Here is a 144,179-nt window from a genome sequence, read left to right as displayed (position 1 = left end):
TAAGAATTGAAAATATTCACATGTCAAAGACAAACATAGGAGTTACAATCGATTAAATGAAGAGATTGGAAATAAGTAGTAGAAATGTAGTAGGGGCTGAATAAGGTAAAAGAGGAGATTAAAATGTTATAGATAGATTGAAAAGAACTTGAGTGACCTACACATTTGAGAACATATTCTTTAGCTCTCTTTATGGTGGCTGTGTCAATTCAGATACTTTACATATCTGCCATCTTGTATTAATATTTGTAGATTACTTGAATCATTTTACTTCTTGGTATTGCTCCCAGTATTCTTAAAGTGTGTTTGTGTGTGTGCGTGTGTCTCAAGCTCCAATGTCCAACTCAACTCAATTGGATATCTTCGTCTTATTGTGGGACTAAAACCACACTTTCCTCTAGATTATATCTGGGACAGAAGATAGATTTTATAAAATATGTGAATAATAAATTATGTTTCTGCCCCTTTTATTTATCTTTGTTCCTCATTGGATGTTGAGCTCCAAAAGAGCAAGATGAGTATTACTTAAAAATTCTATCAGCAAAAGGAGAGAGTATAGCATATAAATATTTGCAGCAAGGACTGTATAGCAATGATTTATATTTCAAGAGTTTGTCCAGAATTCTGCAATTTGTGACTTACGTGACCACCAGCTAGCTAATTAATTAATATATCTGGACATATTCCTGATAATAACAAGCAGTAGAATTAAAGATATGAAACACATTCTATCACATGCTTTCAATAATTTCACAGTGAATTCTACCAGGATGATGGTTTATAATTTTTTTTGAAAGTATTTGACTTAGGAAGTTTTAATACAAACCCAACAGAAAACCAAATGTATTGATGATGCAACTTAAATTCTAAAATATACAGTTAAGGTCGAGCATAATGGCTCATGCCTGTAATCCCAGCACTTAGGGAGTCTGAAGTGGGCAGATTGCTTGAGCCCAGGAGTTTGAGACAAGCCTGGACAACGTGGTGAAACCTCTGTCTCTACAAATTTAAAATAAATAAATACATTAATAATAATAAATACAGTTAAAATATAATACTGTTACTAAATCTCAGTAACAGAGAACTTCAACAAGAAAACATTAACTAGCTTGTGTAAGGCTAGTTATTTAAGGTTTTGGTAACTGAGATTAGACAAAGGCTTCACAATTACATTTACAGTAGCCATTGGCTAAAAAGAATAACATATTAAAATAAGTGGACATGATAATCAGCCAACTAGCTGTGGCCACCACAATCTAGTTACAATTATTTTGCAGAATTATTTATTATGTCTCCAGGGTTACATAGATAATTTTTTTATCATTGGTGGATTTTCTCTACTCTGTTGTTTATTGGGAAAAGTGCTTAATTACAAACGAATAAACACATTTATGAAATTAGAGCTTTGTACTTTTCCTCCAAAGTCTTTACTTTAAAAATAATTATATATTAATTAAATAAGTAAATACAAAGTGACTATAAGCACTACCTAGTTCTGGTGTTAGCTTCCAGGTGGGGATAAAGGAAATAAATTTGTCAGTCTAAACATAACTCTAATCCTTGCTTAGCATCAGTGACTCATTGCTTTCCATGCCTCATAATAATTTCTGGTGAGAAACCTCAGAGGTTCGGTTAACATAAAACAGGTTCAGAGTTTTACGTGTTAAGTATAATCTTGTTTAGCTTTGTTCCTAGGTCAGTTTGATTTCTCCTACTCTTAGCCCTCAACATCTCTGTGTGACATGGTAAAAACCCCATAAAACTGCATACCTCAACCATACCTTGGCTTTCTATTGAAACTCCTCTCTGTAACCCAAATGTGACAGGCAAGCAGTCCAAACCCATGCCATCTTGGCCCCTGCAACTTGTAATAAGTAATTAAGAACTGTAATTTCCACCCTACCCAGACAATGTGTAAACAAATGCTAATCTTGACTTTTGTGAACCACTTAAGTAACAATCAGAATGTCCAAAGTTCCCTGGCCCTTGGAATGTCCAGAGCCCCTCACCCTTATCTTCACCCAGGAATCCACTGGAATATCTGGAGCCCCTCAACCTCATCTCCACCCAGGAGGTGATTTACAGAATCCACTAGCCCTCAGAACGTCTGAAGCCCCTCACCCTCACTCCCAAGGTGGTTTTACGGGTATAAAAGGTCTTGACACCCTCCTTTTGGAGCCACAAGTTGGAGGAACGTGAGTCCTCCGTGGCCGCTGGCAATAAAGACCCTGCAATTTGACATACTTTTGTCTTGGTGTTGATTTTCTACGCTCAGGCCAGTACAACATCTGTGAGGCATCTCTGAACTGTGTGTACTCTTCCTGTGTGGTGCTTTAATTGATGCACTCCTGACCATATAGTTAGTAAAATGCAGAGCTACAATTTTAACCCAAGTCCACTGACACTGGATCTGTACCCACTTGAATGTAACAAATGCTTGGTGTTAATTTTTATATTATTTAAAATAACAACTTGATTTAATTACCCACTTTAAGAAATAGAATCATTCAAATAAAAACTGGAATTAACTGAAAACACCACTTACCAGAAATATTGGTGAGTACTGTTTTCTTTGTCAATTGAGTTATCTCTGTCTCTCTCAATTAAGCTAAGTTTTAAAAATTGAGAATCTAGTTTTTAAAGAACTTACATGGTGGCAACCTTGGATAGGGGCATTTGGTGCAAATGCACACTTGAGGCAAAATAGAACAGTCTTGTTCTCATTGAAAATGTATGGTTTATATTCATAGGTAAGGTTAGATTTAAGCTCAAAATCTAGTGCTATTTAAAAACTACGTTGGAAATTATAGGTTGTTTCGGAGCTTTTTAAAATTTTTAATTTTTTTTAATTAAAGCCAATTGATAATTTATTCAATGTGTCAAATATACAAAAATTATTTAACAATCACAATGTGATAATGACATTTCCCTCTGGAAACAGATATGGAAATATGCAGCTCATTAGAAGCCCTTGGAGTTTCTATCCTCCCAGCAGGATGACATTTTGCAAAATTTATAAATATGCAAAGCCTTTCCAAATATTTGTCATTGGTTAATAAATTATGCTGGCTAATATCATACCTAATAAAATATTTATTTCAAACATCAGGAGGCATGGTTTCAGCTAAGACTTTAGTTAAAAATCTGTGGGTCAGTAGCTTGATATATTCTCTTTCATCAAAAAGAATGATGAATTGAGTTACACACAGTAGGACACAGGTTGAAAACCTGCAGTAAAAGTATCTTAATTGGTCCAGTCCTCATGCTATTAACTTAATTACCATACAATTTAAAGTTAATAATAAATACAAGCTTAAATGAGATCAGACTAAAATGTGGGCAATTATGCCAAGAACTTTAATAGAAGGTACATTGAGTTTTATCAATTAATTTCAATTCCATTTTACTTGCTCTGAAACTCTCAAATTGAAATAGATTGAATCTCAGAGAATAGAATTTCTGAAAGAGTACACAATAAGACTATAATATAACTCATCCCCTCACTTGTTGACACAGTATAGTTCTATTGAGGAGTAATTCCTAGCACGGTTTGAATTGAAGGTCATGAAGTATTACAGTGATATATAACAGAGAAGTGATAAGATTTATTCTCTGAACAATAAAGTTTTAGGTCCTTATTTACACATCAGCGGAATACCTGGCTTTATTTGCAATAAATTTTACTTTAATGAAAAGCTTTCTTTGGTTTCACAGAAACACTATACTTGGCACTTAAAGATATGCATGAACTGTTTTAGTATTTTAAGTATGAGAATAACTGTAAAAAGAACTGCAGAATGTGGACATCATCCAATAATGACAGTGTGGGTTCAATTCTATTTTTTCTTTTAAATTTAGGTGTTTCATATTATTAGCAAAATAGAAAGTATTTAGTGCTCTTATGAATCACACACAAAAAAGCATGCTGACATTTCTTTAAGTGAAGTAATTTGAATAAATATAACAATCTGAAAAAATGCGTATAACTACTTGAGATCCAGACAAGGAATTAAAAATCTTTAGGGATAGTGTCTTGAAAAGAAGTGGAGTTTTATTAACTGCTTAATTTGAAGAGCTATTATTAATATGACTCTCCTCTGACATCATTAGTTCCACAACACATTTTGAGTTAGTAATTTAACATAGACAGCATTTATTTTCAAGTCATTGTCATAGTAACATACTACCGGCAAGGATATCCGTAAGACGTTCAGAAAACTGAATAAGCTACCACTGTAGGTGGCTCATAAAAATAAACCTAATATAAGAAAGAGAATGTCAACAAATAAAGTATATTTTAAGTATTAAAAGTATTAAATCCTGGCCGGGCGCGGTGGCTCAAGCCTGTAATCCCAGCACTTTGGGAGGCCGAGGCGGGTGGATCACAAGGTCGAGAGATCGAGACCAACCTGGTGAACATGGTGAAACCCCGTCTCTACTAAAAAAAAATACAAAAATTTAGCTGGGCATGGTGGCGTGTGCCTGTAATCCCAGCTACTCAGGAGGCTGAGGCAGGAGAATTGCCTGAACCCAGGAGGTGGAGGTTGCGGTGAGCCGAGATCGCGCCATTGCACTCCAGCCTGGGCAACAAGAGCGAAACTCCATCTCAGAAAAGAAAAAAAAAAAAAAGAAAAAAAAAAAGTATTAAATCCTATTTTATAATTGAATTTTCTTGCAATAATGAGGTTATTTAATATTTGAAATTTATCAATCAGCAATTATAAATATAACAAGTCTTATTTGTTTGAAGTTGAATTTATAAACTATAAAGGCTTTTTTTCTCTGATTTATTTTTAAAAAGGCTTTTTATGCCAATTCTATTAGTTTTCTACTGTCATGTAACAAATCACCGCACATTTAGACTATTAAAAACCATATAAACGTATTATCTCAGTAGGTCAAAAGTCAAGACATAGCATAGCTCCAGTCTCAGAAGGGTGAAATCAGGATGTCAGCAGCCTGCATTTTCATCTGGAGCTTGGGTCTCTCTTCCAAGCTCATTCAGGTTGCTGACAGATTTCAATTCCTCTCAAGACTAAAGTTCCCATTTTCCTGCTGACTTTGGGTCAGGTATGACTCTCATTTCCCAGAGGCCAGCCCCAGGTCCCAGCCCTCTTAAAACAGGGCATTTTATTTCAATGTCAGCAGGAGAATCTCTTTCTCACACTTTAAATCCCTTTCTTCAGAAGGCACTGTTCCTTGTAAGGGCTTACTTAAATAGGTCAGCAACACCAAGAAAGAATTCCCTTTTGAATTCAGTGCCAACAAATACGGGATCTTAACCACATCCATGAATCCTTTTACTTTAGCCATGTAATATAGCTTAACCACGAGAGGGAAATCCATCATATTCCTTGCCTGCTCATACAAAATGTAGAGTATTATACATATGTGGACATTAGAAAGGGAGACTCAATCTTGAGAGCCAACTTAACATTCTGACCATGACAGCTATTTATAGTAATTTTATTGTAAAGTTTTGCAAATTCATAAGACACCAGAGCCTAGAGTGTCTTCAGTCATTCATTCTGGTGGTTTTAGAAAAAATATATGTATTCTTCAACTGAAGAAATTAGCTATCTGTCTTGTATATCAGGTGATACTGTAAGATTTCCTTTTCAGAAAAGCATTTGCAAATTATTAATTTTGTTGTTCTCTAAGAATATAGAGATGGGAGGTAACAAAGTTGTCCAGGATAGAAAAAAATTAACAATAAACAAAGAAATTTAAAATTTAATTAAATGAAAAACAAAGAAAAAAACAAAAACAAACAATATTTCTCAGAATGACTATATTGACTAATGGCAGAATTAGAATGGCCCCTGTATCTCTGATACACACTAGTGTTCTTAATTATTCTAAAGCATATCACAGATTACTTTAACTGATATATGCATAACAAGACTTGGAAATCATAGATACCAGATATGCAAATCAGAAACATTAAACAAACTTATTTTAGAGTAGTTAAAATATTTTCTAATGTGAATTCCAGGTCTATCAATAGTGTGAACTTTGGTAAATTCCTGAACCATTTATTGCTTTAGTATTTTTATAGTGCTAACAATAAATCAATAAATAAAAGTGGAGAGCAATAATGCTTAACTCTCGAAGAACTGAAACGACTGAAGGAAAGATGTGTGTCTGTGTGTGTGTGTGCATGTGTGTGTGTGTGTGTGTGTGTGTGTAAAGCATTTAGATTTGTCACCCACATAAAATTTGCACTTTTATTGTTGGTTATCCTTACTGTAATTTTTAGTATTTAATAGCTATCCATTTCCCATCATATTTAAAATCTTCCTAGATTCATAAAAGGAATGAAAAAGGAATGGGTTAAAGCTTAGTTTTAGAAGTTAAAATAAAAATATGTAGTGTATATCACTAGGACATAAACGTATAAGAAATAGATGTTTTGTTTAGTTCACTGCTATATTCTCTGTCTGCAAAATGGTGCCTACTATATTTTGGAATGAATACAAGATAAAAAATAAAGTTATACCCATAAAAGTGTACTTGTCTTTATTGTAATTAGCTGCATAAAAAAATAGAACTTACAGATTTGATAGGACATCAATTTCTATAAATGAACATAAACACAATGATATATTTTCAAGCTCAACTGTTGGCATCAACTGAAATCTAATATCAGTTTCTCTCTTCTTTCCCTCTCCTCCAATGATAATGCAATCCTACTGTCATTTATTACAAATTTAAATACTATATTTGCTTCTATTCTCTTTTTTTCTAAGACTACATATGAAACTTCAATTGAGATGAAATTTATAAATGACTAAACAAGTATAAATATTTTTAATGTAGTACTTCCTTAGGTGTCACAATTCAATTCCAATAGTATACTATATCTTCCATCTAGATCTCCTAAAGAAATGTCAGTTTTCAAATTTACCATGTTTTTTCAAAGATGCTATCTCTCTTGCTGTGTGTCTTCATGCTGCTAATAATATATATGCTGGTATCCTAGGAGCTGGTGTCTGTCTGTATTTTTTTCACTACTGTATCTCTAGTACTTAACAAAATAACTTCCAACTATGGCTATTCAATAAATATTTGCAAAGTGAGTGAAAGCTATTATCACCCTATTCATCAAGGTGGCATTCCTCCAACTCTGACATTTGACAATCCTTTCAACTTATTCTAGTTTCTTCACCCATTAAGCTATTCCATGACCCCAACATTTTCTTCTCTACCTATCACCACTCACCTGTCTTTACTGATTTTCTTTTCCATGAAATAGTTTATCTAGAACACAGGTCAAAATTTAAAAGGTTTGAACAGATTTTTTTTAAGTGTAATTGTCGTTCTTTTATGTAACTGATTCATTTTACTGAAGAGCTCCTTTTATCAATGACAATAGACGATGAGCAGGAGAGAGGGCCTACAACCTTGCCAATTAGAAAACTCTAATCATAGAGGATGAAAGACACTTTTTAGGATAGTTTTACAGGCCGTTACACCTCCCATCATGGCTTAAGGCTCCAGGGGTTGGGGGTGATCTTTTCACTCCTCCCATCTGTTGAGTGGTGGGTACTGGGAAAACAAATCCATGTTAGTGTCAGGAGTAGCCTTGGAAGTAACTACTGCCCAGTGTGTCCTTGCTGCCCACTTCAGGAACATGGCCTGTTACACTCACAACTCAAATTAGTCTCTACTAACGTCTTTGCTAAAGTGATCCTCCCACCTCAGTCAGCAGAGTAGCACCACAATGCCTGTTTTTTTTGTTGTTGTTGTTGTTGTTTTGTAGAGACATCCTTATGTGGCCCAGGCGAGTCTCAAACTAAACTCCTGGTCTCAAGCGATCCTACCACCTTGGCCCCCTGAAGTGCTAGGAGTACAGGTGTGAGCCACTGCCTCCAGCTTCAGTGGACTCTTTACATCAGGCATCCTCAGTCTGTGTAGCAGTCCAGACCAGAAAACTGGCATATGCTCTCCACGAACAATGGCTTCAAAGTCCCTTACTGCTTTCTAGGACCCAGGCTGCATTGTGTTATCTTCTCTAAGTTTGTCTGAAATGTTCATCTAGTATATCCTTTAGATGTGGCTCTCCTCAGGCTCCCTGTTGATGCTGAAATTATTACCATGATTAATAAAATTCTGCTCTGAAAAATGTGTCTACTTTCCAGGCTTTGTGAGATCCAGCCCTTGACTAGGTTATCAGGTACAACAAATACAACGTAGGACTGCCCCACCCAAATTTGCCAGCCTGGCCACACAGGAGAGCTTTTGGAGATTCCTCACGTTCATTGATATGTTCTCTGCCACAACTGCATAATATTTTATACATATAGGGGTTTTTTGCACCCCCTTAGTAGCATTGGCTCAAACTTAAGTACTGTACAATGCTGAATAGAAGTAGTGAAAATAAACCACCATATTTTACTTCTGATTTCAGGAGAAATTTTTAATCGTTCAATAGACCACTTGCTTTAACTTTTTAGTAGATAACTTTATAAGATTAACTTCCTTTCTGTTCCACTTTATAAACTATTTGTTTATTTATTAAGTCAGGAACAGATACTGAATTTGATTGCATACGTTTTCTGTATCTATTAAGATAGTCGTTTATATTTGTACCTTTATTTTGTGAATGTGGCTAGTTTCATTAATAGATTTTCAAACGTTTTAGTCAGCTTGCATTCCTGGAATAAACCAAAATTGGTCATGATGTCACATTATAATTTTTATATGTTGCCAGATTAACTTGCTAACATTTGCTACATGATTTTCATATTTATGTTCACAGGATGTACTGTCATGTAATTTTTTTTTTGTAATTTTCTTCCTGGATTTCAGTATCAGGTTTATTATGATTTTATTAAACTAATTTGAAAGTGTTCTCTTTGTATTTTCAGGTAAGTTTGCATATTATGGATGGTATTATTCTCTTAATTTTGATAGAATATCCTTATAAAACTCTCTAAGCTCACAGTTTTTGTGAGAGAGATTTTGGTTAGAAATTCAAAATTTTCCATGTGTTTATAATTTGGCATGACTTTTATCCATTTTCCTGTTTAATGAATATATGGGTGTTGTCTAGTTTGTAGTCGTTATGAAAGGATGCTTTAGAAATTATGAAATAAATGTTTCTGTTTCTGTCATATTGGAGATATAGGTCTTTATTTCACTTGAGTAAACTATTCTTTTGAAATTTGATGGTTATAGGGTAAGTATATATGTTTAGTTTTACAAGAAACAGCCAAACACTTTTCTCAAGTGGTTATAACATTTCACTCTTCCTCCAAATCTTTGCCAACATTTGGTATTATCAATCACATTTTATCATTCAAGTAGGTATGAAGTAGTATATCATTATAGTGCTATAAACTTGTGTGTCTCTGTGGCCAGTAACAATGAGCACTCACATGTGCTTGTCAGTCATTCATATATCTTCTTTCAGAAAGGATTTATTCAAATACTTTGTCTATTTTGCTAATTGAGTTGTTTATTTTACTGTAAAATTAGAAAAGTTCTTTACATGTTATAAATATAAGTCTTTAGCTAGCCTTAAGCATTGCATTTCTTTTTCCTCTCAGTAGGTGATTTAGCTTTTCATTTCTGGAACAGTTATTTGATTAGCAAAAGTTTATAGGTCTGATTAAGTCTAATTTTTTATGATGAATGTTTTTGGGTTTAAGAATATTTTTGTCTTCCCAAAAATTGCAAAAATATTGTACAATTTGATCAAGAAGTTTTAGATTTCACTTTAGACTTTCTTTGTAGAATTTTAACTACTTCAAATGCCTCAAATTAAGAAATAAAACAGATTTTTCTCTTTTGTATTGACTGATGTATAATACGGTGTATATGCTTATATTTATTTAGATCTTTTAAAATTTCTTTTCTTTTAAATATGTTTTACAGAAGTCTAACATCACCTTTTGTTCAACTTACTAAAGTTTTGATATGTTTCATGGTATTTTAAATGGTGTCTTAAAAGTTTAATTTCTAATAACATGTAATTATAGTAATACATACAATTGCTTCTACTGACTTTCAATCCTACAAATTTGACAATTCACTTAGTATTTTAGGGTTCCTTCTTCTGATCTCATAAATTATTCCATGTAAACATCAAGTTATCTTGAAATAAAAAGAATTTTCCTTGTTTCCAATATTTATTCCTGTTTTTCTTTCTCTTGCCTTATTGCACAAGATAGAGACTTCAGCACAACCTTGAAGAGACTGGTTGGTGAGAACAGACATTTTTGTTTTATTGTGGCAGGCCTAAGGTTTTCAACATTAAATGTGATATTTTATGTATAATATCTTAAATCATAAAGTTAGTTTCTAAGCAAAGAAACTATTTATTTCCTTATTAATTCACTCAGTAAGTCATCAATCATTTAATTTATGAGGTGGATTCAGAAACAGAAAAGGCTTTGTCTTCATGGAGTTGATATAAATACAAGAGATGGAAGCAAAGATAATATGTAATAAATACACAAGATAAAGTGATGTTATAGTAATTTACTAGTGTGAGCAGTATTGGGTACTTTTTTTCCAATCACGACTTGTTTTTCTAAGGTAAGTATTTTCTGTCTGCTCAAATACTGCCCCTGTCATTAAGTCTCCACATGGATAAGTGCATTTTCTCTCTCTCCTACTTGTGTATCTAATGAGTGAATGAGTTACAGTAATTTAATGAACAGATACATAATTTATTTTTACTTGAAAGATGATTATTAAAATAATCATAACCTTTTGATATCACTATCAAAATGACATTTTTCAGAAATAGCTAAAATATATTCTATTAATATTTATTTGGAAACCTTGTCTGAGAAAGCATCACTAGGCACTCACTCCTAAAAGAATAGTTTGTGCCATCTATTACATTTCATTACAGCTTTGTACATACCTTCTTAACAAATTCTAAGCTTTATAAAGTTGAAACTCAGACAATGGCTAAGTAGTGGGTGTTCCATAGACATATGTTTGATGAATTAATGGATTTATATTAATTGCTCAGTGGATATTAATGATCCACTGAGCAAAATACTCCAGAAATCTACATTTGCTATACTTACAGGTCAGCAATTTATTACTTTAGGGTCTCATTTCACAGTAAAAATGCAACTTTATAGTGTATATGTCAGGGAACATTATTTTCTATTTGATAAGGGCACTGCATGAATTTAGAGACAATAACTTTTCTCCCTATTAATGCCAGAATTCCATCAAGAGCCTAAGGCATTGACATATATTACAAAACACTAGGTCACAGGGAAAATCACTTTCAAATTTATATTGTGAATGCACAAGTTAGATTGATTTATACCTGTAAGTGACAAATTGTTGCTGAAATAAGATGAATTCATTCACAAGCCAATAAAGAAACTAAAAACTGTGTCTATATTTATGCCATGGCACACTGTTAATTCACAAAGCTGTGGCAGAGGATGATAATCCTGAATAACCAAGTATCCAAAATGTCAAAAATCTTAGAGATCTGGCATGTGTATACCTATGTAACAAACCTGGACCTTCTGCACAAGTATACCAGAACTTTAAACAAATCTATTAAAAATAAACCTCTGGAAACCTGATTGTATTCAGAGTACTACCGATGACATCAGGTATCACTTATTCATATTTGGTTTCTGTACAATTTAAAAATAAACAGAAGTAAAATGGAATGTAGAAACAATGTATTGTTAGTATCTTTAAAAAGACTGTCAGTGTTTTGTTTTGTTTGTGTTTTTGCTTGTTATTTCTTCTCTTTTTCAAAAATTTTCTCATATACCAAGAATAAATTTTTGGAATAAATTTCCAAGTAATATTTTCTATTTTATATTTTCTATTACATCAAAAATATATGTACAGCACAAATGAAAATTTGGAGTCTTAGGATATAGTCATATCTCACTGCAACTTCAATATAAAATTTAGTCAATCCATAAATTTTCATTTATTCTGCTGACTTGCATTAATCACTAGAATATTTATGCCTTAATGGCATGGTTATGATCTCCTTGATATATTACTTTGCTCTACCTTTCTGTTTTTCAATTCTCTGTTTCTTTTATTAAATTTCTACAACTTTCAACTTTATCACCTATTTATGTAACTATTCTGTGGCTTAGTTTTTCATTTTTAATCTTATTACTTAACAATTTAATATGTGAATATCTTAACTTTAACATTACTTATCTTCGAAGATAATTTCATTCAACTTAGTATCTCTGTACTTTGAAGATTGATAACAGGAGGCTTTTAAAAAATTTGTTACATTTTAGAACATTACTTTTATCTTTTTCACAGATGGCAATGGGAATGTATAAAAATGAAGCTCTGTACCTTTTGCTGCCTAATGGAAGTTTATACAGTGAAGAATTACAACCAGAACAACTTAGCTGTCCTCTAAACTTGTATATTTTGCAGTAATGTCTTCATTGTTGTTTTCTCTGATGAGTATACCTTCCTGGTAACATGTAGATTTCAAGGAAGTAGTTTTGTTGTGTGTTGCCAGATCCACAAACCGTAACACAAAATTGCTCTTTGCAGAAGCAGCAAGAGAAATAGATGGCCTTGTAAATAGTTCTTGTGTTATTCATATCAGTATCAGTTTTAGGCAAATATTGAACTAGAAGTGTCTCCATTTATCATGGAAATTAAGATACTTGAAAGATTGTTCTCTGGTTTTGCCCTTTTTGCAAAAGCTTTCTCACCAAGTTCAATGCACTGCGGGAACTCACTCAAATATTTTAAACTGTCTTGAAGTTTAGCTTTGTTGTGTTGCTTCATTAGGAGCAATAATGAGGCTTGAATAATGTGACTTGCTAATGGAAGAAAAATATGAAACAACAGCATGTCCCTCTACCCCCTCCTTATTCTTAGGGCAATAAACACTGTTTTAAAGTTCTAACACGCAGGAGGATATCACGTATACACTAGGTTAGCTTTCTGATGTGGTCTTTCTATTGCTAATGATAGCTTACTATTCAAACTGCTTTTTACCAAGTCAGTATTATCCCATAATACAAATTGCCTAAATTTTAGTAGTTAAAAATGTGTGGTCTAGATTATAGGACACAAAATATGCAGTTAGAAAGGCTGAAAACATTTGTGACTTGTGTATCTGAGTTCTAGCTTTTCTCTTGAATAACATTTGGTCAGAAAACTGAGACTATGCCTTATATTTCAACAACCTCTTGTCTTTTAGTTTTCTTTTCAAAAACTGTCAATCAGATCTTAGGAGTGCTTTCTAGTTTATGAAATAAATTAAGAAGTCATATCTAAAAATAATTTTTGAGCTGAAAAGAAATTTAAATGATTTATTTCAATGTATTTTTTGAGAGTAGATATCTATCAATTTTATTTTTCAAATGTGCTTCACCTGAATAAGTAATCTTAGGTGTTTAGGAAAAAAGTGCATATATATTTTTTTAAATTTTCAGTTAAACACATGAATGATCAAAGGAAAATTGAGCTATATTACATATTCTGAAGTTTAACATCCTACTAGGATCTTCACAGGAATATTTTAATTATAATAAGTTTTGTGATCATTACATCTAAGCCCTTTCAACATTTCTGTTGCTCTGCTTCATATGCTTGGATAAATGCCAAGTAAATGTCATCTTTGCAGAAAAGAAATATAAAAATACTTAACTGACTTCAGGTTATATGTGGATTATTGAAATCATTTAACAGCAATTTAAGCTGTTTGTCATCAGATAAGAAAATGTGTCAGCAACTTAATTGGATCCGAATTTGAACAGATTTTCTATGCAGTGTTGCTAAGCATAATGCTAACAGTGGGCTGGCACTACTCCGTTTTTTGTCACTTCTGTAGAAAGACTTCCTAAACCTGGAAAAGAGTGGAGAGGGCCTGCTAGGATTTACAGCATTATAGCTTATTACATTTCTGGCTTTTGTTTTGTCCGTTTGAGGTATTTATCAAAAATGTTAATCATCACATAGCTTAATCAATCATCACTCAGCATGAATTACCCCAAAACAGCTTGAATTCTTGAAGATATCTGAAAAGCCATATTAGTAAAAATAAGATTATATATTCAGGTCTGTACCTGTTGCTCATAAAAGGGTTACAAATATGTAATTACCTGCAGAGGAATAAATACCAAAGCTATCTAGATGTTAGTAATTTTCCGGCTCTAGATGTTAGTAATTAATAAAATGTGGCAGCAGATATTAACATATTATAAAATATATGTTCACATACATGCATATAGTATACACAGTGCATGTATACATATTTGCTGTCTAAAACAGTGTATAAATTCAAATCGGAAAGGTGAATAGGGGTACTGTGGGGTAGGCAATGGGAATAGGTCTCAGCCCTATCTAGAGATGCCAGGAACTATTTAATGAAAGAGTGGATACAATACAGGAGGAACAGAAAAATTGTTACCATCAACACAAAAGTTTATCTAAGGAGCTCAAAACAACAGGAGAAAACAGAAGGCTACATCAAAAAAAGATGTATTTAAACCACCTTAGTAGATTTGAATCCCACCTCAACCTCTACGCTGTGACATTTTTGGCAAGTTCCCAAGACTTTTAAGTCTTGGCATCTTAGCTCAGGTTGACCAAATAAAATGCCATATACTAGGTGGCTCAAATAACAGAAACTTATTTCTCACAGTCCTGGAGGGTTGAAAGTCCAAGATTAGGGCATCTGCTCATTCAGTTCTGGGTGAGGTTCTACTCCTGGCTTGTGAAGAATACAACATCCTCTAGTTGTATTCTTACATGGCTTTTTCTCTCTTCCTCATCTTAGGACACCAATTATATTACGAAGGACACACACATAATCTCATCTCACCCTATTTACTTCCAAAAGTTTATACTATCATATTAGGCACTAGCACCTCAATATATAAATTTGGAGGAAAACCTTCAGTCTGTAATAGTATCTTCCTCTTAAAATGGCATCAAATAGACCTCGCTTGGGTTTATGAGGCTCAAAACACAGCAAATTTGGTGATAGTGGAAGCACACTGCGCAGTGGTGCTGCTGCCGCTGCCCTGTGTGACCATCTTTTGAAGGAGTTAACAACTGATTAAAATGGGATGATTCTCACTGGTTGAGTCTGTAAGACCATGAACATGTATATGCCAAGGAAATGTGTAAGAAGATGTATGAGGAAATTGTAAAGAAGAACCATACGAAAGGTTTCGAACTCTTCGTTCTTCATGTATTTTGAGGATATGGATGTAAGTGGCTATGTAATTGAGGATTCAGCCACAAAGGCAAACAGAATTTCATTAGCAAAAATGCTAGAATGCTGTGTTCTTTTCATCCTTACCTTACACCAACTAAGACGTTAATGATTATATGTCTCTAGATATTGAAAGCCACGGAAGTTGAGTTTTAAACATACCTAAGAGTTATAAAGATAAAATAATATCATTATTTTCATGAATTGACAGAACTGAGCAGGGCAAAGGCAAATGTTTCATTTGGACCACATGCACAACCACAAGAGATTATGCCGGTTCTCAGGGGACCTCAGCCAATTGAATTGGGGCTGAGAAACCTACGTGAGTGTCCTGTTAGACTCAGGCAAGGTGGAGTTCAGGGGAAAAGAAGCTAAAAAGTCAGTTGGAGGAGACATCAACAAGCAAGCTGCAGGTGGAACTGCCTGGGGGATTGGGGAGGGATCCTCTGAGAAACTCAGAGAAAATCCCTCAATAGAAAAGTCAACATTCAATATCTGCCAATTTGAAAAAGGGCCAATATTAGATCAAAATAGAATTAGGCTGCATATCTTACCCCAAATTACCTGTACTCTAAATAAACTCTGAATGAGCATTACGGATCAGAAAATGAAGCTAGGGAGTGAGGAAGGAGTTGGCAAAATACAGACAAGCCGACTTTTTTCTTAGCAAGTGCAAACTTCCAATCTTGAAGCAGCGTTCAGTGGAAGAAGAAAGGAAGCTTTAACTTTATTAAAGTTGAGTCATGACTATCATGGTAACTCAGAATTTCACCTCAATAGAAGAAATTCTTTTTAGTCTTGGAAATAAATGAAGACTAATTTATAATTATTTCCCAGAAGCACACAGAACCAGGCTAATGAGTATGTTTGAAGGGAGTGGAAAAAGAAATAAAGTTGCCTTATAACTTGCATATTGAGACCAATATGTTTAACAAAATAGTTACATTAGTGCATAGTGATTAATATTAAGATTTTTATAACAAACAATCAGATTACAATATGCTAGTATTTCTATAATTTCAGGACATGCCATATAGCTGACCAGAATGTTCCCATCTTGTACAATTAAAATAAACTTTTTAAGGTTTTGGCATATAAGTGTATTGTGGAAATTCTATTTATGTGATAATTTCAGTCTATTGCTTCAGTTCCCAAACGTTAGGTGTTATTATCTCTGGGCACATCTTCCCAAACTTTAAAGAACACGCTTTTCTGGAATCCATAAAATACAGATTTCATTAACCATCTAATAGTCTACTGGGCTTTTCGATCCACATAAGTAGATGTGAAAGACTTTGAGTTTCAGTTATATTTGCATTTATGATGCTGTTCCAGAACGAACCCCTCACAGGAATATCAAATATTAAAGAAGTGTCTTCAGCATAGCATATAATTAGTAAGGCAGCCAACAAATAAAGCAACCCCAGGGATATGTTCTTCCAACCTCCTGTCTGAAGTCCAAGGTATTTATTTGGTTTACATAACAGCTGTTGTCATTGTCACTAAGAACAAAGCAATAAAGATTCCAGAATTCTTTGAGGTTTATTCTATTGCCCTTTTTGAGTATGGCAGGAAAACGGCATTTGTTTACTTTAATGTTAAAAATATGAAGAGAAAATGGACATCAATCTAGGTTCCTACTTTGAAAGTGGCTTTTTCATAAGGTTTACTATTTAGTTTTAAAAATAGACTGTCTCTACAAATATTTTTGGCTGTTTAAATAATTTTGTTTTTGGTATCAGTAGGTCATCACTCTGACTCTGTACCTTATCTTCATGATTATGGTAAAGAAATTAAACTTCAACATTCCTAATAAATGTGAATAGATCATGATATGTAGTAATATTGTGCTTCAAATATTTTCATATTAAAATAACATTAAAATAAATTGATTTGAATTTTAAATTATTTTAAGTTTTATAGGGATGTGTGTGTGTGTGTGTGTGTGTGTGTGTGTGTACAACTGCCTTCTCAATATTTTCTCTATACTATGTACAATTTTAATGCTAATTTTTGGAAAATACTAAAGAATTGAATTTTAATTAGGTTAATAGTATTTACTCTCCTTGTACCTTCTGCAAATGTGTATATGATTTATAAAACCTACGTCTGGGGAAGTTAAAATGTTTAGACACAATATATTATTTAATACTTAAGAATTTTATAATATTGCAATGTTATAACTCTTTTTACTTTTTTCACGAATATCTATTGAGCACGACTAAGGCCAGATAGTATTCTAAGTACTAGGCACACATCAGAAAGAAACAGACAGATATTTCTGCTCACTTTAGTAGCATAACTAAAACAATGGAACTCATGGCGATAGAGTAGGATGATGGTTATCTTAGGCTGGGAAGTGTAGTAGTGGTAGTAGGGGGAATAGAGATGGTTAATGACTATAAATACATAGTTTGAATGAAAAAGATTTTGTATTTGATACTAGATCTAGTATTTGCTACAACAAGGTGATTACAGTCAACAAAATTTATTGTACATTGCAAAATAAATCAAAGACTATAACTAGAATATTTATAACAAAAATAAATAATACATTCTGAAGGTAAGAGGTACCCCATTTATTCTGATGTGCCTATTATGTATTTTATGCCTGTATTAAAGTACCTCTATGACCCATAAATATGTATACCTACTATCTACCCATAAAACGTTTTTAATTTTTTTTGTTATCTGAGAATAACTAAAAATACAATATGAGGGTGAAATACTAGTAAATAACACTTGCTTTGGAGTCAGACAGAAAAAAGTTTGCATTCTAACTCTGGTTTACTATTTTTGTTACTTAAAGCAAGTTAATCAATTCATATGGATCTAATTTATGTAAATTCTAAAATGGAAAAAAATTACCTAATTGACATTGTCACTTCTTTGGAGTGCCTGGTGTATAAATCATTATTAAAATGTAAATATTTATTATTTAAAAAACAAGCATACAAACTTGATTTTAAAAGAAACAAATATATTTTAATACATTAATAGTTTAATATAAAATTATGCTGTTTGTTATATTAATCATTACTTTTTTCTTATATCCATTTATTTAAATTGATCAAATATCATGACATTTTTATAATAAATGACAATATCTTATTTAAACATGTTTAATTGGGCTAAATATGCCATTAATTACATTTAACCCCCAAAATTTCTCTTTTACAGACTTTTTGATAACTTTTTAAAGTTTATTATAGTTAGTTTAAATAGTACTAGCCTGCAGCTATATATTGAGAAAAGTTTTACTGTGACTTTGTCATTATTTTATTTTCTTAATATTATTATTGCCTACATTCCAAACTCCTACTTGTGAAACCATAATGTCTTTTAATTACAGGCTAAATTTTGATAGGTATTGGGGTTAAAAATTAAAATATTCTTGAATATTTTTTGAAATATTTTTATATATAATATTTTTTAAAGTGTCTAATGTGAAGAGACAAGTTCATATTTTAATTCTAATACCACCCCTTCTCTGGATTTACATAAACACTAACAATCTTAGGGTTTTTATTTTTTAATTTTAAAAATAAAAATGCCTCATAGAATTGTATAGAGATAAAGGGTGGCAGAGTTAATCTAAAACAGTTTCTAATACAAAGTCGATGCTCAACAATTTTAGTATTTCTTTTCCATTCTTTAAAGTATTTCTTTTGGAACAAGAGGTGATACCTGAAAACTAATTCTACACTTTTATTTGTGGAAGAGCTATTGAAAATTAGATTTGATTACTGTTTTCTCTCACTGTATATTTCCCCTTGACCTGCTTTTTCTTGCTAAATGATCTTTTTTGTGGAAAGATAAATAGACATTCTTTAGTTGCTTGTTTTCTTAAAATACCATTTAAATTATTAACATCTATAGAGGCAGACACTATTAAGGTTCAGAAAATAAACAGAATATAAATCTTTGAGCTAGAGCTGGAGCATTCATCGTAAAACTCCACCCACTCACAGGTTCTCACTACTTGTGGGAAAGGATCATGGGAAAAAGATGAAAGAATACAAGAGTATTTAATACACTATTCACAATGCTTTGCAATATGTCTTCAACACCATACACTTGGGTCTCATTTAATTATATATTCTCCCAAATCCAGTAAGTTGCCAAGACTTGTCAATTGTGTATCCTACACTTGGTGAATATATCCATTTATGTTCAGCCTCATAACTACTATCCTAGGTAGACGATTTTCTCCAGGTTACTCTGCTCAGATTTGCAGCACAAAGAGACTTCCTGTCAAATTCATATGATGGTTATTTCACACCAAAATATGTTCCCAGTGGCTTTCAGTGCTCCACTTGTCTATCCAGCTACATCTCTTGTCATTCCTCCTTTTGTAACATGTCATACAGAATTTATTCCTCCATCTCAAAAATACTAGGTCTTTTCTATACTAAGTTTCACACACTGTTCTCTATGCTGAGCATTTCCTTTGCATTCATCCTCAACCTCTGCTTAAAGGCAACTGTCTCTGCAAAGTCTTTAATAACTCTATTAGACCATTGAATTCCAATGTGTTGCATCTCTGCTACCGGCCAGCCCAGAATTTCTTATCATTTTATATCTGTATCCTTATTTCAATGTATTTCAACTTTTCACTATCTTTTTTTTTCACTAGATAATAAGCTCTCTGAAGCAAGGATCCCATCTATCTTCTTAGGTGAAGGAAATTTGTTCCTGGTGCAGTGTTTGAGACCAGGGACAAATACTAAGAACAATTATTTGATGAAAAAATTAAATTGCAAACAGTATATAATATCATATGGTTGGTAGTAGATATTGAGGGTCATCTTAAAAGTAATTCTCTTATCTCATCATTCTCCAGTGAATACTAATCACGGGATATCAATGTGATCATGCCTTCTCTCTTCTTCTACTCTCCTCTGGGAATTAAATTATTTTAAATTTTATAGGGGTGTGTGTGTGTGTGTGTGTGTGTGTGTGTGTGTGTGTGTATAACTGCCTTCTCATTATTTTCTCTATACTATGTACGATTTTAAAGCTAACTTTTGGAAAATACTAAAGAATTGAATTTTAATTAGAGATAATAGAAATTATTTCTTTTAACAAATATTAATTCAAGTATCTGGATCAAATATGGACATACCTGGAAGTTAGATGCATAGCCATATTCTCTCCTGTACATTTGCTATGCTTTATAGTTACATGTGAAAAGAAACATTTCCACTTCACTCAACAAACATTTTGTAAAGTCCTACTATATACTGTACACTGCCATTAGCCTGGGGCTATACCTATGAAATGCAGATGGTGTTCTTATTCCTATAGATTTTACATTTTCAGGAATCTGTAAATTTGTCTTTGAAGTCATCTCTTCTAAGAACCTGAGACCAGAAAAGTAAGTGACAGAATTTTTAAATGAAACTAAGTGTTCCTCAATCATTCAATATTTTTATAGAGCACATCCTACCTTCCAAACATTATAGAGAATGCAAAGTATATTAGAATAAGAATATGTCTACTTAAATATTCTTTGCTCTATAAAATTAATATTAATAATTGAGTTTCTAGTATTGCAAAATGTTTTTCTAAGATAAAGAATTTAGCAAATAGTAATTGAACATGAAATCTATGAGAACACTATGTGATTAAGTAAACATGAAGGAAGCCTTAATGATAACCAGAGTGATATGGGTTTGGAGAAATGAGCGCTGGATTAGAGAAAGATAGCCTAAAAATGAATGCATTCCCTTGGATTGTTATGGCAGACACACTTTCCCTGTTTTCCACGTTTCCAGAATTTAGTCTTACATCTGTAATTTCCCTGTGTTGAGAATCTTGGTGGCAAACAAATGGTGGAGGCATGGGGATACTAAGAATGCATGTGTCCGCAACCACATCCATTCTGGGGAAGAACACTAGAAATGTAAAACGCTCCTGTTCTAGGACCAGGTACAGGAGACAAGAGAGACAGGCTTCAGCTTTCATTTTTTTTCCCCCTTTCTTTACAGAGGTCAATAAGGCATTCTTCTTCCTCCTCCTCTAGCTCTTCTTTTTCTTAAGTATTTATTGTTCAATGTGATTTAGTGACTATTGAAATACGTCATTTTTTTCTCTTCACTACGTGGAACTTGGACATCACCTAAAACATAATGTCATATGCATTGATTTTTACTTCCATTTTGTTTAATAAAGTGCCCAATGCACCATTAGTATAGATGGAGGTAAGTATCCTAACTTGTGATTTTTAAATTCTGATTTGTAGTAGAAAAAGAAATAATTCAGAGTGATTTGATTTTAAGCTTTACTATGATAGGTCTGTACTATAATCTTTCACTCTGTATACTTTCCTTTTAAAAGGATGACAGTTTCCTTAATATGACAAAAGCATACCATATCTTTGTTTGGAGACGGCTCAGCTTACTCTCTGTTTCAATGAGTGCTCTCTCTGTATGCCTCTGGCACAGTGGGTATTGCAACTGGGTATTTAGTGTCTTAGCTTTCTATTTCCATCATCACTAAAGTGATTTTATGCAGAGGATTTTACACTGATTATCTGAACTGGCAGACCTTCTTGACTTCTTCTTTATTCACAAGGGAGCTTCTGGGACTCCAACTATCAGCTGCCAGTTTCTCAGGGAATCTGCATATTCTTTGCCAACTTCCCCTGTTCTCTTGAAGTTTCCTTTCTAAAATCTTTTGTAAAATGAAGTTCTTGCATTTTTTATGATTTTCACTTTGCGAAGTTACCTGCTGAGCTACCAGGTCTATATACATGTTTACTAGTGTTTTCCCTTCTTTGTCAAGTGTGCCTTTTATCATGACACAACACTCTTGTATACTGCTTCATGCTTTTAACCTTAAACTGAAGCATGTTCATGTGTGATGCTAACAGAGACATCATTTTTTAGATTTTTTCAGGTGCTTATTTGACAATCTTTTTATTTTCAACTTTTTGTTTTCATTATTTGTTTTAATTCTGTCATGCATGACCTGCACTTAAACAGATGATTTTGAACTCTGTCTTTTGATAGATGTCATTATTTTATTCATATATAAGGTGACAATCCTACACAGCTGTTGTGCTCCTTACATCTTACTTTGTTAACTGCTTTAAAAAAAAATTTCCTTTCCTGTCTTCTCTTATTATCTTGCATTGTTTTAATCATGTTTCTATTTATTCCATGTCTTTGTTACTTAATTGGATATTCTAAAATTTCATTCTCTTACCTTACCAGAGCCTACATTTGTAACTATGTAATGTACATATTTTCTATTGTTGTTTGCGAAGAAAATAAATATTTCTTCATGAAAACATACTGATTCTTCACCAACATGGTGTGTGTTACCCATCCCATTCTTAACAGACATACAGAAACACGTTAATTTATTCTGTCTCTTCTCTCCTCTGTCCCTACTATGGTGCCTGTAGAATGCTTCCCTATTCCTGTTTTTCTTAGGAGGTTAAAAATTTTAATTCTTGATTATGATTTAAGTATTCTTGCAAATTTCCACGGTCCTGCTGTTTTAAGTATTGTAAAGCTTGCATATTCTCTGTCAGATCATCATTTGGTTTAAGTATTTTCTCAGTCATTCCTCTCAGATGGAATTCAATACATTATTATCATACACTATTCATCATCTTCTCCGTGAGATGATGGCATTATCAGGAGGTACGGGATTTGAAGAAAACATATTTTTTTTCATTAGTCAGCAGATGTTATATTATCCTTTTGGTTTCAAGCGTTACAAATAAAAATTTTGATGCCATTCCTTTTTCTTGCGTAGGTAACATTTTAATGTTATTTATTATTAAAAATGCCATTAACAGTAATATAACATTATTATGCTGTAGAAACTCAAAGATTTGAAAATGTGTCACCATATGACTAGGTCTATTTATTTGATTGATCTGCCTTAAAACCTGATAGATGCATTTATATCCAGACTCAGGTCTTTATACAGCTCAGATAGATTCTTTCCCATTGTTTACCATTACCTATCCTTCCTCTATTCTTTTTTTCCCCTTCCCCTTCAAATTATTATTTGCATTTCCCCTTCAAATATTATTGCTTTGTATTTTCCTTCTATGTGTCTTATTTTTCTTCTCATATGTTCTAACTCTTTATATATTTCTTCTTCCCTTGGTATTTTTTTTAATATGTCAAGCCACTAATTTGGGTGACAATAACGATCATCTTTTTTTTATTACATGAAGAGTATATTTGAAAAATAGTCTGTGTTTCTGTCTACTTAACCTTCAGAATACCCCTTGTTGCTATATTTTTTGTGGGGAATGATTTTGGTTTTAATCTTCCTTCTTCACCTGCTTTAATATGTCAAACTTGTGACAGATCTTTGTAAATACTGGGCCTGCTTACATATATGGTTATTGTTCTTTGTTGACTACCTGAGGCCCAGGTTTGGTCCCTGTATTTCCCTGCCTTTAGTAGATGTAGAGTAAATGATTGTCTCTTAACACGAGCCAAGAGTTTGAAGTAAGACTTGCAAGGCTGTAGATATTTTCCTGACTCTGCACCACCATCAAACTTTTCCATTCCTAGTGGTGGCCTCATATCTTAACCTGCTCTTTCATTTTTTATTGGTCACATTGATGAAGGAAAGATAACAGTGAGCTATAACATCTGCTGTCAGGAATGCCAGGCAACAGGTGGTCCACATTCTTCTTGTGATCCTTTATTTTAAGGACCTTGTATCTGTGCTTTTTCACTTAAGCATCCCACAATTCATCCAAGCCATGGAGAAGAAATTATAGAACAGTTCTCTCTACCTCAACTATCACAGAACAAACAGCCTTATTTGCACTTCATGCCTTTAAGCTTCAGTTGGCTTAGGCAAGGCAGACAGACTGAAGTCAATAGTAGAAAGGACGCTGGATTCTCATAGTCATCTCCTTCTCGGAATCCACTACTCCTCCTGGTGGAATCTTCCAAGTGTTCCAATCCTCCAGGCTCTAACCTTACGTTTTCTAGAAGCAAAGATTTTCTCTGATTGCTTCGTATCTAATTTGGTCTATTAACACAGACTCTTCAGATTGTGTTCAAGAACACTTTGAATTTCTTTCAGATTTTCTTGATTTATTCATCCCCATTCCATTCTGTGCTTTTATCTAGTATATCAGTTTAGGCCCTTTTTGAATTAAGTGGGGAACCTAGTTGCTGATTAATAAGTTCAACTATACGAATTTTGAGGAAAGCTTTCGCTTGATTTATATGCACATTATTTTTAATTAGAAAATAGGATTTTATACGCATGTACCTCCATCAAGACTTCCTATATTTTTAGATAAGGATTTTAAGTGCATATTATATCTCCCCAAATGACCCTTAATAAGCTTTAAATGTAACTCTGAAAAACACAATGTGACTGTGGAGCCTTCACAAAATTCTTTCAATAAGTCCCTGCAGCATGCTGGGACTTCTCTAGCCATGATAACATTTTTTTTTGTCTTCTTAAATATCTTCTGTTATGGATATATTAAAAATTCCATAAGAGCACATTATATTTCTTATTTTTACAAATGAACAGGTTCACAGAGAGTAAGTTTGGCCAATGAAGAGAAAACATTAGTCCATGCCTGCAGAAAGGGATAATTAAATATCACTGTTAACCAGAATTTGTTTTGAAGTACAATATAGTCTGACCCCAGCCACCTTACTGGCTCTAAGACTTTGAAAATTTATACTTTCTTCCACCTCATTAATTTCAGCTCCACAGATGAAGAAATAGTGGCTCACAATATTCAACTAATCTGGCCCTCATTATGCTGATAGTGGAGCTATCACACAGATTGTATCCTTTGGTTTCAGTGTTTATGTGTTTCTCCCGACAAACAGGTAAACAAAATGTATTGGGTAGGACTGTTCCAGTGTAAATGCAAATATAAAAACACTTCTGAGGCTTAATTGTCTTAAAAAGAATTGATGCCTATATTATATTATTCTATGTGAAATTTTCATATATATTTATACTAATATATGAGTATAAATATGGATTACCAAAGGTTTAGAAATAAGCCAGAAACCAAAGATGTACAAATACTAAATGATGCAGTTGGAAAGCAATAAACGTCTTCTTTCTTTTTTCTCTTTTCAGTTTTTATACTTATTTGTCTTAAAGATAAAAAGCTACCTGAGAAGGAGGACTGTAGCTTATACTAGCAATAAATTCATTCAACATATATATATATATATATATATATATATATATATATATACACACACACACACACACACACACACACACACATACATATGTATATACAGTCATGTGTTGCTTAACAATGGCAATAATTCTAAGAAATGTGTCATTAGGATATTTTGTCATTGCGCTGACATCCTAGAGTGTACTTAATACAAACTAGATAGTATAGCCTACTATACATATAAACTATGTGGTATTGCCTGTTGCTCCTCCACTGCAAACCTGTACAGCATGTTACCATACTGAATATTGCAGGCAATTGTAACACAATGCTATCTGTGTATCTAAACATAGAAAAGATACAGTAAAAATATGGTATTATAATCTTATAGAACTGTATTCATACGTGTGGTGGTTCATTGAAACATTACATGGCAACTGACTATATGTGTACGTATGTATGTGTGTGTGTGTGTGTGTGTGTGTGTGTGTATAAAACATTAAAAATATAAATTATCTTATAGTAAACTTTATGAGTGTGGATAAAAAGTAAAAACATTACAAAGCCAGGTGGATGGTACGGATATCCCGCAGAGCTTAAGAGGAGACAGGAGAGGAAATTAAGTATGATGGTTTACATGACCACTAATAAAGCCTGAAACATGGAAGATTAATTTATATCTTACTGTTGATGTGGATGTCAAATTTTATTAAAAGTTTAAGAAAGCTAAGAATGTTATTTATAAGTTTATTTTGTAATAATATGATTAATTTTGACATGAAATGTTGTATTATCAAAAACCTTTATAGAAAAACTGAATTCTCAATGCCATAGAAACACATTAAAAAATTTAAACATAACTAACTTCACAATCTTTATTATAAACTTTACCAGTTTCTTCAAGAATGACTTGAAAATATATATTTAAGCCACTATACAGCAAAGTTTGTTTGTCTCTCTCAATCTATACGAAATAACATAACATTTGGTTGCTTTAATTTTGATTTGAGTTTTGAATCATTGTTATTATCATATTAAAATAACTACAATTTTCATAAAAACAAAGTATTTATACTTCTAAAGACATGAGATTATTTCTCACTTTTCTATGACTAGGTCATGATCTATTTTTAATGTTTAATATTTAACCCAGTTGAAATTTATATAGTGTTAAACATGAGCATTGTTGTATTTATCTACTTTTACCTGTTGCTCTGGATTGTATTGAATGGGAATGGACCAATGAGGAAAACGAGTCCTAAAGATTCTGAGAATATTGAAAGAGGAGCAGGTCCCCTGGAAACTCTCAAAAGAAAGAAGAAAATTTAAAACGTGTGAATTTGTGGCTGGGTGTGGTGGCTCATGCCTCTAGTCCCAGTGCTTTGGGAGGCTAAGGCAGGTGGATCACCTGAGTTAAGGAGTTCAAGACCAGCCTGATCAACACGGTGAAAGCCCGTCTCTACCAAAAATACAAAAGTAGCCAGGTGTGATGGTGCATGCCTATAATCCCAGCTACTTGGGAGGCTGAGGCCAGAGAATCACTTGAACCCAGGAGGCAGAGGTTGCAGTGAGCTGAGATTTCACCAGTGCACTCCAGCCTGGGCAACAAGAGCAATATTCCATCTCAAAACAAACAAACCAACATTTACTGCCTTGAGTTCTCCCTGAATAAATTCTTTAGCCTTTGAATAAAACTATCTTTTAAATATTTCTTGATTATAATCATCCAGTATAAATTACCATTCATAAACATTCATGTGTAAAGATGGAATGCAAAATACACAACTCTCAAGGATGATGAAGACAAAAAGTGTTAAGCAAGTAACTTTGAAAAAACCAATATTAAGAGTTTTATTTAAGTAATGACATCCGAAAGTATCTGAGCTTTAAAATATGATTTTATATAATTAACAAATACTTTAATAACCATGGAATATTTCTAAATATTTATCTCTGTCACAGTTGGCAGTGAGAACAAACATAACAAAAATTACAACTGGGATATAATTACTAGGTTGTCAAATTATTAGTTATTCCTGCATAAAAGTATTTTCTCATTATTGAAAATTTTTCAGTTTTATCAATTATAAAATTGAACTTTCCAGAAATACCTCCTTTCATGGGAACATCAATAATGACCAAAATAATTAATGGAAATTTAATCAAAGGATCTGTGGGTATGGCTTTGTTGTTCTATCCTCTTTATTGTCAAATTAATTCAGATTGATCAATAAGCTTCCCTTTAAAAACAGGAAAAAATGTGTTATAAATGTAGATGAAACATAATAACGAAGAAAGTCCTTATTGTAAGCCACATGGTTTCGATAAGCATTTGATGCCTGCTTACTTACGTGAGGCAAGCAAACTGACATACTTAATATTACGCAATGGTTACAGAAGTAAAGCATGTGCTATTTACATAAACTTATTTAAGTAGAATTTTTTATCATAAATTATAAAGACAGAATTAATTTAGGAATCTTATCATCTTCTAAAATTATCTATCTCTTTAAATTTTGGAATCTTAAAAAATTCTGCCTATAATTATTTTCAAACAGAAGATCGTTTCGCTTCATTTTACTTTGTGTATTCCCATAAAGGCCCAGGTCAAACCTTATACTTTATCAGCCTGCTCATCCTAATACTGTTCTGGAAGCTCAGCTATAGCCCATAGCCTGAACCAATCTTTATTAAGACTATAATATACACAAAGCCCCTGGAAAACCATTTGATTCTAGCTAGAATCTGTCCTGCTACCCTTAGCTTGTTAGAGCAATTGGGTATTTTATTTAAGTGTTCATTTTGTTTTATAAAAGGAAGCAGCAAAAAAAGAGTAGATCAAAAATAATTTAATAATTATTATCCCCTATTATTTAAACTCCATGTTTGTATTTCAATAAAATAAAATACTCCAAAAAATAATTCCATGTGACTGTCACATAGATATTTTTGTTCCTAATTAATCATTGGAAGAAGAAAGACAATTTAGAAAATAACAAGACATAAACCAGTGATATTGGTACATTTGGAAGAGGATAAAACAAACTTTGTATATGCATTATTTGGGTCTTAATTCATTATCAATTACTGGCATATTTACTTCTGTTTCCATCAGTTATTTCTTTAAACAAAAGTAGAGAAATCTTAATGCAAACAAGGTAGTCACCTACTTTTTTTTTTGGCATGTAAATGTAAAATTGATATTCTTGTATTTCTAAAATATGTGAGCCACTTGGTTGTTTTCATTATTTATAATGAGAAGAAACTGTGTGTGTGTGTGTGTGTGTGTGTGTGTGTGTGTGAGAGAGAGAGAGAGAGAGAGAGAGAGAGAGAGAGAGAACATATACATGTGTGTGTTGTTTTTTAGGGAAATAATTTTAAAGTCACTATCTATTTTGTGATTCTGTAATCAGCACATGTGCCTAAACATTTGACTACATAAGCCTTCTGAAAATGCTCCAAGACAACAAAGCTAGGTGGCATATGCCATAACATACATACTGTGATGCCTTTCAGCATCTGGCAAGGAGAACTCACTCTCTTTGTAATTCATCATAGTGAGATATATCCAGATAAATCAATATACATACTAATACAAAACATTAAAGGAAACAATTGGCTATATAACCACACAGAAGCAATTACTTGTTCTGACATGATTAAACTTTCAATAGCTCACGGAACTTAAAAGAATTGGAGGTCTAAATATTTTAAAAACACATTTTAAAAGATTTATCTTCTCTTAGGATAGAAAAACATACCTTTTCTGTTTTCTTTACCAGGTACCTTTGTTGCAAAATTATGTATGTAATTACAGGAAGAAAGGAGAATTACTTCTGTAAGTCAGATAGCAAAATTTAAAAACTAATCACTTTATTTGTGTGTGTCTCTGTTGACATCTTTTAAAATATGCACAAATTTATGATACCTTTCAGAGATTTAGCCAAAGTTTCTAAGTTCACTGGAAAGCCCCACTAAGAGACAGCAATGATCATGAAGATGATAATATCTTCTGGCCGCTATTGTTAACTATCTGCAAAGTTAAACTCTGTCCATGGATATATAAGTATAATCTCCCTCTAAAGTTTAAAAGACATTATATCTATTTTAATAAGCAATTGTAATATAAAATTTAGGGCTTACACAGTCAGTTAATACTAATCACATTTCATCTGTGATAAGGCTTTCACATGAAACAAATAAAATTTCTAAAATTGATAGAACATTACTTGTAACTGTATTAAACTATTAAAATAAATATTTAACAGAAAATAAATATTTTAAGTAATATATGCACAAAATTCTCTTTAAAGAAATACTAACTTTGTATATCATGCCATTTTTTAATATTTACTGTCAGAAAAATATAGTTGTATGCCCAAAACTAACCAATTGTACCTCACATATTTCTACTAAAAAATTTATACTCTCCAGCATTCCTATCTATGACTAGCTTCTCAGTGAATTTTAAACAATCACTGGCTTCCGGTGGCCGCTTAGAAACTCAAACAAAAACCCTATAATTGAAACTTTGGTAGTGGGGATGGAGTTTTGTTTTGTGCTGCATTTTTTTTTTTTTCTGGACATTGACATCTGTTTTGCTTTCCAGAAACTAAATTCTCCTAAAAAAAGAAAAAGCAACTTTTATCTGAAATGTCTACAAAATCTTTAGCAAAATATATATATTTTTTTCGCTGCTTGAGACAGTGCCTTATAAGTGAAATATGGCTGATGAGAAAACAAATAATGTGACCGAAATGGTTCTACTTCCTTACATGGAAACTGTTTATAAATGGGCAGTGGATATCTAATATTATATTAGCACACAATTTTAATCTATAGTTAAAAATCAAAGCACAAAACAGACAAAATATATTTAAAAGATTAAAAAGAAATGAATTTAGTATACCTCTAATAGAAATAGTCACCTGCTATCTTCTTATGACTCAATTCCCTTCCTCCATTATATAAATGTATATTATAAAATATTTCAGGTTTTATATCTGTCTTTTTCAGCACATTACAACAAATCTCAAGAGTAGGAGATGATCAATTTATTTTAATTTCTTGCTCTAGTATATATTGTATTTTTTAGAATTTGTGGTATATATTTTAGCATGCCAATATAATAAATAAAAGTGGAAAGAAGTGCATTCTATTTTCCACACTTCCACATTTGAAAACTTGACATACCTAATATCTACTGATATTACTGATATTACAGGCTTCTTTAAAAACTGGAGTAAGGCATCTTTTGTTACTATTTGCATTATATGCAATCACACTCTTGCACAGTTTTAAAAATTTAAGTAGTTGTTAAATAATAGATTTGTATAAAATAATTTATTTCAAAAGTTGACCAGAAGATCTAATTACTAAGCTTGGAAGAATAGAAGCATTTTTTTCTGAAGATATTAGAGACATGCAGTTTGGCTAATAGAAACAGCATTAAAATGAGTTTTGTAAAATAAATTTCAAAAATGACAACAAATGTGTTTGTGTAAATTATATGAAGAGCCAGAAATGGAATTTCTACTTCTCAAAAAAATACCGAATCCAGACTGCAGACACAATTCATAGATTGTTTTAGTCTTGATTTTAAACATCTGTTATGATAGACAGAATAATGAATACTCAAAGCTGTTCAATGACTTAATCCCTGGAACCTGTGAATATGTAACTTTGCATGATGAAGTGGAATTAGAGTTGCAGATAGAATTAAGGTTGTTAATAAACTAACAACATTGAAATAAGGAGATTATTCTAGATTATCCATGTGGGCCTAGTTTAATCATGATGGTCTTTAAAAAATTGAAACACACACACACACACACACACACAAAACAAAACAAAACAAAACAAAACAAAACAAAACAAAACAAAACAAAAAAAGCAGAATAAGAGGATAGAAAGATGCTGCAGAGACTGGCTTTGCTGTTGCTAGTGCAGAAGACGGACGGAAGGGGTCAGTCATGGGCCTAGGAAAATAGGCAACCACTAGAGGCTGGAACATACAAAGAAAACTGATTCTCCCTTAGAGATTCTAGAATAAAACATGACCCCTCGATACCTTGATTTTAGCCAAGTAATATTTCTAATCTACAGAGATGCAAGATTAAACAAACAACAACAAGCCAGTGTTAAGCCACGAAGTTTGAGGTGATGTTTAGAACAGTAATAAGAAAGAATATACTCATTTAAATATAAGAAATAGTACTGTCAAATTTTCCTTAGGTTTTACATTGACTTTATTTCTTCACATTTTTTAATGTATTTGGAATTCATTGAAACTAGTTAAAATGTCATACATTTTAAAAATATTTGAAAACTCCAAGGCTGTTTCAATTCTGGGTTTTTAAAGGAGAAATATGAGTATAAGGCAGAAAAGCATATTTATTTAGGTACATAGTCTTATGATTTTATATATGTCATTCTAAAAAAGATGAGTTATAGAACTGAAATTTTCATTACTTTCTTCTGATTTTGTGTCTCCAGATTTGGTGCCTGATTCTGCAAACCAAACCGTCTTTGCCTTCCCAATAGTCAAGACCCGTTAGCAAGATCAAAAATTTATTACTCAGACCTTAAATTATTTTCCTTTACCTGTATTCAATATCATTTTTAAAATAAAGAAGAAAATATTTTGTATATAAAGAGAGGAAATTTCTCTTGGAGTTAGAAACCAGAGATATTGACTGAGCACAGGGTGCTTTATCAGGAAGCCAGGCTGTCCTGAAGGAGTTCTTAGCAGAAAGATAATAACCATCAGAGACTCAGAGATGATAGAGACAGCCTAAGTATAATATGCCCAAATTACTACTATTAAAACATTATTCCCAGTGCAGGTTTTATTTTTTATGTTTAAAATGGTACACTGACATCCTAGACCATTAAATGTATAAGATATCTTTTTAATTGTCATAATAGAGTTCCAAAAGGATTTTGATATAATAATAGTAAATGTTTTACTACTTGGAGACTTCGCTTCTGAAAATAAATTTAGGCTATTTATAAATAGTAGACAAATTTGTTTGATCTAATTTAAAATGTATATAAAATAGCTGGAAGGTATAAAAACAGCTTACAACATCTGCTGATTCTAGGAAATAAAATTGCTGTTTACTATTGATAGCATCTTCACCTTTTTGGGTCATTCATGGTTAGAAATGCAGTCCCTCCAGACTGTGTCATATTTTTAATTGAATAGGGAGCTTTAAGGGAACTAAATCTCTCTTCATCTGTTATAGTAGAAAGACAGTAATGCCATTAGTACTTTAACAGCATATATAAGCTGAACACTTTATAGCTTTCTCTAACATTATTTCTTTAAATGATATAATGAGATGATAGAACAGATAGAAGAGAGTGAACCTACTTCCTCCAATCATTTTATAAGGACACTGATCCCATCCCTCAGGGCTTATTAATCTCCTAGAGGCCCAAGCTATTAATATGATCACATTAAGCATTACGTTTTTAACACATGAAATTTGGAGGATACAGTCAGAACATAATACCTGATCAGAATGGACTTTAGCTAATTCATATTTGAAAGGCATTTTTAGAAAACCATCAGTGATAGATTTCTAGGATCAAATTTTTACAAAAATTTCCTGCGCCTGCTTTACATATTGTATTTGAAAAAGATTAGGCCTATGTGGATAATTGTTTCATTATATACACACATACACACACACACACAAATTGATTTATACATATATATATATATGTATAATCACAATGTTATTTTTGATAATATCATTTGGTCTTCTTACAGGAGATAAATAGTAGGAAATGGGGGAAACGTACAAGATTTATGAATTTATGAATCTACAAGATTGCTCAATGTCAGAGATCTTCCAAAAGAGGGACTCTAAAGAAGGATCTCTCTAAAGAGGATTCTCCAGCTAAAATTCAGGCATTTTCAGGTGTGAACAGATTTTTAAAGAGAAATACTACATAATTTTAATAAAATAGAATGTTTCTTTAAATAGATAATTTCACCGGTATTATTTCATTTATAATATTATAAACCATCACTTGGGGGAAATTAAAATTAACTTAGTGCAAATTAAACATTTTTATGTTTAATCAGCAAGCATGAACAGCAATGACAAGTGCTGAAATAAGTAAACAAGAGGATACTTCATTTATGTATTTATTATTTATTTTTATACTTTAAGTTCTGGGGTCAATGTGCAGATTGTGCAGGTTTATTGCACAGGTTTACACATGCCATGGTGGTTTGCTGTCATCTACATTAGGTATTTCTCCTAATGTCAGCCCTCCCCAATCCACCCATTTCCCACTATGCCTCCCCTATCCCTCTCTTCCCCCTATAGGCCCCACTGTGTGATGTTCCCCTCCCTGTGTCCCTGTGTTCTCCTTGTTCAACAACCATTTATGAGTGAGAACATGTAGTGTTTGGTTTTCTGTTCTTGTGTCAGTTTGCTGAGAATGACGATTTCCAGGTTCATCCACGTCCCTGCAAAGGACACAGACTCATTGTTTTTTATGTCTGCATAGTATTCCATGGTGTATATGTGCCACATTTTCTTTATCCATTCTACCATTGATAGGCATTTGGGTTGGTTCCAAGCCTTTGCTATGGGTAAACAATGCCACAATAAACATACATGTTCATGTGTCTTTAAAACTGAATGTTTTATAAACCTTTAGGTATACACCAAGTTATGAGATTGCTGGATCAAATGGTATTTCTATTTCCAGACCCTTGAGGAATAACCATATTGTCTTCCACAATGGTTGATCGAATTTACACTCCCAACAATATAAAAGCATTTCTGTTTCTCCACATCCTCTCTGGCATCTGTTGTCTCCTGATTTTTTTAAAGATCACCATTCTAACTGCTGTGAGATGGTATCTCAATATGGTTTTGATTTGCATTTCTCTAATCACCAGTGATGATTTTTTTTCATATGTTTGTTGGCTGCATAAATGTCGTCTTTTGAAAAGTGTCTGTTCATATCCTTCACCCACTTTTTGATGAGTTTGTTTTGTTCTTGTAAATTTGGATACGTTCTTTGTAGATTTTGGTTATTAGCCATTGTCAGATGGGTAGATTGAAAAAAAATTTTCATATTCTGTTGGTTGCTGGTTCACTCTAATGATAGTTTCTTTTGCTGTGCAGAAGCTCTTAAATTAAATTAGACCCCATTTGCCTATTTTGGCTTTCGTTGCCAATGTTTTTGGTGTTTTAGTCATTAAGTCCTTGCCTATGCTTATGTCCTGAATGGTATTGCCTAGGTTTCCTTCTAGGGTTTTTATGGTGTTAAGCCTTATGTTTAAATCTTTAATCCATCTTTAATTGCAATCCCCATGTGTTGAAGGTGGGGCTTGGTGAGAGGTGATTAGATCATCTGAGTGGTTTCCAATTGTTTAACACCATCCCACTAGTGATGTCTTGTGATAGAATTTTGATGAGATCTGATGATTTTAAATTGTGATTCCTCCCTGCTCTCTCTGTCTCTCTCCTCCTCTGCCATGATAAGATGTGCTTGCTTCCCCTCCAGTATCCACCATGATTTTAAGTTTCCTGAAGCATCTCAGACATGCTACTTGTGAAGCCTGTGGACCTGTGAATTAAACTTTTTTTCTGTACAAATTATACAGTCTCAGGTAGTTCTTTATATCAGTATGAAAATGGACTAATACATCCTGTTTTCTTTCAAAAGAGAAATAAGAGAGGGATAAAATAAGTTTCATTTTATCTATTTCTATTGGCCAGGCCTGTGTCACAGGGCCACTGTTAGCAGCAAAATTAAGTCAGAGTGTTTTACCTATAACATTCATAGACATGTTAAAAAAAAAAAAATGGGTGTAAGAATGGAACAAACTACAATGTCTTCCATAATAGTCTTTGCAGACATTTCAGAAAACTATAGATTCAGAAAAGGAATCTCTCGTTTGTTCACTCTTATCTGTTAAATTGAGTCCCACCAAAAAAGATATGTTACAATCCTAACCTCCAGTACCTCAGAATGTGAACTTAATGGAAATGGGTCTTTGCACAAGTAATTAGTTAAATTGAGACCTACTGGAATAAGGTGGGCACTTAATCCAATTGTGCTAGGTTTCCTTATAAGGAGAGGGGAGGGGAACAAAGAGAAACCAGCCATGTGAAGACAGAGTCAGAGTCACAGGAGAAGATGCAGGCCAAGACGAGATAAGCGGTTACAAGGCAAGAAATGTCTGGGGTTACCAGAAGCTGCAGGAGGAAAGGAAAGATAATCCTCTGCAGGCTTCAAAGAGAGAATGACCCTTAACACGCCCTGATTTTGGAATTCTAGCCTCCTAAACTGTAAGAAAATAAATTTCTATTACTTTCAGCCACCCCGTTTGTGGCACTTTGTTAATGCAGCCCAAGAAAACAAATACACCCACTTATCCAATGTCACTCTACATCACAGAAATAATTTCTGTTAAAAATTTAGTAAATATCCTTTCATGAATTTTCCTATTTTTGTATAATATGTATGTATTCATTGTATGTGCATATGTATTAGGAGGCCTTTTTGTACTGCCTGGTATTGCTTGCCATCACCTGTAACACCAGCAGACAGAGCAAGGGCAGCAGTAACACTTCAGGGTGGGCTTTGGCTCACTTCGCACTGACAATATCTCTGCTGAAGAGATACACAGCCCACAAATCTTTCACTCTCAGTACCTTAGGACTTGTCAGTGCTCTGTAGGAATGCCAGCAGGAGCCACAAGTTCAGGGGCATTAATATCCACAAGGGAAAACTTCAAACAGTGGGGAATGGGAACCAGTGACTAAATGCTTCTCTCTTTCAAATCTCAGAGAGACTTTTCTGAAAGGCATTTTACATTCTTCTATGATGATTCCAGAATTGAGCACCAATTACCTACAGCTGTGACCATCTTAATGCTGCCTCATTTTGTGACTTTTATTTTATTCCGGTTTCATTTGCTTGGTCTCGCTTCTGCTCCTCTAGTTACTGCTATTACTATAAGTAAGACTTCTTTGTCTCTGATCATCAAGCAGTCTCTGTCATTTGTCGGCATCCTATGAATAGATTAACTTGCTAGCTTGCAAGTAGTATTAAATCTCAGACATTTCACAGTGCTTGACAAAATGGAATGGGAAAAAAATATCATATGACCTATGTGTTATTACTCTTCTGATATCTGGTAAAATAATTTATCTCTATATGAAAATCCTTTCTGCTGATAGTATCTGTTTTTGTTTTTGTTTTTATAAAAGGTATCATTTATTCCCTTACTATGCTACCTAGTGGCAGTGTGATAAGAATAATTTTCTCTGGAAGACACAAAAGTATGCCTGATGCGGTTTGGCTCTGTGTCTCCACCCAAATCACACATTGAATTGTAACAATCCCCACCTGTCAAGGGTGGGACCAGGTGGAGATAATTGGATTATGAGGGCAATTTCCCTCCTGCTGTTCTTGTAATAGTGAGTGAGTTCTCACAAGATCTGATGGTTTTATAAGTGCATTTACTCATTTTGCTCAGCACTTCTTGCTGCTGCCAGGTGAAGAAGGACATGTTTGCTTCTCCTTTCACTATAATTGTTAAGTCTCCCAAGGCCTCCCCAGTCAGCTGGAATTGAGAGTCAATTAAACCTCTTTCTTTTATAAATTACCCAGTCTCAGGTCTTTCTTCATAGCAGTGTGAGAATGGAATAATACACTACCTGATTGTTGTTTCATCAACAACAATTTGTGAGAGAGTCGTACCATTAATTCTAAGCCATCAATTTTGACCATATCACATGGTATAAAGCAAAACCGGTCTTTGTTTATTAATAATCACATGGGCATCTGTGTATGGGCCATAGAAAACTAAAATTGAAGGCTTTCAATCAGTCACAAATGAATTCCCATATATTTGAATAATACATTGCTCTATAGCAGCATATATCTGAAGGTGGATTAAATCCAGCCCCATATTTATTTTGCTTCATCTTTCTGTATGTGTAAATATGTCATACATGTATGCAAATGTATGTATATGTTCATCCCTTACTTATCCATGTGCTCACATATTGGACAACTAGTTAGTTCTCATGAACTCAAGTGTTAAACTTTGCTCCAATAATCATTTATTTTGAAAAAAGTATTATTAGTAATATAATGCTTAGTGAGCAATGTGTATCTAACTTTCCTATAATGATTCTTGTTAGTAATAAAATAAAAAATCCATATGCTATCAAAGAGTTTTGTATGAAATTTAAATCAAGAATGGATGACATATTTGACTGAAAGACTGAAAGAATCAGTAAGGGCAAAATAAATCTGATTTTTTTTTTTTTTTTTTTGGTCCTTCAGTCTGTACCTAGTAGAATGGGATGAAAAACTATAAAAAGCTGAACTTCTCCACACTCACCTAATCCTGAACAAAAGGGATGAACACTTGAGTCTTTTCAATCGTCAGTCTACTGCCTTTGACAAGTACTACATTCACTGAACAATTTTAAAAAGGATAAGAAGATAATGCAGGTTGGAGAAAAGATTGAGTGGGAAGATAATAGAAAAATATATTGCTATGGATCTTTGATATTTTTTACTCTATTTGATAAAATGTTTTCATTAAATTAGTTAAAAAACAATACTGTGATTATATCATTATTTTTAGTGTAGAGTTCAAAGATTTTCCCCTAAAATAATTTATTTATTTCAGTGTAGACATCCTTACATTTAATCTCATGAAACAGATGAGATATTCCAGTTTTACAACCTGACAAAGCTTTTCAGTGGCTGAATCTAAGATCATCAATATATTCTACCATTTCTTTTACTAAAAATCCATTCTGAGGACTTCAGGAAGTTGTTTTATTTTATTATTTGAAAGATATAGAATAGTAAAGAATGAAGTGATTTAATGAAGCTAGCTGGCAGACTGTGTCTATATATTACATAGAAAAATGGTCAATTTCACAGTAAATATTATTTAAAATATAATCATTATACCCAGTATAAACAAAATGTTTATAATAATGTGGGAAGTATAATTACTTTGGGGCTGCTGCAATAATGTCTGTGTGTGCATTCATGAACATCTGTTACGCTTTTCTATGTATTATCTAATATTCGTTGATGCTGTATATTTGTGTTAGGAGGAGTTATAATTGATCTTATGTACATTGCATAAAGAATATGTTGTTTTTGATACTATAATTTTACTTAGGTTTTGCTCATAGATTATCATCTCTGCACTATGCAGTATCAAAATTATGTTAACTCTCCAACTTATTGAACTTGATAGATATAATTTCCGTAATTACAAGGTAAATAGAAACCCAAACTGTCTTTGGACTAGGTTCATGATAAATCATATTCCAAAGAATAATTTACGTAGAAAGACAAATATTCAATTTCTGAGTAAAATTTCAAATGTAAGATAAGAATAGTCACAGTACCTAATTACCACAGCCAGAAAGGATGAACACTATAGTATAGTAGACCTATGTACTTTAAAGAAAAGGGGACCAACTTTTGGAGGCTGAGGTGGGTGGATAATGAGGTTAGGAGATTGAGACCATCCTGACCAATATGGTAAAACCCCATCCCTACTAAAAATACAAAAATTAGCTGGATGTGGTGGTTTGTGCTTGTAATCTCACCTACTCAGGAGGCTACGGTAGGAAAATCACTTGAACCAGGGAGCTGGAGGTTGCAGTGAGCCAAGATCACACCACTCCACTCCAGCCTGGTGACAGAGCAAGACTCCGTCTAAAATAATAATAATAATAAAGGGGAATGGAGAATATTCCATTTCATCCTGAAAGACAATTGATACTCTATATTTTGAATATTTGTTCAGGATCTTATTATATAATATTGATATGACTTTTAAAACATATATTGTATTACTAGAAAGAACTTTCAAACTTCACAGCCAAGAAAATATGAAATCACCTCTCAATTTTCAACTAAAATACTGACTCCTTAAAAATTTTCAAAAGCAAAATAATACCATTAATAATAGGAAAACAAATATTAAGAACTAGAAAATGCAAGACAAATTGCCAATTCCTCATGGTCTTTGACACATTTTGGAAAACAGCAATTATATAAAGATTAAGTTAATACGGAATCTATAAACAATGAAAATCATTTTAAAATCTGCAGATGGTACATTCACATATTTTACCAATTGAAAGAAAGCAATTTTATACACCTCATAAAAAGAAAAGAAGATAGTTGTCCTTGCCTCCAAGCTCACTTACTATAATTGAAATTTGTGATTTGAATTACTCATACTAAATCTGGTGTTTAATCCTTAGTAATTTAGACTCTTTTCGTTGGATGCACATGAGAATAATTATTTGAGCTTTTAAGAAAAGAAGGACAGATACCAGGATTTTAACCCAGACCTACTAATACAGAATATCTGTGTGTATAGTCCTAGCATCTTTATTTTGATGAAAGTAAAATCGCAGGCTCATAAAGGGTAAAAAATAGCTGCTCCGTTGAATAGGTGCTGAGTTTTTAGTTGGTCATTGATTTCTCTCCTTCTTATTTCTAAACCAATACAAAACTTATCCTACAACAAATTAATATAAGAAAAATAGAAATTTATTTGGCATTTGGCATATCATGTGGTAAAATCCTCAAAATAAAAGACATTTGGCAAAATTAGTTATGAAGAACTTGAAAGAACTTGATTGTCCACCTCCAGGAACAATGAGTGCTCGTCTGTATTTTCAATGTACTCTATAATTAACAAGAATAATTTCTTATTCTGATGTAAATTTCTACAATTAATACAATTGAAAAATTAATAAAACAAGAATCTAAATAAATCGTGGATCAGGAAGTAATTTAAAACGTAACAATCTGTTCGTACTTTCAGGCCTTAATTACCCAAATCATTTGGAATATATCCTGATTTCTCTTTGTGTTCCTAAATTGAATAATTCTTAATCCTGTTTGTATCATTTAACTACTTAGAGAGTTTTTTTTTTAATACCTGTATCTGAGCCTGAAAGAAGGCAACTGAATCAGAATCTAAGATTAGGGCTTACATACCTAATATATTAGATATTGTTCCTCATTTTACTATTCTTGCAAGTTTCAAAACTCTGTCTTAAGAGAGGGTCTAAAAACCGTGTTTAAATTGGAATTGGAATTTGGGAATAACAAGGAAGAAAAAAATAAAACAGAAACATGAACTATTTTCTTGAAAATATTATACCCCTGAAATTATACATTTTCATTAAGAGCTAGAGAATTCAATATATAAATAATAATTTAACTCCAAAGGAACCTGGAGAAAAAATAGAAATTATTAAATTAGATGAGAAATGAGATGAATGAGAGCTGGACCACTGATTTCAAAAAATGAAACACACATAAAAAAAAGAAAGTGAAAGAAGATGTGAACCTGAAATGTGAATAACTGAGAAAACAGAAGAAGAAGCCTGTACTGAAGAAAATTTTCAATGCTAAAGTCAATGTTAAAGTCTTTAAGTTTTGATGGTTGTATGAGAGGGAGCTATGTTTGCTTTGTATCTTAGATATGTTATTCCTTTTGTGTTTTCTGAATTGAACACATAGCACATGTGCAACTGTGATAGAAGTATACATATATATATATTTGTGTTTATATATGCATGTATATGTGTGCTTTTATATATATATTTAATTGTTAACAAGGACTCTTGCTAGTGGGTGATTTTAGAATTGGCTGCTTGTGTATTTTATTTATTTTCTAAATTCAAAAATGCTATGTAATCCAAAATTTTAAACTATAGAAAACGATATGGCCATTCTATTAAAGGTGTGAAAATGCTAATAAAGAAGAAAGCTATATAGAGATATTTTTTATAATATGTTATTGCTTTCTAGTATAGTTTTCTTTTGTAGTCCAAAGGTCACATTATTGCAGCTGTTATGGAACCTATTTGCAACTTCAGCAACACTGGTTTACCTTGTGAGGTGTCAGGCACGATTGGTAAAACATAGATAATACTTTTTTGTTGCTCAGCATTGTAGCTTTTTAAAATGTGATTTATTCCTGTGAATAAAGCACAATACAATAATTGCATTGCTGATGTATTTAATTTACAGGTTGGGTGACTAGAGAAGTGTATTTCAAAGTGTTCAGCCTTGTTAACCATAAAGTACAAGCTGGAGTATTCTTTTCAGCAGGTGAAGCAAGCAGATGTTGCAACTTTGATTTCACAAACAAGGAAATGACTTTCTCTTATTATTTTCTTTTCTGGCAGCTTGCACTGTTACATTATATATATATATATACAATACTTCAAAACTCCATTTGGGATATCTTTCAGTTGAATGTATGACCATGAGTAATTTGCATGATTATTACAAACATAAATCAGTGCTATTACCCCGACCACCAATAATGAAGAATCCTCAAAATCTCTTCTTGAACAGTTCTCTCGTATTAAGACTACAGAATAGGCTATAAACACGGCCACAACTTGAGTGTCATACAAGGTGGTCATATATCAAACACTTTCCAAAGCAAGTCGAAGTGCTTTGTGGATGTAATTGCAATAACATGTAATTTCTAAATATGTAGATTAATCACAACTTGTCAAAATATTTGCTTCATTTTCAATTTTCACTCAAATTGACACTCTGTGTAAACAAAAGTATTCTTGTGTATTGTATCCTTGTTAGAGGAGACTACAAACGGCAGGACCATTTTATTAAAGCTTTGATTCTATGAATCTTTTGTTAAATATTTTGTCAAATTGCTTGTACAAAATATTTAATTTAAATGCCTATATACTGTGGAAGCAAGCAGTCATTTCATTTCACCTTTGACAGGTAAGCTATGACATTAAGCTACGATATCTGATTAGTAAAAATAACATGTCATTCTCTTTTATCTTTCATTCACTTATTACTGAGTACCTACTATATGCCAGGTACTATTCTAAACTCTGTGGGTTCAACATACACAAAATAAATGTGCAAACGTGCCTTCAGGTTGCTTATGTTATATTCCATTCAGGGACACAAGAAACAAAATAAAATAAATATAGCATGTGTCCAATAATGTGATGGTTTATTTCATATGTCAACTTAACTAGGGCTTTCTCCCAGTTGTTTGATCAAATAATTCTAGATGTCGTTGCAAAAACGTGATAAATATTGTTAACATTTAGTATTAGTTAACATTAAGTGAATCAGGACTGTAATACAAAAATTCTGAGTTCTATAGAGTTTCCACTCACCACTTCTGCCCTATAGATTTTGGATTTGCAAGCCCCTATAACTGTATGAGCCATAGCCTTATAATCAGTTTTTTCTCTTGTGTGTGTGTATGTGTGTGTGTGCACGCACACATGTGCATACATGTGTATGTGTTCTGTTGGTTCTGCCTCTCTGGATAACACTGACTGACACAAATGATCATAGGTACCAAATAGAGGAGGAAAGTAAAACAGAAACACATAATACTGGAGATACCAAGTTTTGAGTGAGTTTGGTGTAAAGGAATCGGAATTTTTATATAGTGAACAAGAAAACATAATTGAGAAGGTAACATCTGAGGAAAGACCTTACAAAGCAAGGCAGGGTTAAAATTTCACTAGATACTAACCCTAACATTTTGTCTATCTTTTTATTATACCTGTCTTAGTAGATATAAAGTAATATCTCATTGTGGTTTTGATTTATATTTTTCTAACAATTAATAATGTCTCACATCTTTTCATACTCTTTTTGAATATTTTTATATTGTCTTTGGATAAATATTTAATACTTTCTTCATTTTAAAATTCAGTTGTCTTTTTCTTATTGAGTTGAAGGAGATATATAGATATATAGATAGATAGATAGATATAATTCATTAACGGACATTAGTGTTTCCACTTTTTTGGAAACATGAAGGATATATATATATATATATATATCTTTCAACTCAATAACAAAAAGACAACTGAATTTTAAAATGAGGAAAGTATTTAATATAAATATAAATATATATTTAATATATTTATATTAATATTTAATATAAATATATATATATATATATATTTAATCTGTTTCAGAAAGCAGCCTAGGAGTTCCTCAAAGATAAAACACAGAGATATCATATGACCTCAAAATTTCACTTCCAGGTATATAGCCAAGATAATTAAAAACAGATATTGACATTAAAACCTATACTTTAATGTTCATAGCAGCATTATTGTAACAGCAAAAAAGTAGAAACACTATGCCCGTTAATGAATGAATAAGCAAAATGTAGTATTATATATTTGCACCATGGAACGTCAGACATAGTATCATTTTATTTACGTAAACTGTGCGTAATATGCAAAAGCATATATATAGGAAGATTAACAATTGTCAGCAGATGGGCCAGGTATGGGGGAGGAATGGCACATGACTGAAAATTGGTATGAGGAATTTTTTGGGGGGCAATAAAATTATTTTGGAATTAGGTAGTGGTAAGGATTGTAAAACATTTTAAATATATTCAAATTTACTGATTGAATTGTATAGTATATTCATTGTATCTGAATAAAAAAATAAACAATTATGAGTGAGCTTTCCAGTTTCATTTAGATTTGGCGTTTCAGGCAAAGGCAAGAGCAGGTGCAACTGTCCTGAATGTGAGTATGGCTGGCCTGGGAAAGGAGAGCAGAGGAAAGGGGATGTACAAAGTAGAGAGTATCAGAGATGAAGCTACAGACACAGTCCTGGAAGGCCAACCATGTAGGGATTTGTAGGAAGTTTTAATTTTGCCTGTTTTAATTTCTTAGTGAGACTGGAATCCACAGAAATGTTTTCATCTGAGAACTTATTTTATCTAATTTATATAATACAAATATCTCTTTGGCTGGTGTTTTGACAATGAACTGTAGAGAGGGAAGAGCAGGAGCAGAGATACCTGTTACAATATGATCACACAAATCTGCAGAGGAGACTGTTGCCATGGAGCTGGTGAGAAGGAGAAATATTTTGAAGGCAGGGATTTTAAGATTATTAACAAATCAAATGGCTGAAGCAACTACAAAGAGAGAGTTGCCATTAGCAGCTATGATGAATACATTGTAGGGAGCAGTTTTTTAGGGAGAAGATTAATTCTTTTAGATATACTTTAACTTCAAAACATTTGGATACTGAAGAGGAGATACAAAAATATAGGCTACAAATAGATGTGAATTTATATACTAATGATCATACATCATTAGTGTAAAAGTGATGCATAAACCTCTGAAACAGCATGGCTTAATCCAAGAGGTTTATTTGCACAAAAAAGAGAAGGCCAGGGACTGTGCTCCTGGATACACAATGATTAAAGTTCAAGGATCTTAGATTAATGAACAAGGGAGATAAAAAGAAAGAGCAGCCAAGTAGTAGAAAATTCAGGTGAGTGTAAAGGTAAGGGACAAAAGTATTTCAAGGAGAACAGTAACTAATTCTCTCAAAGGCTGACAATACGTAAAGTAAAATAATGACTAAAAATAGGTAAGACTTTCAACTGGATTATAGCTATAGGATTTTGAGATATAAATTAAGAAGACTCGAGAAAAAATTAGAAGGAAGAAACTAAAGACTATATAGAGGACTTATAAAAAGGCTTTTGCTATAACAGAAAAGAAAGTAGGGTGGCAGCTAGAAGAAATGTGGGCTTAAGAAAGTTTTACATTTGGTTCTGTTTCTAAGTTGAGAGAAATCACATTTCAAGTTGAAGGAGATATATAAACTGATTTTGCAACAGAAAGAGAGAGATAATGGTATAGTATATCCTTTCTATATACTATGTAGTATATATAGAAAGAGAGAAAGAAGGAGAGAATATGGTGGAAAAACATTCCTAAGTAAGAGTGGATGGAATATAGGAATATACTTCATAACAGGAGCTACGATTCCTAGATATTAGTCTATGAATAAAGGAGAGTGAGTAGAGTATATAAGAATAATGAAGAACAAAACAGTGGAAGTTTGTGGATATTGTTTTTAAATTGCTGTAATTTTTTCTTTATTTAGTATGAATTAGAACCATTATCTGAGAGTAAGGATGAACCAGATTTATAGCCATATTAAAGATAAGACCACATATAAAAGAGTTTTCTTAGAAAGAATAAATGGTTTTAAACATATAGTTTGGCAGTAGCATTAAGGGCTGTTTTGATTTAGTGATTTTATATATATATATATATATATATATATATAAACACACACACACATATATACACAAACACACACACAATACATATTTATACACGCATTCATATATATATACATATATATGTGTACAAATACATACAAATATAATATGGTTTGACTGCATTCCCACCCAAATCTCATCTTGAGATTTTGTTCCTATAATCCCCATGTGTCCTGGGAGGGACCCAGTGGGAGGTAACTGAATAATGGACCTGGTTACCCCCACGCTTTTGTTGTCATGAGAGTAAGTGAGTTATCACCATATCTGATGGTTTTATAAGTGGCTTTCCCCATTTCGCTTGGCACTTCTCTTTGCTGCTGCTATGTGAAGAAGGAGGTGTTTGCTTCTCCTTTGCCATAATTATGAGTTTCTTGAGGCCGCCCCAGTCATGCTGAACTGGGAGTCAATTAAACCTCTTTTCCTTATAAATTACGCAGTCTTGGGTATGTCTTTATTAGCAGCATGAAAACAGACTAATACCGTGTGTGTTTGTGTGTGTGTGAGTGTATGTGTGTGCATAACATAGTCAGCATGATTGTGTTTTTTCCAGTTATATTCAGTAACACAATAAAGGCCTGCAGTAAGCACAAAGTTTAAGTTCTTCATATAATTAAAATGAAATGAAGGAAAAGAAAGGAAATGAGTATGTATGGAGGTTAGTGAATATAATGATTCACCTTGGGAATTATGTTGAATAAAGAGGAAAGTAAGGAAGCAAGAGGTTTGAGAGAAGCTGTAACTCCAATGGAGCATTGTTTCAATTGGAGTTAAGAGTGTTAGAAGTGGAATATTAGAGAGAAGAGTTGGAAAGATAAGAACTTACGGCTGGAGAATGAGATATTTAAAACTGAGACTACAGAAGTGTTTCAGTAATGGTAATAACATTAGTTAAATGGCTACTGGGGATGGAAGACAACATCATTGCATGAGAGGAGATCAGGGAAACAAAAACCAAAAGTAATGAAGTAATGAGCATCTTTCTGTATGTTGCAGCCATCCATATTATGGCAGCAGAGGAGACCATAGAGGAACAGATGATGGCAACAGAGAAGGATTAGCACATAGCTAATTTGATGACATGAGATTTATTTTAAAGAGGAAGGAGAATAACCTAAAAACAGCTCCACCTCAAGCAAGTGTAGATCAAGGTGTATTAGAAAAAATAAAATAAAATAAAGTCTGATTATCTACTTCTTCTTCAATCTGGCCTGGCCTGTGACTGCTCTAGTTATCGTTATAATAGAAATGATGCAGTGCCTGTCTGGAGCGTTTCCTTTAACAGGACTGGAAGCATCCACCTAGGTATCGTGAGCTCCAAGTTGCTTGTAGGAAGGCCAACTACCATGCTCTACATACTATATGGAAAAGCCTCTGACTCCCTCGGAAAAAGGCCAGTTGAGCCCAGGCCTCCGGCTGTGTCCAGCAGGGCCCCAAACTTGGGAGATCATCCATTTTGCATAATCCAGCCTGGCCTGATCATCATCTAAATGTTAACGAGTTATTCCAGTTGATACAACACGAACCAGAAAAATCAACCAGCTGAGTCCTGTGCATCTTCCTTATCCACAAAATACTCAGAGATGATAAAATGTCAGTTGCTTTAACAAACGAGTTTTAGCTAGTGTGTTATACAGCAATATATAACTGGAAAAACTGGATATAATGTGTTTACAATGAAATAATAAGCAAGCAACTATAAATAGAAAAAGTCAGCTCTTACTACCCAACATGAAATGATCTGCAAGGTAAGCACATAGTGAGCTTCAAAGTATTATCTATGTTTTATTTCTGCTGAAGACATTATGGGCATGTTTTCTAGCTATGTGTTACAGCCATATAATTAAAGCAATTGAATATCTTCAAAGATGCCTCTAAAACTTACCACAGAGCTCAAATTTAGGGGGAAAATAATGAAATCTAGATGTCTAAGTTAGAAAAAGTCATGCCTATGTAGTACAGAACCTGTAGCATTGAAGCTTCGCTATGCTGTATTACCTTTTTAGTAGAAATCAATGGAAAGCAAAACAAAACAAGACAAAGATAATACCAGAATACTCCTGACTTTCTTCAGTCTTACTGCTTTGTGCCTCGTATTATATAAATTTAAGAATTTTAGCATATATTCTTTCCTTAGGGTGTATTTAGGAATAGTAAAATAATCAGTAAGTTAATATTCAGTAACTTAGCAAAACACTTTATAAGATTCAATTGGAATCTGAGGTTGAATTCTTTGCTGAGCAGATCTGGTCTTTAAAGTACAAATCCACAACATTAGGTTTGCATTTCTAATTTTCCTCCGTACCCCATACAACATGTATAATGAAAGTTGATTACACAGTAACTGGTAACACAGCTGGGAGGTGTTCTTTGAATAAGATTTTTGTTCTCTCTTCATTTCAAAACAGCTTTTATTTCCATGACATCGTGCATAGAGCAGATGGTCTCAAAAGTTAAATTTGACCATGAATACTACATTAGCTGTCATGTACTTGGAAAGAAAGATTATAAACAAGAAAAACTTCCTTTTAAAATGTTTCATTCATTTTGCTTTTTATATCATATGTGTATGTTTTCATTTTGTAAAGAAAGTATTTAGCAAATATGGTTTATTTTTCTTTTATAACTTGATATTGCTTCATTTTATTTCTGACCATTCAAATTCAAACTACTAAGCATCTCAAGAGTCATTAATATACAACAGGGCATTACAATCATATCAACAGCATAGGAAAAGAAAAGATTTTCTTATTGTTTTCTAAGAAGAGGATCAATATAAGCAGATGTTCTATTTCTGAGTTGCAAAGAGAATTAGCACTTTTGTAGAAAGTATACACATAATTGAAATATCCTTGTCATTAAAAAAATAGATCTTATCATGACAGTGATGAGTGAGAAGTGAAACATTTTGAAATGAGACTGTAACATAAAACTATCCAATACTCATAACTTTTTGCACCAGGAAGTCCACATAATTTATACCAGCAATTTCTATAGCATTAAGAGATAATATTCTGGATTTCACTGATTGACTTTATTTTTTGGGTGCAAGAAAAAATAATATAGGCAGAAATTGAGTATCATAGGGACAAAGTGTGAAACAAGTAAGATTTAGAAAATTTCAAAATAAAATGAATAGAGGAAACTTCTGAAAATTATGTAATAAATCTAACAATATGAACTAAGTTCACCTAGACAGTTAAGATACAACTGAGCAGGTTCCTTTGTCACCATATTTATTTCACCCATTGCTCCTTCCTTAGCTTGATCCTGTCAGTACTGGGAAGGTGTGCAATATAGGAGTAAACACATATAACCCAAACCGAGAACCCTGGCTGCTGAGCCCTGCGACTTCTTATCTGAGTGTCCTTTAGCAAGTTGTTGAGCCTCTATCTGCCACAGCTCTGCATATCTTAAACTGGAAAAAATAATCATATCTTTATTATATTTTGAAATAACATAAAATGGAGACTGACTTGAAGAATATCTGAGCAGACAAAGCCAATTGGCCTCATAAGTGACCTCAACCGTACTTGACTTGCAAACATAAGCAAAACTTAACTTGGGCCATTTCTGTAAATGACAGCATTAAAGGAAAATAAATTTAAGCTTAATCAATCAGAAGCCACTAACTTACTTTACATAGTTATATAACCAGGATATGTTCCAGCAAAATAAAGTCAGGCAACTGTATAACTGTAATAATTAAAAAATTTGCTTTGATTTGCTTCTGCATTCACCCTGTAAAAGCCTGTTTCTTCTACTTCTTCATGAACTAAAGAAATACATGGAGCTAGAGAACCAAAAATAAAATGTGAAAAAAATAATATTCTGCCTCACTTTATCTTTTAACAAAAAAGTGCATGCAAGAGTTAAAGGGCGGAGACTTTACAACTGTAAGCACTCTAACAATCTTAGTCATTCATATTTATCAGTGAAAAAGAAAGAAAGAGACTGACTGCTGCATTTCTATATTTGTCTTACCTAATCGTATGCAGGGTTACTCAAATAATACTTTCACCAATGCAATAGTAAACTCATCAGAGAGAAAAAAAGAGGCATCCTTCCAGTCAGCACCTCTACATAGTACAAATTCCCACATAACCATCTAGTTTGGTTAACATTAAAATAATAATACATAATATAAATGTATTATGATATATGATAATCTTAAAGCATTTCAGAATTTAGAAAAACACTTTGGATGTTAATAAAATAAAAACTTGAAATTTCTTGCTATAGGTATCAAAGCTTATGTTATGTAAAAAATTATCTCAACAATAATAGTGTGCAACATAAAGGTCAAAATAATTTCTGCCTCTCAACTGTTGCATTTTCTCAGGTGAAATGATCAGCTAGAGCAACCTTGAATACTTGATAAAGATTTTGTTATTTCTCTCAGCTATTCATATATTCGACCATAAAATGACATCAATTGCAAACAAGAACATCTGAATTTGGCCAGTTCCCATTTATTTATATTCTGATACCCATCACAGAGAGATGTACATAATAAATTTAAATAGAGAATTTTCATATCCATGGGAATATTTCAAATACAAGAGATCTTAGGAAATTCACACCTCCTAGTAATAGAGAAAAAAAAATCACTAGATTTGATTATAATGAACCCTTATGATTAATATAATGGGTATTTAAATTGGTATTTTAAAAACTTAGGCACTAATTAACATGATTAATTTCAATAAAGATCACAGAATCAAGAAAATTATACGATGATGTTTAGAAGGTTAATTCTAGCTTTTCCTTGTGCTCTGTTAGAGAAAAATATTGAAAATATGATCTATCTCAAAAGTTAATTAGTACTAATAAATATAAGCTACGTAGCCACATACTTGATACTTTATACTTTTTATTATGTAATTATATATTGTTTCTGATCAGATTTAGAGATTTCTTTTCCATACTCTTGAATAGCAAATTGATTTTTTTTTTAATCCCAGAAAACACATTTCAGTCATTATTACATTCTTCTGTTTTATATATTCAGAGAAGAACAGCAATCATTAAGGCTTAGTTCGATTTGGTTTTCTGTCATAAGTGTCAAGGATAAAAAATACTTTACAGTGCAGCTATAAAGTGTGTCAATATGTCAATATGATTAAAGTACCAGTTTGTGTGTGTGTGTGTGTGTTGCAATAAATAGTGCTCTGTAGCAGATCAGGACTTCTGCAAATTACATTTTCTCTACTAAAGTAATAAAAAGAATAATCATGCAGCAAAAATTTACATCTCATAAGAAAAAAATGGTAAATTCTAAATTAAGTTTCTGTTGAAACTTTCTATTTTCTTTTTTTCATTAAAAACGCATTTGCTATAACAGAGGTTGCTCTCTGAGAGATTAGTATTCAAAATGTGCTTCTATGCTTACTTAGCTGCCTCAGCACTTTCGTACTAAAGTTAAAAATAAGAAGTAATAAAAACCTAATGAGATTGTTCAGTAGGTGCAGCTGGTCAGCATTATGGAACCAGAGCATGAGCAGCATTGTTCATACAGCATTTCTGGCAATGGACAGTTTTCTTGTCCTGACAACTAAATATCTGATAACATGTGGATCCTGTAAGTCAATCAGGTTTAGTAATAATAGATATCACTGGTAGCAGTATTTCCATGTTATTAGCAAGGTCTTAAATAGATTGAAACTTAGTTTATTCAGAAGACACAAATAATAATAATAATAAAAAGCATAGGCCACAGGGGCTTTAGTATCTTTGATTACTTGTTGCTGAGTTTTATTTCTGCAATGAAGAAAAGTACATCTACAATGCTGGTTTCACCTGTGCTGAGACAAGAAATATATTTAATTGAAAATCATTTTATCTGAAATTATTTCTAACCTTAGGTCAACAATATTATGGACTCTACTTGCTGGAGGGTATATCTTAGCTGCCTGATTAGATTACATTACCAAGATACACCTTGGAAGTCATTGAATGCTTAACCTTCTTGTGTTTAGATTGTTTTGCAGAATAATAGACTAAAAATAAACATAGCTATTCTTATGCTATATAAGAAAACTAGCCAACTGAGCATACACTTTCTGCAAACAAATTCAGGGAAAAAAAAAGCTAGGTAAGTCAAGATTTATTCAAAAATATCTGTACAGCATTTCTGATTAAAAATGACATTTTGGGGAAAATGCATGAAATATTATAGAATAATGAACCAAACATTCTTTCAGGACACTAATAAACATCTTGAAGATAGTTAATACATAATAAATAGATGATATTTAGATACATATAATAGATATAATACCACCTACAAAGCCAATATTAGGATTTTACTTCCAGAAAAATTGAGAAAAAATAGCTTTCAACATTTCTCTTATGAAATGCAACTCAAAACCTTACACATCATATATAAAACTAACCTAAGACAATTCTGAAAGGGAGAGATAAGACATACTGACTATAGACCTCACCACCCATTGAAAGGCATCTAGGTCTTAAGTTTCTTAGGCACCTAAGTTTCTTAGGTCTTGTTTTTGCCTCCTAGATGTCCAAAGTGGTACTAAAGAAGCCAGCAACACAGATGTGCCAATAGGAGTAGACAAAAAAAGCCCCTCAAAGTTTCTGCTGCCTTGAACCTAAGAACCAGGAAAGGAGCAGCCTAGCAAAATAAAAACCTTTTAGACAACTGCTAGACTACAGGAAAAAAAAAAAAAAGACAGAAAATACAGGTCCCGGTCCCAATCTATACCACCATAACTTGTGTGGAGAATACCAACTACTGAATATCTGACAACATGCTTATCCTGTAAGTCAGTCAGTTTAGTTTTACAGTTATCACTGGCAGCAGTATTTCCATGTTATTAGCAAGGTCTTAAATAGAAAGAAACTTAGCTTATCCAGAAAACACAAATGAAAACAAACAAACAAACAAAAACACCCTTGCAAGATTATAAAGCAACTTTCCAACCCACTCTCACCCAGGTGGTGTCAGAAACAGCCCTGTAGGGAGCTTGGACTTTCATTCTCTGTCAGGGAGGTGAGGGAGATCAGGGTGCAATGTGATAAAGATCACCCACCCCTTGAGTTTTAGAGAAAACCATGTAGGGTGCCCAAACTTCAACTAAACCCCACTCTTCCCCATCAAAGTTATAAACTGCCACTCTCACTCTCTGATGAAGTGATGGCAAATAAGACCTAGTAGAGAGTCAGGGCTTTCACCACCACCTAGTCTCAAGGCCACCAGTCCCAGGTGATATGGAGTCTACATAGCAAGCAGTAATGATGTACTCTTGCTCCTCCAGCCAATGAAGTATCAATGGAGGCCTAAAGGAGAATGAAACATTTTATCTCTACCCAACAGTAGTGAAAAGTCCCCATTCTTGGTGGTCAACAGAGGCTCAATGGGGAAAATGAAGTTTCACTTCCATCTACCAATAACCAGGCAGCATTTCCTTTTCACTGACAGAGTGGTGTTAGGGGAAACCAGATAAAATAAAAAGTTTAAATAATATCCAGAGTCTCAAAACATAATACCTCAAATATGTAGGTTTAGAACAATGATTACACATCATACCAAGAAGCAGAAAGATGTCCAACTGAATGAAAAAAGGCATCCAATGGATGCCAACACTAAAATTACAGAGATATTAAAATAAGACAAACATTTTAAAGCAGGCATCATAAAATATTTCAACAAGTAATTACAAGTACACTTGAAATTAAAAATAGTAGAGTCTCAGCAAAAGTATAAAAGATACAAGAAACAAGTAATTTTAAAAAATCAACAAAATGACCAAAACTTTCAAAAATTCAACAAATAGAATCAATAGAAGAATTGAGAGACAGAGGAAATAATTAGTTAAGGAAAAAATAGATTAAAACAAATAACCATACCTGAAAAACAAGTAGATAATATAGTTTTAAAAAAATTAACATATACCCAGGAAACTGTGAGAATTTTTTTTTTTAAATCTGACCTCTGTGTCACTAGGATTCCATATGAGAGGAGAAAACTGGGAGAAGGAAAAATGCTTGAAGAAATAATGGCTAAGCACTTCTACAATTTGGCAAAGGACATAAACTCAGACAACAAAGAAACTGTGCAAACTCTAAACAGGATAAACACATCAGGAAATAGAAAGTTCACACCAAGGCACACCATAGTCAAACATCTGCAAACTACAGAGAAACAAAACATCCTTAAAGCAGTGAGGAAGAAATAAAACCTAACCAATGAGAGAAAAACAATTCAAACAGAAGTCAATTGCTCATTGGAAATTATGAAGGGTTGAGAAAGTGATAAACTATTTTTCAAGTTCTAAAAGAAAAGACCTGGCATCCCGGAGTCTTATATTTATATAGGGTTATAACAAGCAGGGTTAGTCTAAATTGTAGGCAAAAATTTAAAACAACTAATGAGTTTAGAATTTAATGATAAACATATGATAAATTTTGAAAAATGATTTCAACATAATTTTCTTCGAAATTTTCTATTCTGTAGTTTTTCAGACTACTAACTGTCCTATATTCTGCCACTAAACATAGACAATAATTTCTAGATCTTAGGTATTTTTCAAACTCTAGAATAAATAGGTTCTAATTATTTGTTTAAACCCTATTTCTGCATATATTTGTTCATATTCCTTTCAGATTTTTGAAGAAAGGTGTAATCACTAAAGTATATAGTTAATAACAACTATATTGAGATAACCTGGGGTCTATGTTCATTATTTTCCTGATTTGATCATTTCTTCTATATTTTCATATGCTTCATTTTGTGTTCCACTGTTTAATTTTTATGATAACCTTACAAATAAAAGGTTATGAGGATACATGAAAGATTTAGGGTATAAACTTATGAATAAGATGAATTCTGCCTAAATCTTATAAAAATAAACCTGCCATATCCCTCTTTAAAAATTCAGAAAATGCACATACTTTAAAAAAGAAAATAAATAATCCAAACTGGAATGCCTACACTTTAATTGCTAAGAACTTTTGAATTCTAAAGTTATGCATTTTATTTTATTTAGATTTCTATGTGTATATTTTAACATTCAGGACAGTAGAAAAAATGAATAATGTCATATACACTTTGCCCAGGTTCAACAATTTTTAGTATGCCCATTTACTCCTTAATATTGTATGTGTATTTTCTTAAAACATTTGATATTATCGTTGTGGTAAGTGTCTATTCATGCTCCAATCCTAAAGCAATTCTTTCAGCTGTATTAGCTCTGGAATTTTAGCAGGAACAAACACAGCATATTCAAATTAATGCTCTTAGTCTGTAAACTCTTGTAAGATGACTGCCCTTAAATAAAAAGATGTACGTGCGTAAATATGTATATTGAATATAAAGTGATTTAATGCAATCATATTGTTCTCAGCTGATGCATCCTCCATGATTTAATTTTTCCAGTAACTAAGTACTTAAAAATAATGCTATGGCAAAGATTACTACATGTTAGTTGACTTTTGTCAGCATTTCAAATTCATTAGATATTTACAGATCAACTATAAAGGGAAGTATAGCGAAATAAGAGAGGTCTAACAATATGTATTTGAGATTAATATTTAGAGCAGAATTACATTTTAACCACGTTATGCATTGTTATTGTTATTGATATTAATAAAGAGATGTAGGAAAAGAATGTTCTAAAAAATATAGAGAAAAATTTTAAGTGAGCTGTTAAAATAACTGTCAAATTCATAAAGACAACCTATCATTGGGACAAAATTCAATTTCTTAGAAATGAAATAATTTTTTCTTAGAAATCATTAAGGGATCTAAGTCCTTCAGTAGAAACTATGATTTTGAAATATAAGCTTTTATTTTTGTTTTATTTTTACAGCAAGATTAACTTTAAATTTTTTTTTGTATGAAATGAATAATTTTGCACTTTGACATACAAAAATTTTAAATAAGCTCAAATTTTATAATAAATCTATGGACATCTGTATTTTGTCTACATGAGGTGATGTCATTCCTGTCAGTCCTGTCTGTATTTTTTAGTGTGTCTAGATATTTGTCTTTTTGTATGTAATTTGTCCATACAATAAAAAAAATTAATCATTCAGCAAATAATTTACTGAGCACCCCATATAAGGCAGAATTTTGTGCAAGTAACTGAAGTGACTGCCATAAATATAACAAATAAAAGTTCTGGACCTCCAGAACACATTTTAGTTTGGATGGAAGTGGGGATAGGATCAAATAAGATCAAAATGAGCAGCCATGTGCACATGTGTCCTGCTCATCTTGGGCATATTTTGGGTTACCAATAAAAACATATAGACAGAAGATAGTGTACTGAGGTAGGAGGTCGGGATTTACTCCAGAGGTGGTACTGGGACACTAAACCAAACTGAGGACAAGTTAAAACAGGGACAGGGTGGAGGAGGCAGCTTTCCACAAGGCATGCCCTGCAGTTTGCTGTGGCAGTTTACCATTGCCATGGAAACACCTGGAAGTTACTGCCTCTTTCTATGTCAACCATCTATCAATCTGGAATTTACCACCTCTTTTCTAGAAATCTCTACATAATTCACCATTCAATTTTCATATAATTAAAAGTGGGCATTAATGTGACTGCAGAAAGGCCTTGGAGCTGCTACTGTGGGAACACTACCCGTGGTGTAGCCCTGCTCTGCAAGGAGCAGTTCCTCCGCTGCTGCTGTACGCTGCCACTTCAATAAAAGTTGCTTAACACCATGAGCTAGCTCCAAATTCTTTCCTGGGCAAAGCCAAGAACCCTCCCAAGGCTAAGGCCCAATGTTGAGGCCCAAATGCTCTGCACCAGTACCACTACCCTAACTGTTGTTTACAGTTGTGTACTGTATTTGAATATTTATCCCACTGTGTATCAGGCATGGTTTCCTTTGCATTCATTAGGGAGGCTGAGGTACTGAATTTGGGTAGCTGAGTTTCAGCTCCAGGCCTTGTGTAGGTTTGAGGTTTTTACGTATGTCTCAATATGCACATCATAATCTAATTACCATATTTTGTCTGATTTCGTTTGGCCACATGGCATCACTCGCTATTGTTATTTGTATTTAATTTTTATTTCCGACACCTGAAGATCTAAAGCGCATTGACAATCACAGATTATAATCTCCAAATGGGGTCAGTTTTGCTGTTAGTTTCACACTTCTCTGAAAATGACTCAAAAATATAAACAAAACCTTAAATTTGGAAAGAAAAGTTGATCTTAGTTGTATACTTTATTGTTATAGTTAAATAAAATTTTCAATAAGTGCAAATAAACCATGGAAAAGCAGTAACAGAGAATTCTTAAAATTATTGTTTAATTTTGTTAATAAGAATAACATCAAACTTTCAAGAGAAGTATGAAAACCCTTTATTACCCAAAAACAAAAAATGTGTATTGTTTCCCTTTATCACTCTAATGTCTCAATACCAAAGCACCAAATAGTATCTATGAAATATCAGCATAATGGTAGTAATACTAGTAATGCAATCTCAGTTTTAATTTTTACCATAATAAACATGAGACAGAAAATCAGACATTTATAGAAACATTATCTAACATTTTCTTGTCAATTCAGTAAATGGCCTTATTTTCTTTCATATTAGTAAACTATAACAAAGTTCAACAAACTGACCATTTCACTTTCTCACATTAAATTCTTGGTTTCTTATTTTATCTTACTGCTATTTTATCTCAGTAGCTCACAATCAAAGCCTAACTGTCTGTGGCAAAGCTCAGCCTCAAAAATCAGGATCAGATGAATATTATGTTAAATAATATCTCAGTAAAAAGGGGCTCACACTACCTTATTATCTAGTCTTCTAATTTCAAAATATTATTTATTTACAAAATCTGATACTTCTCTATCAATTATCACTAATTATCAGACATCATGTACTATAAAATTCCTTCTCCCCAAATGTTTTTAAAATACAATTTACTAACATCTTGATTATTTCTTCTTGCTGTCTTTCAAATTCATTCCTCTCTTTATATGCTGAAAATATTCTCAGGAGTAATTACTGCAAGCCTCTATAAAGGCAGATGTCTAATCAAAATCTCAGACTGCTTATGTGACCCCAATTATGGGTAAAGGAATAAAAGTTTTTGGAAATAATAATAAAACATACTGGTTTCTGTTCATCTCATTTTCTAAATGTCATGAAGGAGGTCAGCTATTAACATGCCTGAGATAAAATGTGAAGTGAGAAGTACTTATCAGAGAAAGAATCAAAGAGTGCATTAATCTAGTAACAGAAAATATCCACTGGAATATTTGGAAGAAACGTAATGAGTCATGCAAACAAATTGAGGACAATATACACAGACCATCAAGTTGATATGGAGGAGCAATCAAACAAGATGTAACAATTTGCTTTTTTGCTAACTGGAATTATAAAGTGGGAGGTGGGCCAAAAACAATGAAGTAGTTTAACAAAATGATATTATGCTCTGATTCTCACTCTACTTCTTGATTATAAAATAAAAATAAATATAGGTAAATTAATCATTATAAATTAAAGACTGATATCAAATTTTTGCAATGTATTATGAGAAAGTCTAGAGAAGAGTCTTGATATATACCTACTGATAAAAATAAATTAGAATATGTGTACTAAAATATTAACTTGAATGTACATGTTTAAGAATCTCTTGAGAGATACAGACCTGTTGTATTTGCCCATAGTCTGGTCGTGGTCAGGTGAAACAGTAAAGTAAATCTTCCTTGAATATACATTTCTTCACTTAACCTGCTGGTTACATTGTTCCATGGAAAGGAACATGAGCCAATGAAGTGGGTGGTTACATTCATAAGGAATACATTCATTTGCCTGCTGGAATTTAAAAAAAAACTACTACTGACATTAGGATTTATTTGTATCCTGAAGTGAACAGCTAGCATGGTGACTCAAAGCTGTTTTCAGAAATTCAGTCTGTTTCCATCTTTCCATTTTCACACTTCAAGGCTCAGTTTTTTACCACATGCTTATGGTTTTGTGGTAATATATTTCTTTTTTCTAACCAAGCAGGAAGAAGCAGGAAGGAAGAAAATGTCATGGTTGTCATTTGTAATGGGAATGTAAGCTGAAAGACCATCTGATTATGTCCCATTGATCGTAATAGTGTTTCATAATCTCATGTATTTTACATAGCACATTGCCACTTCTGATGGTTAACACTGAGGGTCGACTTGATTGGATTAAAGGATTCTAGGTGTGTCTTAAATATTAACCAAAAGATGTTAATATTTAAGTCAGTGAGCTGGGAAAGACAGACCCACCGTCTGGGTGGACACAGTCTAAATAAGTTGCCAGCATGGCCAGAATCAATAGCAGGCAGAAGAACATAAAAAGCCTAGTCTGGCTTAGCCTGCAAGCCTACATCTTTCTTTTTCCTATGCTGGATGCTTCCTGTCCTCAATCATCAGACTCCAAGTTTTTTAGCTTTTGGGACTCGGACAGGCTTCCTTGCTCCCTAGCTTGCAGATGGCCTATTACACCCTTTTACTAGCCTATGAATTCACTGAGGGCTGAGACTTGACTATTCACTATTTATCAACCAATACTGTATATATACTCTATAACACTATTTACATCAACCAATACTGTATATATACACTATAACACTCTTTATACCTATACTGGTTTTCACATAATTGAATACTCAAGAGGAGTTTTATTTTACTTGTGTCCTTCTGCAAAGTAGTGAAAGAAAAATCTACAAATGTTTTGAAAATGAAGTAATATACATATTATTTATGCAGATAGGTAAATGTAGAAAAAAAGAAAATTTTCCTTATTAATAAGGAAAAGTAATACTAAATGGTATAGCAGATAAAACTTAAAATCTCAGTGTCATGGCATTTTAAAATGTAATATATTCTCTCTCCATGCAACTACTCACACAAGTATTTCCAGGTTTGTGGCTCATCTGAATGATAAGAATTTAAGATGTAACTATGAAACCAACCTTTTTATTTTGGCAACTCACCTTCATCAAGAGTTGTCTCAATTTAATTAATAGATTAAAAATGTTTTAAAAAATTGGAGAATATATTTCCAGTTTTTAGTACCTCAATCTAGAAATGACACTTTCAGTCACATTGTATTGGTGAGAACTACTCATGTTGTCATTTAAACTCAAGGAGACTAAGAAATGTAGTCTGGTTGTTACATTAAGTGGTCAGCACGGCAAACTCTACCACAAATCATTATAAGTTTATTCAGAATATTTTACATTTAATCCTACAGAAAATGTAGAATCTATTTGTATGATCCTATCTCAATTCACTTTTTAAGAAAGGCAACTTAATACAGGAATGTGGGGGGCAGAATTTTGGTTGGAGATATTTTCCACCCAATATCATAAGCTAGAATCTATTGCTACTCCAAGTTTGATTTCTAGGGTGTGTATAGAGTCAATAAGATTTTACTAGAATTTAATTCAACCAATTAACTCATTACACTGTAGTCCTGGTTACATTTTCAAATAAAAATCTCTCAATGAAGAAAGCAGGACATTGATTTATCTACTAATTCATGCTCCTTATTTCATGGTGGATATTCTTTTTAATAGCCCTATGAATGTTTTACAGTTATATAATTTTTTGTGTGCTTCCCCTGTCTTTATCATGTTGTCACGAATGTTTTTTTTCTGGGTGTGGAAATCACACTCCTGAAATTTTGCCTTAGTTGCTAACTTTTAGCATTTCCTACATCTATTTTTATTATATCAGCTTATTGTGTTCCATGAATCATTTTGAAACTTGGAACTCATATGTAACACATGATCTCATTTTTCAGAATTGTGCCCCAAGGATAGTAAAATTTCTCCTTTTCTTTACTCTTAATATCCATATTTAGAATTATCAGCAACTGAAAGTGGTTTGGTATTATCCTAATGATGATCATTAGCTTTTCTTTCTAGCTCCATATAAAAACAAACTTAGAGTATCATTAAGCTACTACTCATAGTTAAAAGTAACTATTGAATACTTGCATTTATATATTTCATTTTTCTTCTTTGGCCTCCTTTTGATTACTCATTTTATTGTATTTTTATTCTGCTAAGTTGATATTAATATAGTAATTATTAGTGACTATCCTAAATATCATGTATATACTTCATGTTTTCAGCCTAAAGTACCAAATACATTTGGTAATGTAAAGTTTTTGATTCTGCCATTTTGCTGAGATTGCATAAACTTTAAAATGCTTTTGTTTGTTTTTTGTTTGTTTTGAGACAGAGTGTCTCTCTGTCACCCAGGCTATGGTGCAGTGGTGCGATCTCGACTCACAGAAACCTCTGCCTCCCAAGTTCAAGTGATTCTCCTGTGTTAGCCTCCTGAGTAGCTGGTACTATAGGCATGAGCCACCATGCCCAGCTAGTTTTTGTATTTTTAGTAGCGACGAGGTTTCCCCTCGTTGGCCAGGATGGTCTCAATCTCTTGACCTCGCGATTTGCCTTCCTCATCCTCCCAAAGTGCTGGGATTACAGGCGTGAGCCATTGCACCTAGCCTAACACTTTTAAATCAATTTTCTCCCTTCCATTGCTTGTGTTGTTGATAACATGCATTTGCTTTAATGTATATTTTAAACTCCAGATATCATTATGATTATTTCTTGTCATCCTTCACATTAATTTACTACATTGAATTTTATACAATTACCCATATTCTATTTTTCCTATAAATGTTGATTTAATATGGTTCAATTTAAGATATCTTACCTAATTTCCAGGTTTTTTTTTTTCTTTTCTTGTGCATTTCAAAGTATCTGTCTGATATTCTTGTCTTTTTTCCAGAAGAACTCCCTTATTTGTTGTAATCAAGGTTTCCGGCAACAAATTTTTCAATTCAAGTTTCTCTGAAAGTGACTTTATTTTATCTTTACAGTTAAACATGTTTCCCTGGGTATTGAAGGAGTGGAAAAATCTCAGGTCTATTCTCCTAAGATCCTAGATGGGTCCAAGAATTAAATTAACAAAGCCTAGATTAAAAGGAGAAAAGCATAATATATTTGACATGGCACAGGAACCCTTGTAAAGAAATAAGACCTTAAAGAAGCAGTTGGAGTCAGTAACTTACGTAGTGGATTGGACAAAAACAAAAAAACAATAAAATGCAAAACTGGCTCAATGACGTGTGGAGACTTACTTAAAAGACAACAGTCATTCTACCAAGATCTGTAAGGTATTCTTTGGATCTCAGCTGCTTTCCCTTGAGGATAAGAATGTTGTCTTTTGTTCTAGTACAGATAGAGAATATTCCTAACAGGAATTTCATCTCCTGCTCTTAAGAAACAGCATGAAGCTCAAAATGATCTTTTCTCATCTGCTCTTTTTAAAATGTCTTTAGTTTAAACAGTCAATATGCCAGAACAGTGTATTTTATACCTGTCACAAGGATTGAAGTAACTATGAAGATCAGTTTGAGGGATAATTCACATATTTATAATACTGAATCTTATAATTCATAGATTCCTCACTGGGGTGCTTTTATGATACCCTATAGTGAAATTTGACCTAGTCAAATCAAGTATGAAGCAAGTATCTTCTAAGTAAACATATCATTTCTTAGCTATTATTTTTCTTCTCTCACAGGTACAGCACTCAGTAAATATTTGCTTAATTTAATTTATTTGGTAATTAATGATGAGTATGCCTGCATCACCTCTACCACTGGGAATAGTAGTACCTGAAAAGCTAGTATAAACATCCATCTATCTCCACAGGAGGTAGTCAATAAAGAGACAAATTAGTCTACCTTCTGTTTTTCTTCATATATTATACACTCAAATTGACTATGTTTCATTTAAATTTCATTGTTTTGTAATTGCCCTCTATGAAAGACGGCTCATAGAATCATTCCCTGTGCACAATATGTATTTGTTGACACATAAAATGTAATTAATGTCAAAGGAATATAATTGAGCTCATGCAGCAGGATAAATGTATTTTATTTTCTATTTTAATGCTTAAACATACTGTGAGAAAAATGAAAATAGAAAGTCTATGTGAAGTGAAATAATTAAAGAATAGCAAAAGAAAATTGAAACCCTTATCCAGTAGTGCAAATAGATTCCATGATGGTAGGAGGGTCTACAAATTGAAGTGTTTTCTAATCACAATAGAGACAGGGAAGATACCACTTTCAAATTCCCACTGTAAGAGGCCTTCACATAGAATAATTAATATGAAGACTACAGAGAAAACCATACGTGAAAGTGAGAGGAAGAGGGTCCATTACAGAAACAGTTTTCTCAAGTTCTACAGGAGAAAATAAAGTGAGAAATAAGTGAGATATCATAGGAAGAACAGGAAAATTTGGGAGTTAAAGGACACTGATAATGAAAGTCTGTCATGACTTGGCAAATGAGAAAAATAAATAAATTGGAACATTAAATCAAACCTGTTGCCTGATGGTTTTTCTTTGCTTTTTGTTTGTTTGCTACTTATTTGCTTTCTACTAAATTCAAACTTCAAGAAAATGTCCATCAATTATTTTTTCACTCTATGAGGTATCATAAGAGAACTGATACTGTGGTTTGCTTATGGAGGAATGCTGAGGTCAGGTTCACTAAAGAAAAGATTAAGGGGAGGTGACCAGACAAGATCCCCATTTCCATAATTTTTACTTCTCCGAATAAAAGTAATGGCTTTATTTCTTGAATATTTATAAGGGATGAAATGGTAGTATTTGATACCAGCCACCTAGTCTATTATATAAAGAGAAATCTCAACTCAATAATCTTTTTGAAAATCAAAATTCTACATTTTTTTTAAAAAAGTGAATTACTGGTTTCTCTTTACAATTAGCACTTTATTCCTAATTCTTACTCTGAGGCAACCTTGAAAGAACTCTTTTCTCAGGCAAGGATGAATTATCTGTTATAAAATTGTATAGAAAGTATGAAGAATGACAAGGTCAGTAGGTATAATATTTTGTAACATAGTATCAATTCTATTTACCAGATACCTGAATTGAAAACATTCATAATATCTGTTTAATGAGTATTATAATAAATATTCTAATTTGTCATTTTCAATTGCATACTTCTTTCTGTCAATTCATTAATTGTGAATTTAGTGTGTATTCCTAAATTTAATCTTCTTATAAGAAAAAAAGTCTTATATTAATGAAGTAGATAAATTTTAAATCATATTTATGATGTTTTATTGATGAGTAGAATGTTGAATGCTCACTTAAACATGCAAATTTAGGGGGAAAAGCATATAAACTGGAGAAAACATTATATTTTTCTGTAAAATCTGTCCATAAAAATATTATTTCTTGTAACTAAATTTTATCTTCAGAAATGAAACTATTGTAACCACAAAAAATAAACTTTTAAAAATATCATTTATCTCAAGGATAACCAATTCAATTAAAAGTAGCTCCTTGCTTTTCAGTAACATCCTTGGAAGGGGGAGACAGAACAGAAGGAACAGACATATCTTAATAATTTAATTCCTCATTGATCTCCATTTCAATCCCCCATCTCACACCTTCGAATAAGCAATCAGAAATATAGGTTTAGCAAACTGTATACAGTTCAAGAAAAAAATACCAAACTCATCGTCAAGAACATTCATTCCTAGGCAGAAAGAAAAGACACAGGGGTCTTAGTTGGCAACACTTCTACATTTGTCTTGGAAACTCAATGCTTAATCGTCTTTACTATTCTCGAGTATTTTGTGTTGTGTATTTATTATGATTAATTTTATGTGTCAATTTAGGGGGTACTTTTTGGATGAAATCAACATTTAAATCAGTGAACTTTGAGCAAAAAGATTGCCCTCCATAAGGTAAGTGGGCCTCATCTAATTAATTGAAGATCCAAATAGAGAAAAAGAAAAAAAAAAAAAAAACAGCCTTCCCAAGCAAGAGGACATTCTCCAGCTAACTGCCTTGGAACTTCACCCGTGTCATTGGCTGTCCTGGATTTCCAGGGTTCTGGCCCACACCACAGATTTTGTACTCACTGGCTTCTATAATTGTGTGAGCCAATTCCTTTATACATGCACATTTTTTGGTTTTGTTTCTCTGGAAAACCCTAATAACTGTACTCAGCTTGATTATTTCAAATATTAAATCCATCCAAAATTTAGTTTTGTTTTTGGCTATATTGAATTTACAGATGAATAGTTGGTTAAATGAGCAACCTGACAGAGGCAGAACAAGATGGCAGAAAAGAAAGCTCCACCCATCACCCCGACTGCAGGGAAACCAGTTTAACAACTACTACACATAAAACAAAACAAAACCAAACCTTCATAAATACCAAAAATCAGGTGAGCACTCAGTACTTGGTTTTAATTTTATATCACTGAAAGAGGGACTGAAGAGCAGAAAACAGCCCTGAATCACAGACACCACCCCTTCCCACCCTTGGCAGCCGCAGCATGCTAAGGAGAGATTCTCTGGGCACTGGAAGAGGGAGGTCATAGCAATTGCAAGGCATTGAACTCAGTGCTGTCCTGTTAGAGCAGAAAGAAAAACCAGACCACACTCAGCTGACGCCCACCCACAGAGGGAGCATTTAAACCAGCTCTAGCCAGAGGGGCATCTCTGATTCCACTGGACTGAACTTGAGTGCCAGCAAACCTCACCACTGAGGGGTACAGCACTTTGTGTCTTCAAGTAAACTTGATCGGCCGTCTAGATCATAAAAACTGCAACTCCTAGGAGGGTCTTAATGCTGAACTCGGCCCAAAGGCAGTGGACTGAGGAGGACACATGCTATACTGAGACTCCAGCTAAGACAGCCAAGGGAGTAATGGCATCACCTCTCCTCTAACCTCAGGCTGCACAGCTGTAGCTATAAAAGATATTTTTTATTCCAGTCGAGGAGAGCAAAGAGTGGGGAGGACTTTGTCTTACATCTAGGATACCAGCTCAACCACAGCATGATAGGACAGTGGTCAGAGTCATGAGGCCCCAATTCCAGGCACTGCCTCTAAGATGACACATCTAGGCACATCCTGGGCCAGAGAGGATGCTGCTACTTTGAAGAAAAGAACTCAGTTCTTGCAGCATTCATAGCCTGCTAACTGAAGAGCCCTTGATCCCTGAAAAACCATCAGTGACATCCCCGTACTACACTGAGGGCCTTGGGTGAGCTTCAGGTGTGACTCAGCGCATTACCAGCTATGTGGCAACAAAGTAAAACTTCTTCTACTTGAGAAAAGCAGAGGGAAATTTGTCTTGCATTTTAGGTACTGGCATAGCCATAGGGGAATAGGCACCAAGCAGACTCTTGGCATTGCTGATGATAGGACTTGACTCTTGAATGGCATTTCTGCACTTGCTTTGGGCCATAGGGAAGTCCACTGGCATGAAGGGTGATTCCCAGGCTAGGCAAGAAAATTCCCAGCCACTGTTTATCTGACAGGAGGAAAAGCTCAGGTGGCAATGATCTGTCACTGCCACTCACCTCCTACTGTGTGACCCAATTCCTAACTGGCCATGGACCAGTACTAGTCCATGCCAGGGGTTTGAGGACCCCTGAGTTACAGAACACCAAGAAGATTTAATCCAAAGAAGACTTCTTCAAGACATTTAATAATGAAACTCCCAAAGTCATGGATAAAGAATGTATCCTAAAACAGCAAGAGAGAAGAAACAACATGCAATGGAGCTCCAATATGACTGGCAGCAGACTCTTCAGTTGAAACTTTGTAGGTCAGAAGAGATCATTAGTAGAGTAAAAGAAATAATAAAGATACCATGGCAGAAATAAATGCAATAAAAATAATTAAAAATCAATGAAACAAAATGTTCATTTCTTTATATATATGTATATTTCTTTATATAAATATGTATATATATATATATATTTTATTGCATTTTAAGTTTTGGGGTACATGTGAAGAACATGCAAGATTGTTGCATAGGTACATACATGGCAATGTGGTTTGCTGCCTTCCTCCCCATCACCTGTATCTGGCATTTCTCCCCATGTTATCCCTCCCCAACTCCCCACCACCTGCTGCTGTCCCTCCCCTAGTAACCCCCAACAGACCCCAGTGTGTGTTGCTCCCCTCCCTGTGTCTATGTGTCTCGTTGTTCAACACCCACCTATGAGTGAGAACACGTGGTGTTTGATTTTCTGTATTTAAAATAAAATAGAAGCTTTCTCAAGGTCACAAAGAAGAAAGCAAGAGATCATGACTTGAATTTGCATCTTCTAGACCCCAAATTCATACTTTTAAAATCATACCCAGTAGTCCTTGTCAGCAACAGTGAATTACTTTCAAAGTCACCTGCTTTTGGAAAGACTTTAAATTACAAGAGAAAATTAAAACTAGTTTTTACACTTTAAATGTTTGATGTGTTCAGTATAAAATGTTCAGATAAAAACAACTACACATTCAATTTTTCACTGACTGAATCAACTGCCTTTTCAGATGTTAATGGGGATTCATTGATTCTCAAATCCCCCAAATCCCAGAAAATTGGCATCAAATGTATATTATAGCTTAAGTCATGAAGTTATCTCTCTGTATTCTCTCTTACTTAGAAACTTCTAATGCCTTCACTGGGCTCCGCAGTAATTCTTCAGTTAAAACTATTTACTGCTAATCTTTTGTCTATAGAAATCAAGTGGTGAATAAAGCCATTATTGGGGATTTTTCCAGATCAGACTTCTAAAACTCAGAATGACTCAGATTAACTAAAGTGTACTTTCTTTTATAGAAAGTTTATTATGGAATTAGCAGGTATTTTGAATGAACAAGCAAGAGCTGTGTAAAAGTGGGCCATATCCATGATGCTCATACATCTAAGTGAAATTTTCAAAAACAAATAACACAATGGAAGTCATATACACACATTATTTAAATGTAATGAATCTGTTAGCAGTGGAACATATTCAAGTTACAAAGCACCAAAGGATGTTACCAGTGGGAAATGAATACATGTCTGCAGCAACCTCAATTCTTGCCTCCTCAGAAGAATTTGACTGAGGGGCATAAGGCAGAAAGAGAGATCAAGACAAGTTTTGAAGCAGTAACAAAATTTTTTTAAAAAGCTTTAGATCATGTATGAAAGGAAGTAAAATACACTTGGAAGTGGGCTAAGCGGGTGACTTGAGATATCAAGTGTCCTGTTTGACTTTCGACTTGGGTTTTATTTGTTGGCGTACTTCTGGGGCCTTGCATTTCTTCTCCTCTCCCTGATTCTTCCCTTGGGGCAGGCTCTTCACATATGCAGTGGTCTGCAAGCATGTGGGAGGGAAATGTGTGCAGTGTGTTTACTGGAGTTATATGCATGATCACTTGAGGCATTCTTCCCTTACGAGTCAAATGTGCCTAGAAAATTATAGACCAGATAAACAGCATTTTATCTCTTAATTAGCATGCTTGATCTCACTGGCAAAACTGAGATCTTATTGGGAAGCTTCGGATCACCAGTTTCAGAGGTTTTCTGTCTATTGGGAGAATGCCTTTCCCTGACACTGGCTGCAACCAATTAGTATTTTAGAGAGACAGTTAATAACCACCTGACCATCACCTAACGGTTGCCTGACCTTCAGGAACCCTCTCCTGTGGTGCTCATGCTTGACTAGCTACCTACTGTAGCTAGTTCAATTAATGTTCCTCCTGAATGTATATGTGTGATCAAGTGCTAAACGAATGCTAAAATTTACCTGTTCTTGTTGGATAGAATTTAGGGGTACAAAAGGAGTAATGGCACTATATGCAATTTTTGAACAAAAAGTAAAAAACTGCTTAAGCAAAATAATTTAAAACATAAAATATAGTGTACTAGGTAATGTTTCTTCAGTTCATAATGTTGCATTCCTCGCTCCCTCTCTGTTTCTTTCTCTCTTTCCATGTCTCTCTTGCCTACAGGGGTTCAGTGCATCTTTAGGACAGCACTTTTACTGATTCCTATGTGATAAACCCTTTGTTTATATTCAATTCACCTTTATATGGAGAATCAAGATGCGTGGAAATTAACATCAATTGGTATTAGTGAACTACCATTTCCAGCTTAAGGATTGTACCAATTTTCCTTGCTAAAACAAAACTAATCAAATTAGCAGACCTTAATATATGCACTCAAAATTGAATACATTAATCCTGGCAATTTACAGAAAAAAACCACTGGTAGGCAATTCCTTTTATTTCCTTGGAATATCTAGAATAAAATTAATGGAAATTGTGTCAACATATTTTCTGTTATTGGAATGCAAAATGCAGGTAAGTTAGTAACTACAGTCACAATAGCAAACGAAAGTGTATTACTCAACCTCCTGCTCTTCATGAAAGGATCATCACTCAAAACTCCAGGATGATTTCTCCTGGGTACTTTTAAACTATATCCTTACCAACCTTTATTTCTATTTTATTTATCTCTTCTTGGAAATGCTACTGCTTCTTAGATTCGCAGCCTCCCTAATTTTCATCCTTCACTTTCTGCTTGATCATGGGGTCTGCTGGGACTCTCTCTGCTACCCACTTTTCTTCTCCAACTGAAATAGAACATTCTGAATTACTGACCTCTTCACTCCTAAATGAAGTTCACTCATTTCAAATGCTAGCAGTGATAAACTCCAACTTATTATCCCACAAACTGCTAAGCCTAAATAATCACTGAAACTGTTTAAGTCTTTTGAAAGCATCGTATCAGAATGTCACTGCTGTGGAATACCCAGCAGCTGGAAACTGAAACAAATTCCATTTAAAACACAACAAAATGAGGTAGAAGAACATCACAAAAGAGAAAATGAACGCTTAAAGCTTTATGTGTCCAAGTCTCCAGTGTTCTGCAATTTTTGTGACATTGACAAAAGCTCAGTCAAGGGAAAAAATGCTACTGGTTACTAATTTGTTTCTGATTTGTTTGTTCCTTGCCACTTGTCACCAAAGCACAGTGAAACCACACCATTTTCCCAGAAGGATAGCGTGTTTCCAGAACTGTTTCACAGTAGTCACCATGATATAGTCAATACTACTCCATGGTATTGCAAATGGCTACCAAAATATATTAACAATAAAATAAATAAACTTTAAAACTAACAACAAATTGGCTCCTGTTTTTTGCCTGAAAGCTAAGATTAAGACAGCACATCAGCTTAACAATTATTAAGTGAATGAAGCTGAATAAAGAAGGGAACATAACATAACAATTAAATGTTTTCATATATACTTTATTGTTTACGTACTACCCAGTAAAGATTTCATTTTCTTTACCCCAAATATTTACTTGCAATTTGTTTTATACCACCTTCTCAGGTACCTAGAGCAATACCTTCCATAGGGCACTTACAGAAATATCTGTTGGCCAGTGCATATGCCATAGTGTTTGTTTGTTCATTGAGACAGACTCTCACTCTGTCACCCAGGCTAGAGTGCAGAGGTGGTATCTCGGCTCATTGCAACCTCCACATTGTGGGTACAAGTGATTCTCCTGCCTCAGCCTCCTGAGTACCTGGGATTATAGGCACTTGCAACCACACTGGGCTAATTTTTGTATTTTCAGTAGAGACAGGGTTTCACCATGTTGGTCATGCTGGTCTCAAATCCTGACCTCATGATCCAACCACCTAGGCCTCCCAAAGTGCTGAGATTACAGGTGTGAGCCACTGCATCCAGCCCATATTGTTTATTGAAGTTATCGAGCCCTCTTTTTGTGGCCTAGGGAAGTGGGAGATAAGTGAAGAGTTAAGGAACACAAAACTACATTGCGGAAATACCGCAGTAAGTATCAAGGTCCTCCTAACAGTTTCAGTTTCAACAAACACGCTTTTATTCTCTTTACCTTACAAAGATTGTTCTAAATGTAAACAATTATTCTAAATAGTTCTAAATGTAAGGAGAATTTAAGTAACTACACCCATAAATTAATGAGGGATGATATTGATAAATGCTGTTTTTTTTTGTTTTGTTTTGTTTTGTTTTTTTCAATGAAACAAGGTCTTGCTCTCTCACCTCATTTGGAGAGCAGTTGTGCAATCACGACACACTACAGTCTCAATTTCCCGGGCTCTAGTGATGATCACCCTGTGTTAGCATCCTGAGTAGCAGGGTACACAGACATGTACCACTATGGCTAGTTTTTTGTGTGTTTTTTTTTTTGTAGCGATGGAGTTTTGACATGTTGCCTAGGCTAGCCTCAAACTCCTGGGCTTAATGCATCTGTGAAACTCAGCCTTCCAAAGTAACGCCACTTTTTGCTTTACCTTTATTTCTTTTTTTCTTTTTAATACTGCTACTTTCCTTCCCCTCTCTTCAAGTCCCTACCTCTTTCTACGTAGGTGTGCATTCTGGTTTATTAAGTCTGTTTATACAATCTATCTTTGCAACAGCTACTTTGATCTATATGTATACAACTAATTATTACAATTATTACAAAGGAAGAAATAGTAATTATTCTTCCTTTGTAGTACTAGTAGAAAAAAAAAGTTAAACTATATTAATTTCAGTTCCAATGAAGAAAAATCAGCACTTTTACAGATGTGGTAGATATAATCTTTGGATTAGTAATAGAATTCTTGGAATTTTAAAAAGACATACTAAAAATACATATAGTTTCTCAACTATTCTCAACTACAGCTTACATTCTCAACCTCTTTTGCAGCTATGTATTGCCAAGATAGAAATTTTAAACGAGTGAGCTATTAGAGGGTGTGATCTATGAAACTTCCTTGATAGACTGTTGACCCTAGATTTTCTCACAGCCAATCCTGTTGTCTGAAAAGGTGTCAACTGGAGAAAAATACTTTTGATGCAAAGGTAGAAGTCACATACTCAGAATGTAACAAATTATCTAAGTGAGTCAAAGTCCACAATCTAGGTCTGTGAATTAATGGCTCAAGTCTGGAAATTACGTTAAGTCATGGAATTTCCACACTTGATTTTAATAAAATGTTCATTTATTTCAAAGACGTCGATATCAAAATATTCTGTTATTGCCAACCCTGCTGCTCATTTTGATGACTATGCTGACCTGATTTCTCATGGTTAAATGAAGTCTGCAACCCTAGAATCTTATCATCTCACTAAAGCCCAAGAGCTCATTGCAATATCAATATATTTAACTTTATCTTTGGCTTGCAGTTAATAGCCAATATAGAGGTTTTCAAAAACGTTGATACTTCCTACACAAATGTTTTTACTCAAGGTATCAGTGCGGGGAAAGTCCTCTGGATAGTCCCAGGAGAGATTGTTAAGGGATATGAAGCAGGACATATATAATAAATTTACTCGTACCCTCTTACTCTTGAAAGCCTTTAGATTCCTTTCTTTAGAATATAACAAGGATATAATAAAATCTCAGCTTTATTTAATATAGGTCACTTTTGATCCCAGGTTTCATTCAAACAAATGTGTAATATGTTAGAGTCACTTTCGTATGCTCAAGACAGCAGATTCTATATTGCTAATGGCTCAAATTTATTGTTCAGCATTTTTGGTAATTGTATTAATATTAGTTACATCAGACATATCCAACAATAATTCTTTTCATCCCTGGTGTAACAGTCTTAGAAATTATTCTCACCCATTCATCAGGTTTTTGCCAATATAGTCAACAACATTATATCATTCTTCAGTGTACATGGGCATCCTGTCAGTCCAGAATTTGCAATTATCCTTTTTCAGTATGCTGGGATTTGAGTCTAAATTTGAGTCCGAAAGCAAGAAAAACGTTACGGATGTTGGAAATGAAAATTGGCATCTACCTAAAAAGCTACTCTATTAGGTGAAATTATTGCAGGGATGGCAGGCAAGATTTAGCTAATCCTTTATATCAGAAGGAATGGCTATTTTTGTTGGCAAGGGAAGCTCAGAGGGAAGTTCAAGGTCTTTTTATTCATTAGAATCCACCCAAATGTCTACTTTGTAATTCAAGGTCTTAGTCTCTCTTACTCAACATTGTGACTTCAATTTAAATGACCTGATGAGACTGTGAATTAAATGTACATAAGGAAATTTAGCCTTCTGTAAAATCAAACTTGTTCAACGACCAGAAAATTTAGCCTTTTTGCCTTAAGAAATTAAGAATTTTTCAGGGTAATCAAAAAAGCTCTTCAGTTTTCCACTCATGTTTCAATTTGGAAATATAAAACTCTAAACTAATAATTTTTTTTTTTTTTTTTTTTTGAGACGGAGTTTCGCTCTTGTTACCCAGGCTGGAGTGCAATGGCACGATCTCGGCTCACCACAACCTCTGCCTCCCGGGTTCAGGCAATTCTCCTGCCTCAGCCTCCTGAGTAGCTGGGATTACAGGCACGCGCCACCATGCCCAGCTAATTTTTTGTATTTTTAGTAGAGACGGGGTTTCACCATGTTGACCAGGATGGTCTCGATCTCTTGACCTTGTGATCCACCCGCCCCGGCCTCCCAAAGTGCTGGGATTACAGGCTTGAGCCACCGTGCCCAGCCTAAACTAATAATTTTTAATGCAAATTATTCAGAGTTTAGGTGGTACAAATCTCAATTCCACAGGTCTTATGTACCTGTATTATCTATTCTCCTTGTTATTTAACTGAAGACCTAAGAGTTCTCCCATCGCTTTGTCTTCTATAGATACTTCATTCCAGGCACTTAATAATTGAAGAAAATATTTTTTTTTTCAGTGAATTCAATAAAACACCAGGGTCTAAATTTGTACTTGTAATGAATGTATTGCTACATTCAAACTTGATTAGAACAGAGAACCAGTGACAGGTTTGGGAAACTGAGCTTCTGTTTTCTGAAACTACTTCAGATACATAATGCTAAGTTGGTTGAAGTTAGGTTTCAAAAATGAATATAAAGAATTTTAGTGTAAAAGAATCAGAAGCTTACTATAATTGGATAAGTAAAGGCCAAAGAATGTTGCAGTTTGTTTTCCAGGACTCTGTCTGAAGGCACAACAAATCTCAAAAAACTCGGGAAAATTCCCACAGATTGTCACAATATTTGACATCAGATACACAGCACCATTCAATCTGTGTAGATGTTCTAGAAATATAACTGGAAGCTACTTAGAACATCACATTCACACAACTTGTTTGAAATAATCTCAAGAAATTAATGATCTCTCTTTATTCCACCTTCTAATTTCACTTGACCGTCTCTCGTTGACAGATACTAACGTAAAACTACATACTAAAGGACATTCACCCCGATCATCTGGGTCTGCAGCTACCCATGTGGGGAAGAGCTTCTAAGTGCTGAACTGCCCTCCAAATTCTCTAATCTTATGTGAGAGAGAAATAAACTTCTTATTTAAATCACTATATTGCATTTCTTAACTATAACAGCTTAGCATGTACTCCAATGAATACAAATGACATTATTTAATCTAATTTTTATAGTTTTTAAAAAATATTTACTTTTCTTAAACTACTTGATGTTTTATAAACTTGACATATTCTTGGATTCAGTTACCTCCCACTTGCTTTCTTGGCACGTCCAGATATGGATTTGGAAGAGAGAGGTAGAAATATAACCCACTTCCCTAGCTTATTCTTGAACTTATTATTTTTGTTTTCTTGGATAGCCTTAAGGCCCACTAGTGATAATGTAAATCAATTCATTATTTCTGGTAATGAATTATACAATATGCATCAAGGATCTCAGAGTGTAGCATATGTAAATACTAAGACCTATGTGAAAAACATAAAATGTTCCTAAATTCAAAATTATTTTAATTACAATAAATTTAAAAATCATTTGAAATCATAACATAATGGTTAATCATATATTATAATACCTCCTTGATTTAAGCACTTGCTCTCCACTAAATTTTTTCTCCTCAAAATTCTTGCCTTGAAGACTTAACCTTCAATATGACTGTATTTGCAGATAAGGTCTTTAAGAAGGTAATTAAGGTTCAATGAGGTCATGATAGTGGAGTTCTCATATGATAAAAATTGGTGTTTTTATAAGAAGAGAAAGAAACAGCAGATAAATTTGTTTCCATGCATGCAGCAAGGAAAGGTTGTATGAGATTCAGGGAGAAGGCAGCCACTTACAAATCAAGGAGAGAAGACTCATCAGAGGGCCTAAAAAGGAAGGACTAGAAAGCAGGTAATTATTATACTGCCTTTTTCTCTACACTTGGCTCTGCTTGATTTAGGAAAAGCCTAGATCTTCGTAGAGCAAGTTGAGTTTGCAATTTACATAATAAACTTGCATAAATGTCTTTTACTAGGCTCTCACAAATACTTGTATCTTCAAAGAACTGCCTTAGTATTTTCAAGGAGCTGTCTTTTCAACTACTTTTTTTTTTCTGAAATTTCTGAAAGAGGTCTTTCTGTGAGTGTGTGAAAACTTAACAGGAGAAACAGAAATAAAAGGTGAATAAATGGCCTTGAAAGGCCAAATAAAAACTGAATGGCACTGAAAGATTTGCTGGTTTTGTTATTTATCATTTGATATTTTCAGATAAAAATCAAGTAGTATATTGTATGTAAGAAAAATAAAATGCCTATATTATGAAAAACAATGTACAGGAAACCTTGAGCCCAAAGGAGAAATATGAAAATTTTCCTTCAATTTAAATTCACTAGTTCAAATTAAGGCTAAGATTGGTTTAATCTAATGTTTATTGTTAAATCATGAAAAGCATACTAATGAATGGAAATACTACTGAGCATATACCAATTACAGTGATGAAAAACAAACAAGCAAAAACTGAAATGAGACTTACATTACATTCATTTCAAATCTTGCAAGGTGTTTTCTTCATGTGTATTAGATGTTAAAGAACCTAAGGATTTCTGAGATTTATCAAAGTAGACTTACTGAGGATAAATCTAATGTTCTGTAGTGTCATAATTTTGTCTTCATAGTTGATTTATGGGGTGACTGAGATTTGTATTATAAGCAACTCAAGAATTGACAGTTACCATCTCCTGTAACCCTATTATCCAGCTACTTTCATATTTCATAATATTCTACCTGGCTGAACAACAATGTGGAAATCCACACACTTACCACTTACTGGCCATCATGAATGGGTATTTCCGTTACTGCTTCTCTTGTTTCAGACCTGGCCAGAGCTATCATGTGGAGATATTTATGCCAATACTTCTAACTGAATAATGTTTTAGCAGACTGTGTAGGCACTTTTGAGAATACTACAGAAAATGTTATAAAGTTATCTGGTTATTCTCCCACCCATTTGCAAATATGTATGTGTGTGTATATATATATATATATATATATATATATATATATATATATATATATATTAATCTTTATAAAAATACAGCTAAGGTAACTGTTTGAAAATAATTACTTTTGGACTCATTCTCAAAAATATCACTGCCAACAGAATTAAGTGATAAAGACTCAAGTGACTGACATTCTTCTCCCATCTGATTTCTAATAAGCTAGGAACATTAAGTTCTGGCAAGTGCAAATTTGTTTATATTTGAAACAAGGCTAAGATTCTATGCTTTGGGGATTTAATTGAACTGACTTTGATTTCAGGCTAACATTGTGAGTTTAGTGACTCAGTCACTTTGTTTTTACTTCCTTATATTATAAAAAGTAATAGCATAACTATGTCATCAATTTCTTCAAATTGAAAGGAAATAAATGAATTAATTTATGTTACGAGCCAGGAAAACAGTAGATCCTTAATCAATAATGATTATTTTACTCTGTTCTTCAATACATATTTCATATGAATATAAAAGAAATTTAACTTGGGAAGGAGTTTACAAAAGGAAAAAGCTATAGAAACAATGGAATTTTTTTTTTTTACAATCACCAGAATTCACATATTGTAAGGAAAAAAAAGCACATAATAGAATCAATAAAAATATTTTTTGCCTTTTATTTTTCCCCATTTTTATTTTAAACAGTTGCAAGAATAATAAAATAGCAAAATAGAAATCTGTGTACTCCTCATCAGCATTCACTGACTGTTAACCTTTCCTTCTTGCTCTCTGCCTCTTCTACACATATATCATTTGGGAATGAAACATGAGAATTATGTGCAGATGTGATAGCACTGAACTCCTTAATGCTTTAGCATTTATCATAATGAGAATAAGGACTCTCTCTTACATGGCTGTAATACAATACTTACACACATGAATTTTAACATTGATACAATATCAGCTCAGCATATTCAATGCCTTTTACTATTGCTTATTTTTAAGAATCCATTTAGTTGTCATGTATTAAATTATTGTATATAAGCTTTAAGTAAAATTTGTAATTGCTTAGCTGATACAAACTTTTAGACAAAATCTGTAAGAGTTAATAAGAGGATAAATTCTTCTAATCATTAATAATGATTTCTAGGGCAAACCATGGTATCTTACATATTCTTTAAAAAATAGAAATTTAATTAAAAAGCAATAATAAATTTTTAGTTAAGTGAAGCAATATGAACAGACATTTTTATAATGGCAATTGCTATCAAAATATAAGTTTTGATGACAAGTTATGATTGATCATGAGATCTAATGTGGTGAATAAAGATAAGCAGCTCAATACATATGGTAAACTCTTATTTAAAATGAACAATATTGGCTTGCATAGTAATCCTCAATAATTATCGTTCAAATTCATCATTTTGTTTTGAAATCTCTGGAGTCATGATAAACCAAATAGAAATTGTCAAATTAAATGGTGTTTAGTTCATTAGACCAAGAATATACTAAGATAACTCTAGTCAAATCGTTTTTCACATACAAAAGCAAAAGTATAATCTAAATTATACTCTCTTGTACCCTCATGTTGAATCTACCTTTATTTAACCTTAGTACCTTTTTCTTTAAACAAGTCTGTATATTTTTAAAGCATCATTTTAATATCTTCTAACAGTTATTTTCTTTTAATCTTTCTTCCAGGGTAAGCAAACTGGTTGAAAGAGAGAAAGAAGTTCAGAAAGTTCATTCCCTACAGATACGTATCAAACTGTGTAAAAAACAGGTCACCTAAAGCCATTAGCAAAGTGAGCAAAATACTCACTGCTGTTTTTACTACCTGTGTAAGTATCCCATGATACTAGAAGCTGACTTAGAAATACTAATCTTACCAATGTTTATATATGGGCTATATGGCCTCCTATATTGGTTTTTAGTTTAAATGTCCATTATTTTATTGTCTTGTGTAATTTTTTTCACTTACATGTTAGTCAATTTATATTGTTCTATATGCAGTTTGTTAAAACAGTCATTCCATGTGTTACGAGCTTAATACTTAATACTTTCATAATTATAGATAAACCTCAACTTGTACATCATGGAATCATAAAAAATCCAGACAAGTAAATAAAAACCCAAAGTATTACAATTGCATTGAATAGCAGCAGCATTTTCTCAAACAGTTGCATATTATTTAAATCCATAAAAGAGGTACAGAGTTGTTGTATTTCATTACAAATTTTATTGCCTATCAAATTATGACTATACTATTTGATCTGGTGTATTTTGCTTGCCTATATTTTTGTCTGAATTTATGTTGCCATTTTGTTTAACTCTTTTTATCTACTATTTACATAACCCACATTAATTTATCAGATTTCTAATCTTTTTGATACTTAAAAAAAATAAAGAACAGTTATGGGTGAGATTTCTTATACTTTCAACTTCTGGTGTGAGAGACTTTGTAATAACATAACAAAAAGTTAAAAATGGTAATTTTTCATTTTACTGCCCTCCTTATTTTATGATTTTGATTTTTTGAGGTTTATTTTATGCCATTGTTTACTGTAACTAACTACGTAATGTAGATTTTTGTAGGCATGTTTGCTTTGTCTTTTCTTATAAGTCATTCTAACTCAAACTCAGTTAATGTTTACGTTTATGTTTTAAAATCATTTCTAAATGTTTTTGAAACGTCAACTTTAGAATGACATATTTTAATTAACTATATTTACAAATCTTTGGTAATATGACTGGGAACCTTGAAATAGTGATTTGTTTCTAACATCATATAGCTTATTATTATACATCTGTATTTTAACTCATTGATGAATAGTTATTTAAGCTAATTCCTCTGAATCATGCATCTTGGACATAAATCATTTGTTTTCTATTGATGAAAATCTAACTCAAAATAGCTTAAGAGAAAGATCACCACATTGGCTCATAGAATAACTTTTCCAACTTAATTACATTAATGATAGAAATTTAAGCATCAGCATCCAGGAATTTAAAAACAAAATGCTTCTATGGCTATTGGCTAGGATTATTTTCCCCGGTTCCATCTGTTTTTTGTTGTTGTTTTTGTTTTTATTTCTCATTGAAAAGTTTCTGTACACAATGAGATACATGAACAATCATAGTGCATTAATTTTATCATATAAAACTTGTGCCACTATATTTTATAATAATTTTTAAAATTCAAAAGAAGGGGCTAATGGGTCAGGTAAGGAAAAAACATGGAAGTTATTCTGGTAAGAATTTATAAGCATCATTTCTATGTCAGTCACTAAGATAAATGCTAGTATAGCCAGCAGTCCCCAAATTATAGGAAAAACAATTAACAATTACAGCAATATGATAATTCTATAATAAAGATATCAGGTGCTTTGGGTGTTTACCTCTGCTGGGGTTATATATTAAAGATTTACTGAAATTTTTTATACGCATTAGGTCAAGTTTATATATAAATCCTGCATCAGAAAGAATATAGTCTGGTTGAAATAATGATTTATGTGCACGTAGCAATATACTTTTTTGTTTAATCCCCTTTATTCAGAAATGTGAATAATATAGTTTAGAGAGAAAGATACAATTTTGATGTAATGGGCATGTTCATAGATTACATATATATGAATGAATAAGGGATATGTGATGAATAAGCAGCTACATAATAAGCCTATTTCTGTCAGCTTAATGAGTGCCTGGGCCTTAAGGTCTCTATATATTGTGAAGCTAGATCAAATGATAAATCATGAGAATAATTACCAAACTCAGAAGATGATGTTTGACTAATTTCTCTCTAAAACTACTTTGAATTATTTATATACACATGAGTATTAGTCTCGTGGGAGCAATGATCCCTTGACTCATTAAGGATAATTGTCCAATAAGTGCTTTCCCTAAAATATTTACATTCCTTAATATTAATAATATTTCGTTAGTCTTTCATGAAGTGTGTAGTGAATTGGTGCCCCCAGTAATAAAGGAGGCCATGTAATAAAATAGAAGAGTAGTTATAGGTAGATTTCAAAAGAGAAGCTTTTTAATTCATACTAGTAAAATATTGCACAAATTTGATATGCTAAATAAAATAAATGATATTAGTTGTGTATAAAATTATGACCTCACTCTTTTCTTTTGATTTAAAGTCTACTTTGCAAAAAAAAATGTTACTTCACTACGGTTTCCTAATTTATCAATTATTTCCCTTGCAAAATCTATTCTTAGGAGAAATGTTTAATTAAGCTGTAATGATAGTATAGACACAATTTTGATATACCAATATTATGCATCTCAATTGCTAAACTTCATAACGATAATATTTAACAAAGTACATATAACAAGTATAACTAGCCATAATCTTATATCCAGTCATATACTTAAATTTAAGGTAGCCCCATATATAACCCAGAAGCATTATTTAAAATATGATATTGAAATAATATGTAATAATCATTGCACTCACAGTTTTCCTCAGAGTTTATAGCCATCATAATTATTTTCGCTACATCTGAAGTTAAACAACTTTTCTTCACATAAGCACAATCAGTCTCAATGTTTTATCCATGGGTAACTTTGAATGACTGCTTATATTGATCTTCATTATCAAGTGTCATTCTTGCTTCACTCTTATATACATATAAATAAATTGCATACACAGTTTCAATCATGTTGAACCAGAAAGTTTGATTTTTTTCTCCATGTCTAGTCATGTGAAAAATTAATGTCAATAAAACCTAAATAAATCTGGACTTTGGACCTACTCTTTTTTCAATGATGCAAACATCAAAAGAAAGCCAGTCATATTTTTTTTAATTTCCCAATAAACCTTTCAGGGAGGAAGGTGTTTTTAACTTAAAAGTCAGTTTTAATAAAAGCTAAATTTTGAAAGCAAATGTAAGTCTATCCCTATAACATATACAAATACATATACCCCTTGGTTCATTATGCCCCAACCCCATACCATGTGGCCTAATTACTGCTCTTTTGACATACCATGAGGAAGAATAGCTACAGAGAGACATCCACTTATGGATGGTAAGCAATTCAAAATTTTAGTTTCAAAATTATGTTCCTCAACCAGAGATTTCAGTTTTACCTTTTGAAAGTCAATAGAAGCTTAAGGGATTATTCAAACATGTAACCTCCTAATAAAAAGAGAACCATATCTTGAAGAGGTTTTATCTAAATTATAAAGCAGGCAATTTAGGATAAAGAATTTAGATCTTTTTTGTGAATTGGCTCAGAATCTTCCTGTACACACTGAAAATCAATCCCTGGAGCCCTTAGAAGACAAATCAGGGCAGGTTCACATCTCTAAATCATGGACAATCTGGTGGGCTGCTTAAATACTATATTGGTTCTTAATGCTAGTAGATAAAAGAGGCAAGCCCAGGTTGAATTACAAAGTTCAAAAGCATTTATAAAATGTCATCACCCAGAGCATTTACTTGTCCATAATACCAAAATGCCATTAACATTCACAGCTTAAACATCAAAGGATAAGCTATCTTTACTCCCACTAGAAAAAAGAGCCATTAGAGATCCACATCCCTCTGAAAAGATTTTCATGGATTTGTGATTTTAAGACACACTTTTCACATTCAAATCCTCTTAAAATTTAGTCACACTTTCCCTTTAAGATTTGACATTTGTGTTTTGTTCTGCAGTGACTTCTCAATCTCATTAAGCATTAATTTTAACAAATTGTGATGGTATAATTATATTTTTTCAACAAATAAACACAATTCTGGTTTTCTTATAATTAAGCTTGGTGTAATCATTTCTCAGTAACATTGCAATTGCTGCTAAAATAATATTTTTTTAAACAATATCATTATGGAGAAATGATTAAGAACTAATTTGATAGATGCCATCTCCAAAAACAAACAAACAAACAAACAAACAAACAAACAAACAGGTTAGGACATGGTTTAAAACATGAATATTTAGATTTCCTAGCGAAATGATAAAAGAATAAGTAGCTAAGCAGGGATCTATATAAAATATATATCTGCAGGTCCTAATTGTCTTTTTTGCTCTCTAATTATGCTCAAGCCTCAGGGCAAGATCAGCTTTGGGCAAGAGTGCAAATAGGATTTCTTTTATCCTAATCACACATATTGTTTTTGTCATCTTCCTTCTCTTTTCTTTTTGCCTTTTATGCCCTAGATTTCCACAGAACTGACCTCTTCTACTAATTGTTTTCCAAACATCCCCATTTCTCCTCCTACAACTCCAGGGCAATTTCCCTCCCACTATCTCTCAGAAACTGTTTTATCTAAAATCACATCATATCAGTCTAGTGACCTAATCTGTCTCTCTCTGTCTCTGTCTCTAAAGTGTTCTTGTCTTTTTGTTCTTGAAGGGTGGGGCTGAGGTAAAGGAGTAAGGTAGTGTTATAGCTATGGCAGATTTTTATCTGCCCTAAGTATCAGAGAGACATTGCCTATATTATCAATACAGAAGTTGCCCATTCCATCAACAATAAATCTTTACTAAATATATACTCAGAGAATAACATTTTAGCACCAATTAATGCAAAAGATAGAAGGGAGAAATATTACCAATCAAGTAATATTTATTTCATAGATATCATTTAAAGTCTGATTATCTTACTGAAAGAGAAAAAGTCTGTGTATAGCAACAATAAAAGGCTTTAAAATTACCATTTGTCACCAACTACCTTACCAAAATGAATAAGATTCAATATCTATTTTTAAATATCAGGAAAAGACTATCTTCATTGTTACATGCATAGGGGTGTGTGCATATTGTAATTTTTATTTCAAAATCATACTTTTGTTTACTACAGACTAAGCAATAAAGTACTGCAATAACACAATTAATTTCATTAAGTATGTCATTTAATAAATTATTATATAAGTATTTGTGTGTATAATTTTATATGTATTTTGACTCTTGAAATTACACGTAATATGTACAAAATGTTTATTAAACATTCATGTGAGAGAAAAAAATAGAATTTTTGAAAATTTTTAAGAAATATAGTCTAGAAAGTAAAAACTGCGTAAGAGTTATTTCAAATCACGATATGCCATCTTTACTAAGAAAAGATTTATGTTCAGCTAAATTCATTTTGTTTCCTCATGAATAAATATGAAATTATTCCTTGGAACATCTAGGAAAGCAGTGAAAATTCTACTACCATTGAGGATAAAATATAAGAAACAGTAGAAAGAAAAATCAAAATACAATATGGTTTAACTTTTATTTTGCAAGTTAAATGAATATTTGCACAGTATTCATCATTATATTAAATATTATTGTGGCTGTGCCGTAATCTACACAAATGCTTAACAACAGCATAGAAATTACAAATGAAAAGAACTAACAAACTCACTAGTTAGTACAACAGCAACAATAACAAGGCAATTATCAAATCCCCAAGTGTAAATTTTTAAAAACAGACCCCTATATAGTAAAGACAGAGTAGCAATAATATTCTATTTCTGGATGGCTTGCTTAACTGAAATTTTCAACTCATTTGACTTCTCTGAGTTACTACATCTTTAAATATAATTATCTTTACAAAGACATGAATTTACAGGCCTAATATAAAAGCAAGTTATCTTTTTATCAGCATTCATGATTAGGAATTAAAATTTTAAGAGCACCATGTGATACACTTGAGTTATGTGCATGATGTGACTGGAGCCCTGAGGAAGGAGAATGGACTGAATTGCATCCCCCCAATATGAGAGGAAGCCCTAATCCCCATTGTGAATGTATTTGGGGCAAGGCCTATAAAGAGATGATTAAGGTTAAGTGTTATATTAAGGGTGGACCCGGATCCAAAGGATTCGTGTCCTCATAAGAGACCAGAGAGCTTGTGTGCTGCCTCTCTCCACTCTCTGTGGGAGAGCATGGTGAGAAAGTTTGGCTGTGCACAAGCCAGAAATAGAGGCCTCTGGGACTTCCAGCTTCCAGAACAGTGAGAAAATACATTTTTGTTAAGCTAAAAAAATTATTAAGAAAAATCATAGATGTGTCTGATTATACAAAAATATGTAATGACATAAAAATAACAGTAAAACTAGCTATACTTTCAATTACCAAGCATTACAAAACAATATATGTTTTTCTCACTAATTGCAAAAATTTAACAAACAAGAAAAAAAGTAAAGTCACTGCTGGATACAGTTATCATAAAGGAAATAATGGGTGGATTTTAGACAGCAAGCTGGAGTTGTACCAGATTTAGTGTGCTGCAAAATTAGTTTTGGGGTTTTGACATATGATATAAATTTGTGTCATATTGAGACTGTGAGAACTCAGCATTGCTTGCTACATGCTATTGTAAGAAGCTTTTAGGATTATTTTGACCTTCTGAAATTTGTTTTTACCTTCCCACAGAGTTTGGGAGAAAGAGCTGAAGTAATCCTGATTGAAGGCAATGTGCCCCACATTCTCCAGGTTCATTTTGAAGTTTTAGAGTTTTCATGATGAACTGAGATGCTCCCTGGTATTTGTCAACCACACTTTGAAAAGCTTTTGGTTCTGACCTGTAGGTTGTAAGTTCACTATTGATGGGCCAGAAGTGAAATGTCTTAAAACTCGAAGGTGCTTAAAGATTTACTTGGGGCTGAAAAGACCCTTAAAACTCTTACATTGCCAGTCAAGAATCCAAGAAACTATAGTAGCAGGCAGATAGATTGAAAAAAATATTTCTTCAATAGACTAATTATTGAATCCCTCTGTCACCTGTTCCATGAAGCAGTTCCCTGTGTCAGAATGAATTGCTTCCTTCTCTCTGCTTCAGTAGGACTTCGAACAGGCTCATATACCTTGTTGTTTACTTAGTTGCATACACATTTGTTTCTTTTGACAGATTATAAATTTTTTGAGTGTAGATAACTTTTCAGTAATCTCTGTACCTCTTGTGACTAGACAATACCTAACACTTAATAGTAACTCAATAAACATTGTTTGACTTAAAGTGAATTTCTGAAGACGTAATGACAAGGACAAAGAAAAGAGAATTGCTGTTATTCTCAATGAGTTTAAGAGTTGCTAGGACATAAGAGACAGGAAGCATGTTTTAATTTTACTATATTTATCAAACAGCAAAACAACAAAGAAGAAAATAAAAAAAAAATAAAGAAAATGGATGGCGAGTTTACAGCCTATTAAACCTAGGTAAACAAATGTTTTTGAAAGATAAGTGGTCAGTCCAATCTATTTAAAAAAAAGGGTGGTAGTCCATTTGAAAATTGACATGGAGATAATGTCCAAGATCATACCATAAAAGTAAAGAATAATCACATGGTTTAGGCTTGCTAGTAGCAAGTTGGAATTTAAATTTCTGGGAATATACCTGATAAGTAATAATTTAAGCTACTGTAATTTATGAAAATAAAAAAATATAAATACATTTTTAGTTTTCTTCTACATGATTTTACATATGTCATTTCCCTTGTCCTAATTTCTATTTCACGATGTCCATTTGAGTTAAATAGAGCAAGTATTATTTCTATAATATAAATTTATCTTTAATGTGGTTTAGTGAGACTTAATAGCTTTCCAATATTACATACTGCTGCAAAATCCATGAAGATGAAAACGCTTTCTTTTGACTCCTTTCTATATTCTCAGCACCAAATAAAATGATAATATGACATATTGTAAGTATTTGTCATATCACTCAATACAATTGTGTCAGTTTCAGAACTCAAAACAAAACACACTATTTCCAAACCTAGTGTTATTACTTTTAGCAATAGAGAATAGAATTAAAAACTAAATAAAATCTAAGAAATTACTTTATTTGTTTAAGTATAGGGTGATTTCATAAGCAGGGTAAATCTATGAGGTTATGTCTATCTAGACTGCACCAAATATGGAAAGATTCCAATACTTTCTATTTTCTTAAAAATAATCAGGTAGAGTATGCATTTCCTAGAATATAAGTTATCATATCTCCATTTTGTCATATTCAGGACCCATAATTAGATGCCATCTACCTAGACAATTCTACAAAATGAGAAACAGCCACAGAATAGCTTTGTGTTCTTAAAATCTATTAAACTAGAGTTATCTTAGAAAAACACAGAAAACTAGGGGCTATCACAGTGATTGCTTTCTTATGCCTCCTAGCCTACTTGCAATAAAACCAAAGGACATAAGTTCTAGAGATGGATCAAAAAGCAGGTGTCCAGCAAAAGCAAGCAGCAAACTTCACTGCAGAGATTCATTTACAATCCGGGGCACATGGGATTTGTAGGAAGAACAAAACCAACCAAAGTTAAGCTGAAGAAGACAAAGTAAAAAACTAACAAAATATTTTTTAAAACTGGAAATAAAGATTACCAAAGTTGAAAGCATCAGAAAATAATCCTTTCCACTGCACTTTATGCAATCAGACAGTGCATGTTAAGATTAAAACATATTTTACAAGTAAATTTGACCTATGTTGAATTATTTTTAATAAAAATGAAGACTAGAAAGAAAAATCATGCTTAAAATAAACCATAATACACCTGTTGATAGTTGTTCTTGAGTTTTTTTCTGCAGTTTGAAGTAAATCCTAAATTTTTTGTGGGTTACAGATCTCCTAACTAATGTTTTAAATCTTTACTTTTAAAACCGGAAATTTCTCTCCTTATCCAGCAACTCATTATTTACTTTATAGTATGCTGTTCTGTTTCCTTAAATTCTTTACTAAAACTATAGATAAGAATACAACTGCCTTGGCCGGCTGCAGTGGCTTACACCTGTAATCCCAGCACTTTGGGAGGTCAAAGCAGGTGGATCACCTGAGGTCAGGAGTTCAAGACCAGCCTGACTAACATGGCGAAACCCCATCTCTACTAAAAATAGAGTTAGCTGGGTGTGGTGGCACATGCCTGTAATCCCGACTACTTGGGAGGCTGAGGCAGGATAATCACTTGAACCTGGGAAGAGAAGGTTGCAGTGAGCTAAGATCATGCCATTACACTCCAGCCTGGGCAACGAGAGTGAAACTCTGTCTCAAAAAAAATTTTTTTTGAAACTTGTCCCTTACCTTATGCATGAAAATACATGCACACACACAAATATATATATATATTTGAGACGGAGTTTCGCTCTTGTTACCCAGGCTGGAGTGCAATGGCATGATGGCATGATCTCAGCTCACCGCAATTTCCACCTTCTGGGTTCAAGCAATTCTCCTGCCTCAGCCTCCTGAGTAGCTGGGATTACAGGCACGTGCCACCATGCCCAGCTAATTTTTTGTATTTTTAGTAGAGACGGGGTTTCACCATGTTGACCAGGATGGTCTCGATCTCTCGACCTCGTGATCCACCCGCCTCGGCTTCCCAAAGTGCTGGGATTACAGGCTTGAGCCACCGCACCCGGCCACAAAAAATATTTTTTGAGATAAGAGTTCCACTCTTGTGGCCCAGTATATATATGAAACTCCAGCCTTGCATGCATGAGTATGCTCAGACAGTTGCAAAGAGGTTCTAATCTTTTCATCTTGGGGTCCACACCTACCCCTGCTATACTCCTAGTTAGCAGAAAGAGGTTACAGCAGTCTTCAGTGTTTTTCTATCTTCTTTAGCCAACACCTTAAGATGTTATAAAACTCAAAGGGAGGAACTGAAGCCAACACTGCAAAATTATACCCGAGGCAGTGAAAAAAAATCTGATCTAACCAACCCCATCTTGCTTCTAACCTCCAAACTATTCTCGTTCATTCCTGGGCATGAGTAGAGTTAACTCTAGGAGGAACTTAATTTATAGCTTATAATTTTAAACAGAGATGAAAAGAGCCCTTTCTCAAAACAAGTCCCTTTTTGCCTGGGAACTAGACTGCCTTTATAAGACTAACAAATTAGCCAAAAGATTAGAAATTATGGTTTAGGAATCACGCAGCTAAAAGCTGCTAGATTCTGACCACCCCAATTTGCTCCTGGGGATAACAGCACCATTGTAAAATCTAAGATCAGTGATTGAGATGTTTCGCAGGCCTTGTACCTGACGGGTCATCTGGTATCACCCAGATTGATAAACTAGCTCATCTGTTCTTGCTGCCCCCACCTGGGAACTGACTCAGCATAAAGACAGTTTCAAACTATGACTTCATCTCTGACCCAACTGATTTGAGTAATAGTAAAACTCTGATGTCCCATTAAAGAAGGAAAAAAAGAAACAAATTCACAAAGGAAATTATAAAATATTTAACAGATGGTATTATTTATCAATAATTGTATTGATACCTATGATACTGTGTGTCAATAATCTTTATTTAGGTACAGTAATCATAGGAGTTAGCATTGCAAACACTGACAAAATGTAACAGAATACATAATCCACAAAAAGCCCAGGAATATATTGGCACCTGAATTATGACAAAAGGGCCATTGCAAAATGATAAGGACAGTGTTCTCAATAACCAGCAGTAGACAGAGTGGAAATTCATGTGAAACTTGTCCCTTGTGCATGAAAATACATGCACAGAATAGTATTTATTAGAGCATTCTCTGCACCGGTCGTAAAGCCAAATCACTGCAAAAGCACATCAACAATAGAATGGATAAAGATGCTATAGATATACAATGAATATGAGATATGCAATGAATTTACAGTATACAATAGAACATAACTTACCAGTAAAAACAAATATATGTAGAAAAACTTGAATTTATACCTCAAATATAATATTAAACAAAAAAAAGCCAGCTATTCATTGGATTATTATGCCCATAAAAAATTCAAAAATATGTAAAACTAATCAACGTGGTTAGAAGTCAAAATCGAGATTATTTTAGCGGTTGAGGAAAATGGTTAATCATTAAGAGTGACACAAGGGAGAAGAAACTTGATCATGAAAAGTGTTAAAATTGTTAATATTTGGAGTGTTTATACCATTGTTCTCTGTCAAAATTCCTTGTTGCTGTAGAACAAAGTTATTCACTTTTATATGTCTTCTCTATCAAGAAACAGAAAATGAGACATACAGAATTTGAAAACTAAAAGATATAAATGATAAAATTACTCAGAACCCAACTCAGAGATTTAAGGAGACCTAAAAATAGATAAATTGAGATTGAGAAACAAAAAAATAGGAGAAAGGCCAATATACTTCCTAAAAGTGTTTCATAATGACAAAATATAATTTAAAAACAGTTGAAGAATTAGTGAATGAGAATTTTCCAGACTTAACAATTCACTTATTACTTAGATTGTCAGAACAAACGGAATTATTTGTCCAATAAATAAAATAAATCTAAACCCAAAGTTATTATAAAACTACGAACAATCAAGAAGATAGAAGCTGTTAATGGAAATCAGAGAAAAAAATGATTAGCTATGAAGGAATAATGATTAGAATTGCAGATTTAGTAGTAGACCAACAATGACCTCTATGATAGTGGGTCGAAAGGCTTACAGAAGAGAGATGGGTAGAATATGACAATGACATTGTTGAAATTATTATTATTGTTTTCTAGAAAGCTTTATGGTGAGGCTGCAGCATTTGAAATTATTTGTTAAAAAGATGATATTGAAAAAGTTAGAAAAGGGCAATAACAGAGAAGTCGAAATTTATTTTAGAAGAAATTCTGATAATAGGTTGTAAGACTAATTCGAAATTCAAGGATAATTTAGGCAAGAGACAAGTTGCCATGGACAGGAAACCTTGGAATAAGTCTCTCCAATCACTTCCCTCCCCCACGCCACAAATTGTTCTTCTCTCTGAAGCCAGAGTGATTCTTCTGAAATGTAAATTTCCTATGCTCCTCTTGATTTGGAAAACTTTCACTGCTGCCCCTACTGATGTCAGAATAAAGCCCAAATTTTCTAGCATGATCTAAGTGATGAGGTTCTTGAATTCCTTTCCAATATGCCCCTCCTGACAATATATGCTATTCCATTAGCCAACTTTCTCTAGGGTGCCACATTAAAATTGATATTTCTCAGTTAAAATGTCTTTAGAAACCTACCACTTTTATAAAAAGGTTTACCAATTTACTAAATTTGATAAATAATCGTTGTGATACAAATGTATATTCTGGTCAAAGCTATTATGCAGAGCTTCATGCTTGCATTGACATATTTTGGATTCACATATTTTATATGAGGAATATTTATGATAGGAGATATGGGCAAGTTCCAAAAAATCTTATAAAAAATATTCTAAAGCTTCAAAATTTCTGCATTTACATACTTGCATGAAACTACAGTGTTATATTTATGGGTGGATTCCAACCAAATATAAGGGCAAGATCGTCCGTAAATTTACACAGGCACTCAAGATATTCAAATTTTTTTTGTACTTTTTATAATTTTAAGAGTATATACAAATTGTATTAAAGTCATTAAAGTTTAAGTAAAATACAAATATATACTTTATGTTAGCTTAGAGACTGGTTACAGTATTGAATTTTTAAAAATGTCTAGACCACTTTTTCACCTTCTAAAGCTGCTGTAACAAAGTTTCACAAACTGGGTGGCTTAAACCAGAGGTCCCTAACATTTTCTAGGTGGGTGACCAGGAACCAGTTTTGTGGAAGATAACATTTTTCCAAGGGAAGAGTCAGGGAAATGGTTTCAGGAAGAAACTGTTTCACCTCAGATCATCAGGCATTACTTAGATTATCATAAGGAGTGTTCAACATAGATCCCTTGCATGTGCAGCTCACAAAAGGGCTCAAGCTCCTATGAGAATTCTGAGAATCCAGTGCCGCTGCTTAACTGATGGGAGGGAGGAGCTCAGATGATGATGCTCAGTCGTGAGCTGCTCACCTCTTGCTGTGCATGCCTGTTCCTAACAAGCTACAGAAAGGTACTGGTCCATGGCTAGGGAGTTGAAGACTCCTGGCTCAAAAAACGGCAACTAATTATTTAACAATTCTGAGGGCTAGAAGCCTAAAATCAAGATGTTGGCAGAGCTGGCTTCTTATGATGGCTTTAAGGCAGGCATCTATGTAGGCCTCTCTGCTTGGCTTATAGATAGCACCTTCACATTCATATGGTGATCTCCCTGTGTCTTCACATTGTCCACCTTCTGTAGATATGTACATCACTGATAGTGTAAATATTTTCTAACAGGCATAAGATAAGCGTAGCCAGTTAGAACAAATTGATAGTCTAACACATTACATTGGGCTGTTCTGGTGTATATCTGCAGAATATCAGCCCTATCTACATGTGTTTTGAATGAGTACATGACAGAAAAAAATAACAATGAAAGCAAAGATGCAAGGAAGGAAGAGAAGGAAAGAAGGGAAGAGGGAAAGAAGGAGGGAAGAAGTAAAAGAAGTAAGCGTAAAGTTAAATATTATGCGCTGCTTTGACATCCGGTAAATTGGCAAAGCCTCAGATAGCGTAACTGCACATTCCTCTTCTTGCTCAGCTCTTGTGAATAATATGCCCTAGTCCCGTCCTATCAGGAAAACTAGGTGCAGTTTCTGCGTATCCTTGAGTAGCGGGTTTCAGTTCCCTGATACCCTGAAGAATTATTCAAACAAGCCAATCACATTCTCAGGTGGGAACCACAGGGACACCTCACCCTGTTGACACTAATAAACCTGCATCTCACGGTCCCTGACTGTTCACTCTGTTCTGACTGCAGCCCCTGTGTGGCACAGTGTCCTCCTTCCCCATATTGTGAATATATGGGACTGATAACCTGCTCTCTATATCATCTGTCCAGTGTTACACGTCGGGTGCTTGGCCTTCCCCTAACCCTAGCTTGAGAATTGTTCTATAACCAATGAAGTAAAAGGGAGGCAATAAAAGCAATTGATGTTACAAACAAGACAATGCAACCATGACCAAGAGCACCTTGTCAGCTTTACATAACTGCTCCCTGGTTACTAACTAGTTCTGTGATAAACGGCAAAGGCTGACTAAGACTGAACTGCCAATTGCTGGAGGGTTTGCCTTTTTTCTGTTATGTACTCTGTTGACCTTGTTAAATATTACCATTTCTTCTCACCTTAAAATACTCTTCTAAGCCAAGATGACAACTGTTAAGTGACTATACCCTAGCAGGATATATGACCAGATTCAGCTTGGGTTTGACAGATGGCCTCTGAGGCTTCCTGCTGTGATAACACAGTCTAACTCGTCAGGGCTTGAATTCCATTTACCAATAATAAGGCTACAGCTCTCTGGTCACTGCCTCAGCTTGGTGACGTTCACCGGATGCCTGAGGCAGTCATATGAACATTGTGATTGTGTGCTTCAGGGCTGGGAAGACCATGTTAAAGTTGAAAGAAAGAAGACACCATCCTTGGTTGAATTAAGTATGGCATCTCAGTTGCTTAACAAGAACAGTTGTTCATTCAAGGGCAGAAAACTTCTTCATCTCTTGGACTGCTGTTTTCCTTGCCTCTGTCATGTATGTTTTCTTTCTTTACCCCCAAGCATATGAGGTGTACATCTATGGTAGCCTGACATTCTTTCAAACACGAGAAAGTTCAAGAAAATAGAATGGAGATCAGTGGTATTGTTTGTAGGATGCTTGAATTCCAAGTAAAATGTATTAACAAGTAGAAAAGCCAAGAACCTCGTAAGTACTGGATCTGTAATTTTTTCCTGCTCTCACAGTGTTGAGACACGGTACCAAACCACACCTAGGCTACCTGTAGGAATCAATGCATGGAATAAAATAAGAGAAGAACATAGTCTCAGGAGCAGACATTTTACTGGTGGCATCACTAGGGTCAATTAAAGTTGGGGAAGTTGCTGACTTAGTTTCTCCCCTCTCCCACCCTTGTGCTTATAAAGATGATTTGGGGTCCATGAGTGTAGAAACACCCAATAGTTCACAAACCTTATGGGCTAGTTCACACTTTGAATGTCTTTTGACTAATTGTAAATCTCTAAATTTTTCAAAATATGACATACATAAATATACGTTTAAATATTCAACAAGCTTAAAACTAATTCAAAAGGAAAATCTCAGACATTCAAGGAAGAACAGAAGAATGAAAAAATATTGTATTGTTTACCTAAAGTGACTCTTGTAAAATACAAACACATACTGAGATGCATAAGGTTTTGGTGTGTGTGCTACAAATTCAATCTCAATAGCAGACATGTATGAATGTATTTTCACACCTCATATACATCAGAATTTCAATCATAAAACTATCTGCTTCAATTAAGGAAAGGTAGATTACAAAAGGAAAGTGGAGCACCTAGAGATTTATATTAGAACAACGTAGCTATTAACAACACTCAGCACAGAAGCACCGGAGTGTCTTAAGAAAGACGCATAGTTTACCTTTCTAGTGCATGTTCTAGAGGCAAAATGAAACCTTTAAGTATATTTGCATACATTAAGACCAGAAGGGGTTTTAGGGAGAATAAAAACCAGTATCTAATATTTAATCATCTTTTTTGTTTGTGTCTCCAATGATTTCAAAAAGCAGGTTTTAATTACACCAGAAAAACTATTTATAAAGAAAGTAAATTGCCTTTGGCCAAGAAACTATTCAGTGACATGATATAATTTGACCCTATGTCAATTAATTATATTGTCTGACATTGCAACTCATAAAAGTCCTTTTATACTTTTAAAAAACTTTTTTTTTTTTTTTTTTTTTTTTTTTTGCGTATATATCAAAGCTTACATTCTGGTTCATGTCTTCTTTCCAGACTAGCTATAAAGAAAATCAACTCTTTGTTTATTTTTCCCTAGACTCCTATTTACTGATATGCACAGTGTTCCACAAAACATGCTTCATTTACCAAGAGAAAGAATGCCGCAGTGTGTCTCAAGCCTGAAGGCACTGACGTACAGCACTTCATTTGAAGACCCTGTTAGTGGAAATGATTCTGGGGCACACTGGTTTTATAATAGGTATTCACTACTGAAGAAAACAGTTTAGGGCTCAGTGGTATACCTGAAAGAAAACCAAATTCATTTCAAATGGTAGATTAAGAACTGAAAAGGTGAGTTAGAGGTGAGTATCAAAGATACTCATTTAAAATTATATGCAAATATTTACTTGTGTATACATTTGAAAAAGTATATAAATTAGCAACAGATAATTATCTATTTAAAAATATGGAGATTGTCTCGTTATTGAATACTCCATCAAGTTCTGTATCACATTAGAGTTCAACTTTAAAACTAGAGAAACTAAGGCAGTGGAGGATTTAATTCTCATTCTGTGAATTTTTCAAGAGTAAATATTGTTTAAATTGGAGTCCAGAGTTGACTCTGGCTAAGTATTTAAGGTGTTCCATTAAACAAATGGCACAAATTATAGAAGTTATTTACTACAGTTATTACTAAAGAAATATTTTATTTCCAATCAGTGACTTGGTTAGGAAAAACTGTCAGCAATATACACATAATACAGTTATAATTTCACTGTAGAGTCTCTCCCCTAACGTCTGATATGTTATGTCCACACATGTCTTCAATAGATCCTGCAGCTGTGCATTCAGAGAATGGATGATGGGGACAAACAGGAAAGAAATAACACAACTGCACTTTTAAATCCATTCTTCTCTTTTGAATGCAGCTAAATGGCAATACTTTTTAGAGCAAATGAGCAATTTTCAAAAAGCTAGATACACCAGGGGAACTACTTCAACATGATATTAATGCTCAGTGATTACATTTCTGCCTTTTAAGGATGCAGAGAAACAAAGCTGACTCCACCCTGGTTTCCAATAATAATTAATGCCTTATACATCTAAAAAATTGAATTGCCAAGTTTTTAATGCAGTTTATTTAGCCTTTTTGCAAACACAGAACTGTCTGAAATGAATTTTCAAACTAAAAATGTTTAAAACATACCTTATGTCTCTTTCCTGTGACAAACTATTTCTATAAATTACCCCCAGATCCAAGACTTCAATGCATTAATCAATGGCTTCATAAAAAATGATACTCTAAATATTTTTAATTAAAAATTCATTTATGTATTGAATCATGTATTCAATCTAATTTTAAAATATTTTAGAATAAAATTTTAATGTTTTGGCTAACATAATGCTGTGTGAATTTGAAGAGAAATTTGAAGTTCCAGCACTGTCAGGTTTTATATATTGTGTTCAAAAACTATCCTCTACTACATACGTAACTAAATTTATTACTTAATTTGTAAAAGCATTCAACAATAAACATATGTAGACTGAAATTTAAAATGTAGTATTATTTGCAAATTATTCAAATAAAATGAAATAGGTAAAAACTTAAGAAAACTTACTTAAGCTTTGTATGGTAGAGTTCAAAATGCTTATGTAAGAAGTAGAATGTAAATAATGGAGAGCTATACTGTGTTCATAATTTGGAAAATTAATCCATAAGTTTAATTCTTATCAAAATCTCGAGAGCTATTTGGAGATGTAAATACGTTTACGCTAAAATTTAAATGAAAAGGCATAAATCCCAAGTATCTAAATGATCTCAAATAGAAAACTAAAGCAAGATAGATCACTGCACCTAAGATTAAGGCTTACTATATAGCTATAATAACGAAGAAACTGTGGTATTGGCAAAGTGATAAATACATTAATCAATGAAACAAAATACTAAATCCCATAATATATGGCCAAAATATGTCTGACTTATTTTTACAAAGGTGCAAAAGGAGTTAATTGGAGGAATGATGGTCTTTCCAACAAATAATGCTAAAGCAACTGGACATCCATAAGGAGCAAAAACATAAACAAAACACTACCAAAGTCTCATGCCTTGTATAAAAGTTAACTCAAAGTGGATTATAGACTTAAATGTAAAATCAAAAACCTTTTTAAAAATAAGAGAACATTTCCAGGATCTAATGTGACACATAGTTCTTAGACACACACACACACACACACACACACACACACACACACACACACACACAAACTATTGGATCACAGTAAAATGAAAATGTTTGCTCTCCATAAGAATGTCTTAAGGGAATGAAACAATAAAAACAGAAGGCCTGGGGTGTGGGAATATTTGCAATCCACATATGGGACAAATGACTAGTATGTAGAATATAAATAATTTAAGATGCAACATTTTTTTTTTAAAGAAACAATTCAATTAGGAAAACAGCAAAGAACTCCAATTAGGAAAACAGCAAAAGACATGAACAGGTAAACCACCGTGGCACATATTTACCAATGTAACAAACCTTCACATCCTGCACATATGTCCCAGAACTTCAAATGAAAGTTGGGCCAGGAGCAGTGGCTCAGGCCTATAATCCCAACACTCTGGGAGGCTGAGGTGGGTGGATCACCTGAGGTCTGGAGTTTGAGAACAGCCTGACCAACCTTTCAAAATCGTCCCTACTAAAAATACAAAAATTAGCCAGCATCATATCTGTAATCCCAGCTAATTGGGAGGCTGTGGCAGGAGAATTGCTTGAACCCTGGAGGTAGAGATTTCAGTGAGCAGAGATCTCACCACTGCAGTTCAGCCTGGGTGACAGAGAAAGACTGTCTCAGAAAAGAAAAAAAAAAAGAAAGTTAAAAAAAAGAAACGCTTGAATAAGGTAATAAGGTAACTCAGACAAATTGTATATATAAAGTCAATATGTAGAAATTTATTATATTTCTTTTTTGAGACGGAGTTTCACTCTTGTTACCCAGGCTGGAGTGCAATGGTGTGATCTCGGCTCACCGCAACCTCCGCCTCCCGGGTTCAGGCAATTCTCCTGCCTCAGCCTCCTGAGTAGCTGGGATTACAGGTGCACGCCACCATGCCCAGCTAATTTTTTGTATTTTTAGTAGAGATGGGGTTTCACCATGTTGACCAGGATGGTCTCGATTTCTTGACCTCGTGATCCACCCGCCTTGGCCTCCCAAAGTGCTGGGATTACAGCTGTGAGCCACCGCGCCCAGCTGAAATTAATTATATATCTATATACTGGCAGCCAAAAACTGGAAAATAAATTTAGACAAATAATTCAACTTATAATAGCATCAGGATCCATCAAATTCTTAGGAATAAATTTAGTAAAAGTTGCACAAGAACTTTACACTGAAAGCTACAGAATATGGATGAAGGAAATTAAAGGAGACTTAAAAAATTAGTTAATTAGACACAATGCCAAGTCTTCTAATCTGTAATTCATTAAATATAAGGAGAGTTGGCAAACTACAGCTTACAAGCCAAATCTAGCCTGCAGTCTACTTTTGTAAAAAAAAAAACGTTATTGGAACATAACCCTCTCATTGACTTACAATTTGTATATGGGAACTTATACAATAATCGCAGAGTTGAGCTTGTGATGGATGTATGGCCTGCTAACCCTAAAATATTCTCTATATTGCACATTGCAGAAAAAGTCTGCTGAACACTGATATATAAGATTATAATTATAATTAATTTTTGTCTGTGAACCTTGCATACTGTGATGCCGTTAAATTTACTAATTAATTTCAGTAGTGTTTTTTTTTTAGATTCCTTGGGGAAGTGTTGATTCTGCTGAGGGAAGAAAAGTAGGAGACAATGAAGTAAGTAATGGACTTAGTAAACACATCTCAGCAGTTTCCGGGAAAAGACATCTAGGACTTGATCCTGGGTGGGTTGAACAAAGGGGAGTAGAGCATAAAGTTTCATAATGCAGTATGTATCAATATGGGGACACTCTCCAATGATGGGGGAGTGGAGTCTCTGATAAAGACCTCAAGAGATGGAACTAATATATTCCAAGGACAATGATGGGGAAGTTGAGTCTCTGATAAAGACCTCAAGAGATGGAACTAATATATTGCAAGAGATGGAACTAATATGATATATTGCAAGCACAGATATGCTCCTGCCATCTGGATGGGATTTCTTCTCTGCCCCCAAATTCTAAGTGATGATGCCATCAAGCCCATAAGAATTCTGCATATGCAGTGGTTTTTTATTGCAGCTGAGGAACATGAAGCTTGGGAAGCCTGCCTTGTATAGAAAATGGTAAGCAAGCCTATTCATTTTCTGCAAGGCAAAAACTGTATAATTCTTCAATGTGTTCATTGCAAACACAGCCCTGACTGAAGTCCAGAGTACAAAGGCTTCTAAATCTGGAAGGAGCTCAGGTTACCACCTGCTTGAGTTTGGTCAGACAGCACTCACATGATGTCAGTAAAAGTGAATTTATTACTTACAAATAGGCAGCAAGGATAAAAAGAAGCCGAGAATCCATGGCAATCTGGTCTTCCAGGGCTTAGGAAAGCTGCCCAGTGCAGATGGAGATCGGAGGGAACCCCAAATGCTCTGCCACGGGTTTATATGTCCTGGATATAGCAAAAAACTCACTGAGCTCAATCAAGAGTTGCCAAACATCCTGTTCCCAGAGGAATGAGGACTCATCCCAGATAGTTCTAGACACTTTCTCCTTCTCTCAGGATGTTGCATTCTTGAAACATTCTGTGGTTTCTAACGAGAACTTCAAGAAGAGGGGAAAAGCCAGGATGACCAAGGCCATCTAAGGACCTATTCTCCTACACAGAGTAAATAGTGGTCAGAAACTTGGTTTCTCATCAAGAACATGCAGTAAGGCTCAAGGCCCATGTAACTTTGCTCTGGCTTATGTGAGAAAATACTATTGATGAAATGGCTTAAAAAACAGATATTTATTTCTCACAGTTCTTGAGTTTGGAAGACATACGAATTTTGAGGAGGGCACAATTCAGTCCATAGCAAGACTCATGCCAGATTGCCTCTCCTAACACTGAGAGACTGAGTAATATAGTAACTGAAAAGTATACCCCTGGATTTAGCAAGTACGAAGCTAGTAGTAAATTTGAAATTAAGGCTTCAGTGGCGTGTTGTAGGCAGAAGTTGGATTAGAAAGGAGTGAGATATGACTAGGACGTTGAGAAAGTACAGACAAAACACAGCTTAGAAAATAATTTCACCTTCAATGAGCTCATTAATGTGTTCATGGTGTTAACTGCACATATTTTTGCTGTTTTCTAAGGCTATTTCATAGTTATACAGAATCTGACTTTGAGTTATTGTCATAATTCTAAAAGCTTTGATGTGAATATGATTTTCATTAAATGAAACATCACATTTTGCATCACAACCCCAAATTCGATAGATACACATATACACATATGTATACATAATTCTTTGTTGTTGATGTTGTTTGCTTTGTTTGACAAAAATAGTATCATTTTGTAATGTCTACTTCCTTATTAAGCCCATTTAATTGAGACAGCAGGAAACCTAACACTTAGTGAATGTCTCCTATATACTACAATTAACATGTTTATCTCTTTCAATCCTCATAGCAATCTTGTGGCATGGATTCTTTTAAATTGCTGTTTTATATACCCCATTAATATGTGACTGAACTTCACTTTAAAGCCCATTCTTCTGATTCCTAGTCTAATATTCTTTTCCCTACAATATACTGTTTTAGAGAAACAGCTATGGCTTATATACTTTAGTACTAAGAAAATCAACAAATTTAGGATTCAGAAAGGAAGAAGTGGAGGAAAATTAGATGAAAGACCACTGTAATAGTATTCTCAGATGCCTGTCACTTTAATAATTGAGAAAAAGAAGAAAATACATAGATTTTTACTTTTTATACAAAATAACGTAACTTTAGTGACAAACTTTTTAGAACTCAAATTTGATATTCAAGAAAATATGTCACAAAAGCCTTTAATAATGAAGATATTGTTAACTTTTGAGCATACAAAGGTTACATGCAACACTTTTTAATGATGAAAACCTCTGAATTTGAAATACCTGATCCTCAATTTAATTAAAAGGAATCTTTGCTAGACCTTTGAAGGAATAGACAGCAAAATAATAGCCAATACATTAAGAGGATGAAAATTTTTTTTCATTAGACACAAGAAACATTAGAGCTTGTAACCTTGCTAAGACAACTGTACCATTTTAAAAGAGAATCATGGAACAATGCTGTTAATATTATTTCCAGAGTCTCTATCAGGAGATATAATGAGTGGATTGACTTCTCCCTCATACATTGCTGCTCTTTTGCAGTGGTTATCTCATACATTGAGATAACATCACTTCTCATACATTGAGACCATGAAAATTCCTATCAGAAAATTGAAAATACAGTGGGGCAGAGTGTTCACTTGCAGATAGATCCAACAACGTTCAAATTTCAGATCTTTCACTTAAAAGGTATACAACATTTGAAACATTGCTTAACCCCTCTAAACGTCACTTCCTCACCTTTGCAATGTATATGATAAATATTAATATATATTGTTAGGATAATTGCAGTATTATCATTAGCAAGTTTTATGTATAACAAAGGCCTTTTTTTTTTAACCATTGTTAGGAGTGATTTAAACATTTTCTAGTAATATAGATTAGGAAGTTCAGAAACTCACTAGAAATCACTCTCTAGACCATGATTGACTCCTCCTGAGAGACAGATAAAATTACCACTAAAAATAAAGAAAATATTAAGTGTGAGACAGCAAGTTACATATCGGTACATGATCCTTAACTTCTTTTGGCATGCCAGCAGAAAGGGATCAGGGTGTGCTTAAGACCAATGGAATTCTTTTAGAAGCTTCTATTTTTAAAAAGGCAGGTCAGCACAAATGATTTTTTAATAACTTGAGTAATGATTTTTCTTATCCTCTGCTCTTTGTGCTATCTGAAGGAAATTAGGACGATGTCTCATCTTCTTGTTAAATTAGACATATGAAGAAAGCAAAATTTGGGGCTCTTTTAGAATATAATTTTCTTTTCTCTAAACATTTTAAAATGAGAGTCTTGATAATAAAAATATTTTATAACTGAACACAAATAAATATCTCAAATGCCTTCAAAAACAGTCTGGCATTTGTGACATAGTATCTCTCCTGAACTATTCCTAGACTGAGTAGGTCATTCTGGATTAAGACGAAACTCCTTAAATCCTCAAGTCAAAACTGGTTTGGAATGATGTATTCTCCATTTATTATACTGGTATAGTCTTGCCACAGTATTCTGCTGCTAGGAAAAATACATACTAATTTCTATACTACTGATTACAAAGGTCTGCTAGGTAGCTATATGTGCCACTAGTAAAATCCTGTAACCAGTGAATGTATAGAAAATAACATATTGACGGATACATTTTTGACTTAATGATTTCGATGGGTGCTTTATCCCTCCTCATGTTGTACTGACATACTAAAGAAGTAATTCTCAGTTAACTGACACAAGAACAGAAAATCAAATACTGCATGTTCTCACTCACAGGCGGGTGTTGAACAATAAGAACACACGGACACAGAGAGGGGAGCATCACACACTAGGGTCTGTTGCGGGGAGCCAAGGGAGGAACAGCAGGGTGGTGGGGAGGTTGGGGAGGGATAACAGGGGGAGAAATGCCAGATGTAGGTGACGGGGGGATGGAGGCAGCAAACCACATTGCCATGTGTGTACCTATGCAACAATCCTGCATGATCTGCACATGTACCCCAGAACCTAAAGAACCATTAAAAAAAAGAGAGAGAGAAGTAATATGTGTGCCTCTTTACATAATTGTCAAGCTTAGGCTACCTTGAAGGACTAATATCCAGCTAATCAATGAATAAAGAAACACCAGGCCTCCAGGTTAATATGATTTGGCTCCCACCTAAATCTCATGTTGAGCTGTAATCCTCAGTGTTGAAGGAGGCACCTGGTGGAAGGAGATTGGATCATGGGGGTGGATTTCCCCATTACTGTTCTCATAAAAATGAGTGAGTTCTCACAAGATCTGGTTGTTGCAAAGTGCCTAGCACCGCCCCCTTTAATCTCTCTCCTGCTCTGACCATGGGAAGACTGTGCTTGCCTCCCCTTGGCCTTCTGCCATGATTGTGAGTTTACTGAGGCCGTTCCAGCCATGCTTCCTGAACAGCCAGTGGAACTTTGAGTCAATTAAACTTCTTTCCTTCATAAACTATTCAGTCTCAGGTAGTTCTTTACAGCAATGCAAGATTGGAACAATACACAAGTTAAACTGCTGACAGGGCTTATGGAAATGGTCTCCTCTATCCCTTAAAGATAAATTAGAACAAGAAAAGGAAGCAACCCCCAACAGTAAGGAGAACGTGAGGAAAGTGAACAGCAAAATTGAGATGTTGGGTTTCCAATAACAACAACAAACAACAGCCACAGGCTCACAAAAGACTCGAATCAGAGATTAGAGGTGATCTTTCGGCAGAGATCTGAAGTGACTACTAATGAGGAATCAGTGAGAAAAGGTGGTAGGTTAAGAATGTGGGACAGAAATGTGCAGCAATTCCTCTCTAGAAGATGTCTATAGATCAGCTTTGCTGCCTGACATCACTGCTCACCCATGTATGGTATTTACTTCCAGGCAAAATCATTTGCTCTGTGTGACCTTACAATTGCAAAATATACCTGGAGATGTCAGGGATGTCTCATGGGTATTGATAAGCCACTGAATTCTTCTCCATATTCTTGCACAGAGGGTAGGGAGGGGCAATTATTAGCCATTGATTTATACATTCTTTCTACAAATATTTGCTCAGGTAGTCTTCTCAATATTTAGAATATAGAAGCTTATCAAACAATCAAAACCCTCTGGCATCATGAGCGTGTGTTCTGGAGGAGTAAAGAGAAAGAAAGCCGTTAACACATAGATACAGTGTCTATATTGCATGCATGAATAAGTGATATGGAGGAAATTAAACAGGCAAGAGGAGTATGGGTGTACATGTGTATGGTGGGGGGGTGTGTCACAGTCAGTGGAAATACCCTAGGTACAAATGCAACATGACATAGTGATGTGTCCATTCAGGGATAAGGCTTATTTTGGAAAGACAACTATTGCATAACAGCAGAAAATATTCAAAATATTCAAACCAGCTATCTTTCTCTTTAAAAGTAAAAGAACAGTGGCTCGCATGTAGTAGCTTTTTTTTTTTTTTTTTTTTTTTGAGACAGATTCTCACTCTTTCACCCAGGCAAGAGTGCAGCAGCAGGATCATGGCTTTCTGCAGCCTCAGGCTTCCAGGCTCATGTGATCTTCCCACCTCAGCTTCTCAGGGTGCTGGGATTACAGGCATGAGCCACCATGCCCAGCCTGTAGCAGCGTTTCAATAAATATTTGTGGAATCTGGATCTGACTCATATAATTATTCCTATTATTCTCAGACTAAGATTGGAGAATTCGGGCCAAGTGCGGTGGTTCATGCCCATGATCCCAGCATTTTGGGAGGCCAGGGTAGGAGGATGACTTGAGTCCAGGAGTTCAAGAGCAGCCTGGGCAACAAAGCAAAACCCTCTCTACACGAGAGGTACAAAAAATTAGCTGGGCATGGTGGCCCACCAAAAATAAAATAAAATTAAAAAAAAAAAAAAAAGAACAGGTAAACATCACAAGATATTTGAAACACACAATACAAAAATAGAGAACTAAAATAAACAAGTAGGATTACTGAAACTAAAATTTTAAAAGTAGTAAAACAAGATGGAATGTTTAAAATTCATACTGATGACCTCAAACCCATACAAAGGTATATAGATGCTCTCAAAGCTTAAGCATGCTTGATATAATTACAACAAAGAAATGCATGATTACAATGTATGTGATATGAGAGACAAAACACATTTCAACTCTTTAAAAAGATACAAATCAAGTTTACATCTAATATAGAATACTGGAAGAAAATTGAACAAATGCCTTTAAAGTTATATGGAAAAAATTCTAAGCATAGACCTCTCCACACAGCAGAATCCAGTCAATGAAGTGGCTCACCCCTGTAACCCCAGCACTTTGGGAGGGCGAGGTGGGCAGATTGCCTGAGCTCAGGAGTTTGAAACCACCCTGGGCAACATGATGAAAACCTGTCTCTCCTAAAGTACCAAAAAAATTAGCTGGGCTGGTGGTGCACGTCTGTAATCCCAGCTACTTAGGAGGCTGAAGTAGGAGAATCACTTGAGCTTGGGAGGCGGAGGTTGCAGTAAGCCACTGTACTCCAGCTTGGGCAACAGAGTGAGACTTTCTTTTTTTTTTTTTTTTTTTTAAAAAAAAAAAAAAAGGAAAAAAGAAAAAATTTTTGAACAAGCTAGTTTTGAAAAATTTACTACACATATATAGTTTCTTTCCTCCTTCTCTTCCCCCTCCTCCTCTTCCTTCTTCCTCCTCCTCCTCCTCTTCTTTTTCTCTTCATCTTCTTCCCTTTGAGACAGGGTCATGCTCTGTCATCCATACTGGATTGCAGAGCAAGACCCTGTCTCAAAAGAGTGAGATCATAGCTCGCTGCAGCCTTAACCTCTTGGGCTCAAGTGATTCTCCCACTTCCACCCCTCACCTCTTCTGCTAGTAGCTGGGACTACTTGCGTGTGCCACTGTGCCTGTTTATTTTTTAAATTATTTTGTAGACATGGGGTATTGCTATGTTGCCCTGGCTGATCTCGAACTTCCGGGCCTGAGCCTTCCTTCCTCCTTGGCCTCCCAAAGTGCTGGCATTACTGGTGTGATCCAGTGAACCCAGCCAAATATAAAATTTCTGAAAGACACAACAGTTTTTGAAAGATGACTTATTCCATCAAAACAGAAAATGAGACTAAGAATATATCTTAAGTTGTGAGAAACCTTGGCAGTTATGCAGTAACTCAGAGTAGAGATGTTCTATTTAATGTCTCTACCTGGCCTAGGATGAAGCAGGAAGTCAGAGCATTTGGATCTGCAACTACCTGTGCTTCAGGCCAGTGCCTTTCTCTCTCGGTCCCTCAGGCCCCTTTACGCAGTTCCATTCTGAGAAGTGATGTGATATTCCCACTTGTCATCAGCTGTCTACATACACAAAAGAGTTACAAGCTATGAACTTAGAGTATTCCTCATGAGCAGGAGATTGACATGAAAAGATCCCAATGCTATATATTTTCAAAAATATGTATGGAGTCATGGGATGAGTGAAGTTTGAAAAGAATGGGGCTGTTTAGTTTAAAATGCTTAATTTTAACATATGTTTCTTTTTTTCTTGTAGCAGGTTTGACTTTATAAACAAGGATTAATGGCCAATAGAACTTTACCAGTTAAAAATTGTCTATGAAAAGACAGAAACATTTAAAAAATAATAATCTCTGTTTCCATCTCCCTAATTGGTCATTCTATATCAAGCTACTGTAACTTTTGTACATTAGCCTCCACAGGTGGGAATTAAAATAACATGGTATTATGACCAGACTGAAATAACATTTAAATCATTTAAAATTATTATTATTATTATTATTTTTTTTTGAGACGGAGTTTCGCTCTTGTTACCCAGGCTGGAGTGCAATGGCGCCATCTCGGCTCACCGCAACCTCTGCCTCCTGGGTTCAGGCAATTCTCCTGCCTCAGCCTCCTGAGTAGCTGGGATTACAGGCACGCGCCACCATGCCAGGTTAATTTTTTTGTATTTTTAGTAGAGACGGGGTTTCACCTTGTTGACCACGATGGTCTCGATCTCTCGACCTCGTGATCCACCCGCCTCGGCCTCCCAAAGTGCTGGGATTACAGGCTTGAGCCACCGCGCCCGGCCTTAAATCTATTTTTAAATCAAGAAAAACAAGACAATTTTATGCATTAAAAAGTTTTCTTTTTACTCTTTGTAAATAAACTTTTTTCAGTATAATGAAAATCTAGTTTCAAGATAAAATCAAGTTCAATATGCATAAAATCAAGAAAATACATTAATTTGTTATGGCAAAATTAATTACCCATAGTATGAAATGTTAATAAACCATGAAACTAGGAGTAAAAACTCTAGCATTTTGATCTACTTATTTTGATTTACTCATTTTCTATAGTTCTTTGAATTTCTCTCACCTATTTATATGCCATAAATTATTCTCTTAGATGCCATTTTTTTAAAAAAATACTGAAAATGTAACCAAAGGAAAAGAAAACTGCTTACTGAAATTGCATTTATTTTATTAAAGTTCAATGGGAATATAAAATTTTAGCAAATGATAGAATTAAATATTTTTGTTTCTAAATTTAAAGAGCTACAAGCCCTGGCATTTAAACACAAATAAGATAATGAAATACTTATAAGCATAATCTTAATGCTTATAATTTAGATAAATAAAATTTGGTGGGAATAAATCAAAAAGGAAGGCACAATATTGAAACTTTTGAGTTGGATAAATGAATAATGATGCTAATCCTGAAGCTTCTACATCCTACAATATCCAAGGATTTTGTTAACTTAGTTTGTCTTGTTAAAGTATAAATGTCTTTCTCCCAATCCTACTTCCCAATCTCTCAATCACCTGAAAACTGGAACAAACCCCTCCCTTCCTGCATTTCCTATTTCCAGTATTAAAGATGAATCAGGAATTACAGTTAGCGTGAAGCCCACATTCTAGCCTCCGTGTCCTATCACACCTAACTTTCTGCAGCCTTTTGAGAAGCAGGTTCCTGCATGTTCTGAGGACTAAATGCTTTCTACAGATTTGGTCCCAATTTTTGGTCAACAGTTTTTGAACGTCCTGGTAAACCGTCTAGGTCTCCGCATTAATAGAACGTGACTTTGTTCTTAGTAGTTTCACTAAGTGGATTAGAGACCTATTCTTAAATATCTGTCTTGGGTTTAATGCTTTTACATCACCTGATATGCCTTTTTAACACAAATTGTTTGCTTTATGATTTCCAAGTTTTGTACCTTGCAAAGTTTTAGTCCGTTACTCTGTGAAGTCATCTTAGGCCATCTGTGTCACCTACTAACTTGCACCACAGTTTTTTTGTTTGTTTGTTTGTTTTTTAAATTATTTCCTACAGATACAATTATTGCTTAACTAACCGGGTTTGAAGTTAGAAATTACTATTTCAGAGAGCAGGGATAAGTTGTAATTCCTGAACTCCCACTTGCACTAACTTTGGTTTCATAATCCAGAAAGTAATTGAACAACATATATTTAAATCTCAAGATATCCCAATCCTCACTCATGCATACACATGTATTCAGAATTCATAAAACACAAACACAATTACTCCTCTTATAATGACTTTTTCAAACATCAGAGAGCATTTCTCATACAGTCTTGTGGATTTCAGAATAGGTACTGTGAGTTTATCATACAGATGAAAAATGCTATTATATGAGCATGTTCTTTGTGTTACTAGTCTCTCCAGTGCAGTTTCTCTTGTGGGACAAAAATAAGCTGGATGGTTTTAAAATTGAAAACCTGAATCAAATAACAATGAAATGAGACAATACAAGCCAGGGACAGTATTTTCTTAAAACTAACTTGCTGGGTTTTAATTGTATTTTCCTATCAGATAATATGCATCCAGCAAGAATCCATAATAGGTATTTCAAAGAGAGGAAATTTAATACAGATAACTGATTACATAGATGTTGGAAGTTGAAAGAGCCAACAGAGTAAGTGGAGGAATCTCAGGGTTGATAACAGCAGGAAACAGCTTAAATCACCAGAGCTGGAGAAATAAGAGATGTAAATGTTGTATTTGAGGATTCCATGTAGTCCTTGTTAATTAGCTTTCAAATGGGTGACTTTTGCCCTTTGATTCAATGTGTGTCAAAGATGAGCCTTAGACATGATGTAATATTCAAATGATTTATTGTGGCAGCACTCTTAAAAGTGGGAGAGCGAGAGGAGGCTGGTGGCATGGGTCAAAAACAGTCAGGTAGATCTCTGTCCAAAGACCATTCTCAGAGATTAGGGGATTCTTCTTCCTTTCCTGTATCTGTATAAATGCAGGATCAGTTACCAGGTATTTCTTTTATAAAGGTGGTTTAAGCTATTCTTCTCAAGGCAAACTTTGTTTAAGGTTTATGAGAATTTTATCTGTGCTGAGGTGGTCTTGTCTCCTGGAAATCCCTGGCCAGTCTGCATCATCATACTGCTAAGTGACATATGTAGACACTTTATCTTATAGACACTTTACGTCTCTCATGGTATTTTCCAGTGAGTTCCTACACATTTGTGTAGGTACACTTGTGGCTGGTGTTTAAATTTCAGGAGCCACAGTTAGGCTAGTGTTCAGACATGTGTGTGTGGCGGGGGGTGCTTCTCGGAACAGTAAACTCTTCTGCATGGGGGCTTCTTGGAACAGTAAACCAGACTCTTGTTCCCTCCTCTCATATATCAGTCCTTTTCCAGTGGCCCCATGGTCAGACTCTAAGAGGAAGCCAGCTAAAAGAAAGCTGGAGATATGATTCACAGACTCCCACGCCTCATAGCACGTAGAAGAGTAAAAAAGGGTAGGGGAAAGGGCTGACAGGCAGAATGTGATTAATCAACATATAATCAATATTTATCTATAATATGTAAATGACTGACATACATAATTTTCAAACAATCTGTCTCTCCAAATACTGAGGCAAGAAGTTCAAATCCCATAGCTTGATGTGCAGAAATTTTAATCACATGGTTCTCAACTATTCCTTCATTAAGTACTTCCACTCTTATGATAACCTTATTGAGGTCAAATTTTCTTTATACACAATTTTACCTGTCTTATAGAATATCAGATATCATTAGAAAAGAAAGTATTACAATAGATCAGTTTAAAAGTAACTCATTTAGATGTTAAAAATAAAAAATTGAATTCACCACAGAATGTCATTTCATTTTTTAATTCAGGAAGTAAAATACATATTGTTTTAGCTATTCTTCAGAAAAAGTAAATCAAACAGCTTTTTGAGTCTTAATTTCATGTACAAATATGTTAGATATTTCCAAATAAATTTGGCTTTAAACTAATTTGTGTTGTAATCTATATTGTAGTAATTTTTCAAAATAATTCTCTAAGGAAATAAAAAAAAACCTTCAAAATGCTATGCACCCATTTTCACTAATTTAAATGATGAAATAAATTGGCTATTTCTGCTGAGGAGTTATTCAAATTATAAAGTGCCTCTCTTCCCACTGCCTTCAAAAATCAGTGTGCTGTTACATTATTCAGCCAAGTAGGATTTCAACACATTAGCAGTTTAAATAAGAATAAAATAGATTTTTATAACTATTCTAAACAATTTGATTACACTTTTGGAAAAGACTTGTAAACATTATGGATCATGATATTTTGCTGCCATCTTCTGATGAATATTGTAGGAGGAAAAATGTTTAGAAATACTCAAAGGAAATTTTCACAACATATTTTACTTGTGTTTGGGGATGAGATGCTTTAGAAATATATGGAATCAAGTTATGTTTCTAACATACCTATAACTTCCTTACTGCTTAATTTGCTTAAATATCTTATGGCCATGACATCTTACATCTTTTTATGAGTATTTAATCAAGCAATTCAATATTTCCTGTGATGAATCAGAAAATTAATAATTGGAAATATTTAGTTATGCTCATTTTTAGTAAATATAAATATTACAATACTATGATCTATCACTTTTTTGAATTGCAAAAATAGCATTTTAATCTTGAGAATAAATAAGGATTTTTTTCTTAAGAATAATTAAATATATTTTATGAGAATACAATGATCTTCAGGTTTATTGGCCTTATTCTGAATCAACAAACTTTAAATATTTTCTTTTCTTTTCAAATCTGTACTCTAAAATAAAGACTGCTGAGACATTATCCTCCCATTTCTCAGATAATTAAATTAAAATGCAGTTTTTGGTTCTGCTGTGAGCTTATAGTGTAATTTTATGTTAGTTGTATTTGGGCTCTTCAAGATGAGTTCAACGTTTCTTAATTACCAGTTCCAGACCATCACACCTGTGAACTTCCGCCTATACTTCTGAGGTGACAGAACAAAAAACAAACAAACAAAAAACTTAATCCCCTTCTTTATACTAAGTTTTTTCTCAAACTCTGTCTGTATTATAATTGGAATAGAAAATATTCTACCTATATGAAAAAATGTAACAAAGAGCTCCCCACAAGGTAGCTGAGGAATAGAAGGTTTATAATTTTGGTTTGGGAAAAAAAAAATGTTTTAATGTAAAAAAAAAAAAAAAAAGAAAGAAAGAAAAAAAAAAGAAAAAGAAAACATTCTACCAAAAGTTCACAAGCTTCTGGCTCTTATACCCACTGCTATGGCCTTTTTAGTCCCTAGATAGTTCTAAAACTATGAACTGGAACTAAATATAAAACTCATCAGAAACGTTGAAAAGTCCTTTCTTAGGTGCCCTTTCTTCTTTGTCAGCTTTAACATTAGACTCTTCTAATTGTGCCCTACAGTCTCCACAATCTCTCTTTAAATTCTAAATAGGCATAGGCAAGAACTTCATGACTAAAACACCAAAAGCATTGGCAACAAAAGACAAAATAGACAAATGGGACCTAATTAAACTCCAGAGCTTCTGTACAGCAAAAGAAACAATCATTAGAGTGAACCAGCAACCAACAGAATGGGAAAAAAATTTGCAATCTACCCATCTGACAAAAGGCTAATATCCAGAATCTATAAAGAACTAAAACAGATTTACAAGAAAAAAAAATACCAAGCAAACTCATCTAAAAGTGGGCAAAGGATATGAACAAACACTTTTCAAAAGAAGACATATATGAGAAAAAATGCTCATCATCCCTGGTCATTAGAGAAATGCAAATCAAAACCACATTGAGATACCACCTCACGCCAGTTAGAATGGCGATCATTAAAAAATCTGGAGGCAACAGATGCTGGAGAGGATGTGGAGAAATAGGAACACTTTTACACTATTGGTGGGAATATAAACTAGTTCAACCATTGTGGAAGACAGTGTGGCACTTCCTCAAGGACACAGAAATTCCATTTGACCCAGCAATCCCATTACTGGGTATATACCCGAAGTATTACAAATCATTCTATTATAAAGACAAGCACACATATGTTCACAGTGGCACTGCTTACAATAGCAAAGACCTGGAACCAACCCAAATGCCCATCGATGATAGACTGGACAAGGAAAATGTGGCACATATATACCATGGAATATTATGCAGCCATAAAAAATGATGAGTTTGTGTCCTTTGTAGGGACATGGATGAATCTGGAAACCATAATCCTCAGCAAATTTACACAAGAACAGAAAATCAAACACAGGATGTTCTCACTCATAGGTGGGTAATGAACAATGAAAACATATGGACACAGGGAGAGGAGCATCACACATTGGGGTCTGTTGCGGGGGGGCTAGGTGAGTGACAGCAGGGGGTAGGAGGTTTGGGAGGGATAACATTGGGAGAAATGCCAGATAGAGGTGACAGGGAGATGGAAGGAGCAAACCACCTTGCCATGTACTTGCCTACGCAACAATCCTACATGAATTGCACATGTACCTCAGAACCTAAAGTACAACTTTAAAAAAGAATCAGTATATCAAAGAGATACCTGCACCCTCACGTATTCTTAAGCATTATTTATGATAGCTGCATTTTGGAAGCCACCTTAGTGTCCATCAACAGACACATCCATAAATATAATATGGTACATACAAACAATGGAGTACTATTCAGCCATGAAAAAGAACGAGATTCTGTTATTTGCAAAAATATAGATATAACTATAGAACTCAATGTTAAGGGAAATAAGCCAGACAGAGAAAGGCAAATTTTGATAGGGTTTTAACTTATTTGTTATAGCTAAAAATTAATAGAATTGAAATCATGGAGATAGAAGGCAGAATAATGGTTACCAGAGGCTGAGAATAGTAGTATGGAAGGGAGTGTGAGGTGTGGAATGGGGATGGTTAAGGGTAATGAGTACAAAAAACATGGTTGGATAGAATAAAAATAATCTAATATTTGCTAACACAATAGAATGGTTATGGTCAACAACAATTTAATTGTGTATTTTTAAATAACTAATTGGAGTATTTATAACTCAGAGAAAGAAGAAGATGTATACTCCATTTACCCTGATGTGATTATGTGTTGCATGCTTGTACCAAATATGTCACGTACCCCATAAATATATACACCTAACATGTATGTATAGAAACTTTAAAATTTTTAAAAACTAAATTCGAAAGAAGAAATGACAAAATATTGTTGAATAAAATTATAGAAGACACAAATTAATGGGACGACATTTCATATTTATCAATCTGAACCTCAATATTGTTAAAATACTCATACTATTCAGAGGACTACTGCTTCAGCGCAATTTTCTTTCAAATTCTAATAGCATTTTTTGAAGAACTGAAAAACAATCCTAAAATGTATATGACCCATAAAGGACTTTGAATTGCCAAACAGTCTTGAGAAAGAACAACAAAGCTGGAGGCCTCAGATTTCCTGACATCAAAAAAGAGTACATATAGCTACAGTAAACAAAACAGTATGATATTAGCATAAACATAGACACATAAACAAATGAAACAGAATAAGAGCCCAGAAATAAATTCATGAATATAAAATCAAATGATCTTTGACAACAGTGATAAGTCTACAAGCAGGGGAAAGAACTGTCTCTTCAACTAATAATTGGGAATATTGGTTTTCATATGCAAAACTAATAAATTTGGATCCTTATCTTACACCGCATACAAAAATTAATTCAAAATGGATCACCAACTTAAATGTAAGACCTTAAACTATAAAAATATTAGTAAAAATATAGGGGAAAATTATAATATTTGTCATGGCAATGTTTACTGTATATGATATCAAATGCACAGGAAATAAAAATAAAATCAGACTACATCAAACTAAAAAGCTACTGTGTAGGAAAGGAAAGCAAAAAAGAAAAAAAAAAAAACCAATCTATGAAACTGGAAAAAATGCATAAATCATATATCTGAGAGGGGTTTATATGCAAATATATAAGGAACTCCTGCAACCCAATAACAAAAAAAAAAAAAAAAAAAAGAAAGCTTTGAAACTTCTGCAGTAATATAACCCAATTGAAATGGACAAAGACTTTAGATAGATATTTTTCTAAAGAAGACATACAAATGACCAACAGGCATATGAAAAGATGATTGACATCACTAATTAATAGGGAAATGCAAATTAAACCATAATCTCACACGTGTTGGTATAACCATTATAAAGCAAAACAAACAGAAAAGAAGAGTCAGACAAAAGATGGAAAAATTAGAACCTTTGTCTGCTGTTCGTGAGAACGTAAAAAAAAAAGTGCTGCTGCTTTAGAAATTAGTATGGAAATTTCTCAAAAAATTAAAAATAGATTTACCACATCATTCAGCATTTTCACTCTTGGTTTAATTCCAAAAGAATTAAAAACACAACCTTGAAAAGATAACTGCAAACCCGTGTTCATTTAAGAATTATTAGCCAAGACATAATAGTGACCTAAATGTCCACCACTTGTTTGAAAAATATTTATATAGAAATATGATTGTGAATGATTCTAATGATTATAGTACTATCTTGTTCTTAGCTCACATAAATGACACACAGCAGATATTTTGAACATAAAGAAAATGTAAACTACATAATGGGATATTACTGAACCTTAAAAAAGAAGGAAGTCATGTTATAAACTACGACATGGGTAAAAATTGAACATCTTATGCTAAGTGTAAAAGAAAGTCACGGAAAGACAAATACTGGATAATTAAATTTATATGAGGTATCTAGTCAAACTAATAGAAGCAATAAAAAAAAGAATGTGGTTTCTAGCAGCTGAGAAGAGGGAGAAATGGAGAGCTGTTGTTTAATGGCTATTAAATTTTAGTTACATAATCTGAAAAAGTTCTAGAGAACTTATTGATGACAATGTACATATAGTTACGGATACTGTAGTGCATACTTAAAACTTTGTCAACAGGGTAGATTTCATGTTTGTTGTTGTTGTTGTTGTTGTTTTTACCACACAAAAAAAGTAGATGTCACCAAACATGCTCTGAAACTTCTGCAACACAGTTTATGCCATAAAAAATTCATAAACACTACTAAGGTTTGAATGCCCAAAACTCATGTTGAAACTGAATGGTCATTTTAACAATAGTAAGATGCGGGACCTTTGAGAGGTAATTAGGACAAGAGAGTTCTATCCTCCCACAGTCATGGGTGGGTTTAGTGCTGTGATAAAAGAGCTTTTGGAAGTGGGTTCTTTTTTTCGCCCTTCCACCTTCCACCATGTGATGACACAGCCAGAAGGCCTTGACAGATATTGGTATCTTCATCTGGGACTTCCCAGCCTCTAGAACTGTCAGAAAATAAATAAATAGTTATCTTCCAAGCCTCCAGAACTGTCAACAAACAAATAAAATACCATCAACTACCTACATGCCGTTTTAGTTGACAGCAGCACACAATGAATGAATATAAGTATTCACCATGAACATCTTTCACAGGGGATACAGCTGTAAGCCAAGTAAACACAATTCCATGTCTGCATGGAGCTTAAATTCCACAGACAGTATTTCAACAAACATCCCTAGGTATGCCTTCCTGTGTATAAGTGAGAGTGTTTCTATAAGTAGGATATCAAGAAGATGAGTTGCTGGGTTTTATATACAGGAAGCAGGATGTGCAGACTTCAGGATCAATGTACCTTTTCAAGCTGTAGTGCCTATTATAGTTTTTAAAATATACAGTTTCTTTCTGTTGTGTACATACATTATTTTGCCATTAAAATTATGTTGATGTAATTATTTTAATAATATTTACATATAATATTTTTAGATAGCTTTATATTCCATCTTAGAGATTGACTGATAAAGGGCATAATTTTACTAAGCTTTTAAATATTTATTTCTAAACTACTTTTCAGAATGATCATCTGGTACTATAGGAAGATGCCTTCCTTTCTTCATCCTTCAGGGGTTTTCTTTTGCTTTCTCCTAAAACATGAATAAGTAAAAACAAATTCCAGAAGGTCTTATGTAACTGAACTCTTTGAAGAAGAAATGCATATATATTTTTATGTAATATAAAAGGAGATTTTTTTGAAAAATATTTATATAGAAATACAATTGTGCATGATTCTAATTATTATAGTACTATCTTGGTCTCAGCTCACATAAATGACACACAGCAGGCATTATGAAAGACAAATGGGAAAACTGGCAGTGATAGCATTTTAGTTTGGTAAAGATTTGTAGATATAAATTACTCTTCTACGTGGTTTTATGAATCTTAATTATTTGTTGGGGATCTTGCAAGAAGTGCCTGACAGTTTGGTAGATATTTCACAGTAAATAAAACAAGCAGTAATGTACATAATGCAAACCAACTCAAAGCAGCATCGAGAATCATTATTCATGTTTAGTAACTAATGTCACCTGTGTATAATGTTGTTCTAAGTTTGTTGAGGAAAAAACAACAACAACAACAACTGATATTAGTAATTAAAGTTTGTTTTAAATACACAGTCAAAAGTGGATACAACTTTTTTTTCTAATAGAGAGGAAATGGCTAAGTTGTTACGTTTTAGTTGCCAATCTCAGTGTTAAAGGTAATTCGAAAAATGACCCAACCCACCAAAATAAGCATACCATTTATCCCAAAGAGAATATCAACCATAAATTCTAAATACTAACTTAATATGTTACCTTAGCATTGTTGACTACAAATAAAACTTTTCATTGTTATAAAATTACGAATGTCTTGAATAAAATGGTATGCTAGTATACAATTTCACAATCATGCTGATTGATCCACATTGCTTATTCAGTGTATAATTTTTTAAAATATGCACTCTGCTATTTATTCCATGCATATTAAAGTCACATGTGATAGTCTGTTGAAATTAACTGAACATAGGCAATCCCTATATAATCATTAAAGCTTCTTTTACTTTTGTTAGTACTTTAATAAGCGGCCATACCTAATTTTGAATTTAAATGGAAATTGAGGCATATCAAATAATGTGTTAGGTATCTTTAAATAGATGAAACTGATCTTGAAACAGGAACACCATAACTGATAAAGATCTAAGATGAAACATTAAGAATAGTCTTTGAAAATCAAATATAAATAAATCTGATACAAATATTGACTGTCAAATATAAATGTTACTGTTGTGAAACATTTTTTATATTTTAGTAATATTACTGCATCACTAGAGCATTCACTCTTCTCTATTTTCTTAAATTTCTAACTTTTATATTCCTACCTTTCTATACTATGTAAAACACTGTGTAATACATACATCCTTACCCTTTTTCCTGGAAAACAAAAATTAAGGAAATTCTTTGATCCTCTCTTTAGCTAAGATCCTGTAAAGTTATCTATCCCTCCAACTTTTCCTAAATACATATGTCTCAAATTCACCTTCTTTTATGTAAACTGTTGTCATTGTATCACCTCTGGATTATTGAAATAGCTTTCTAATGTGTTTCCTTGATTGACTTATGATCCAAAGAGTTAATTCTCCACACAGCAATCAAGGTAACATTCAAAATGTATAAATCAATGATTTTGTTTATCTGCTTAAAAACTTTAATGCTCTCAAAATAAAATCCAACTGTTATGACCTAGCCTACAACGCTTATCGTGATGGTCTCTGACCTTCTTTCCAACTTCATCTCATACTAGAGCCCTTATCTCTGTCTCTCCTTCATGTTACACCTTTCCTAACTTGCTCCCTATTTGCCATAAGAAACGTCAAACCTTTTCTCATCTTACTGTGTTAATAACTGGAGGAGTTGCTTTAACCTTTCAGATCTCAGATCAGATATTATATTTCATAGGGCCCTTTAATGATGATCTTATACAAAATAACCTTTCATACTAACTTCATGGTAATAACAGTCAGGGTTTATCTTGTTTATATTTTATGTATATATGGTCATTTTTCCTTTTAATAAATGTAAGTTCCATTAGATCATGGATCTTACAAACCTGGTTCACATATATATTATGTCACCCACTATATATGATAGCCGTATAACAAATATGACCTGCTTTTAAATCTACTCATAAATCAGTGGAAACCTTTTTTCTTTAAATATTGATGTTATTAAGTTGGATAAGGTATTGATGATCTTCCCGTCAGAAATGTAATAGAAAGTCTCTCTGAACCATGGTGCAGTAATTAAACAAATAATATTTAAAGCAACTTGTATCATCTGTGTAAGGTGCCTTCTGACCATCAAAGTTCCTTAGTAAACCTATGCATGTACATGTTTCTATAATAGCTGATTACAGCAACCAAGAATTTAAAATTATTTGACATCCCCAAGGTCAATAACAGAAAAAAAGTCATGTGCTTCCAAAGAGGGAATAGGAATAGCATTTGCCAGCTCCGTCAGATGCTTCTCTGTCTAGCCAGATAAAGCCTCACAGCGAATTTTATTTTATCCAGATGCTACCTTTTTGGGATTTTGGCAAAACAAAGGTAAACTAGATCTATGATCCATAAAGGTAGCATATTCTCTTTCTGCTTTTAATTTCCATATCAGGTTAGCGAAAAGGAGGTACTGACATCTCTTTAGAATTGCATTTTTTGATGACGCAGTCACCAAAATTTATATAACTTGGTGTTCTTTTCTGATTGGCTGTTAAAAGGGCAGCCACCGTACCGATAAAATATTGTGTCAAGTTAAATATTTTGCATTGAATTCCCAAACATCCACTTGTATGTACACACAAAGCAGTTACTTATTATCATGAAAATATGTGAATTTAACAGTTACTTTAAAAATTGCTGCATTTAGCATTCTATATTTTATTTCCAGTAATAAATCATTAGTATTCATTATTTCTTTGGAATAGTCTGTTGTAAATAGATGTTTAGTGCCACAAAGAAAAAATAGCACTGAGACAAAGGATCTTTCAGCAATGCAATCTTTACTTCCTGGACTGCAGGAAGGGTACTCTCACTAGCCATCTTGCAAGGAGAGTACAAAGAACAAAGGGAATACACACAAATTTATTCCTTACACATTTGGGGTCATTCTTATTGCTATGTCTGATCTTCATGGGCTGGAACCAGACCTCACAATCTAACCTAAAACCTGATTGGCTAATAACTTAAAACTTTTCTAAACAGGTAAAAACAATGGAGAGCTGGAACATGCCTGTGAGCACATCCAGCACAGATATTTTGGTTAAAGTAGAAGGACATAGAGTATACTACGTGCCTGTAAGCACAGCATGTCTAACGGCTACATAGGATTGGGCTTAACAGTTATTAGCACACTTACTCTTTAACAAGAAAACTTTAAAAAGGAACTTTTCTACTTCCCGCACCTTCCTACACATTTAATAAAATTTTCTGTTACAGGGGGAAAACATGGACGTTCGAGTCAAATTAATGTTTGTTCAAAGCTAGGTTATACAATTTACCTGATATATCTGAACAAAATGTATGAATTCTGAGCATTAATTGCTCACCTAAAAACTAGAAATAAAAATCTCATTAGAAGATTATGATGAAGTAAAATAACAAATTTAAAATGCCTAGAAAAATGCCTGATACAGAGTAATATTTAAAAATAACTTTAATGTTATTCCACTATTTAAAGAATGACTCAAAATATATTAAAAGAAAAATATATTGCACTAAATGAGGCAAAGCTTTTACACATACCTTACATCTGAAATGACTGTTTAAAAAACATTTTCCTCGTGAGTAGCAAATATCATTTCCAAATACAAAAGGAGGTAATGAAAACAAAATGGAATTTTGACTAAACAGGATCCCAAAGTATTTGAAACATAAACTAATAATCAAAAATAAAAACTTACATCATATTTTAAAAAGTTTAAAACTACTATAGAAGTGAAAATAGGTAAAGTAAAACAATATATTGTGTATTTTAATCATTAAATACTTTCATTTATCCCTCTATTTTTTTTTTCTTTTGCTTCTATTTCTTTTCTTTTTTTTTTTTTTTTTTTTTTTTTTTTTTTTTTGAGGCGAGTTTCGCTCTTGTTACCCAGGCTGGAGTGCAATGGTGCAATCTCAGCTCATCGCAACCTCCGCCTCCTGGGTTCAGGCAATTCTCCTGCCTCAGCCTCCCAAGTAGCTGGGATTACAGGCACACGCCACCATGCCCAGCTAATGTTTTGTAGTTTTAGGAGAGACGGGGTTTCACCATGTTGACCAGGATGGTCTCTATCTCTTGACCTCATGATCCACCCGTCTCGGCCTCCCAAAGTACTGGGATTATAGGCATGAGCCACCGCGCCCGGCTATATTTCTATTTCTTAAAATAGATATAAAAAATAAAAATAGGCTTGCCCCAGTCCTCCCACCTGGAGACAGCTGATGTATCATGCAGAGCTCTCGCGTCTCCAGCAACTCTCTTCAGTACATAATAAGCTTAATTGATAAACTGAGGGAATATTTAGAAAGGTGAGACTTGGGCTTACATTGAGTTTAAATCATAGGGACCCAGGGCAAGGATCTGGGCTTCTCTGGAGCAGATATTATCAAGTTCATGGCCTTAGGTAGCATATATATCTGGTCTTAACTCTGATTGTAGCAAAAGTTCTGATAGGAGCCCAGCCTCATCTGGCTCCTAAAAGAACAGGGTCCTCAGGCCCTGCCCGCTTCCCGTCCTCTGCCCATCCTCAGCCCAGCCCAGGGAATCCCATGGGTTGCTTACCGACCTACAAGGTGGTTTATAAGCTGCTGTCCTGACCCCTGCATTCCAATTACAATGTGTATTTCATAGTGTAAAAATTTTTATTATTGTTGGGGTTTTTTTGTCTTTTTTTTTTTTTTTTTTTGGCATATTGTTGTATCTACTTTAACTTCCAGAAATAAGCGTTATATAGGAACCATCTGATAGCATGGCAAAAAATAAATAAATAAATAAATATAAAAATGTAATTAGAGCCTAGGTGGGAATTCTGAAAATGTAAGTTTAGCCTTGAAAATATATAGTGAATCATTAATCCCAATAAAGATAATGATATTTTATGTATTTTTTTGAACCATATAGTTAAATCAGGTCATTTTACCATTCCTTCTGTCAACATATTTGCATTAATGCTTGGGAATTAAAGTTTATTGTTGAAAATATTTTAAAATTTGAAAAAGCATAAGCATGATATATGCTTACGGTTCTATAATGTTTTAAGTTTTAGGTTGTTTCACCTGTGCCTCACCAGCATCTTCCACACAACAGGTCAAACCCTGACTTGTTCAGCAGTAGAACAAATTGGGTCTGCTCCAGCCTATCAAAGAGTCAAGAGGCTTCTCTGGCACAGGGACATTACTGCTTAACATGAAAGCATCTTCATTATGCTAACTCATTCAGGGCAGGTTTATAGCAGAAGTGTAAACTCTGGATTTATTAGCAAAAGGATGCTGAGGGGCAAATTTATGTAACATTTGACTAAACCAGTTCTTCTCATCATTTTCAATTTCTCTGGGCTCAATTAGTTTACTTGCCATGAATTCGACCTTGGAATGTGTTTTTAAAATCAAAAGACAAAGTGTTCAAAATGTCCCTACTAACCGGAGCAGTTAATTTAACTTCAATAAAATAAATTGAAACCAAAAAAAAAAAAAAGTAAGTGCAAACTTACAGTGCAATGTTGTCATCTGCATATGAAAAAGGAGATGTAATGGTTTTAAACTCTGTTCTGCCAAACTTCAAGACTAAAAAATAAAGTTAAAGTGAGGCTTAAAAAATGAATTCAATTTGAAGATATTTTTCTGCCTATAAACTTTACTATTGTCTTTATTCTCTAGAACAAAGATATGGTCTTTGCAAAATATATAATGAAAGGCAAATAAATTCTTCCACAAAATATTCATAGACACAATTGTAGTTTAAATTATACTGTATGAAATTGTCATTTTATAGTCAAGTGATAGTTTCACACTAATAGCTTCATAATATCAATTTACATAATCAGCGTCACTTTTTCATCTTGCTGGAGTTTTTATACCAGTGGTTCCCAAATTTTGCTGCACTTCGAAATCACCTGGAAATCTTTACAGCTTTAAATCCTACTGATAACTGGTCCCCATCCCCTTGGCATAACCTGGGCATCCAGATTTTTTAAATGTTCCCAGATAATTTTAATATGTGCCAATTCGGGGGAGTCTGTTTACTGCAACATTTTGAAATCTGTTGTATAATTAAAAGTCGTCATCGCCTAGGAAGCTGGTTTAATCAAGACTCACAAACTCCATCCTATGAGATTCTGATTCAGAAAGTCTAGCATGGATTTCTTGCAATGAACTTTAGCAAAAGCAGAATATTAAAATATCAATTTTCTAGAAATATCTAGAAAAGTGGTTTTTCCAATGAAGATACTCTAGAATTAATCCAATTAATTAAACCCATTAATTTAGAACTTCCTGTGGTGCTATGTGGGTCCCAAATTTTTAAATTGCCACATATAGCTCCCAGGATCGAAAACCAGAGGTTTGTACTTTTAATTAGCAGTAATTAGAAGACCTACAGCTGAAATCAAACTATAGTTTGAGCCCTGCCATTCACTTACTAATGGTATAACTTGGGACAAATCACTGAGTGTTAAACTGTTTGTTATCCGGATTACATCAGGTCAGAAACCTTATTGTTGTAACTTTTATAATGATTAAATAGAGGTATAAAGTTATTAAACATTATATGAAACCATTTCTTACTTAAAAACAAAGCAAAAAAAATTTAAAAACAAAACAACAGAAAAAATTCGTGAAGCTGTTTTTGTCTTCTAGACAAATTCCCAGATAATCTGTTCTGTTATGTACCCTGATTGCACTCTAGGATCCGACTTAATCACTACTCACTAATAATAGAAATTCTTCTTCTTCTACACACTTTTCTTTATTTCCCTGCCTTAAAGATCAGTCTCTCACATTACTGGAGATTCTTTCTCAATCATTTTGGCTGGTTCCTCCTCAGGATGAATTGCTCCAGGGCTTGGTCTTGGGAACTCTCTTGTTTATCTACAATTACTTTTCATCAAAGTCATCTTACCCTATTACATAGCTGTAAATATCATTGGCGTGCCAGCTTTTCTGAACATTATTTCTACCACCAGGGATATAGTTAGTACTCAAGCAGGATCCCATCGGCAGATGGCCACCACCTTCTTCATCCTTCTTTTGAACCATCCGCATACACCCAGATTCTGCAAAATGTCTCTCAAACTTGTCTTACTGATATTCTCTCAAAGTATCTCTGGTGTGTGTCTTCCCTTTCTATAGCAAATCAAATCTAATTTACTTTGTTTGATTTCAGGTATGTTCCTGAAAAGCCTTCTCTGAGGGACATTGGCAGCAGTTGTTAATATTTAATAGACTTTCGTTTGTTTAATTTTTTATTCTCTGCTACCCACAACTAAAATGTAAGCTCCATGAATGCAGGATCTTTTGTTTCACTGTCATATCCACAGAGACAAGTCCAAAGTAGATACTTAAATATTGTTAGAGTGAAAAATAATGATAGCTGCCATAATAGTTATTGCTATTGACATTTTTGTCATACTTAGCACTCTAAAAACAAAAACTGACATATCACCCTTTCTCTAAATGTATATCATAACTCACCGTCAAACCCACATTTGAACCTTTATTTGTCCAGTGACATAAATAAAAATGACAAACAAGCCCACGGTGACCTTCTTGTCTATTTTTGTGTGTGTGCTGCTGTAACAGTACCACAGCCTGGGTTATCTATAAAGAATAGAAATTTATTTCTCACAGGTCTAGAGCCTGAGAAGTCCAAGATCAAAGTGCTAGAATATAGTGAGGGCTGTTTTGCTGCATCCTCACATGGCTGAAAGTGGAAAGGCTAGGGAGTGAATCCACTCCCATGGGGTGTTTTTATACTGACATTAATCCATTCATGAGGTCAGAGCTCATTGCCTCCCAAAAGCCCCATCCACCAACACTGTTGCATTGTTAATTAATTTTTAACACATGAAGTTTTGGGAACACATTCAGATTATGGCACCTCTCTAGCTCTGTTGCCAGATAAAACCTGATACATTTTTTTTTTTTTTTTTTTTTTTTTGTCATTTACTCCCTAACAGAAACAGCTTCATTCCTAAAGAAGTATTGTATGACAAATCTTGTTAAGTGTTATAATTATGTGGAAAGAAACTTCTCTTCTGCTACCATGAACAGGCTAATTGGAACCTGGTATGTGGCAAGAATTGCTGAGTATTTGCTCCTTTAAAAGATGTATTTGTTTTCTTTTCAATGTTTACTTTTTTACTTTTTGAGACCCCTTTGAAAAAAATTAGATAAAATAAATTGTCTTTTTATCTAAAATTCATGTTTTGTAGTTGTTCTTCAGTTTAGGAATACCATAAGAATCAATGAAATATATTTAAACGTTATTTTATAAATGAACAATCTGAATTAATAATTCTATTATTTCTCTATTTCAAATAATCTTTTAAAATGTAGAAAATATAAAGTAACCTGTATGTGTAGATAATTATACTGAAAACACATCACTTGTTATTGCATAGCAGATTACTATAAATATGTGTGTAAAACTATATATGAAATATATATGAGACACGTATAATAGTTATGATAAAACATTTTTAAATGTAATTGGTCAAATGAAAATTTTATTCTCATAGCAGCTGCCATATACAACCTAAAATGAGTTTCTATGGGTGGATATTGATGATTTCACTAAATAAAAACAGGTAGAAGATTTTAATACTGAGGAGAATAAGAGCTCTCCAATTCCCAGGAATCACAGTTAATTATAATTGGATCAGTTACATGGCAGGGGATTAAAATAATGTCTATATAAGTGGCAAAATGTGTTGGGCAAACAAAGTTTTAAAACCTGTTCAGGATTTTGTTCTCAGCTTAAGAAATTTTTAAATTTAAATGTGACTTAAAGATTATATTTATTCTATGAAATATGACTGATTATTCAAAAATAACTTTTTAATATATAGATTCATAGATGAATGTTGTAATACTTTTTTATATTACTGAGGTTTTTATTTTTATAGTTTTGTGCTTCATGTTGATATAGGAGTTAAGAATAAATTACTTAAGGCACCTACTAAGGGCATGGGAGTACTCAGTGAGGCTTTTCTTTTTAATGAAAAGCAGCCCCAAATATTTTCCTTTGTAACAAAGAGGAGCCAGTAAAGCCAAGCTGCAGACATAGATACCAGCAGTTGCGCCAATCATGTTCCAGATGGCAGTTCCACCTTCCCTTCTCTTTGTCAGCCACGTGTACAGTAAGAAGCAGACAAAATGTTGCCAATAAACTAGAATGCTCATTTGCATAATAAGGTTAGGGTGGGATGACCAGCTTTCCCTGTGCACTGTGTAGACATCATAGCGGACTGAACCAATCTATGAGCCCTGTGTAAATCACCACCTCCTCAAATGACACTATAAAACTTGGTGCATTCGTGCTAGCTGATTCTTTCTTCTGCTCGGAGACCCTCTTTTGGGCTTTCTCGACATGAAGAAGCATTTTCTCATTTTTTCTTTTTCTTTTTTTTTTTTTTTCTACTAAACTTTCTTATCCAAAACCCACTCCTGTGTGTCTGTGTCCTGAATTCCTTCTTGACTGAGACCAAAAGCCAGGGTATATAATGCAAGCAACAGAGCTGTTTCATTTTGGGTTCTTGCCTGGGATCCAGATGAAAACCAAAGGTAGAAACACGGGAATGGTAAGTATGCAGCACATCTCCTCTCATCTCAGGGCTCTTTTCTAGCTATCCTGTCACCTAATTTTCCTTCTTTTCTATCCACGGTTGCTATGTTTAATCTTTTTGTGTATGCAATGTACCAGAATTTTTACAGTTCAGGGAAACAGGTCTGTCAGGAAAGATCAGCGAACGAGGCAGGAAGTAACTCAAAAAGCTTTTGCTCTCTACTATTTCTCCGGCAAGCACCTGGTATTTCTATAGTAGAAATAGAAATTTTCTTTACGAGGCATATTACTGGTCCTCTGTCATACGATGCAGCTTTCTTTGTGCCACTAGAAATCCAGCGCTAAGCCCATTCTGTGAATGGGAAAGTTCTGTCTTTAGCAGTTAGAAGTCAAATGTCCTCCATAGCCAAATTTTAGTTCTGATACTGTCTCAACAGGAGGAAAATGACCATTTGGTCCCTACATTCTTGTAAGACACCAAGCCTGTGTCAATTAGAACAGTACTTAAATAGGAAGGGAATTTTAAGTTCAGAAGTTAACTGGAACCATTTTTCTAAGGGTAAATGTTTTAACACAAACTGTAACAGCAAGCAATCTAGCACACTGCCTCTGTTAAAGAAGGCTTGCCCAAAGGCAACCATTACAGTCTCTCTGGAGATCGATGTTTTTGGGAGCTAGGCAGGTCACACAAGTCTAGGAAGTCAAAGGGAAAAAATAAGCAGAAAACAAGAGCTACTTGGGTAAGCTCAACTCAGCCCAGAAGTCTACTTTCTCTGGTGCCATGGCTTAAAGATTCATGCCTTCAGCCATGGGCAGCACACTTAATAGGGAGCTGGGACCCAGACACCAGGGAGGAAAAGTATTCCTGGAAATGCCTTCACTGTTCTCTTCTCCACCCTGGGTCACATGTGGAAGAGAAGGTGACTAAAGGGATGCCTTCTCACATTTCTCTTAATAGATGAGTAACAGATTATCTTCAGTTTGCACCCCTCTGGAATGCACTCTGAAACACTGGAACTTCCTTAACCTCAGAACTTTGAAGAGAATGGCAACTCATTTTCTTTTGCACGAGGGCATGGCATTTTTACCGAATTTTTGCAAGTGTTGTAAGATAAATCCAGCTTATTTTAGCAATCATATTGAGCAGGCCCAAAGAGAATGGTTCCAAAATTAGAGAGGCAACTTCTAGGGAGCCATCTGAGGATCTTCCTCATTTGGGGCCCCTTCAGTATCCCTTCTCATTACAGGACTTTAGGCGAATAAAAGGAGGCTTAGGTCAATTTTCTGACAACCCTGACAGGTATGTAGAAACTTTCCATAATTTAACTCAGGTCTATGGTGTTTTTCATTCTTTCACAGTTTAAAATGGCTTTAAAAATAATTAATAATAATAATGTTCTTCCAAACTAGGAAAAGTCAGTTTTCCAAACTTGAACATGCTTGGCTTAGAGTTGAGTCAGGGAAAAGGGAATCCAGAACCATAATATGTTGGCAAAAGGGTGAAAATTTCTTACCAGTCAGGCTTTTGGCTTCTCTGCTCCGGTGCAGACCAGTAAAAGGGATAATAAGAATCATTGTTTATATTATCTGTAAAGTTATAATTAATGAAAAAGGATTTGTGAGGTTGGTGTTAAGCTGTAGACAATTTGGTTTACTTTGCATGTCTTTCTGTATTGTTCTGTCAAAGAAAGGGTATCTTAGGTTAGGATGCAGGTTCGGGACCCCGTAAACCTGCTGTGTGAACCAGTCCAACAAAATTGCCAATAACACACTTGGCTACAGGCCTCCATCTTTTTCATGTCCTTGAGAACATGACCTGTAATCACATGGCAATACTTTGTTTTAGTCTGTGCCATTTTACAACGGTGGCGGTTTTTTTCTACCAAGTCAGTTCCTGGGTCAGGATCACAAAATCAGATAAGCCAGTTTGTCCATCTGGGTGGTGCCAGCTGATTGGTCAAGGCCAGGGTTTACAAAATATCTTAAGCACTGATCGTGAGAGCAGTTTAGGGAGGGAGGGTAAAAATCTTGTAGCCTGCCGCTATGGGGGGACTCCTAAGCCATGGTTTCTGATATTTTGGCTAGTTTCTTGGTCTGGTTCCCAGGTAAGAGGAAAGTATATTTTAATAAGAGGTTGTTATCATCTTTGTTTTAGACTATAAACTGTAAACCAGATTCCTCCCAAAGTCGGTTTTGCCTATGCCCAGGGATGGGCAAGAACAGCTTGGTGGCTACAAACAAAACGAAGCTGTTTGCGGTGGATCACTTTCATTTTCTCAGTCACAATTTTGCAATGATAATTTCAAAAGCTGCCTAGCACCCCCTTGAAAATACCTTGTACATTCAGGGTTAAGTCATAACCTAGTTAATAGTCATTTGTTTCACCTGTGAGGTTACTTTTTATAAAGTTTGAAAGACAAAATCTTAACTGCTTGGCATGGCTAAGGTTGAGTAACAAGGAATTTAAAAGGGTTTTCTTAACAAGCACTCAGCTTAATTGAAAGTGGATATTCAAGTTATAGGTATATTTTAAAGACCTTTGTGTTTTTCTCTTCTTGTATCTTTTTTTTTTTTTTTTTTTTTTTGGCCACTTAATACATGCATAGATTCCCTAAAATAACTTCTGGTAGCATGGGACTCCATGGGAAAACAGAGGAGGTACCACAGACCCTGTTTTGGGGAAAACAAAACAAAACAAAAAAAACTCTGTTTTTCTCATAAATGCCCATAATTAAAAGGAGACACTTTCCTCACAAAATCAAAGGCTCTTGTTCTGTTATAAATTGTGTTATCTGACCATTTTGAGTTTTGGGGGTATCAAATTACTTCACATGATGACAGACCTTTGGTGTTTTATAACTAGGTAGAAAATACACATGAAGGGATGGCTAAGAGTGGTTATGAATCAGAGAAGCATGCTTTTGGCCACCTGAAAGATATGAAAACATCCCCGCCCACCACTAAGAGATGAGAATTCCATGGTGGGTGGGCTAATTACAAAACAAGCTGATTGGCTTTGTGTTCATTTGCAAGAAATGCCTGGTAGCGGCACTATACTGTCTTCTCCCACAGTATCTCCCTCATTTTGGGGACCCAAGATAAAGTATAAAATGGCACCTTTAATTTTAGGGATCTGTCTTTGCCTTCAGCTGTGCCTGCCTGTTAGGCCCTAAAAATGCATGATGTCCTGGCTCTTTTCCTCCAAGGGCTCCACCCTGAACCCCATAATCCAATTAAAAAACTGGTAAATGAGAAATCTTACAAGTGCTGAATCTTCTGTCTGTGTTGCTATATATGTGTTGGTTGTAATGTGGATGAAAAGAGCTCTGATTGATTGGCTTAAAGAAAAACACTTAAACCAAATATTTCTTAGCTTATATGACTTTAAGAAACAAAAGCAGTCTTATGGATATTTGGTAAAACACAAATGTCATCAAAATGCAAACAGGTGGTCTAAATCATAAAACTTAGATACTAGGTTTGCTAAACGTTCCAAGGTTTTATTCTGCCTGCTTTACAGATAGGTAAGGCCTGGGTCACTTGGAGCTAGACACTGAGGAGTCAGACCTTATCTGCTCTTCTGTCTGGGTCCTAGGCTCTACACCTGGTGCATAATTAAAATTGCTTACTAACAAGGTTTTTCACCAAAAATAAGCTTGCTAAAAGTTAAAAGTCCAACACATATTTGAGATCACTAAACAATTTTACATGCAAGGCACATAAAAGCAATAAAATGTTTTTTACTACAAGATTATAACAAAGCATAGAAATGTGAATTTTGCCCTGGGATAGAGGATTATGTTAAATTTGATAAGACAGAACTAGAGGCTTAAGTAAGTCATAGGAAGATTGTAAAAATTAATCTTGCAAAAATGTGTAAACATTAACTAAACTCAAAAGGGCATTTATGATATTTTCATAAATTGAGCATTGAAATAAAAGCACAGCAAGAAGGTCTTAAGATACTAATCTGCCCTTTAGTAAAAGGGTTATGAAGGCTTTGCAACATTTCACTTCCTGGTAGAATTGGTTAAAAGAAGACGGAATCATCTATGAGGTTTCATTTAAACAAATTGGAGTTAACATTAATAAACTAATGTAAGGGTAAAACTAGGCTCCGAACAAGTTTAGCTGTGTCCCAGAGATTCTGGTACATTGGGTCTTTGTTCTCATTGATTTTAAAGTACTTATTTGTTTTTGCCTTAATTTCATTATTGACCCAGGAGTCATTCAAGGGCAGGTTGTTCCATGTAGTTGTGAGGTTTTGAGTGAGTTTCTTAACCCTGAGTTCTAATTTGATTGCACTGTGATCTGATAGACTGTTTCTTGTGATTTATGTTCTTTCGCATTTGCTGAGGCATGTTTTACTTCTAATTATGTGGTCAATTTTAGAACAAGCATGACGTGATGTTGAGTAGAATGTATATTGTGCTGTTTGTAGTGAAGAGTTCTGTAGATGTCTGTTAGGCTCACTTGGTCCAGAGCTGAGTTCAAGTCCTAAATATCCTTGTTAATTTTCTGTCCCATTGTTCTGTCTAATACTGGCAGTGGGGTGTTAAAGTTTCCCACTACTATTGTGTGGTTGTCTATGTCTCTTTGTAGGTCTCTAAGAATTTGCTTTATGAATCTGGGTGATCCTGCTTTGGATGTATATGTATTTAGGATCATTAGCTCTTCTTGTTGCATTCATTCCTTTACCATTATGTAATAACCTTTGTGGAGTTTTTTGGATCTTTGTTGGTTTAGTTTTAATTCTGTTTTATCAGTGACTAGGATTGCAACCCCTGTATTTTTTGCTTTCCATTTGCTTGGTAAATATTCCTCCATCCCTTTATTTTGAGCCTATGTGTGTCTTTGTAGGTAAGATGGGTCTCCTTAACACAGCACATTGATGGGTCTTGACCCTATTTATTTTTTATTATCTTTTCTTTTGTCTCCTCTGACTATGTATTTTCAAATACCCTGTCTTCAAACTTACTAATTATTTCTTCTACTTAATCAATTCTGCTATTTAGAGATTCTAATGGTATCTGAATTCTCTGTCTGAAAGATCACATATCTCTCTGTTATGAGGATTGATCCCTGGTGCCTTATTTAGTTCATTTGGTCAGGTCATGTTTTCCTTGATGGTCTTGATGCTTCTGAATATTCATTTGTATTTATACATTGATAATTCAGGTATTTATTTTAATCTTTACTATCTAGGCTTATTTGTATTTTTCCTTCTTGGGAAGCTATCCAGGTATTCCAAGTGACTTGGGTGTTGCTATCACCTGAATGTGCATTGGCAGCACCTCAAGCCCAGTAACTCTGTGGCTCTATCAGACCTGCGACGCTACCACTTTGTGGTCTTGAATAAGCTCTGGAAGAATTCTGTGGAGTGTAATAGAGACTCTTGTTCTCTTCCCTTATGTTGTCCCAAATACATGGAGTTTGTTTCTTTGTGTTGAGCCGCTTGGAGCATGGGTGGGTTGTCACAAGCACCCCTATGGCCACCACTGAGAGGGCACTTGGTCAGAATTGAAGCCAGCACAGCACCGAGTCTCTATCAAGGACTATTACCTGGCTACCACCTATGTGTGCTCAAGGTTCTAGCACTCTACAATCAGTAGATAAGTGAATCTAGCCTGGATTGTGTCCCTTCTTTCAGGGTGGCAACTTACCCAGGCCCCAGGTGAGTCCAGAAATGCCATCTAGGAGCCTGGGACTAGAGTTGGAAACCTTAGATGTCTACACAGTGCTTCATTTTGTTATAGCTAAATGGTCCTCAAAACATACAATAAAGTTTTTCCGACTTTTCCATCTCTTTTCCATAGGCAGAGGAGCACCTCACCATGGCCATGACCACCACAACCCCAAGGAAAGCACTGCCAGACTACCACCAAAGTTCCCTGAAGGCCCAAATGCATTTAATTCAGCTTGTGGTGAATGCTGCCAGGCCTGGGACATACATTTGAAGACATCGGACTCCCCTCTGGCCCAGGGCAGATCCAGAAATCCTGAGAGTCAAGTCCTGAAATCAGGGACCCCAGTAGCCCACTTGGTACTCTACCCAACTATAGCCACACTGGTACCTAAAGGGCAAGACAAAATCTCTTTTACTTTTCCTTCAGCATGAGAAAAGCAGAAGCTATCTCCCACTATAGCCACCAAAGCTGGGAATATTCTGGGTGTCACCTGAAGCCAGCACATTTCAGAGCCTCACCTACATTCCACACTGCATTATATCCATGCATTGGTGCTAATTATTCAGGGCCCTAGAGCTTTTACATTGGCAGGTGGTGAATCCTGCCAGGACTGGGTCCTTCACTTGAAGGCAGTAAGAGCTCCCTTCTGACCCACGGTGTGTCGAGAAATGCCCTCTGGTAACTATAACCTGCAATGGGGGCCTCACAATTCCACAGGATACGATCTGTGTCCTGTCTTTCTGTGGCTGATCTGGTATCTAAGACAGAAGACAGTGTTCTTTTTGCTCCTCGATCCCTTCAAGTAGAAGAAAGGTGTCACTTTTGTTGCTGCCAGCTGTGATGCCTAGGTTGGGGAAGAGGTGGTACAAGCACTCTCTTAGCTGCCCAGGTTTGCTTCTCACTAGGTTGCCTGCTCCACAGGTCCACTGACTCGAACACCAGCATGGCTCTAAGACTGGCCTAGGAGTTGCAGCCCCTCTAGCCTACAGTGTCATTCAGGTTTATTTAGGACCGTGGAGCGCTTTAGGTCATGGTGGTGAAACTCATATTCTGACCACTGGGAAGGATGATTTCCCTTTTTCAGGAACTGGTCAAAATTACACCCTCCATAAGTAAGCATCAGCTGTCTTCAGCCCAGTTTTGCTTTGGGCTACATCAAGGCAGCACTGAGTCACTGTAGGCTTCCGTAATCGCTGCATTCTCCCTCCTCTAAACTCACAGATTGTCTCTCTGCACCACAGGGCCACTGACAGTGGATTGGAGAGGGGTGGCATCTGTGATTCAAGACTGTCTTTCTTTCCCTCTTTAATGTTTCTTTTGGTGATATAACATTAAAACCAGGTACTGTGATTGCTCACCTGATTTTTGGTTTATGAAGGTGATTGTTTTTTTGTGTAGTTGTCAATTTTGATTTTCCTGCGAGAAGGATGATTATTAAAAGCTTCTGTTCAGCCATCTTGTTCTAGCTGCTTGACCGTGAATAGGTTTAAAGTATATATTATTGCATCAAATGTGTTCTTGTTTATATTTTTAACAGTTAATACTTAATAATACTACTTGCTTATATTTTTTAAATCAAAAGCTGACACATGGTATACTACAGTTCCCTCCACCTGACCTGGCAAGAGTGGCCTCAGGTTGTAAAAGTTGCAATGAATTACTTTCTGTCTTTGAGTGACCTTGTTTAAGCCTTTTATGTGTGAAAAGATTCTTTTTACCATTGCTTTTCTTAAGAAAAAAATAATTCATAAGTTGAAAGTAAAGCAGGTATATAACTGCATGTCCTTTCAATGTCATTGTTTAACAGGCTCACTGAAAGAATTATTTAATTATGTAGCAGGATGCACCTGTGTTTTACTAGTCTATTTATTATTTTATTAGGGCCCTGAATCTATGAAATTAAATTTTAACATATAGGCTTTCATCAGGTAGAAAAGATAAGCTCAGAGATTTTAGGATTTCAGCTTTAAGGGTTATGAGACATTTAAAAGTTTTATTGCTATTAACAAGTTTTTGTGAATTATTTGGTGAAATAAATCTCTGTTACTGAATAATGTTTTGAAACAGTTTTAATGACTGACGGGTTCTGTCACTGATGAATACCATAAATAAGGTTTGACACATGTGTATTTTATTTGTATAAAGTCATGCTTCTAACTTTTAAAAAGTTATATGTTAACAGCTTGGGAAGTTCTATGAAGTTGCTCATTAGATTCTCATATCACAGACAATTATACTGAATTACCTGAGAACAGCATCTGATGGCACAGCTTGTTTTGGCTCCCAAGGTAAAATTCAAGAGGCACTGCACCTTTAACTTTCTAACTGAGCAAAATGATCATATCAGACAGACATTATTTGCTGATCTACTTCCCCATTTTCTTTGTGAAATAGAAGAAATTTACTTTGGTTAAAAGTATAATCAATATGGGTAGTTTCAACTACAGCAGGATTGATATTAACAGAGAAATAAACACTATATGTAAAACTATGAGATGATTTTTGATTTTCAAAAAAAAAAGCAGTAGTTATGTTATAAAGCTGGCATCCCCAAACTACGGCCCCCTAAGACCATTTATCCGGCCCCCCGCTGCACTTCAGGAAGGGGCACCTCTTTCATTGGTGGTCAATGAGAGGAGCACAGTATGTGACGGCCCTCCAACGGTCTGAGGGACAGTGAACTGGCCTCCTGTGTAAAAAGTTTGGGGATGCCTGTTCTAAAGTTTCTGTTTATTCTAGACTGTAAAAGAGTACAGTGAAAAACAAAACTTCAATGTGTATGGAAACTGATGGAAATAAACTGTATTTGTCTTGGTTTCTAATATTTTATTCTGAAAATACATTTTCAAATGTGCTCCAATGTTGGCAATGTTTGACCAGTTTTGACACATTTGTTCATGTGAAAATCAGTTTTAGAAAGGAGAGTATGAATCCTTTACTTTCAAATATTGTATTAATGCAGAACTAGACTCTGGCTTTTCTTCATTAAAATGACAATTGATCTTGAAGAATCTATATTCTATTATCTGTGAGTATTAAAATGTTATATATGTGTGTGTGTGTGTGTGTATATATATAAAATATATTTACAATTAGTGAATTGTCCCAGATAACAGATATTCTAATTTGAACTGAATACTTTCTGTTGATCTTATTTTTATATTTCTGATTATATTTTAAAAACACACACAGGTTACTGACCTCTGAAGAAGCTTTTTATATAGTTGGATAAACTTCTGCTACAGTATTTTCTCACTGTAAAAACACAGGCAGTCAAATATTATTTCTCAGGTACACAAGATACTAACTTAAGCAAGTGACCAAATTTCCCCTGACAGCTATAGTTATTTAAAATGTGGTTTGTATTATTTTGAATATCAATATCCATTTGTTTTCTGATGAATCTACTGGAAATTTTTTTTTCCTTCTATGTTATCAAGAGGTTTTAGAGACACTTTCGAAGTGTCTTCAAAGTTAAAACTATTTTCATAATAATAATAAAATGTTATTTACAGTTTTTCACTTTCATTTTCTCAACAGTATATGGGAGCGTTTCCCAAAAGCTATATACAACATGTGATATTGCAATAGATCCAAAGCAGATAGAATCAGCTGTTTTCTATTAAAGTATACGAAGAAATTCTCAAAATTTATAAACAAGTCTATTCTTTTTACTGTATTTTTGTTTTGGATAACTGTTTTATTTGCATAAATATTTGTTTATTCGGTTTAATATTTAATATAATACATATTGATAAGTATATTCCACATAAACAAAAATTCTTTGGCTATTTCAAAATATTTAAGGTTATAAAGTTATGTAAATACCAAAAAGCTTGAAGAAACACTGTAGCATACTATTCTACAAACTGATATAAATCTATTTTACATGATGTCAAATTCTCCCTGTATCAAAAATACTCAAATCATGTAAACAAATCTTTCACAGAGTCACCTGTTATGGAAGTACAGTTGTTTAATTAGATTCATTAAAAATCTGTCCTTTTATCTTTTATAATTAAAAAAATCAATTTTACAGTCAAAGCCATATATAGAATATCATTTAACATGGCACATTTAATCAGATATGACCAGCCCACCACCAAAAACAAAAGATTTTGCTTTGTAAAAAAAAAAAAAAAAAAAAAAAAAAAAAAAAAAAAAAAGCAAAGATTTTTACTTGTAGAAACAAGTGACAAGAAGGAAAGAGTAGTCATCTATAAAAACACAGTGGAAAAAACGCAATATGATTTTATCATAGAGGAAAACTTCAGCCTGTCAAAGTGCTAGGATTATAAGCATGAACTATCACATCTGCATTATAATTAAAAATAAATTAAAAAGTTGGAAAACAGAAAGATATTTTTGAAAAGTGAACCGATGACTCAAAGAACCACAAAAGACAGTGAGGCAAGCAGAGATAAATGAGTTGAAAATGAAGAAAGATAAAAAAGAACTACCAAAGCATTTTTAACATTCCTGAATTAGAGAAACCCAGCTGATGGAACAGAAAATATATCCCAAAGTAACATACTGGATAGGAAAAAGTCAAGAAAGTGAAACATGGCATTTCTTTCTTGTTCATTTTTCCCTTGAGGCATTTGCTAACTCTAAAACCATGTCTTAGAGAGACAAAAATTGATTAACAAGCAATAGTTGATAAGACAAAGAAACAAGCAAAGCATTCAGCAGTTTCAGGGATAAGTAGAAAACACAGGGAGCTAATGGTCTTCAATGGCTTTTAGTCAGACTGCCATAGGTAAAATGATTAAAGCGTGAACCACATCAAAGTCTACACTAAAGCTTAAGACTTACAGGAAAGCAGCCCAATTCCTTACAGTTAGTATTTGGCAGAAGAAAAGTTTTTCCTTTCTCAAGGAAAATAATGTCATTACGAGCCTAAAATTATATTCATAAGTTTTTATACATATAAAAACTCGGATCTAATAAAAAATAATAAAGTGAGTAAAAAAAAGTAGGAATTAAAATTGAAAGACAAAAGGGAGAGATGCATACTGACAAGAAACACAAGCACTGTTGTTATGAGATGTAGATTTTTAGATGACTGTGCTTAATACATCAAGAACTTACAAAAGAAGACTAAGAGTAGCAATATAAAACTGAAAATTATTAAAAACAAGATAAAATGGAATTCTAGAAATAAAATATAAAATAAACTTATTAGATGATTTTCACTGGTTAGATACACCAAAGGAAATGAGAGATTGATTAGAATAACTTGCCAAGTCTAAAGAAGAGATATTTATTTTGAAGTGGAAAATATGGAAAAGCTTTTGGAAAACAATGAAAGCTTATAGGATTCCCAGAAAAGAAACAGAGAACAATGGGATAGAAGGAATATTAGAGGAGCTAATATCTGAGGGCAGATTTTTTTTTTTTTTTTTTTTTTTTTGAGACAGAGTTTCACTCTTGTTACCCAGGCTGGAGTGCAATGGCGCAATCTCGGCTCACCGCAACCTCCGCCTCTTGGGTTCAGGCAATTCTCCTGCCTCAGCCTCCTGAGTAGCTGGGATTACAGGCACGCACCACCATGCCCGGCTAATTTTTTGTATTTTTAGTAGAGATGGGGTTTCACCATGTCGACCAGGATGGTCTCGAACTCTTTCGACCTCATGATCCACCCGCCTCGGCCTCCCACCCTGATGAAAGTGCCACAGATTCCAGAACCACCACAAACTCCAAGTGACAGAAATACAAAGCAAACTACATTTATATGTACAGAAGAAATTTCAAAAGCAGAACAAGCAAGTGGTATGTATTATTTTTAAATATACAAAATAAAAAATGAATACCAACATTACAAAAGGGAATTTAAAAATGTAGATTTTTCCAAAATTCTGTAAATAAAAACAAGAATATAAAATCCATAGCCCATAAATAATATTTTTCTAAAAAGAGTGGTATAAAATTCCAGAATAAAACATTCCATAGGATGGTTTTAGTCAAATAGAAAATGATAGCAACTGAAAAAGGGTGGTGGTGGAGGAGGAAATAAAAGAGCGCGAAAAACTGAAATACATAAATCCAGAGGAAACAATATCCTTATGAGACTTAAGAAATATATGTTGTTTTAAAATACATAGCAACTCTGTACAAAAGCAGTGGACTAGCACACATAAAATGTTTCAAGTTCTTCTATTTCCTGGGAAATGGCAAAAGTGAATATTGATATTAGGCTTTCATAAGTCCAGAGTGTAGATTTTCACTTATCTACACATAGAGCAAAATTTGTTGAAATATGGTTAACCTATAGCAATTGAAAATTTGAAAATTATAACTCTATGGCTTAATTAATTTGCACAATTTGAGCACTTCTGTATAATTACTATCCAGCTGAAGAAAAAGAGCTTCAGCAATCCAGAAGTACCTCCTACACCCTACAGTCAATAACTATAACTTACTTTCTGAAGATAGTTTTGCTTATTTTTAAAATACTTTACAACTGGAATCTTATGGCATGTACTGTCTTGTGTCTATTTTGTTCTCAATTTTGTTTGTGAGATCTTCCCATACTGTTATGTACAGTGAATTTATTCTTTCTCTTTGCTGTACAGTGCCCCATTGCACAAATATGACATTTAATTAGTCATGCAACTGTCTTTGACTTTGTATTGTTACCAGTTTGAGCTATTACTAATTGTGCAGCCAGAAATATGCTTGTATATGTCTTTTAGAGACATGTGTAAACATTTCCACTGAGCAACAGAAAGGTTTGGTCATATAGTACATATATATCCAGCTTTAGTTGATAACGACTAAACAGTTTTCAAAATGGTTGAACCAATTTACTCTTAATTACTTTGTATATGAATCCAAAATTTAAAGTCTTTCTTATTTTTGCAATTCTTGTAAGAGTACAATGATGTTTAATTCTGTTTTTCAATTGTCTTTCCCTGATGTCTAATGAAATTTAGAAATCTTTTACATATTTAGTGTATCTCTTCTGTGAAATGCTTCTCTAGTAGTATTTTTTCCATTTGTAAAATTGCTTTTTTTTTGTTTTTGTACTTTTTTGGTAATGACTTGTAGGAATTAAAAAAAATGTATTTTCTGTATATAAGTTTTTCCTTAGAAAAATCTACTGCAAATATCTTCTCGCACTCTCTGGCTTGTGTTTTAACGCTCTTAATGATAAAATTATTGATAAGAAAAGGCTTAATCTTAAAATTCAGTTTACCAATTATTCCCTTAATAGTTTAAACAATTCATATCCTGTTTTAGACAGTTTTATCTCCTTTATTATAATGAAGGTATTATATCTCCTAAAAGATTTCATTTTACCTTCCACAGTTACCTTCCACATTTAGATACTTCTCTGGAAATAACATGTATCATGTTAGGTACAAGCCAACATTTTTTCACAGGAAAAATATAATTCTCCTAAAATTAGTTATTGAAAAGGCCAGTATTTCCAGAATTCTGTGAAGTGCTATATTTTCTTATAGTTATATATGTATGCACTTGATTTTTATTCCATTTAGTTGGTTCATTTTTCATTTTGCACAAATATCCTACTGTATTCATTATATCAACTATCTGATTTTTATAATCATTAGAGTAAATCCTCCAACTTTGCTCTTAAAACTGTCTTGGGTCGGTTTGCTGAGAATGATGGTTTCCAGTTTCATCCATATCCCTGCAAAGGACATGAACTCATCCTTTTTTATGGCTTCATAGTATTCCATGGTATATATGTGCCACATTTTCTTTATCCAGTCTCTCACTGAAGGGCATTTGGGTTGGTTCCAAGTCTTTGCTATTGGGAACAGTGCTGTAATAAATATATGTGGGCATGTGTCTTTATGACAGAATGATTTATAATCCTTTTTCAGCAAACTGACACAATAACAGAAAACCAAACACCGCATGTTCTCACTCATAAGTGGGTGTTGAATAATGAGAACACATGGACACAGGGAGGGGAACATCACACAATGGGGTCTGGGGGGTGGCGGCTAGGGGAGAAATAGCAGGGAGTGGGGGGATTGAGGAGAGATGACATTAGGAGAAATACCTGATGTAGATGACAGGGCGATGGATGCAGCAAACCACCACCATGGCACACGTATACTTATGTAACAAACCTGTGGATCTGCACATGTACCTCAGAACTTAAAAGTATAATAATAAATAAAAACAAAAGTATAATAAATAATTTTTAAAAAACAAAAAGAAAGAATACAAAACAAAAAACCTGTCTTGGCTGGGCCTGGTGTCTCATGCTTGTAATCCCAGCACTTTGGGATGCCAAGAAATATGTATCACTTGAGGTTAGGAGTTCATGACCAGCCTGACAAACATGGTGAAAACCCATCTCTACTAAAAATACAAAAAAGAATTTGCGTTATAGTGCTCGCCTATAATCTCAGCTACTAGGGTGGCTGAGGTGAGAGACTTGCTTGAACCCAGGAGGTGGAGGTTTCAGTGAGCTGAGATCCTGCCACCACACTCCAGCCTGGGCAAAAGAATGAGACAAAATCTCAATATCTATCCATATCTATATCTATATCTTTAATATATATATATAGAAAGAGAGAGAGATTGTCTTGGTTATTTTTATATTTTTGCTCATCTTTCATATTTCACAATATGTGTGCAGAATTCTCGCATATAGTTTTATATACATATTTTTAGATACTTAATGCCTTTGATGCTATTGTAAATGCAAAAACTTAAATTTTTATTTTCTAATTATTTATTGAAAGTTTTTTTATGATTTCCTCATTATTGTGACTTTCCTTATGTCTGTCTGTATGTAAGTAGTTATGTAAAATACACAAATATGTATTTTCTACCAATCCAATAAGGCTGTCTTCAAGTAATTGATTTTATTTCACACTAATCTTATAATTTATTTTTTATTTTGCACAAAGATATACAGTGCAATGTTGAATAAAAGAAATGATGAAGGGCATCCCTTTTTTTAAAAAACATAGCATAAAAACCTTTAGTGTTTTCCCATTAAATATATGTTTAGAATATTTCTGCATATATTTAATCATATTTAGAAAGTTCCCATCTATTAAAATTTGATAAATAATATATCTGCATTTAATAACATGTTTATTATAATTTAATATAATTATATTAATCCATTTCTCATTATTAGAAAAACTTGCATTCCTGGAATATTCACATAAAAATAGTTTTGTTTTTTATCCTATATGCACATATTATTGGCTCTACTTTGCTATCTTTATAACTGGGGCTTCATCTCTCTTTGTCTTTCTTTTTCTCTTTCTCCTTCATTTTCATAGTCACACAAGGTAATCTAAGAGACATACTTGGGAGATACTTAAATCATCCATCTTTTTAACATTTAAATTTAGCTTCAACCTGAATTATATTATGTCTGTTTAAATCATGCTATTTAGTACTTGTAAATGTTATCTGAATTTTTATTATAACAAGAATAATGAGTATCGTTTAAAATTGCTATTATTTTCACAGTAATGATGCAAGAAAATTGATAAGAAGAAAAATGAAGAGATTTTCTGTTTTCCTACGTTAGCTCATTTCTAAAGTTGGTGACTGTACTTAAAAGTTAAAATTAGCACTAAGAAATGCTTCATAATTGTTCTTTAATTACAGACTAGATTGCAGATGATTAACCATATGCAATTTATATATAAATTGTCTTACAATTTCAGTGAATGTTAATGTCTCAAAAATAAACTTGATAGTTATTTTGTAATAGTAAAATTAGAAAAAAATATATATTTCAAGCTAAAGCCACAGTTAACAAAATAGTAAGAAATTTGTATGAGATAATTGTAATACCCATAATTTTTATAATCATTGTAATACTCTTAATACTTATAATCCTTAAGGAATATGTATCTGCCCTAGGGGAATAATTTTGTGTATTACTTTTCTAGAAACCATATACATAATCATGAATACAAATTCTGACATTTCTACTCTAGAAAATATATTCTAAGATATTAAATTTGCATCTGATTTAATGTCAACAACTGTATTATTTCTAATCCTCCAAGAAAGAATATTTAATATATTTCCAGTTTGTTAATCAAAATTTAATGGGTGATAAGATATAATTAATATTTATTAAAATTCAGATTTTATTATTAAAATTTCTAATATGATTGTATCAGTACCTAAATTCAAAATTATTTTATTACAAAATAGGTAACACAAAACAAATTTTTATTTCCCTATAATATTTTATAGTAAGTTTTTTTAATATGAAGTACTATTTCACTATTCTCAGTTTTAGTATTTATAAGTATAAATTTAAAAGTCTATAATATTATAACCATATATTAAAGCTTATAAGACTGGATTATAAAAATAAGCTTTGTGTTATAATGAAGCTTCAATAATTTAAAATATTTTTGTTACTTTCAGATTCCTGAACACACAAAACTTAAATTATTTTTCCTTGTATCTTTAGGAAAAATAATGATAAAATTTTCTGTATTAACCTTAAAATATCAAATAGAGATAGTAGGATCTTCCAAACAAAAATATTCCATAGCATACATCTTTGTTCAATTCATGAAAAAATATGGAAGTGGAAACCAGTTGAGGGGGAGCAATTTTTGTTTTGAAAATATGTAATTTTCTTTTTTTTTTAGAAACTAAGATTTTGTTCCCATTCTATTTATAAAAAAATTTGAGCACATCTTATTATATCACTGAGATTATGTTCACCACTGATTGACTTAAAGAATAATTCCTGACAGGGCATGATGGCTCATGCCTATAATCCTAGTGCTTTGAGATACCAAGGTGAGAGGATCACTTGAGTCCAGGAGTTTGAAACCAGCCTGGGCAGCATAGCAAGACCCCAACTTTACAGAAAGCTTTTCAAAACATTAGCCACACATAGTGACACAGGCCTGTAGTCCTAGCTGCTCCAGTGGCTGAGTGGGAAGAATTGCTTGAGCCCAGGAGTTTAGGACTGCCGTGAGCTATGATCACACCACTGCACACCAGCCTGGTTGACAGAAAAACACCTCATCTCTTCAAAATAAATTACATTTTAAAAAGAATTCGTTTATGTTGATCAAGAAAGTAAACTTTTCCTCTGCACTGTCATCCTGTCAAGGTTGAAAAATTAGTCAAGTCTTGTCCTAAGAGTCTTAAATATGTCCAAATCAGTTGTACCTAAGACAGTTTGAGTCTACATTCTTCTACTTTAGTCCCCTGTCTTCAAAATGTAAGATCTTTTATCCTTTTTTTTTCCATTCCTGCCTTTCCAGTCCAAGTCAATGCTTTGTTAATATTGACATCTGTTTCCAGCTTCATCCATGTCCCATCTCATCCATTTTTGTGTCTGCATGGTATTCCGTGGTGTATATGGGCCACATTTTCTTTATCCAGTCTATCATTGATGGGCATTTGGGTTGGTTCCAAGTCTTTACTATCGTAAACAGTGCCACAATGAACATTTGTGTACATGTGTCCTCATAATAGAATGATTTATAATCCTTTGGGTATATACTCAGTAATGGGATTGCAGAGTCAAATGGTATTTCTAGTTCTAGATCCTTGAGTAATCACCACGCTGTCTTCCACAATGGTTGAACTAATTTACACTCCCACCATCATTCTCAGCAAACTGACACAAGAACAGAAAACCAAACACCACATGTTCTCACTTATAAGTGGGTGTTGAACAATGAGAACACATGGACACAGGGAGGGGAGCATCACACACCGGGGCCTGTTGTGGGGTAGGAGAGCTTGGGGAGTGACAGCAGGGGGTGGGGGGATTGGGGAGGGATACATTAGGAGAAATATGTAGATGACAGAGGGGATGGATGTAGCAAACCACCTTGGCAGGTGTATACCTATGTAACAATCCTGCGCGATCTGCACATGTACCCCAGAACTTTAAGTATCATAATTTAAAAAATAATGTCTGTTCTATTAGGCTGAATGGCATCTGTTTAACAAGTACTTCATAATAACACATAGCTGAATATCTATATGTAAACAAAAAAACACTTGTGTTCAATCCCTCATGTATTTTATGTTACAAAATTTTTCAAATACTTGGGAATTTTCTTGCCTAGAGGAAACTAAAAGTATCAAAATATTTGGAGGTATATTGATACTGATTGAGACAAAGTATAAGTTGTTAACCATAGTCATGTCTAATTTTATTCCGCTCCATTACAACTACTAGTAGACTATCCATAGTTTTCCAAGTTTTTATATTCTTATACTGAATTTAGGAATCTTTTATAATAAATAATTGCCTTATGTAACCTTCCTTACTTTATCATACTTTACTGCCTTAGTTATTCCCTTTTTTCTTCCTCCAAGGAGAGTCTCAAACAATTTAGCCCAGTTGTTCATTCCCATAGGGGTGTTGTAGTTCCAATTAGATGGCTCATTTGTGCCATGTTTGGAGGAAACCTTTAAAAAATATACCAATCTGGGCTGGACGTGGTGGCTCACACCTATAATCCCCGCACTTTGGGAGGCTGGGGCACTTCTCACGAGGTCAGGAATTTGAGACCAGCCTTGCCAACATGATGAAACTTCATATATAAAGAAAGTGTTTAGGTTGGGGTGTGTGTGTGTATGTGTGTGTGTGTATGCGTGTGTATATATATGTATATATATATGCACAAATTTATATACATATATATATACACACATATATATGTATATATATACACCAATTTCTTTCTGAATATATATATATATATATATATATATATATGCACACACATATACATATATACCAATCTGAACCCTTCCTCTCCCAAAGGCAAATTATTAATGCCACAACATTTCATTAGCCAACCCACCACAGACATTAGACATCAGCTCCAAAAGCTACAGATGGGGCCGCAAACTAATCAAAAACAGTTTCTTGATACCACCTTTATGGTATATAACAATCGTGACCTGAAGAAAGTAAAAAGGGAAAAGAATACAGAAAAATGGCAAGCCAAAATTATGACAGTCATCATTGCTGATGGCCTGAATGCCCAAAGAGCATCCAAGGGAATCTCAAAGGGCCATAAAAATAATGCCAGCAAAGGCTCTTCGTTCAAGTGCAAGAAAATGGGGCATTGGGCAAAGGACAGTACTGTCTCCATCAGGCCCCTGCCATCAATGTGAAGGCACCAGTCCCAACCACTCACACTGGAGCATTGACTGTCCCTATTCTCACTGAGAGGAACAGTCAGTAAAAACTCTAGTAGTACAAAAGAAAAAATCAGATGAAGACTGAAGAAACCTGGAGCCTTCCTCATCACTTCTGTGCAGGAATATCATCATTACTATTGAGGAGCCCTGGGTAACTCTGGATGTCATGGGCACCCAAATTCAGTTACTTTATCCTTATTTTTTTAATTATACTTTAAGTTCTGGGGTACATGTGCAGAAGTTGCACGTTTGTTACATAGGTAAACACATGCAGGAAAATTACTCTGTTCTTACTGCTTGTGTAAGAAAGCATTCCTCTGAGTCCATGAACATTATGAGAATGGAAAGAAAGCCACAAACAAGATTATTTACTCCTCCTTTGACAATTTAACAAACAAATCTTCCAACAGGAATTTCTAGTAGTACCAACCTGCCCAGTTCCTTTGTTGGGAAGGGATGCTATAGTTAAAATACGGGCACTGCTACAATTTAAGCACCACCAGCAAAATTACTAACAGTCGATCATGCAGACAATGTCTCAGGCCACGTTAACAAAGAGATTAATCTAACATGGTATACTGTGAAACAGGGAAAGTTAAAACAGCAGTGCCAGTCAAAATACAGCTTAAAGACTTCAGCTATTTTTCCAATCGATAAGCATATCCCTCACGCAATCACGTAACCTATGCAGTTACCCAAACTGCATCATTTAGAAAACTTGTACAGTTTTCATGAAAATTATCCCTAAAGACATTTCAAAGGACATACAGTCTAAGTACTGTCAAGGTAAATCCACTAGCTGTGTTCACAGTTTCCCTTGGGAAGACTGTACTATTTCTCTTCCCTTGGGAAGACTGTTCTAATTCTTAAATATCTACTTGCCTTTCAGTTCCCCAGTACAAAAATACTTCTGGGTGGTTGTTGGTGGACACTAAAATTCACTCCACTGAGAAAACACAATTGCTGAGGAAACTCAGGATATTTCCTAAGGTCCTTTCCAGTCTTCAACCAGGACCTCATAGCAGGGACCTTAACCACTCAGAAAAGCGAAACCAACAAACCAAACCATATGTCTACCATAGAAAACAATGTGTTGAAAACAAGGATCCTTTTTCCTGTGCAGATCAGTTCTTACTTGGGTTTACAAACCAATTAAACTGGGACCTGTACACTTGTTTATAAGGCCCTGAAATCAAGATAGCTCTCAAAAACAGTTTCTCATTATACCTTTAACTGCAACTGCCAGGCACGAATGAGCCATCTAACTCATATCCCTTTTGGTAGGGCTAGAAATTACAGTGGGAGTAGAAATGGGAGTTAGCAGACTTGCAACTTCCTTATCCTATTATCAATGCTTGCCCAAGGATTTTATAGAAAGCTTAGACATTGCCCAAAGTATTGTCACCATACAAAATCAGACTCCTTGACAGTGGCCGCTTTGCAAAAATAA

Source organism: Saimiri boliviensis, chromosome 9 (genome assembly GCF_048565385.1).
Source record: "Saimiri boliviensis isolate mSaiBol1 chromosome 9, mSaiBol1.pri, whole genome shotgun sequence".
Classification (NCBI taxonomy): Eukaryota; Metazoa; Chordata; class Mammalia; order Primates; family Cebidae; genus Saimiri; species Saimiri boliviensis.
The sequence above is the reverse complement of the archived record's forward strand: the minus strand, read 5'-3'. Positions refer to the sequence as shown.